Source organism: Nelumbo lutea, chromosome 3 (genome assembly GCF_056320005.1).
Source record: "Nelumbo lutea isolate HS-2025 chromosome 3, American lotus-T2T, whole genome shotgun sequence".
Classification (NCBI taxonomy): Eukaryota; Viridiplantae; Streptophyta; class Magnoliopsida; order Proteales; family Nelumbonaceae; genus Nelumbo; species Nelumbo lutea.
This window is the reverse complement of record NC_142686.1, coordinates 81336740-81451078: the sequence shown is the minus strand read 5'-3', so window position 1 is coordinate 81451078 and position 114339 is coordinate 81336740. Positions and strand designations below refer to the sequence as shown.

At 40.0% G+C, this 114339-nt stretch overlaps 2 protein-coding genes, 1 long non-coding RNA gene and 2 pseudogenes across 8 annotated transcripts; 1 reads left to right on the top strand and 4 right to left on the bottom strand.

Annotated features, from left to right (window-relative positions):
- Nucleotides 1-21721: 21721 nt before the first annotated feature.
- LOC148865973 (protein NRT1/ PTR FAMILY 5.10-like) lies at nucleotides 21722-27789 on the bottom strand. 3 transcript variants are annotated; one of them, XM_088976973.1, is made up of 4 exons: nucleotides 27185-27789; nucleotides 26864-27081; nucleotides 23254-23801; nucleotides 21722-22676 (listed from the first exon to the last, which is right to left on the bottom strand). In XM_088976973.1, exons 1-4 carry the CDS (start codon nucleotides 27324-27326, stop codon nucleotides 21848-21850), a joined length of 1737 nt encoding a protein of 578 aa, XP_088833099.1. In that variant the 5' UTR covers nucleotides 27327-27789; the 3' UTR covers nucleotides 21722-21847. The 3 variants fall into 3 exon arrangements, with proteins under 3 accessions (XP_088833099.1, XP_088833101.1, XP_088833100.1); XM_088976975.1 differs by having other exon boundaries at nucleotides 26864-27101; nucleotides 27185-27414; XM_088976974.1 differs by having other exon boundaries at nucleotides 26864-27109; nucleotides 27185-27319.
- A 23611-nt stretch (nucleotides 27790-51400) lies between these two features.
- Nucleotides 51401-56774, bottom strand: LOC148865972 (pentatricopeptide repeat-containing protein At2g13600-like; annotated as a pseudogene).
- A 1010-nt stretch (nucleotides 56775-57784) lies between these two features.
- On the top strand, nucleotides 57785-59172 carry LOC148865971 (uncharacterized). The gene is made up of 3 exons (XR_016109715.1): nucleotides 57785-58225; nucleotides 58392-58639; nucleotides 58762-59172. It is a non-coding gene; the product is annotated as an uncharacterized LOC148865971 (long non-coding RNA).
- Nucleotides 59173-61172: 2000 nt separating this feature from the next.
- Nucleotides 61173-67584, bottom strand: LOC148865970 (protein NRT1/ PTR FAMILY 5.10-like; annotated as a pseudogene). The gene is made up of 4 exons (XR_016109714.1): nucleotides 67321-67584; nucleotides 67003-67220; nucleotides 62585-63137; nucleotides 61173-62085 (listed from the first exon to the last, which is right to left on the bottom strand). The product of XR_016109714.1 is annotated as a protein NRT1/ PTR FAMILY 5.10-like (transcript).
- A 5252-nt stretch (nucleotides 67585-72836) lies between these two features.
- LOC148865969 (putative pentatricopeptide repeat-containing protein At5g37570) lies at nucleotides 72837-100279 on the bottom strand. Of its 3 annotated transcripts, XM_088980422.1 has the most exons (4): nucleotides 99614-100279; nucleotides 99310-99512; nucleotides 96968-98797; nucleotides 87590-90073 (listed from the first exon to the last, which is right to left on the bottom strand). In XM_088980422.1, exons 3-4 carry the CDS (start codon nucleotides 98659-98661, stop codon nucleotides 90055-90057), a joined length of 1713 nt encoding a protein of 570 aa, XP_088836548.1. In that variant the 5' UTR covers nucleotides 98662-98797; nucleotides 99310-99512; nucleotides 99614-100279; the 3' UTR covers nucleotides 87590-90054. The 3 variants fall into 3 exon arrangements, 2 of the variants coding, with proteins under 2 accessions (XP_088836548.1, XP_088836549.1); XR_016110563.1 differs by lacking the exons at nucleotides 87590-90073; nucleotides 96968-98797 and adding an exon at nucleotides 72837-72853 and having other exon boundaries at nucleotides 99614-99962; XM_088980423.1 differs by lacking the exon at nucleotides 96968-98797 and having other exon boundaries at nucleotides 99614-100076.
- Between the last annotated feature and the right edge of the window lie 14060 nt (nucleotides 100280-114339).

Here is a 114339-nt window from a genome sequence, read left to right as displayed (position 1 = left end):
CGACTATTATGAGTAGATGCTATATCTGTCAGACAGCTAAGGGACAGGCCCTGAATACTGGCCTCTACATGCTCTACTTGTTCCTACTGCGATTTGGGAAGACTTGTCCATGGATTTCATGCTAGGTTTTCCAAAGACTCCAAGAAATATGGATTTCGTCTTCGTAGTAGTTGACTGGTTCTCCAAGATGACTCACTTCCTCCCATGCAAGAAGGTCGCGGATGCAACAGCGACAACTAAGCTATTTTTCAGGGAGATTGTCCATTTACATGGGGTACCTAAAACCATCACATCGGACCAAGATACGAGGTTCTTAAGTCACTTCTAGATGACCCTGCGGAGACTATTTGATTCATCACTAAATTTCAGCAATACAGCCCGTCCACAGACAAATGGACAGATAGAGGTGGTAAGTCAGACCTTAGGTAACTTGATCCACAGTATCTGTAGGGAGAGACTGAAGCAGTGGGATTTTTCCATAGCACAACCAGAGTTCGTTTACAACAATGTAGTTCATAACTCTATAAGTAGATCCCCATTTTCCATTGTTTATATGAAGGTACCTAACCATGCGTTGGACTTAGTGAAGCTACCCAGAGTACCCGGCCTCAGCACTTCTGCCGAGCAGTTGGCGGAACAGATCCAGTTCGTACAAGAAGAAGTCCAATAGAAACTGGAGCGAGCCAATGCCAAGTACAAGGTTTCAACTAATAAGAATTGTCGACACCAAGTGTTTGACGTTGGTGATGAAGTCATGGTGTTCTTAAGGAAAGAATGCATACCTGTGGGAAAGTATAATAAGCTACAGCCTCGAAAGTGCGGTCCATACAAGATCATTAAGAAAATCAACGACAATGCTTATGTCGTGGACTTACCAGATCACATGGGTATCTCCAAAACATTTAATGTTGCTGATCTTCATCGTTATTTATCAGAGGCAATACTTGCATATCCCGATCATGACTCGAGGTCGAGTGGGAGAGAATGATGGAGGGCCAGCTCACGACCCACTGAATCAGCCGAACCAGCCGACGACGTTTAGGGAGGAACACGCATCAGATAAGGATGCATGCAGCGGATAATGGTAATGGCAGATAAGATCACATATCCAACATGATAGTGGCTAGTGGACGTCAAGTCCAAGTCCTAGTTGTTTTAGTTGTTCTATTTTCCTAATTATTCTACAAGACTACTAACATGTATTATAAATACTTCAGTTTCTAAGCTCAATAGACACACATGAATTTTCTTTAGCAATTCTCTCTACTAAGGCTCTACGCCTAGCTCTTTATGTGAGGCTTCAAGTCCGAAGCCGATTCGATCGTCCGGGTGCTTGCATAGTCAGCTCGGTCGAGCGCGTCACGCTGCATCAATTCTGCTTCTATTATTTACAAATAATGTTGCAATTATGATCTTATTATTGTGTTTTGTCTATGTTGTATATGATGATGGAAAATTTTGCTTTGAATGGAACAATCTATTTGTGTTCTCTAATGTTTCACTTATTTGCCTCCAATCTTTACAAACTAGTTGTGGCAGGTTAGATTCTCCTATTTTTAGTGTTGTAATCCATAGTGGTTATTAAGTTTTTATTTTCTTAATATCTCCATTATGGTGCTCAGTTTTACAAATGTAACATGGCTCAAAGTGCCACTGTCATGTAATAATAGTTATTGGTAAAACAATTTAAGATGTTGAAATAGAAAACTATTTGGAGTTTTATCTCCTTTACCTTGTCTTCCCTAAAATTGCTTACCACATTGGGAACTATGATAACTGGATACTTCAAAATGGGTTCCTTATCAATTTCAGGTTCTTTGACTTCCAAAATAAATTCTTTATCTTTGTTGACATAGTATTTATAATTCTTTTTCTTGGTAAAATGTTGTTTTATGGGTTTGAAAGGGATATCCACAAAATACATGCATTTTTTTGACAATATACACAAGAGTTGTTACCAAAAAATTTATATGTTTGAATGTTTTTGGGGCCAAGATGTGAGAAGTAGCTTAATTTATTACCAAAAAAAAAAATTTAATTTTGTTGAATGTTTGAAAGGAAATTCTTGGGTGGTCAAACTAAAGTATTAGTATGGTCCAAATTCATGACACTAATCACAAGCCTTTAGAGATCTAAGTTAATTTCTTTACTTTTTCAGTTTGTACCATATATTTTGGTTTTAGGTGCAGGAAATTCCACTAGTATTGAAATTGCTTCAAATGTTTACAATATGGACAATTTGTATATATTTTGTAGAATTAATAAATGTTGAAGCTGAAGCCAAAAACATCTAGAGGAAGGGGATGTAAAAAGATTATGTAGGAAGGGTTGATTCAGCCAAAGACAACTGAAACGCTCTCTATTTGACTTGCCTTCTTTTCCATGCCAGTGTTGTTTGGTGTGATATTTACCATTTTATTTTTCTTCCGTTGCATTTTAAGAAATTCTGACTTTGTTGTCTTTTGAACAATCACTTCCTCTTGTTGGAGAAGGAGGTTTTCAAGATTTAATGAATTAGAAATTTCATTGGTAAAATTAAAGTTTGATATTCTAAGCAAAGGGACTTTCTTGAGTTGCTCAAGAAGAGAGTTATTCCTAATCATTTTTACAAGAATCAATGTTACATCTGTAACATGATTGTTAACTAGTGCTAATATTAGAAGACATTCCCATATGAGTTCCACTAGAGTTTCTATAGGTATAACATCTACTTCTTTTGAAGGAATTCCATTCTTAGGTTGGCTACATCTTAGGTGTTTTAATTCCTCAAGCTTCTCGATAAGCCATAGAATTGAAGGAAAGTTAGGATCTATCATATGGATGGCCGAACCATGCTAGATGGATGGGCAAAATTTCAAAAATTTTTCTTTAACCTTTCGGGAATCGTATTCCCTGTTTTGGAGAAACTGTATTTTTCTAGGATTGATCTTGCACTGAAATCGGACCAGATTTGAAACCAAACAAGAGAGAAATGCATACCTGATATGGATTCCACAAATGTAGCTCCCAAGGTGATAGTTCACACCCAAATCAAATCCCAAAACCAGCTTCCACTAAAGAAGGTGCAACTTGAAGTTGAAGCTGGTTTAGCAACGCTGTTTTTAGCAAAACCGCAATCCAACAACTTGGATCGAACTAGGGAGGTGAGCACGATTTCTCTTTGAATTTTTCTTGCAAAAAAAAAATAGAGAGAGAACTGATCAAGATCAGTCTCAAAAGGTGAGATCAAACTATGGTTTATTGGGCGGCAAGAGAAGAAGAGAGAAAGCTGAAATGCAGAGTTATCTAGAGCAGTTCGATCTTTTCTGCTTTTATCCTTTAAGGAGCACCTCTCCTAATTGAATTAGAAGTTTTATCAAATCTTTATGTGGATGTAGACTTATCAAGAGATAGGTATTATCCTCTTAAGAGAATGGGTGCTCCATACCCATATGCAAACCCAGATTCACCCATGTCATATGATAGCTTAAGCACTCATGTGACATCTTGATTAATCATATTAATTATGGGCTTTAGGCCCATTAGCTAAGTGGATCACGACCCAAGAGTGTTGCTGGCTTATTTAGGTTTGATTTGTATGGTGTGGACCCCACAATGATCTCACATAAGCCCACAAGGGTTTGACCTAGCCTCTATGAAAAGGCTTGGCCGAATTCATTGCCAAATGTAGTGAACCCTTGAGCACATCGCTATGGGATTAAAATGGGCCCAACATTTATAGTTAAATGATCATTGAATCTAGCAATCCTATGAAGACCCAAGGATAATGGACTTAAATAAGATATAGCCCATCAGGTAATCAACCCTTAATGGTCTCTTACACTTAACATCTCAGCCCACAATGATCAAACATTGCCCGATAGGGAAGGACCTCTCCTCTGACTACAAGGTGCAGTGTTACACTCTCTGCTCGGATGGATAGCAGGAATTAAAACCTTTCACGATTGAAATCCAATACTAGCGGTTTAGATTTCTATCAGAGAGAGTACAGTCCTGATCATTCATTTTGTTCAACAAAGGGCCGATCCTATCACTATGATCACCCACTTAAGTGAATTATCATACTGCTCCAACATACCCAGGTTTTGATCGTAGCAGCTGAGACAATCTGCCCCAACTTCTTTGGTAGAACATTAGTGTCAGCCTTGGCCGAATAAACTCCCAAAGTCTTTCCAATAGTTGAAAACATTTTAAACTAACACGAGTCTCATAAGTATCTAGTTTAAGGGGATAATTTCACAAAAACATACCAATATCAACATGAAGCAATATTGTACTTTTGTTCATTTACAACAAATGTATCTATACATCTATCTGATTGGATCTAAGGGCATACACTGTCTAACAAGAATGAGAGAAAAAGGAAATTCAATTTGATGATCTTTTGTTGAAGACAAATAATTGAAACACCACAGTTAAGGAATTTAATCACTTACATGACTACTTATTAGATATTCAAATGGTCTTCTCAACTGGAAGTTATAAAATAGAAGCAAATGAAATTTAGGAAAGGAAATATCTCAAGGAACAGAAATGGTAGGGAAAAAGAAGCATCATGCAATGTAACATGCATGCTAAGTTATAAAAATAGTTATTTTACAAACCCAATATAACTCTTTGAATGCCCCAGCTAGAAATATTTAAGACAGAAACAGGGTGACCCAATAAATTGAGAATATAACCTACATTGAAATACACACATATACAATATCCTCTTTTCCCTCTTTATTTTATTAGCATAACCCTTCTACCTTTTCTCTTATAAACCTTCTCAATTTGCTACTTAGCCTTTACCCTAGAATTCTTCTTTGTAAAGAAAGGGGAAATTAGGTACATTGATTGTAGAAGATATTTTCTAAATTTATTTAGTTATAAGTTATATAACATCCTTGATAACATTAATTGATAGGTGCCTTCAATTCATCATCCATTTATCTCACGTAGTTTTAACAACAATGCACACAAAAGGAATTCTTGGAGGTATGGAATACACACATATAAAATAACTACCATTATGATTATATAATTATTATCTGTTAATTGATAATATTTATTATTTGCATACTTTCATTTATTTGGAAAGGGAAGACTACTTATAATCATAGGCCCAAGGTATTTCACAAAAATTGATTTGATCTTTTGTTTCAAATATAACTTTTCGGGTATTATTCTACTAACAATAAGATTTTATAATAAGATGTAACAAAAGTTTTCTTAATAAGTTAAAGAAAACAAGTAATTGTGGCCAAAGGAACTATTGTTAGCAAAGATCCATAAAAAAGTGGGTGATGTAGAATCAGGGGAGGAATTTTGGGAGGTATATATTGAGGTACCAATATTGCACAAAGAGTCTTTATAAGACCAGATGGGCGTCTTAAAATAATTGGTACATCTGTTGGAGAAACCATTGATTGGCTTTCATTTTTTGTAATGTAAAATTTAGTTATTTTTACTTTGACATTTATAACTACAACTAATTAGATGGTTAGAATTTTCTCTTTTGAAAAGCTATAATTTACTAATTTGATTTTTTTATTGTATTATTTTTTTTCTTATACATTATTGAAGAAAAGGAATGCAAATAATGGTGAGATAGGCTATTTATTTTCTTTAAAGGAAAAGAAAAGAAAAATATCACAGATAACAGATGTGCTCAAATCAATCCTAAAGTTTTGCATGGCCCAAATTATTATTCTAAAAATCCTACCTGTGTTCAAATATCTACTATACTTGGTTTTCCATTGAGCAAAAGTTTTGCCTATATATGCAAGTCTTGCATTCTTGAATCATTGAAAGTTAAAGCTTAGTATCCATTGATAAGCTAGTTTTAGTTCTTCTAAGTGTTTTTTTAGTTCTTCTAAGGGCAGCATCATGGAAATTGATTTGGATTTCGTCTAAGGTAAGGGTATTTTTTTAATGAAAGACTTGTATATTTCTAACGATAAGGTAACTATTAATTATGAAAATTGTATGCTGAAATCTAAGGAAAAATTGATGCTTTTGTTAGGGAATGGGTCCCAAAGTCTGATTAGGAATAGGGGTTTCTAAGCCTAGTGGATAATTTGTTAAGTACTTTATAAAACAGATACCACACTTACTCAAAAATCTACATAAAGTAGATATCTTATCTTCTTTTTACTATTGATACCACACACAATTATACGTGCCTTCTACTTGTAAATGTGACTTCAAATCATTTTGATTATTTTTATTTTCATGTTGTAAGCATCAATAGATGGTAGGAAATTAATAAACTTACACTTTTTTGTTTTATGCAATGTGGTAGTTAATGGTCCACTGATGATGTTTAGTTTTTCAATGGTATTTTTTTAGTTAAAAATTTTGGGTAGAGGATATAGGGCCATAATTACTTTGTCTAATGGTATTTTTTAGATGATGTAAGATAATAAATTTATTGCAAGAAAACAAAAACAACACAATAGACCCCAAGAGCAAGAAACACACACATACTCAATCTCTCCCCTATTAGCAAACGAAAGACAACAATGACATGCATCACCTAAAATTATCTAATCCATCATTGTTCACCAAGAAAAAACAATTGGAAGGAAATCATATTGTTGTATAATAGCCAATCTCATTTTGGTAGAATTTTGAGGGCATAACCAATTATCTCCTATGCTGCAAAATATTGGTACTAAATATTCTTAGATTGCTTTTTCTTTATGTTTCCTCTTAAGTGAAAGACACTGGTCTAGAGCAGTTATATTTTCACCCTTAAACTCCTTGCATCCAATAGAACAATGGGAGCTATCATCTTTTAGACCTCTAAAGCACTACACAACAAAAGCTTATAATATTTATTGAGCCATGTGGTTAAAATCCAAATGATTATCGACAAATCCTTTTTTCTTAAAGAATTTTATGGGTTTGGAAGGGGATGCTCATTGGGCAATCCAGGAAAGGCTGGTATTGGTGGAGTGATGGTATTGTTTGTTGGATTTTCAGTGGACCAATTAGGGAAACTGATTAGGTTGAAGTGCTTGCTAATGGGGTTGCGCTTTTCTAAGAACCTGGGTATCTATGTTTTAACCATGAAAGGTGATTAAGCAAACACTATAATGGTTGGGAGTGAAGGACAGTGGTCCTTGGAGGCTGGCTCTTTTCTTAATTGAAGCTAGAATTTGTGAATTCAAAACTCTATTATTGATGGGTTGGCTAAATTTGGTGCTCTTTTGAATGTAAAATATTGTGATAGTTCTCTGCTAGCTAATTTCTGCATGCCTTCCTGCTCCTTTGAGTTGTACATCTTCGCATGTACCCCTCTTCTACTTCTTTATTTTAATATAATTAGTTATTGTCTTTAGCTGAACTATTATGCCTAGTTAGTTTCTACTGCAGTTGCTAATATTCATCATTGAAGATCTTTAATTTTTCTCCAACTTTTTCTTCATTTACAGCTGGTTAGGATGACAACCGGTTTGTAACTCTTCAAGATGGTGTATGGAAGGCAAGTTGTTAATCGGACTACATGTTCAAGCCTTTAAAATTCTAACACCTCATCTTCATTCTTGGTTTCTCACACTTAACTGATTTTACATAAACCCTTTGTCCACCAAACTGAATATATGAGTGGGTTAAAAAATATATGATGTATGTTTACCAAAAAACAAAAAACTCCAATAATGCCCATCTGCTTATCAAAGATTTATACATTGAAAATATAAGTGCCATTGTTATTATGTTGTATCACTATTGTTTGGCTTCCAATAGGCTTCAATTTTTTGGCAGGCAACACCTTTACACCTTACAATAGTAGCAGTTATTACGCTCAATGATATTGCCTTTGTTGTTAGTTCTTTTGTTTCTTGTTCAATTTTTTTTTCTCCTTTTGTTTAGCAAAAAAAAAAAAAAAAAACAAATCTCTGCTCGAAGTTAAATTGAAAATTTTAAAGTATTTTTCATTTCTTATAGGTTGATTCAATACTGACACTTTTTGGTGTTCACGAGATCCCTTTGTGATCTTCACTTCAAATATCTTTGCCATTTTAGGTACTTTCTCTTTCATTTGGTAGGGCTTTGTGTTTGTAACTTAAATAATCACCCAATCCTTTATGCATAAATTATATGTATTTGAATATATTTGAATTGGTTCCTATCTTGGAGTTTTGGGTGGGCGATTTTCTTCTTTCATTTTTGCTATTCATCATCATCACCTTTAAGAAAACAATTGTTTATAGGTATTTATTTAACTAATATGTACAAGAAAAAAATGTAATATCATATCTAATATTTGGTATTGCAATTAAATTGGATTAGACTTGTCCAATAAGCATGCTGAGAAACACAAGCACTGGATGGGGAGACCATGTATCCCAATCCTAAACAGATTAGTATTAGTACTATAACTATGTCCTCTATCTGAAATAAAACTACAAATTGGGCCATGCCGCCCGTGGGCTTGGCACAATGGCATGCAGGTCGTGTCGACCACAACATGATGGGATGGGCCATGTCGGGCTTATGGTTCCAGGTCCATGGGTCGGCATGACATGGCATGATCAAGTGGGTTATGCACCCACGGCCCACATGCTGGCATAACCTAGCATGGCCCAACACGACATGTCTTGCCCAAGGAAACTAGTTGTTGGGACCCCACCTCAACAGCTAGATTTTGCTTTTTTTTTGGGGGGGGGGGGGGGTTTACAGAAATACTCTCTCCAACAACTTTAAACAAGTATATAGGGGGTATTTATGTATTTTGGCTTTAGGGGAGAAAAAATGACAACAATGCCCCTAATAGCTAGTTTGAGGGGCATTTGGGTAAAGTAATAAATGAATTTATAATGATCAAAATACCCCTCCCAATAACTAAAAAATGTTTAGTGTTTTAGGGTATTTTAGGCAATTGAATTATTTTCAATTCCTATAAATACCCCTATCCTCCACCATTCTCATTACACCAATTCTCATACTCTCTTATACACTCTCATACTGTCTCTACTCTCCAATTCTCAACTTCATTTAAGTTTTAACAAGAAGAAGGCTTGGAGGCTTTAACCACTAAAATCAAGTTAAGATTCTGAACTGGTAACCTGAGTATGATAATGCCTGCACCGATAGTGTCGATGATGAAATAACTAGCTCTTCCTCACAAAACCAATTCCCCAACATGTTAAATGTCGATGATGTTTAGTCATAGTATGATAGTGTCTACACCGGTATAGATGCTACTGATGTCAAAGTTCTCAACCCTAGTACTGCTACTAGGGGAAAAAAAACAAAGAGCACTAAGTTGATTAGCCTGGCTTGGAAAATGTTTAGAATAGAAAAGGTTGATGGGAAGGGAAAAAGAGTCGTTTGCCAAAAATGTAGGAGTGACATTAGTTATAATAGCAAGGGTGGTATTGGCCACTTGGGCAGGCATTTGCTATCCCATAAGAAACAAGAAGAAGAAGATGGGAAAGAAACATTACAAACACAAATTGGGTGTAGGGTTTTTGGTACTTTTAAATATTCTCAAGAACAAATGAGGCAAAAATTAGCAAAATATATTATACATGCTGAATAACCATTTTTATTAGCTGAAGATACTAAACTCAAAAGATTTTTATGATATTCTATAAATCAACAATTTAAAAAAGTTTATAGAAATTCTATAAATCAACAATTTGATTTCTATTTTATCAAACCTTAATTTTAGAGTTGCAATTACTTCTGATATTTGAACATCTAAATATACTATAAATTATATTTGTGTTACTGGCCATTTTATTGATGAAAATCGGCTTTTACAAAAAATAATTTCAAGTTTTACTAGGCTTAAATGGCCACATACTAACCCAACAATTGCTGCAAGTATTTTAAATACTTTACATAATTATGAAATTGAAAATAAACTTTTTCCTATTAGTTTTGAATGCTAATAATAATGATTCAACAATAAATATTTTCAAATCTCAATTAAAACCATGTTTAAATGGTAAATTATTTCATATTAGATGTGCATGATACATCTTAAATTTATGTGTTCATGATGCTTTAAATATTATTTCTCCTCATATTTCTAAATTAGAAATTGTGTTTTGTATATTAGAGGTTTTAGAACAATAAAACAAGAATTTAAATATTTATGTCAAAATTATGGTTTAAAGTATAAAAATTTTGTTTTAGATGTTCAACATAGATGAAATTCTATCTATTCTATGTTAAAAAATTGTATTTCTTACAAAAAAAATTCTTACTGATTTTTATAATGTAAAAATGCTACATGATATTATATTTAAGGAAGACTGGTAAATGACAGTTTGTACAAAAGATTTTTTTACAAAATTTTTATGATATAACTAATGAATTTTTGAGTGTTTATTACCCAATTAGTTGTATTTTGGTTGATCATTTATTTATGATTAGTGAATGATTTACAAAATATAGAAAACATTCACAATTTAAAAGTATAGTTGAAATAATGGAAAACAAATTTAAAAAATTAGGAGAACATTTCTCCTCTTTATTGCTTAGCTACAATATTAGATCCCAGGATTAGGAAAAATGATTTATATGTTTTATTTGAATCATATTGTAAAAATATGAATGTTAAAATTCAAAGTGAAAAAAAAGAAATTAATAATTTATATGAATCTCAGATGATAGGGCATAGGAAAATTACAACTTGTACATGTGCAACTTTCACTTCTGAAGATTAAAAAACTAGGTTCCTTCATTTTGTTCAAACATTGAAGTAAGAGCAAAACCAGGTTCCTTTTCTGTTTTGATTTCATCTTCATTGCTACATCCTATAATTTCTTCGTCATATTTGATTGTCTCTAGCAATCTCACTTCTTCTTTCATATCAATCTTTTTAGATCTGCATCTTTGCATCTTGTTGATCATGGTGGCTGCTACCTTTGTTTTGATAGAGTTGCCACCTCTGTTTAGTTAGGAAAGGGGAGGAGGGAAGAACATGGGTAAAAATGGGATTATAAAAGAATTTAACGACATATCAAACAACTTTAACATTTTACTTCACAGATAACTTATTTGTGCTATATGGGGGCCATCCTATAAGGTATATATAAATAGGTTTTAAAAGTTCATGGTACATTTAAGAAGTTTCCTAAATATACATGGTATATATAAGTAATTAGCCCTAATTATAATGGGACAATGAGGATTGAGCACTAAACCACTTGGTTAGACAAGCTCTAATACGAGATCATGTTAATTCCCCACAGTGGATGCTCCACAACACCCCACAACACATCCTAACCGTGTATTGGGCATCTCCCGATGACAAGCATGAAGATGTTCTCAATGTACACTGAGATGTGCATGTGGGACGCTGGTGTGAACTCCTCTAATACCACCTCAAGGAATTGTTAGGTGAAGTTACTGAATAGGTTTTTATTCTCTAACGCAACAATTAGTCAAATTATTCATTTGCAAGTGTGTGTTAGACATTCTGCCCTCCAAGGAAAGTTTGGCCCGACATACTCATTTCACTGAAATGACTTGTCCTCTTTGTGAGACTCGTACTAAGAGCTTTTTACATGTCCTCTTTCACTGCCCAAGTGTACGACCTATTTGGCTTGGTTGTTGCTTACTATTTCTTCCTCTCACTTATGGTAGTCTAAGAATCAGAAAGAAAATAATGGAGATGGTTGGCTGAATGAAAAGAATGTGACAAGGGAACTAGAAATGAAATCTTCAAAAATGAAGAGAACTGGAATAAGTTGTGGTTCTTCATGGTTAAAAGTTGATTGAGGCAACAATTACCATTGAAAAGACAAGGATGAGAAATGGGAAAGAAAATCGCCACTACTTTAGCTGTAAATAGATGTTTGGGATTTCTATCATTCATCTGGTGCAGCTAATGGTTACACAGAACATAGTTCACAATTTCTCTAGCTCTTCAATGGTAACCGCATCAACGGTGACAACAAAATTAGAACATAGAAATATGTTGGTGGAGGAACTAGTTGCCAACATAGATTATAAACCTGTTTTGGCATGGTTGGCTCTAGGGTGAACTGAAAGCAAAGAATGTTAATGGACAGAGTACAAATTGTAAAGGTAGCTTATTGACCAATTCTCTATCTATTGACAACACATTGATTTTCATATCAACTAGATTCAAATTTAAAATAGTCAGTCATATAGTGTATTTGAAGCGTTGGCTTGAATTGTTACTTAATAAAAGAAAGGCCAAGCACATTATGAGAGACTTTTCTCTTCCTTGATGATGGCCGAAATTTTCCTATATTTCCTAGTTTTTAATGCATTAGGTAGCTCGTTTTTTGAGTTGTTTAAGTGAAATTTAAGGTTAGGTGCACCAATAGGGGACTCACTCTTTGAAGGACATCCATCCTTCTTGAGCTTTCTTTCTAAGTTTAATTTGGATCCTTTCAAGAAGAAAGAAGGTGAAATTATAATGAATTAAATTCAAGAAACAAAATATATACATAGTAGAATTCATCATAGCAAAACAACTAATTCCATATAGTATATAGTATTATTTAGAAGACAAGAAGAAAGGAAGAGGGAAGAGAAAAGAGAGAGGAAAGAAAAGAGACTGAGAGCCAAAAAGTCCTGTTGGCGGCACCAACTTTTTGAATTTATACTAGGGTGACATAAAACAAAATAAAAGAGGAAGAATGTACAATAGTACCCCTACGGTACTAAACTTAAAAAATAAAAATACTTTTAACACTCCCCCTCAAGTTGGGACATAGATATCAATCATGGCCAACTTGTCACATAAATCATGATGCCGCAAGTGATGTAACCCTTTTGTGAAGATGTTTGCAAGTTGGTATTCAAAACTGACATAGGGGGTGTACACACTTCCCCTATGACAACATTTTCTCTAATAAAATGTTTGTCAACTTCGATGTGTTTAGTTCTATCATGCAACATTGGATTAATAGCAATGTTTATGCCTGATTTGTTATCACAGTATAGGGCCATAGGTCCATCAATTGTAAATCTCAACTCCCTAAACATTTTTTTTAGCCACACAATTTCAGCCATTCCATGAGACATTGCCCTATATTCAACTTCAGCACTAGACCTAGTCACCACATTCTGCCTTTTGTTTCTCTAGGTAACTAGGTTCCCTCCCACAAATGTAAGTAGCCGCTGGTAGACTTCCTATCACTCAGGGATCTTGCCCAATTTGCATTGGTATACACTTCAACTTTCAAATGCCTGTGTTTTTGAAACAATAAACCAGCACATGGAAATTTCTTAAGATATCTGGGAACTCTTTCAACTACTTCAAGGTGGGTGGTCTTAGGGGCATGCATGAATTAGCTAAGAACACCCACAACATAAGAAATGTCTGGTTGGGTCATAGAAAGATATAATAATCTTCCTACAAGCCTATAAAATTGTTTCACATCCTTAATGAATTCACCTTGACAATCACCTAATTTGTGATTAGGATCAATAGGAAAATTAACAGGCTTCACTCCTAATTTTCTTGTATCCTAGAGCAGATCTAGGACATTCTTTAGGAAATGAAGATATTCTTTTGTGAGCGAGCAACTTCAATACTGAGGATGTACCTTAAAGGACCTAGAACTTTCACTTCAAACTGGGTAGTTCTTGAACATAGATGGCCTTTGTGACGACAAAAGGAAACACGAAAGGGAGGAGGATAAGGAAGAGGAGGGAATTGAACCAATTTTCCCTCATTCTTATACACTCCCTGAGGAGAAACATGAAAAAAAAAAAGCTCATTCTTAAAGAAAGAGACATCCATAGAAATATAATACTTTTGAGAGATGGGATCAAAGCATCGGTATCCCTTTTAAGTGGTGGAGTATCCCAAGAAGATGCAAGGAATAGCATGAAAACCCACTTTTCCATGGGTGGGTGACATGTTTTGAACAAAACAATGACAATCAAACACACAAAGAGGAATAGAAAGAATATGAGCCTTAAGAAAAAAAAGCTAATGTGTGACTTTGCACTCTAACTAGTGAGAGAGCATACAATTAATGAGATAAGTAGCACAAAAGACAGTCTCAAGCCAAAAGTATTTTAGGACATTCATATGAATTAGGAACCCCTGGGCCACTTCAAGAAGGTGTTGGTTCATTCTTTTAGCAATACCATTTTGTTGTAGTGTTTGAACGCATGAGCTACGGTGAAGTGATTCACACGAAATAAAGAACTCCATGAGATTATTATGAAAATATTCTTTGGCATTATTAGATTGAAAAACTTGGATTTCTGTTTGAAATTGAGTGAAGATCATTCAGTAAAAATCTTAGATAATTTTTGGTATTTCATCCCTAGTTCGCATGGGATACACCCATATGTATGTGGAGTAATCATCAATAAAGGTAATAAAATACTTGTAGTCACTCTCAGATGGTAAAGTAATAGGGCACTAAACATCAAAATGAACAATATGGAAAGGAAATTCAGATTTATTATTCTTCGAAGAAAAATGAGTTCTATAATGCTTACTCAATTAACAAGTTTGACATGTAAACTCTAATACTAACACTGACTTAAACAACTCTAGAAACACTACTTTAAGAACTCAAAAGATAAATGATCAAGATGATTGTGCCATAAATAGACCTGACTCTTAGTAGATTGATTCTTAAACTCTATGACTATAAGACCATCCTTATTCTCTAGCATGTAGAGCCTATCCACCATACATCCTCTACCAATCATCTTTTTCGAGGCCAAGTCCTGAATCACACAATAAGAAGGAAAAAATGCCATTGAGTAGTTTAAAGAATTAGTGGTACTACTAACAGAGAACAAATTAATAAAGAATTTTGGAACATGTAAAACATTAGACAAGGTGATGCCAAAGGGAAGAAAAATGGTTCATTGACCAGTTATGTTAGAGTATGAACAATCGGTTAGTCTCACATTGTCTCTTCTAGAGAGGAGGTGATCGGTCTGAAAATAATTGGACTTACTAGTCATATGTTTTGATGCTCCAGAATCAATTATCCAAGGAAAGTCAGGGAATGAGACGATACATGGAAAGCTGCAGCAGAATTACCTGATGTAGACACAAATGAAGTTGAGGGAAGAGGAGCATCCATCTAATAAGTTGCCCTACTATAAAATTCTTAATGGCCACGGAAAGAATTAATAATATCCTCCGTTGGGTCAGAACCAGAGGTGTGTTTTTGAGTCACACTAGTAGTAGGGGGATGATTCTTTTAAGTAGCCATGTTTGCTATAGTGAGCTTTCTTGGACCTTGTTGTAATGACTTCTTATTTAGATCTAAACCTTGCTTCTTACTCAATTCTTGAGCCCATTTTTGCTTCCCATGAAGTTCCAGCATGTATCACGGGTGTGTCGGGATTTTTGACAATGGATGCAGCATAGTTTGTCTTTATCATCCACCCATTTTTGAAAATCCTCATTCTTAAAGAGATTTTCCTCACCTGTAGCAATATTCCCTTTCATTGCCAATACAACTGCATCCACCCTAGAATTATACATCAAATTTCTTCTACTTTCCTTTGATTGTACTAATGCATATACCTTCTGGACAGATGGAAAATCCTTGCTGCTTAGGATCTGGACTTTGATGGATTCATACACAGGGTTCAGGCCATAGAGAAATGCAAATACTCATTGCTAAAAAACAAGGGACTTGTTGAAGGGATGAGAGATCCATCATATGGATGGCCAAATCCTGTAGGAAGGTTGAGCGAAATTTCAAAAATTCCTCTCTCTCCCATCTAGGAATCGCATTCCCTATTTCAGAAAATTGCATTTTCAAGGATCAATCATGGACCAAACAGGATCATATCTAAAACCAAAATGGAGGAAAGGGATATACCTGATACGAAGTAGCAGTAACTCCCAATGAAGATGTTCATGCCCAAGGAGATAACCAAAACCCGTTTTCACTAAAGATGACACAGTATGTGGTGAAGCAAGATTAGCAGGACGACTCTTCAGCAAGAATGGAATAGAGGGCTGGTGAGCACGACTTCAAATTGCTTCTTCTACCAAGAAGCAATGTCAAGAACAATTCTTGATCACTCCCACAAGTGGAGATCGAACTGGGTAGGGGCGACAAGAACAAGGAAGAACTCTACAGAATGTTGTTTTGTATATGGTGTCTCTTTCATGTCTGCCTTGCTCTCTTATTTATAACCTTAAAGAGACAACTTCCTAATCTAATTAGGAGTTTCTTGATCCAAATCTTTATTTAGATCTAGACTCTTTAAGTGGATAAACTTATCATCTTATCTTTATCTATTGATCCAAACCCAGATCCGCCCCTATTTAATTAATCTAATTAATCCATTTCAAAATTGGGCTTTAGGCCCATTAAGTTTATGTGCTCACTTAACCTCTTAACCTGCTATCCAATCGACTCTCTTTGTATGGCATGGGACCCAAACATTGGTGTATACATCAACCACATGGGTTCAGCCTAGCCTTTGTTACAAGACTGGATCATTCACTTTGTCCGACAAAGGGGCTGATCTTGTCATTATGATCACCCACTCAGATGAATTCTCGGAATGTCCCAACATACCCAGGTTTTGACCCCCTTTAAGGGTCTCATTGATTGGCATATCAAAGACAGCCCGATCCGACACCTAGTGCAATACCATAATCGAGTTTAGGGGTTAGGTGTAACATTCCAGTTGTGCCCATCTATCTCCAAGGTCCAAGGCAATACTGGAATTTTGGTCCGGTTTAGAGTTTCAGGAAAACCCACACTACATGTGCCTCAGGTCTCACCCTGACAGCTGAGACAAGCCACCTCAACCAACTTGGTGGTACATCAATGTCAGCCTTGGCAGGATAAACCTCCCTGAATCTATCCAACGATTGTGAATATTCTAAACTAACACGATTCTCATATGTGTCCAGTTTAAGGGTATTACACAGAAACACACCATAATGACATGAATCAATTATGTACTTTATTATTTTATAATAAATGTCAAAATATACATCAATCTGATTGGAGCTAAGAGCATAACAACCTAACTGTTTCTCGACTTCTTATCTGAATTTTTTGAACTTTTCAAAAGGTTTAGACTTATGTCTCATTAGGTACACGTAACCATACCGTGAGTAATCATTGGTAAATGTTATAAAATAAACGTGCTAATTATGTGTCCTAACATTCTGAGGACCACATACATCAACATGTATAAGGTCAAGTGTGCCTGTAGATCTTTTAGGCTTACCGGTAAATGACTGCTTCGTCATCTTACCCTGAAGGCAATGTTCACAGGTTGGAAGATCTTCTACAATTAGAAAATCGAAAAGACCATCCTTTACCAACCTTGTGATATGATCTATATTAATGTAGCCAAGTCAGTAATGCCACAGGCACGTGGGATTAACTGTATCATGAGTCATTTTCTTGGAGATTATTTTCGATGTAGTTTCGATAATGTTTGTTTCTAGAGAATGATGGAGAATATAGAGACCGTTCTCAAGTTCTTCGTATGTGAGGAATTTATTAATCCGTTTAATAGTAATCACATTACTAAATAAGATAGAATAACCATCCATGCACAGTTTTGAGATAGAAATCAAATTTCTTCTTAAATTAGGTACGGAAAGACAATCTTTAAATACAATTGTTCATTCTCTCAAAACTAGTTCTACAGTTCCTATGGTTGTAGCTGCAACTATTGTAGAAGTCCCCAAGTAGAGCATCACTTCTCCATCACTCAATCTTCTACTTATCTTGAACCCTTGCAGTGATTTACACAAATGAGTTGAAACCCTGGACTCAATACACCAGGAAGCAGAAGTGACCAACAAATTGGTCTCTATGATAAAAGATTCAAAATTACCTTGCTTCTTAGTCTCTAGATATTGAAGACAAATCATCTTCCAGTAGTCGATCTGTTTGCAGAAGTGACAGGCATCCGATGCCTTATCTTTCTTCTGCTTTTTAATTTTGCTACCCTTCTTCTAAGCCTTCCATTTAGCCTTCCGCTTTTTCTTGCCCGATTTGCCAGCTTCAACAAGCATGGCTATCGACTTATCCTTCTTAATCAGTTATTCAGCCCTCTACAATATATTGATGAGTTCCTGATGGCTAACACTTAGCTTATTCATGTTGTAATTCATGATAAACTGATTGAAGGACGGATGTAAGGAATTGAGGACAATATCAATTTTGGTGTCATGATCTACTCTTGACTTAAGAGCCTCCAATTCATTAATATAACCCATCATCTTTAGATAATGGTCATGAACTTGTTGGTTCTCAGTCATCTATGTGGTCATAAGCAATTTTAAGATTTTTTGTCGAGTAGAACAGTTATGCTCTTCATACAAAATTTTCAGACTATCCAATACATTCTTGGACACTTTGATCTTATCGAATTGTCATTATATCGGATTGTCCAAAGAGGTTATAATATAACACTGGGCAAGATGAATTCTTGGACAAAGGGGTTGATCCTGTCACTATGATCACCCACTCAGATGAATTCTCGGACTGTCCCAATATACCTAGGTTTTGATCCCCTCTAAGGATCTCACTGATTGACATATCAAAGACAACCCGATCCGACACTTAGTGCAATACCATAATCGAGTCTTGGGGTCAGGTGTAACATTCCATTTTTGCTCATCTATCTCCAAGGTCTAGGGCAATACTGGAATTTTGGTACAATTTAGGGTTTCAAAGAAAACCCACTACATGTACCTCAGGTGTCACCCTGACAGCTGAGACAAGCTACCCTAACCAACTTGGCGGTACATTAGTGTCAGCCTTGGCAGGATAAACATCCATAAATCTATCCAACGGCTATGAAGATTCTAAACTAACACGAGTATCTTAAGTGTCCAGCTTAAGGGTATTACATAGAAACACACCACAATGACATGAATCAATTATATACTTTATTCGTTTACAATAAATGTCAAAAGATACATCAATCTGGTTGGAGCTAAGGGCATAACTGTCTAACACTTGTACGCTTTTGCATCTTCATCATACTTCCAATCCACATTCTAATAGTGATTTAACTCCTTTCAGATGGAGGTCAAGTCTGAATAGTACATAAAAAGACTCTTCTCCCCTATTTACAAGTGGATGATTCCGCCTATAATTGATAGATTTTTGCATAGTGACGCAGTTCAGAATAAGTTGATTTTGCTTGTTTCCAAATCTCATAAGTCGTTTTGACTCACATAAAGTTCATTTTCACCTGAGGTTGCATAGACACTAAAAGCCAGGACATAACCATGCTATTTTCCTAGTTCCATTTGTCATATTCAACACTCCTAGAATTAGGTTCTTTAATTCTCCCATTTATATATCCTATCTTTCCCCTTGTAGTAATGTATAACCTAATCCATTTCAACCATTCTAAATAATTTAAGTCATCTAGGGGTACAATGACCATAGGGAAGGATAAATCCATACCCCCACTCATTCCATTCTACATTGAGAAAACACCAGATGTGGCAAAATCTTCACCACTCATGATAACAGCTTCACGTCACTCAAAGTAGGCACAAAAACCTTAAAATAGTGTAGTCCACACCCCAAATAAAAACTCATTGCACCAGGAGACTAGAAACAACTACCTTAAAATAGTGTAGTCTAACACCCAAAAAATTTTCTTTGCACCAGGAGACTAGAGACACCCCCCCCCCTTTTTTTTGAACTTAGCTCTTCAATCACCAAAGAAATAAATTAATTGCTGTTACAACACTAAAAGGTCATCACTGGCCTACAATAAATTAGAGGGTTGTTGTTGCAGCACATACATGTCTTCTCCTGATCTACAAATCCATCATAAGGTTGTTGTCGTAGCATATAAAGGTCATCGTCGACCTATAGTACATCATAGGGATCAGCTGGTCCCACAAAAAAGGAAAGAAAGAGGTGCTAATCACCTCACATCAAACAAGTGAACCTACTACAGGTTCTGTCCTGGTACACAACCAAAAAAAAAAAAAAAAGGAAAAAAGAGGAAGGGAGAGAAGGTACTTTAGTCCAATGTTGTATTTAGGATCTTCAATAAAGCAAGCAATAGCTGGTGAAGAGAAAAGATAGAAAAAAGGCTTGCTTGATCTCTCCTTTCAGATCTGATAGTCCCACTCTGATACCATATTATCCAGAAGAGAAGAAGAAAGGAAGAGGGAAGAGAGAAGAGAGAAGAGAGAAGAGAGAAGAGAGAAAAGAGATTGAGAGCCAAAAAGTCCTTCTGGCAGCACTAGCCTTTTGTATTTATACTAGGGCGACATAAAACAAAATAAAAGAGGGAGAAAGTACAATAGTACCCCTATGGTACTAAACTTAAAAAATTAACAGACTTTTAATATATAGTATACAAGGAAGAGAGAAACAACCCATAATAGATTAGTGGGTCAGATGGATGACATGTCTTTGTTCATTTTGATCCAACCATCATCTAACTTCCAGTAACCACAAGAGATACTTTCATCTAGTTTATTAAATCCTGAAAATTCCTGTTTGGAACTATTCATCATACAAACTCCAATGGTCATACCTCTAAGTATGGAAAACAGAGGAATACAGAAATTGGGTTTAACAAGCCTCTCCAAGTTCTTCAGGTTTGTTGATGAGTTATTGTTCATATCTTTGCTAGTTAAGTTCGAACATCCAAATAGATCCAAGTACTCTAATTTCAGACATCCTTTAGAGATCAAAGCAAGATCATAAGCAAATATATCTTGGAAAAACTGGACTCAACATGCTCCAACTAAGGTATGAATTTTCCAAATTGTAGTGGATTCTCTATCCCTATGTCGTTCTCTGCTTTCGCCCTCAAAGCCAGCCATGCCAAATCCACATGAAACGACAAGTTAGTACTCAACCTTGTGTTAACAATTAGTTCCTTATGACATATTTCTATTTTCTATGTTATGTTGTTCTATGTGACCATTAATGCGAATGCCACTGGAAGCCAAAGAGGTTGTGGATTGTATTATGTGTAACCATTGGCTGCACCGGATGAATGCTAAAAGCCTTTGTCTAGTTCAATCGTACAGTTTCTGTTATTGGTCTTTGTTTCTTGCTTCTCCAGTTGCTTTTGCATTATAATTGTAGTTTACATATTTTCTTTATAATCCCTATTGGGGACTGATTTCTAAATATCCAACAATGTGATAAACATTATATATTGCACTCTTCAGGGTAGGGGTCCACTAATTTGACAACACCCCTTTAGAAGTTGTCAAGTATAGTTTGTTTGTCTCTCTTTACCGTCATCTCCCAGATTGGTATATCATATTCTAACAAAAAAAAAGTTGGTTGAGCTAGACATCTGTTATATAAGCTTTAACTCTATGATATTATTCTTCTACAGACAAGAGACATCACCCTTCTACAGTTTCATGAAATCTTTAAATTTTAATAAAAAATTGAAATAGTAAGACTAAAAGAAATTAAAAAGCAATCCTATGCAAAAGTTAGACTTATGAATCACTGAACTCACAAGAGAAAAGAAATAGCAATTTCAATCCACAACAATAACATCAAAAAGCAAACAAATAGTTCATTGGCATTATTCTAATATCTATATTTATATCTATATCTACACTACTAATAAAAGAGCGAATAGCCCCATTTTCTGGACTTTTCATTAGACACTTTTACCCCTTATCTAAGCAACATACAACGGGCATAAAAAAAGCCATATATGTCCTTTACTCTCACTCCAAAAACTGCCCATTTATAACAGTTAAGAAACTTCCCACTTATAAATGTTCAAAAACTGTCCACTTATAACAGTTTAGAAACTACCCACTTATAACTGTTCAAAAACTGCCCATGAATTGTAAATAGTTTTGTCTTAGAGATACTGTCACGTGTAAATGCACGTACATGTTTACTAGTACATACAAATGTGAATAAGAAATCTGTAACAGAATTGAGGTCACTCAGATGGCACTTACTCTGTTATAGATGTATGATTTGGCAAAATACAAATACAAAACTAATTCTATTACACTTAATCCAGCAAGAAGCCAATAGAACCAATCTAGATGTGCCCGGTTCAAATTATTTGCAAACCAGCTATCTTGGCCTCCCCTACTGGTTGCCTTCTCAATGACAGAGATGAGGAAGCTGCTTAGGAAGTTCCCTATGCCAAAGATGCTAAGGTAGAGGGATAGACCCATGCTTCTCAATCCATTTGGGACTTGATCATAGAAAAATTCTTGCAAACCAACCATGGTGAAGACATCAGAAACTCCAAACAAGACATACTGAGGAACTAACCACCACACGCTCATTGGAAGAGTTACTTGTGGCATATCTACTAGTCCAGAATCTCTGGCCACTTTAAGTCTTTCCTTCTCAACTATTGCTGCCACAACCATGGAAATTAGAGATAGAAACATACCAGTTCCAATTCTCTGAAGCATTGTTATACCAGAAGGCTTCCCAGTATAAGCTCTAGCAATTGGAACAATGATACGGTCGTAGATGGGAATGAACACAACAATTGCAATACTGATAAAGGACTGGAGTGAGGCAGGTGGTATTTCGAAACCAGGCGTTATTGATCTGTCCATGGTGAGTCCTTGCTTGGTGAAGAAGGTAGAGGATTGAGCAAATACAACTGCATATATTAAGCATGTTGCCCATATAGGAACCAAGTTCAGGATCACCTTTGCTTCTTCCACCTGACTGACGCTACACATTTTCCAGTTTTCATCTGAACCATATTGATCACTTGAAGCCATAGCCAATGCTTTGTCAAGAAACCTGCATCATTTGAAAGAAATCAAAATCAAGAAATAGAAGAATAGGATGAATACTATTTCAAGTTCTGGCTCTAGAGAGAAGTAGCAAGGAAGTGATTAACATATAGGTCACCACCATCATCATCTAAGCTTTACCCCATATATATGGGATTGGCTACGTAAATCCCGTTTCATCATTCCAATCTGTTTAGTGTCATGTTAATTGTTAAATTATGAGCCCTTAAATCATTTCTTATTGCTTCAGACAAAGTCCTTTCTGGTTTGTAACTGGCCCTTTTAGCTCCTTCAACCTGCAGCAAATCACTTCTTATAGATTCCATATAACGGTCTTCTATGGACTTGACCAAACCATCTATTTTCTCTCATTTTATCACCTATTGGAGCTACAAGTTATCATATGTAAGTACTGCCATGAAACATGGACCTTCTCATGTATAAAAGTCTATTGTGGGTAGGCATTTCATGGACAAGATATCCTCCACATTCATGGAACCAGTGAGATGATATAATAATAAGCAGATCCTGAGTTACTTGATCCTTGTTTTGGAATTAAGAATGAGAAATTCTTTTTTTCTTACTTGAATTGGTATGTGCCATGCCGAGGGAGTAGTATTCTTGCTTCTTCCTCTTTCACAACAGCAGCAGTTGAGGGAGTGGTGCGCCAGTTCCTTGCTGCAGCAACAAACACTTGGGCAATTCTCAAAAATGGATTGCTATTATCTTGTTTGGAACTGTATCGATATGTCTTCCTTCCAAGTAAGAAAACAACAAGTGCAGCTACCATGGAAATGCAAGGAATTCCAAATCCAAGAACCCAGTTGTAGTTGTCTTGAATGTAATTTAAGATCAAAAGTGATATGAAACTACTGCCACTAAACCCAAAATACCACCAATTGAAGAATGAACTTTTAGATTTGCACTCATCTGGGTTCCGTCCATCAAACTGATCTGCACCAAAAGCTTGCACACATGGCTTGTGCCCTCCTTGGGCAATTGCCACAAGATACAGAGAGACAAAGAATAAGATGACTTGGAATTGAAGGCATGATCTGTGGTCCTTGGTGTTCTGGTTGTGAGGAAAGCTCGGAGAAGGAAGAATTGCTGATACTGTTAATAACCCTAATCCCTGTGATTCCATCAAAGATAAACAAAACCAAACTAGATAAACAAAACCACATCATAATTTTATTTATATGAATAGCATCAAAGATAAACAAAACCAAACTAAAGAGTAAAGTTTAGTTTTTCTTTCTTTTTCTTATAACCCGTACAGTACCTAGATTCAGGGAGAAAAAAAAACCGTACACTAGAACTTATGGGCGAAAAAAAAAAACATATAGGCAGGGCTGGGCTACATGAATCCTATTTTATGAGCACGTAACCGTTGTTTACTACTTCAGGTCTTCAGCAGATGTACCCTTTCCAATGGATGAAGGATGTGGAGAAGCACAAGGGGAATCCTTTTGAACCGAACCAAATTGTCGTATTGGAGTTTCCTGGATCGTTTTGGTTTCCTTGTAAAACCATCCGGTTAGACCATCCACTCCCAACAATCCATTCGATCATTACTGGCCCAAACTGTCCACTTGATCATGGACCCTCCTTTTTATTCTTTTTATTGGCAAGAAGGAAAGATTTTATTGCATAAGAGAGGGTGCCATTATCACCAAGAAACAGATAACTGACAAGCATACCCCGAGAAATTAGAATAGAGCCCAAAACAAGTGCTGCGTATAAGCCCCCTGATTGATCATGGGCCCTCTTGATGGGTCAATTTTCCTCACTCCCCCTTCTACATTAGTTTCTACCTCATTCAATTATTTGGAATTTCTAATTTTAAAGTGGCACAAATGCATATCGTCTCATCTCTAGTGGTGCAACTCGGATGAGTCGGATGAGTTGAAGGTCAAACCAGCCCAATCCTAAAGAGCAAACCTCAGGTTTGTGCCTGGCCAAGGTTAAGCCCAACTTTATCAACCCAAGCTCCACCTGAGCTTAATAAATTTGGGTTGGGCTCAGGCTCGGGCTGGGCTGGGCCAAATTAGTAGGGTTTGGACAGGTTAGTTGGTTGGGTTTTATGGTCCAACTTAATAGTATAATTAATTGAAAATATGTACAAATTTTATTTACAAATGTACATATACATATTCACATGTATATAATTAAAGAAAGATATTTTTATATAAATATAATACATATATGTATGTAATCTCGGATTGGATTGGGTTAAACTCGGGCTACTTGAGGCCTCAATCCAAGCCCAAGTGTCCAACCCAAATTTACGTCAGGCCCAAGTTTCTGGCCTAGGCACAGCCTGCAACCCGAAAACTCATGCTGGACAGACCCAATCTGGGCAAAAGCCTGAGTTAGGTCGGACTGGGCTCAGGTTGGACCCTCCAAAGTTGCATCCCTAATTGTCTAGGCTGTGTTTGGTTGCAGTGCAAATTTATTTTCACTTGTACAAATGTATGGAAGTGCAAGCATAAAAAAATGCAAATTCTTGTTTAATCTTATTTTGGATTTTACTTTATTCTGTTTTATGTCTTAATTTACTTCATTTGTACTGCAATCAAACAAAATAAGCTAAAATTTAAAATAAAAATAGGTCAGAATTTACGCTCAAATCATTTACACTATCATAATTTTATATCAATACAAATTTATTTGCATTATAACTAAACACAATGTTAGGGGTGGCCATCGGCTGAGCTAAGGTTGGCATACCTATATAATATACATTTGATATTTGTCATAATTTATGTATATATATAATATACATACATAAGTAGTTCTATAGGCCCTGTTTGGCGCATCTTTTTGTGTCATCTTTATAAGTTGGATAGACTGCACCACAATCTTTTTTCTGTTTGGTTCATAACAGATCTAGCTGCTAAAAGTCAGTGCACCGAAAAGAGGCGAGAAGCTCATTTTGGGCTGAGTTTGGAAAGCTCCAAATAGAGCTTTTCGCGTCTTTCTCGCTTTATTTTTACGTAGAAAAATACAAAAAGATGCACATAAAGATGCGGTAGCCAAACTATCTTCGAGCTACTCAGATCTTTATACAAAAGCTCAATGCGTTTTTTAACTATTAGAGCTACCAGAAGATTTTCCCAAAAAGACTTGTCAAACAGCCCCATAATCAAGACCCCTTTATATATTAATTATGTAATCGATTAGGGCCATATTTGGTTTAGAACAACAAGGAAAAAGGACTGGTCCTAACTCAATTATTAACATGGTTTTTAAAACCAATCGGTTAGGGGTTCAGTTCCTAGGTCAAATGGTCCGATCGTTCGGTTTGAACGGTCGGCCCGTTCTGACAAAAAAGTAAAAAAATTAAGAAAAAAATGGTCAAAACCGTTCAAATGGTTAACCGCTTCGGTCAATGGTTTGCTGACCAAAATCAATGGTTTTAGAGAAAATCCAATTTTGGGGAAAAATGGAACCAGTCACCTGACCGGTTCCCAATTTTCCAGTCCGACCGTCTGGTTTAGTTTTGAAAACCATGATTATTAATGAGGATAAAAACCATGGTTTTTAAAATCAACCCAGAGATCGAACTGGTTAGGGGTCCGATTATTAGGTCAAACGGTCCAATAGTTCGAACCGAATGATCGGTCTGTTCCGACAAAAAAAAAATAAAAAAATGGTCAAAAGTGTTCGAACGATTAACTGCTTGGGTCAACAATTTGCTGACCAAAATCAACTGTTTTTGAAGAAAATCCGGTTTTGAGGAAAACCGAAACCGGTCACTGACCGATTCCCAATTTTTCTGGTTCGACCATCCCGTCCGGTCCGGTTTTGAAAACCATGGATAAAAACACATAATGACCAAATAGACGATCCATTCGATCTGTACAGTTCTATAGGATAGACCCGACCGATAAAAAATCCAACTAAACACACAAACGGGATCTGCAGCAGAAACGAGCTTGTTCTGTGTTGATCGGTCATGTAGTCCGTTTGACACAATAAAACCAAGACCCTATATAATAGGTTCGAGTCCAATCGGGTATTCGGGTCCGTCTGACCCATTGAAAAAGGAATGTTGTTTTTCTTGGCCGCAAATGAAATTAAATAAGAATTAAGACAAATAAACAACACGGCTCAATAATTGTGATAACCTAGCGGAGGCGGAGCACTATCAGAGACTCAGAGCGAGAGAAATGGAGAGAGAGAGACACTAACAAGAACATAGAGAAGAGAAGAGAAAAGAATGGTCCGAAAGCGGCCGAGATAAGCATCAGCAACAAAAGCTCCCAGCAGAGGAAACATGGATGCCGCCCCCGACCATGCGTTCGCATTTACGGCGGCCGTCGCCGTCGACTGCCGGAGCGGCCCCGTCAGATAGCTTATCAGGTTGGAGGCAATCCCGTAGTAAGCAAATCTCTCCGCCATCTCCACTCCTGCGGACCGTGTTCCAAATCTTATACCCTCAAGGATTCAAAGACTGAAGAATCAATTAAGCAAACCAAAAAAAAAAAAAAATTAATTAAGAAAAAAACTCACCTATGATGAACGATGCAGAACTCCAACCGCCGCTCTTGGATCTGATAACCCGGCGACCTTTATAATCCACCATCCCTTCTACCATATCTTCTCCTCCTCCCAGCAGCGGAGATTCACTTATTGAAGCGTCACACACCTCCATTCTTCCCAGTGCCCTCCCAGGCCTCTTCTCTCTCTCTCTCTCTCTCCCTTCTACCGTTCTACGCAATCAACAAAAAGAATTGAGAGAGCTATCACAAAAATCTGAATTCCAATAATATGTAACCAAAGCCATATGGGAACATAATGTAGGGACCACTTTGGGAACAGATCAACCCAATTGGTTGGCGTTGAATAGCTTCCGCCACTGACCCGAACCGACTGAAGAATGAATGAAATGACAAATCCGAGTATCCGACTCTACCTGTAGTGACTTGGGTCCAAGTATACAAATATTTCAATTCTGCAATGTTAACAACTTGACATGCCGCATTTATAATCCAACATCTAGTACACCAGTGGGTAAGTGCATCAACATCTCTACTTGTAAGTTCATCGATAATTTATTATTGATTTTTTTAACTGACTCATGAATACCTTTTTCGGTAGGAAGGCCAAAACCCTATAAGAAATTGAACAGAGTCAGAGATAAATAAAGAAATCGAACAGAGTCCAGTCTGAATGCTAAATTTTACCTAACACTAGTCTCAATATAAGTTCTCGTATTCGGTCTCCAAACCCCATCCCCATCGTGTACACAAATAAACCCTATCCGTTATCCCTAATGTAGAGGCAAGTTCCTCAATGAGGAATCGGGTCCCGGAATTCCTTTTTTATTTTTAATTAAAATTTTGCTTTGGAAAAAATGATTTACTTTAATAGAAAAAAAATATGAATCTAAATTGCTTTAACACTTAGATAATATCTGTTGATACTCAGATTGGTCGAGGATAAAAAAGTAATTTTGCCCTTGGGCTCTGGAGGTGGACCAAAGGCTTTGAGGATTTGAAGACTAAGTTATGAGGTTGAGGACAATAGGCCGAGGCTGATCGTGTACCGAGTTCCGTAGAATTCGAGGGCTAGTAGCTGAAGTGCTGCAAAGTAGAGGATGTTACAGGCCTCGGGTGAGAACCTGAGGCGAAGACTCCGACGATCAAGTTAGTACGAGGGTACGAAGAGGGGACTTAGGTATAGACGAGGGCTCTGAGGAAGTTGCTCATAGACACTGAATTCCCAAGATGTATTTAAGTTCTGTAGTAGGATCAGACTCAAGATCCGGATCCCTCACCTGGAGGAGGGTACCCCTTATTTATACCTGAGGCGCTTGGAGGTTGGTGGAGATGAACGCCTGAGATGGGAGTCATACGAGGGCGGTCAATGAGCTTTGCGGGGACATGTGGGCGCTCCGCGATTGACTCCGTACGAGGGGTGCAGGGTATCCCCTGTTGTGGCGAGTCGCGTCCCTGGATCTGACATTCGTGGGTTGGGCCACCCTACATCACTTGCCCCCACTCCTGAGGCTGAGGTGAAGGATTCGGCTTTGGTTGATGGGAGTAGTAGTGGTGAGCGCTAGTGGGTCCGGCAGCCGAGGTGGACCCTATAGTGGCATTTTCTTTCGTGTCTCCACTTGGTTCATCTTCATAAGTTGGGCCAAAGCTGCGAGTGATCTGCGGCACTACTGCTTCGGGCAGGTGGCTGGGGGCCGTACTCTGAACGGGTCTATGGGTTGGGAGAACACCTCGTGCGTAGAACGGCTTTCCGGTTGAACTGGTGTGCGCGCTCATGGGATTGGGTGCAAAAACCGGTGGGTTGTGGTAGATGGACGCACTGATCCACCCCGAGCGTCATTTCTCCTTCCAAGGACGAGTCTTAGGGGTGCAGTGTAGCTGGATCGTAAGTATGGAGGTGTTTCGTGTCCGTTAGATCTGAGACGATCCAAGGCATCACTAGTGCATCGTTTCGCCTTCCGAGGCTGAGCGTTACGCGGCATGCTGTGGTTGGGTCATAGAGGCGGCGACTTCTCAACCGTTGAATCTCGAGATATCTGGGTTGCTGATTCTTCTTTAAATAGGGTCCTTGATGGCAACTTTCTGGTCATTTGCCTCTAAGTGCCTTTGCTCTTGAGTGAACTCAGCTCCCAGATTCTCCAATCTTTCGACATTTCATTTTTACTTCTTCTTCCTCCACTTCCCTTTAGGCAATCTCGAATGATGTCTTTCTCAGATTCTGGACCTAAGTGCTATGATCTTCCGAATGAGTTGGAGGGGAACCCCATCCGAATCCCTTCTCCCCTTTTTCCTTTAAGCCCTTCTGTCCTTGCTCCCCTTCGGTAAGAGGTTGAGGTGCTTCGGGAGAGGGCAGCCTCCAAGGGCGCCGAAGGCAGCCGTCTAGGTGATGACCCTCCCTATGAGTGCGCCACATCTGTGATGCCGAGGGGTCCTCCCAAGTTAAGGGGGCAGAGACCCCAGATCCCATCTCCGGAACGAGGGCTGAGGGTGCTACCCAAGTAGCAACCAAGACCGACCTCCTACGCCTAGGGTTTGAAAACTCTCTAGATGGGAATCAAGTTAAGGCTTTGGCAAGGCAATACTTCATACCCTCGTCCTATGGTATGATGGTGCCCAAGGTGGGCAACCGGCCATGGACTCCTAAGGAGGGAAAGATCTACGTTTACCAACACTTCCTCCAATTCGGTCTTCGATTTCCCCTTCACTTGTTAATCTCTGAATTGTTGAGGGCATATGGGATCACCTTTAGCTAGATGATGCCCAACGCCGTTAGGACCATAGTGGCAATGCTGGTGGTGAATTGGTTCCACGGAGTGGAATTGATGCCGAAGCTCTTTCAAGCATTGTTTGTGTCGAGGAAGCACTCTTCCGAAAGCGGCATGTACTATCTTCAACCCCGTAGGACCAATCTTGTAGATAACCCTTCTTCCGTTTATAATTTTAGGGTAAATTTTTCTTTTTGTCCTGTCCCTAGGGCTGGTCCTTCAAGTCGGGGTGGGGAGAGGTTAGCCAAGCTATGGAGAGAGTGTCCCCTTGTTCACGAGTGAGGAGAGCGATGATCTCGCTTGGTTTCTCAAACTGGGGAGATTCCGAGCCCAGCCTTTGATGGAGGAGGAGGTCCCACTAGTCTTTGCGGGGCTCAGCCCTAATCCCCTTGGTAGGAGAGGCCCTGTAGTCCCTTAACACATTCCCTAGTCCTCTTCTTTGCAATGCGTTACTAAAAACTTTATTTTGTTTGCAGAGGTGTCGATGGACGTTGGGAAGACCCTAATGGACCATGCTCTGCGATGCATAAGGAGTAGGCAAAAGCGGGGGCAAAATAGCCTCAGAGGCCCTTCGAGGGGACACCAACATTGAAGGAGAAGGTCCCGGCCCCTGCGAAGCAGGGTCCTCTCGCTAGGTCCCCGCTAATGGGATAGTTTCACAGGTCCCTGCCAAAGGGACTACTCCATCAGCTCCCACAAAGGGAGCAACTCCACAAGTCCCCACTAAGGGGAAAAGGCCCGTTGAGGAGTGCCAAACGAGGCGTGAGCAACAAGTGTCACCGAAGTCAACTATTGGGACGTGGAAGCCTGCCCAGGAGACCAAGGCGGGGCAAAAGAGGCTGGTTGAGGAAGCCGTGGGGGATCAACCGCCACAGAAGGTGGCCCACACTGGGGGCATGTCAGGGGACGCCCCAAGGAGGCCCCATAGGGAACAAATGGGACTGTTTTCTGCCCCCATGCTACTGGAGAAGCTCACCAAACGGTCCAGCCAAATCTTCTACCCCCGGTGGGATGTTCGTGAGGGGGACTCCATCCAGGATGAAGGGGTCATCCGAGCCCTAGTGAGTGGGGCACTTCTTTCATGAGATCGCTTCCAGATGCTGGGGAGCGCCCTAGAGAAGATATGTAACACGGGGATGCAAAGCCTGGTCGAGGTAACACTTGTTCCTTTCTTTTCATGGCTATTTGCTCCCTCATAGGATATTGATTGTTCCTTTGCTACGGGTCTGCCTCCATTTCATTGGCCTCGAGGATCATTTGAAGTTGATCCTATCCCAAATGGACGGGTTGGAGGAGGAGAAGGGGAAGCTCCAACAAGCTGTTGCCGCCATTGAGGAGAAATACCATAGGTTCTAGCAGAGCCTCATTAATGAGCAGAAGTTCCAGATGGAGGCTCAGGTGCAAGTGGAGAGGGCTCATGTCAAAAGTCTCCTCTCCGAGGTTGAGTGGCATTCCAACCAAGATGAGGGAGATGCTGTTGAGGCAAAGAAGCAGGTTGCCAAGGTAGGGAGAAGGGCCAAGGAAGCGGTGAAGCGAGTTGTGTAGGCCGAACAAAGAGCTATCGACGCTGAGAAGAGGGCCCAAGAGGTGGAGAAGCAGGCCGAGGAGATGGCTAATCTCGCATCTGGGGCTTACTTGGACGAGATTGAGGATACCAAGAAGGCGTTCGCGGTGTCTCTGTTTGACTTCGACGCTAAATCTTTGATGGTGATCCCCGACTCTCCCGAGGGGGCTTTTGATTCTATTCTTCCCTCTCCGGTAGGTGGCGAGGCCTAGACCAGGAATTTGTTTTCTTTTTGTTATTGTACATGCGTTCAGCCTTGGGGGCCATGAAAGAATTCTTGTAAAGTCAATTTTTTGAATGTAATGAGACACGATGGCATTTTTTGAACCTCATTTCGAGCACTTGTCTTTTGCCGTGTTCTTTTTCCTTTGCTTGTTCTATTGCCTTATTTTTTCATCGATGGGTCCTTGCTCCCCCAAGTAAAAAGATCATAGCGTGAGACACTCTAAGTATTTACTTAGGTGAGGCCGAGGCATAGCGGAGGGCGGCCGAGGAAGAGCCTTACGATGAAAGTGTGACTCGTCTGTTCTAATTTCCCTCTAAGTATTCACTTAGGTGAGGCCAAAGTACGATAGGGGGAGGCTGAGGCAAAGTGGGGGCTTGCCTAGCTCTCTTCCTCCCATCGAACATTTAGGCAAAGGCAAGATGACCTATCGAGCCAAGGATGGAGCCGAGGCAGAACTGAGGCTTGCCTGGCTCCTATTTCCCCAAGTGTTGGCCTCGGCAAGTTTACCATAACCACATTTAACAACCAATTAGGGTAGTGTACCTCTCGGATGAAGCTGGCATCGAGTAGCTTCCCAACTTCCTCTTCCATGGCCTTTCATTGTTCCTGTGCAAAGTTCCTCTTCTTCTGCTTGACTGGCCTAGAGCTCGGGTCCACACTCAACTTGTGAGTAATGACCGAAAGGTCAATTTTGGGCATGTCAGTAGCGAACCAAGCGAGAACGTCAGCATTAATTCAGAGGAAACTTACTAGTTTGGATAGGCTCTCCGGGGGAAGGTTGGACCTAACATGGGACTGCTCTTTCGGGCTCGCCCTCATCTAGGGGGACCGAGATGAGGTCCTTGGCTGGCTGGCCTTGGCTTGCTGGCTCCTCCCTGAGGTTGAGGCCCTCTAGTAGCAAGGTTTCTTTATTCTTGCCCTACAGTGCTGCCACATAGCACTGGCAGGCGGCGTGTTGGTCCCCCCGAACAACTCCGACGCTATGCTTGGTGGGGAACTTGAGAGCAAGGTGGTAGGAGGAGATGGTTGCCTGGAGCATGTAAAGAGTTGGTCTTCCCATGATTGCATTGTAGGGTGAGCCAGTCGTCACGACCAGGAACTTTGTCATCCTTGTCGCTTGCTTGGGTTTCGTCCCTACTGTGAGGGGTGGGGTGATCTTGCCCTCTAGTTTGACAATGTTGTTGGAGAAGCCAACTAGTGGAACATCTGCTGCCTGAAGGCGCTCTGGTGCTATCTTCATCTTTTCGAAAGCTTCATAGAAGAGGATGTCAGCCGAGGAGCTGCTATCAACGAGAATCCTCTTATCTATGAACTTTGCAATGATGGCTGAAATCACCAAAGCGTCCTCGTGGGGGATTGCAAACCCCTTCAAATCCTCGCTCGTGAAGGAGAGGGTCGCTTTTTGCTTCTGCTTCTTGGGGGCCGACCCCTAGATGTTTAACTACCTAGCGTAGGCCTTGCGAGCCACGACCGAGGCTCCACCCAAGGTCGTGCTTTTGTCTTTGACACCGGCTACTTGCTGATGCTGCTGCGGTTGCTATTGAGATGACGAGGCGTTACGCTCACCCCCAACGTACTGCTTGAGCTAGCCTCGATGTATAAAGGACTCTATCTCATTCTTGAGATCGAAGTAGTCCTTGGTGTCATGGCTAGTGCCTCGATCAAATTGGTAGTACTTCTTTGGGTTCACCCTTCAGGGATTCTTCTTCAACTTCTTAGGCCACTTCATGTATTTCTCCTCCCCGATCTTCATCAGAATCTATGGGTGGGTGGTGTTAAGTGGTGTGTACTAGTTGTGAGCTAGGGCTAGGGCCAGTGGCTTCCCACTTCTGTTGTTGTCGTTGTTACGGCCGTGGTCTCCATTCTTTCTCTTCTTTTTTGGGGCTCCGTCTTGGTGCTCGGTGACCTTTTCTTGAACATCCCCAACTAAAGCCTCTTCCATTGCGATATACTTCTGGGCCCTCTCAAGGAACTCCAATTTTGTCTTTGATTGGCATTTTGCGATTGAGCAATTGAGAGCTAAGCCTGGGAGGAGTCCACTAATGGTGGCCTGCATGGAAACCATGGGGTCGAGATCGCAGACCTCGAGCTCTTCCTTCTTGAAGCAGTCAATATACAACCACAATCTTTCTCCTCGCTTCTATTTGACTATCATCAGTGAGACAACACTCTTTTGGGGGCATCGACTGCTGATGAAGCGGGCGAGGAACAGGCTAGAGAACTGCTCCCACGAGTTAATAGACCGAGGTGGAAGGCTTGAGAACCACCATCGAGCAGCTCCCTTGAAGGTTTCCTAGAAAGTTCGGCACGTCAAGGTGTCAGAGTATTCGTATTGGATCTTGAGTGCCCTAAAGTTTTCCAAGTGGTCATCGGGGTCTGTATTCCCATCGTACATCTCCATGGTGGGAGCTTTGAAATGCGGAGGTAATGGCTTGGTGATGATGTCGGGGGAGAAGGCATCCATCTTCCCCATAGAGTTGCTCTACTCGACCAAGGTGTCAATTCGGCCCTCCTTGACTTGTCGGAGTTCGACTTTGACAACACCGAGCACAGTTTGATGAACTGAGGGTTGGGCATCACCTGTGTGCCATCCCGGTCTTTGCGGGCATGGTGAAGGTCGATTTGGCCCTTGGCCCTAGAATGGGCACTGGGGCAATTGCGACGTCTGCCTTCGTCCTTCAAGTTTGCCCTTCGGTGCCGGTGATGCAGCTTGGAGGGTGGGTGGCTATCCTTAGATTGTGTAGGTTGCTCCTCCCTTTGGCTAGAAGGTTGGGTGTTCCTGGGATGCAGGTCGACTGGAGGGGTTGGTTAGTTGCACGTGGCCAAGTCTGAGGGCTGGTTGGCTCGTGGATCCATGCCAGTTTGGCTACGTTGATTCCCCGATGGGGCGGTCACCCTGAGGGGGACCTCCTACCTAGGGATAGCTCTGCTCAACTTGATGAGTTAAATACTCTAGGCGATTGAGCACGACTTGGAGTGACCGGGTTTTGAGTATTCCTGGTTCTTCATACCATGGTGATTTGAGCTTAGGGACTCCTTATTTTGTCAAAGTTCTTTAGGGGATCGTCTTAACAATGGTTCCCATAGATGGCGCCAATTGTTGATGCTTGGATTGGTCGAGGACAACAAAGTATTTTTCCCCTGGGCTCTGGAGGTGGGTCGAAGGATTCGAGGATTTGGAGACAAAGTGCTGAGGCTGATCACGTACCAAGTTCCTTAGAAGTCGAGGGTTGGTAGCTGAAGTGCTGCAAGGCAGAGGATGTCAGAGGTCTCGGGTGAGAACCCAAGGTGGAGACTCCGATGGTCAAGTTAGTACGAGGGTACGAAGAGGGGAATTAGGTACAAACGAGGGCTCTGAGGAAGCTGCTCGTAGACACTGAATTCCCAAGATGTATTTAAGTTTTGTAGTAGGATCAAACTCAAGATCCAAATCCCTCACATGGAGGGGGGTACCCCCTACTTATACCTGAGGCGCCTGGAGGTTGTGGAGATGAACGCCTGAGATGGGAGCCATACAATGGCGGTTAGCAAGCTTTGTAGGGACACATGAGCGCTCTGTGATTGGTTCCGTACGAGGGGTGCAGGGTAGCCCTTGCTATGGCGAGTCACGTCCCTGGATTTGGTGTTTGTGGGCTGGGCTGGGCCACCCTACATCAATATCAATTTGAGTTGAAATGAACATAAATCTATCTAAGAATATATACACATAATATTTTAAAATATTTAATACGCATATATATTTTAAATTTTAAAATATAAGTGATATTTTAAAATATTTAATATATTATAGTTGGGGTGGGATTTCACTCCCCATCCCCATCCCTATCCCTAATTGGGTATATAATTAATCCCTATTTTCATCCTTGTCCCCACTAGAATAGTCTCCATGTTAGATGCGAAGGAGGCCAAGTTCTAATGGGGATGGGAAAATTGCCATCTTAATCCCAAGTCCAAGCAATATTTTTTGGGTAATATCTAGGTAGTCTATTGTTTATCCATCAATATAGAGTTATAAATTAATTAAATCCGTTTAACTTAATTAGATAAATAAATAAGCTAGATTACATGAATTAATAATTAATCCAAGTATTTTAACCAATTTAATTAAAATTAGTTAAAGTTAATAATTAATAATAAATATGACTTAATAATCTATTTATACAAAAATATAATTAGTCTTAGTTGTTTAAATTATTGCTATTGGGACCCACATAATTAGGGTATAAAGGCTATAACATACATACAATCTTTATATTGCAATTATAAATTTGTAATTTATATTAGATAAATAATTAATTAATTTATGTAATTTACCTAATAATCTGATTTTACTAAAGTAAATATAAATTAATATAATATCTATATTAAATTAACTAAATTTCAATAGTGACTAATAATTTGTAATGATTTTCAATAATTATTAATATTGTTGATTAGCAAATAGATTTTCTATTAATTTTACGTTCTGTTATTTTTTATTAAGTTTTAATATTGGGATTTTCTAATCAATATAATTAATTATTTGTATAGTTAAAAATCACTATATTTAACTAAATTTATTTAATATAATTAGTAATAATAGTTAACTAACAAATATTAAACAAATTATGCTGACCTAATTGTTCCCAACTGGTTTGGGGAAGCCAAAATGGTCTAGACCAATTATTTAGGTAATGTTTGGCACCGATGGTGATTCTCCTTGCCAATTATACAAAAATTGGTGATTTTTGGAATCGGTGATTTTTGAAAAATCATTGTTTGGTATCATTTTTGCCATGTAAGCTGATTTTTAAGAAATCAGCTTTGAATCTGTTTGATACTGATTTTTAAGGACCAATTATTTTTGTAGTGGAGTTATTGCTGAGTGCCATATTGGATGGCATGTCATCTTCAAGAAATTGTAATCAGCTAGTTATCCTAAAAAAATCGGAATCACTTATAAAACAGGAAATCACCCCCTCCCCCCCCAAAAAAAAGTAATCCCTGAAAGGGCTGATTTCAATAATGATTTTTGGCTGATTTCCTATATCGCCAAAATCGGCCAACCAAACAGAGAAATTTCAATGCCATAACATGGTAGTGAGTTTCAAGAAACCATCATCCCAAACATCACCTTAGTTGTTTGGTTCAGGTGAATTAAGAATATTGTGCAGACCTGATCCGGATAGCATCACCTCTTTCACCTGTTTTGTAGCTACAATGTTCTCTCCATCCAGGGGTGTCAATTGGACTGGATTTGGTCCAATCCGCAGTTGGATTTTAATCTCATAAGAGATTAAATCCAATGGGTTTGATTGGTCAATTACATGAGAAATTGCATCTACACACTTGATTGAAAAATTAGTTTTTCTCTTTCAAAACCCAGTTTTGAACTTGTCCCACATTGGAAAATTACAAGTTTTGTTTTTAGTATTTTAATAGGAGCTGATTTACACTCCTTAGAATTAGTAGAGGAGAGTATGGGGGTTCAATATCATGCAACGCGCGCACGCGTGTGTGTGATGCAATGAGGCGCTTTAGAGGTGCACTTTGCTTGCACTTCGCGTGGCTTGCGAAGGGCCACTTTGGTTTTGGTGCGATGTTGACCGTTGATCACCATTGATGAGATCAATGGTCACGATTCGATCAGGTGTGGTCAAGAGGCACAATTCGAAGTTAACAGTCATTAACTGTTAACTACTTTTTAAACAGTCACAATGTTTGAAATTGTGACTACTCAAGGTGCCTTCTCTAAACCAGCACCTACCTTTTCTTCATACCTCTTTATAAACTATTTAAGAAACATGAATCAGATGCCAAAAACACACAATTTCGAAATTCACTTTCTCTCTCTCTCTCTCTCTCTCTCTCTCTCTCTCTCTCTCTCTCTCAGTCCAGTCTGCTACAGTCTCATAGAAGGTTTCTTTGAAGATTCTTCAACTTTGCTGGTTGTCGATTCTCGCCCAAGGCTCTATTGTATCCTGAGAACGGATTTGCCTGTAACCCAACGGCAAACTCAGTGAAACTGAGTGGGGGCAAATAACATTCTAAAGACAGCGCCTTCAGACGCGCCTCAGAGCTTCTCCTCCAAAGTTACAGTGACCCCATTTCTTCCAACATCCGCTCTAGTCCAATGTTCCAATCCAATCTAATGAATATTTTGAACTAATTTGGACTGGTCCAATTAAATGTCTGACTGTTCAATCTGTTCAAATTCATTTTGATTTAAATTGGTTTCAACCCAAACCCAGTCCATTGACACATATATTCTTATCTTATATCAATGGATCAGATATTGGGTTAATACAACCCAATCCAATATAAATTTGTTACGAACAGACCAGGTCCAATCCAATGTCTTGTTGGTCCATCCAATTGATTTTGGACTGGACGGGGTCCAACCCAAAACTGGTCCATTGACACCCTTACCAACCAGCAAACACAACAACGTTTGAGGGGAAAAAGTTGGTCCCCTTTTGCAGCAAATGGCTTATTGATGCTGCAAAATCCCAAGATTGATTGGGGAAGGAATGAAGGAGGCATTCTATAAACTCAAGGTTGGGGAAGGGGAGAAAGGAAAGGCCATTGTGGCCATCTTTGTTTTAATAACTCTAGATTTTTTAATTTATTTTTGTGGAAATAATGGTAAAGAATTTTTGGTTATTTTCTTTGGTAGTTTTTTTTAGACTATTAGTTTATGAAAATTTCTGATAATTATTGGTAATTTTGTTGTAATTTGTATTAATTTATCATATTTTTTGGAAATTACTGATAATTTTGTGTGAATTTCTACTAATTTGTGGTACTTTATTAACTTCACTAATAGATTCTTTAAGGGAAAATTCCTGATTAGTACCCTATACTTTGGGCCCAATGCCACTTTGGTCCCCAAACTTTAACACGTGGCAATTCAGTATCCGAACTTTCAAAATGTGCCAATCTAGTACCTACTGTTAATCAGCTGTTAATTGGCATTTTAAAAGACTCAAATGCCCTTTGAGTGTCATCTAATTCTCTTTATCAACCATCCAACTTGACAAAAGATGAACCGACCCAAATCCTTACCTCTTCTATTCAGGAAAGTTGGGGTTACATCTCAATAGGCATTCTTGTGACCCCAACTTTCTTGAATAGAGGAGGCAAGGATTTGGGACTGTTCATTTTTTATCGACATTTGGATGGTTGATAAAGAAAATTTGATGACACTCGAAGGGAATTTGTGTCTTTTCAAATGCCCCTTAATGGACTGGTTAACACGTTTTGAAAGTTTTGGTACTGAGTTGTCCCATTCTTTAACTTAGTTTTATGGAAATACTAGTAAATAATTTTTGGTTATTTTCTTCAGTATTTTTCCTTAAATATACTAATTTATGATAATTTCTAGAAATGTAATGTAATTTCTAGTAATTGTTGTTAATAACTTAATATGAGTTCATTTCTGGTAAATTATTAATTTCACTATTATATTATGTGTTTTATGATGAGTTTTGGTAATTTATAATATTTTGTGGAAATAATGGTATTTTATGATAACTTTTGGTAATTATTGGTAATTTTATGCTAATTTTATAATAAATATTGTAATTTGTGCTAAAAAATTCTGTAGTTTTTTTGAAATATTTTGTCATTTTCTTCATTATTTAATGACAATTTCTGGTAATTACTAAGAATTTATGATGATAATTTTTGGTAAATACCGGTTATTTTGTGGTAATTTCTGGTGATTACTTTTAATAACTTAAAATGTGGTAATTTCTGTTAATTTGTTAATTTTACTAAATGCTGTAATTAGTTCTAAAAAATTCTATAATTTACTTTTTGGAAGTAATTTGTTAACAAATTATTAATTATAATTATTATAATAATTAATAATTGTTAATAACAGTAATTATTAGTAGTTATATATATATATATATATATATATATATATATATATATATATATATATATATATATATATATATATCTATATATAATAAATTAGAAACATGACTATCAGACCCTCTTCATTTTAGCCTTCCTTGCTCCCTTACGAGGCCACCTCATTGCTCCCTTCTCCCTTTCTCATTTTGACATCTCAGCATGCCCAACCCAGCCCTCTTCCTCTATGTTTATCCCTTTGGATATCCCCTCCTAAAAAATTCCTAAAATCTCTCTCTACCAAAATCTAGTCTAGTGCTAGTGGCACCACTATCCTCCACTTTCTCCTAAATTATCTATATTTTCAATTTATCTCATAAATTATCTCTAATATCCTAAGTTATGTCTATCTCCTATTTATCCTCTCCCCACTTTTCACCCATACCTATCGAAAGAAAGCTTAAATTAAAAATTTTAAGAAAAATTTAAATATTATAATGAAATTATGCAATAACTTTAAAATATGTATTAAAAACAAAAAAATAATTATAATAGATTTAATAATATTCATATTATTAATAATTTTATATTTTATGAAATTCATAAATATTAAATACCTTAAAATAGCTAAATAATTATATGACAAAATATTTAATATTATGTAAGAACTTTAAAATAAAATAAAATTTAAATAACCAAAAATTTTAAATATTTTATATATTATTTAAATATTTAAATAACTCAATATTTTAAATAACAAAATATTTTCCATAACTAAATTTTAAATAGTTAAAATAAAAACATTATGTAATAAATTTAAAAACTTTTTTAAAAGTGGAAAAATCATTATAATAGATTTCATAATATTTGAATTAATAACGAAATTCTGTAATAATAATATAACTTTTAATTTTATGGATTATGAAATTCAATAAATTAGCAATTTTTAAATAACTAAATAATGATATTATTTAAATAATTAAATAATATTGTAAATAGTAAAATTTTAAATATTTTATATATTATTAAAAAACAAATAAAATATATTAAATAAGGAAATTATGTAATAACCTTAAAAACTTATCTAAAACACAAAAATAATTATAATAGATTCAATAATATTTGATAAAAATAATATAAAAGATAAATAATTTAAAAAAATTTAAATATGATTGAAATAATGAAAATCGATTAAATAATTTAGATGTATTGAAGCTTTCAAATAACAAAAATAGGTAATAACGTTCAAAAAAAAGTTTGTAATAAATATTAAAAAATATAATACTAATTTCAATTATTATTGTACTAATAATAAAAACATTATTTCAATTACATAAATTAATAATTATATAAAACAACTTTCAAAAAATTTGATATTTATTAATAATAATATTTAAATCTTAATATATATTTATATATACTAGAATTTATATTTGTTGTACTTTTAGTAATCATTTATTGTGTTTTTGTGATAAATATATTTTCAATAATTATGTACAAATCTATTTTTGTTTTGTTATTTAATTTAAAATTTTCAATAATTATTGAAGATTAAACTATTCTTATTTATTAGAGATTGGACTATTAGTTTAGCTAAAATTAGGAGTTGTAGGCTCTTCGCTCAACCAAATTAACCTAGTCAGGTTAGGGAGTTGGCCACCTGAAACTAGCTGACCGTTAGTGAAAACCAGCCAACTTAGATTATATCGGTTTGGTGATTGGTTCAGAAGATTTAAACTTAAAAAATTAAATTTAAAAAATGCAATGGTATTATTAGAAAAATAAGTTAAAATTTTAAATTTATAGTATAAAATTTTTTAGATTAAGAAATTTGGGAATTTTTCCACTTTCTCATATTAAAAAGTGTATATATATAATACTAGAAAACCAACCAACTCGGGTTGAATTCGGTTAGGTTGGTCACTTTGGTTGGTTTCATCGGTTTGATGAACAACCCTAGCTGAAATTTTTATTTTTGTATTAAAACTTATTAAAAGTATTATATAAAAATAACCAATTATTAATTATTTAAAAAGTTAAAATATAAAATAATTGTCTACTCTTATGTGCTTCTATTGTTTAGCTTTCGCTTAATAAAGACCATGCATCACACGGGTCTCCACTAGTTGCTATAATAGTTATTGAAATAAAATAAAATTTAAACCCTTTGGTTTATCCACACCTATCAAACCAACCGAATTATAATACTTATTATTAATTATAGTTATTGATGCTGCACGATCTGGGCACTCCTAGCTGGCTGTGACCTGGCTTTCGATTGGAACGATCAGCACATGTGAGGAAGGAGGAAGTGAAGGGTTCCTAGGGAGATATTTCGGTGGGAACACTCTGACGACTAAGTTAGGACTAGAGAAGAATCTCAAAGAGAGAGTAGAGAGTAAGAGTGCTGAAAGTGCTTAGGCTTCAATACCTTTGCTTCGCGAGGGTGGTGGTCCTTTTATACTGAAGGTCGGTCACATCAGGTGTAATCGTCACTGCCCTACCCGTTACTGCCAGGACTGAGGTGGCTAGCTGCCACTGCGGTCTACTGCTGTAGGGTACTGACTCGTCAAGCATGCTAAGCTTTTTCAGGGATAGTGGGCACAACGCCACCTAGCAAGAGATGTGGGCACTGCCACCAGATCCGACAGGTACAGATGTCAGGTGGATTATCCTTACAGGTTGCCAAACCACTTTGATCTATCAGGTACGGATTTTGTGGGTGCAATCCTGGGGTACTTCTCCCTCGGGACACTTAGCCAAAAGCTGGGATGCCCCCTCCTCAAGAGAAGAGAGCTCGGGGCTCCCTAGGAGAGGAGAGCTCGGGGCTCAAGGGGAGCTCAAGGCTCTTCAAGGAGAGGAGAGATTGGGGCTCAAGGGGAGCTCGGGCTCCTACGCGGGGAGCTCGGGGCACTTAGGCCTTGTGCTTAGGGCAAATTGAGCCTCGCCTCCTAAAGAGCTGTTACTCCCGCCGAGTCGCTTGGTCGGGCTTCGCCGAGCTTGTTATGCCGGGTTGTGGCCAGGCTATCATGCTGAGTTGTTATTCGTGCCAGATCATGTCCACGTGTCCTCGAGCTACGAGGTCGTGCCAAATCACCCTGCATCAATTTCCCCCACTCTCCGTGCTAGGGGTGCTGACCCAGTGTGGGGAGTTCGAGGTCTACCAGGTGGATTTGGCTCGAGGTCTAAGCCTTCTTGTCCACCAGCTCATAGGTTGGACCGGTTCCCAGCTGGGTTTTGCCAGGCACAGCTCGGGTCACGTACAATCTATGCGCAGACGTCATGCGATTTATAGACTCGGCGGACACCAAAAAAAACACGCTAAACTAATTTCGTCTCGAAGGTCATGCAGCCGGTTTTCATGAGGGTCATCAGATTGCTTTGATCTCAACCGTTGATGCCCGCAGATAGTGGCTATAAATAGTGGGGGTCTTGGTCATTTTCCTTTGCCACAAATCTTCAGCTGTAGTCTTGAGCTCACGTCCAAAGCCTCCAGCTCGGGTCAGTTCCTCTCCAGTCTAGTCTTACTTCTCTTTGGTGAGTCACCCTAGCTCTTCCTTAGTTTCAATTATGTCTTCCTTTGATAGCCTTTTGGACGAGCCCGAGGTGGGTACCTCGACTTGGGGTAACCCTCCCAAGGCACGGGAGGCCTCAGGTCACCAGGCATCCAACTCTCATCGAGTTCAGATGCCGGATAGTTTCGGACCCTCCACCATGACCTTGGAGAGGCTTCGCAAGCTCATTCGGTAATACAACTTGCCAGGAGAGTACATCTATAGTTTACCTACGGGGAACTTCCCATGGGAGCACGACCCTAACAAGGTCGCGATCTTCTGAGAGCAGCTCATAGCCGGGCTGCGTCTTCCCTTCCACCCACTCTTAGTGGAGGTCTTGAAACATTTCAATGTTACGATAGATCAGCTTCACCCGAACTTGGTCCATAACGTGGTCGAGACCATCTCTCTTTGTTATGAGTATGTTATCCCCCTTGACTTGGACATACTATCGGCTCATCCTTTCTAATCAGATCCTCAGCTCGTTGCAACATATTGCTGAGCTCTTGAACGCTGACATTCAGCTTGTTCATATTGTAATTCATTATGAACAGATTGAAGGATGGAGGCAAGGAGTTAAGAATGGCGTTTATCTGTGTGACCAGATCTAGCCCGGACCCAAGGGCCTCCAGCTCGTTAATGTAACCCATCATCCGGAGACAATGGTCATGAACTTGCTGCCCTTTGGTCATCTGCGCGGTCATGAACTGCTTCAGGACCTTTTGGCGAGTAGAACAGTTCTGCTCTTCGTACATAGTTTTTAGACTATCCAATATGTCTTTGGCGAGTTCGATCTGATCGAACTACCTCTGTATCGGATTATCTAAAGAGGCTATGATATAGCAGCGGGCTAAGGAGTTTTTCTCCTCCCATTCTTGGTATTCCCTCCTATGGGCTTCTGAAGCTTTGTCTCTCGGATGATCCTGTGCAAGATTCTTGGCCACCTTATCTAGTTTTCCTGAAGTCAGGACCAACATAAGGTTTCTATACCAATCGGCATAGTTTGGGCCCTTAAGCTTGTTGTCATCAAGCAACTTAGCAAATTATCCGTTTGCCATTTTTTGATAAAACAACAAAATGTTAGTCCACAACCTTAGTTTGATTCATGTTACCTACATAGATATGGCTTTTAATCTATGTTCCATTTCCATTTGTTCATCTCTGAGATTTCCCTCCTATCTCAGTGATGGAGACGGCGAAATGTCTCTAGAAATGTGGGAAATCACATAGGGTGAGTGGATCCAACTGTTTTAACTACATAACCCCACCACCTTTCTGTGACGGATCATATCCACTCATCATATGAGTTTCCCTTTGGCCTCTGTCAGACAAGGTTCAGAGACGTTTTCAGGTAAACCTTTCTATCCAATGAGTGCTCACCCATCATATTCAGGTTATGCCAAGGTACCGTGAGAGAGTTCCCATTTTCTGGTGAAGCCCCCTCCCACATCAGTCTATGACGCCCCTATCATCTTATGAAACACTCTGACAGATCCAACAGCAAATGGATAGCCCTATTTTATGGTGTGTTTCCTTATTACTGAAGGACCTATCATCGTGCTAATGACGGAAGGCCTTTAGAGAGTCCATCATATGGATTTCCCTATCACATGCACTCATATTTGCTGGAGGGAACGAAAAAAAAATTACACCCTAGTTAATTTAGGTCAAACCAGAGTGGCTCCCACTAACTTTCATAAAGTCAAATTTATGGTGGTCCAATTCGGCTAGGGTTTCCACATGCATTCCTTTTTAGAGTTATGGGGCCCACTATGACAGGAAGGGGTCATCCAATGATTGTAAGGGACACCATGGCAATGATGTGCATTCAGCCATGGTGTGCACAAGAGCCACTAACGAATCATCATGGGCCAAGTGCTTATGGCCCATGGTCGCAACACATCAAACATCCACACATCGCATGCTATGGAAGAATTGATCCAATCAATTACTCACTATAAAGCCCATTAAACAGCCCGTTTAAAAACCACAACATTAACAAGTAACATCATCTAGATATATGGGCTGAATCGCAGTTAGCAGTTCGACCCATATAGCCTTTATGTAAATTGGGCTTTTGTAGTTTTAACCCCTTAAAACTGGGCTTTAAAGGTTGGGCTGAATTGGTTCTTCCAATTAACCATTGGTTTTAGACCTTAAAGAGGGAGAAAACAGGGCTGAGAACAGCCCCTTTCAAACCCTAGATTCGGTCCAAACAGCTTTGGTCCAATCTGGTCCGAAATGGTCCAAAACCAATCTTTAATTCAAGAAACAATTCAAGAAAGATCTGAAATTAATATTCTGATTTTAGACAATCACAAATCAGTTATGGACTGTTCGCACCACTTGCAAAACAGATGTGAGTAACCAGGATTGCAGTTTCACAAACTGCAATACACAGAGTGCGAAGTCATCATCTACAAAGCGCAGAAGTATCACGATCTGCAAATCTCCAGCGCCGCCGCCTTCTCCAATCAAGAAAATAAAAAACAGAAATCCTATTTCTATTAAATAAATGCATTCTTGATTGAATCCTATACATTCAGTCTAGAAAAAAAAATTATTTTATAGACCGAATAGAATAGAAACTGCAAATAAAGATTGCACAAACAATCTGTGCCAATTCTGCTCTTCGATCTCCAAGTACAAACAATCCATTAAATCAAGAAATAAATTAAGAATAGTTCTAAATAAATTTCACGTTTAATGAAAATTAATTTCAGATCAATCGCCCATACAAGAAACAATTTCTTGAAACAAAATTGCAATTTGCGCAATACCCAGATAGAACAACTTCTACCAAATTGCACAGGTTCAGATATGATCTTTTGGTTCAAGATTCGAACCTGTGGCTCTAATACCACTGAAAGGATGGTAGGATCCATCGTATGGACGCCAAAAGGGTTGCGGAATGGGTGGACGAATTAAAAAAATTTCCTACCTTTCTTCCAACTGGGAATCATATTCCCTAAATTTAGAATCAAGATTCAAGGATCTACTCGAACCAAACCAAACCAGATTTGAACCAAAAGAGAAGGAAGGGATTATACCTGATCCGGAGAAGCAGTATCTCCCAACGTTGGTGTTCACGCCCAAAAAAGATCCCAAGATCAGCTCCCACTGAAGATGACACAGTGATGATGGAGCCGAACTAGCAGTGTTCGTCCCACGGACCAGGTTCTTCTAAAGAACTTGATGGAAGACTGAGAGCACAACACGAACAATTAAGAACCTTTCTTGATCTTCTCTAACTGAGAACTCGAACTGGTAGAAAAGGTGGCGACGGCTGCTGGAGGAGAAAGCTAGAGAAGAAGGTGGCAAACTGCTATTTTCTTCTCTAGGGTTATCTGAGATCCTATCTCAAGAATGCAGTGTGTGTTCTGCTAAAACCCCTAGGGTTCGAATTCAATTAATTCAAAATTAGGGTTTCCTCCTCTTTCTCGGTGATTAAGAAACCTTTTAATCATATTAGGAGTAGCCCTTATCCAAATCTGTATTTGGATCAGGACTCCTCTTAATCCTAACTGCAGATTAGATCAGCTTTTGGGCTTAACCTAATCTCAGATCCACCCCGTTAAGTGACTGATCAAATCAGCCTAGATCGAAATGGGATTTAGGCCTAATATGTATTAAGTGCTCAATAGTCTTCCAACCTTCTGCCCAATTGGGCTTCTTTGTATAGCGTGGGACCCAAGCATTGATCTACACATCAGCCACATGGATTTGACCCAGCCTCTGTTACAAGGCCTAGTTGAATTCACTAGAAAACCCAATGGACCCCCTAAGCCCATCACATGGACCCTATGGGCCCAACACTTACACTAAGTGGTCCTTGGGCCAAGCAAGATTAGCCCATTAGGTATTATCCTAAATGGCCTTACACTTAACTTCTCAGCCCATAATGATCAAGCACTGGTGGACAAGAGAGGGCCTCTCCCTCGACTGCAAGGAATAGTGCTACACTCTTTACTCACATGGATCCTGTGAATTAAAACCATTTGCAAACATTTTGAAACCATATATAAGTATATATCATATATATAAATTTTGCAAAACAAAATTCCAACGATTGAAATCAAATGCCGGCAGTTTGGTTTCCATCAGAGAGAGTGCATCCCCGATCATTACCTTTGTCCGACAAAGGGGCTGATCCCATCACTATGATCACCCACTCAAATGAATTCTCAAATTGTCCCAACATACCTAAATTTTGACCCATGCTAAGGATCTCACTGATTGGCATATCAAAGATAGCCCAATCCGACACCCAGTGCAGTACCATAATCGGGTCTAAGGATCAGGTGTAACATTCTAGTTTTGCCCTTCAATCTCCAAGGTTCAGGGCAATACTGGATATCTGGTATAGTTCAAGGGTTCAAGTAATCCTACATTGCGTGTGCCTTGGGTCTCACCCTGGTGGCTGAGACAAGCCACCCCAACATTTGGCAGCACATCAATGTTAGCATTGGCAGGATAAATCTCCCCAGACTTATCCAACGGCTGTGAACATTTAAAATTAACACAAGTCTCATTAAGTATCTAGTCTTAGGGTCTTACATAGAAGTATACCACACAACATGAATCAAACATGTACTTTATTTATTTATACTAAATATCAAAAGTACATCAAAACTGGTTGGAGCTAAGGGCATACAAAACTGTCTAACATGAATGAAAAATTTTAATGTGAATACCAAATTGGTTGCGGATCTTAACATAAAATTTTTGGAAAATTGTAAACAATTCACTCATTTCTTTCATTATATAGAGCCACGTCATCCTTGAATAATCATCCACAAAATGAAAAAATATCTATATCTATATCCATTGTATGACATTACTTTATAAGGACCCCAAACATTTCAATGAATCAAAGAAAAGTGACTTGACATACGGTTACCAACTCTAGGACTAAAAGAAACACGATGATGCTTCCCTAATTAACATGACTCACAATCCAAAACAGAAAAATGGCTCAATGATGGAACCAAAGACTTAAAAAATTTCAGTGAAGGATGAACAAATTGATAGTACCATTAGAGAGGAGAGAGAGATGATTGGAGAGCTGTTGATGTTCTTCCACCACCGTCAAGATAATATAATCCACCGGCTTCATGCCCTCCACCAATCTTCATCCCCATCTTGAGATCCTGAAAAACACATGAAGGGTAAAAAGTAATAGTGCAATTAAGAGACTTGGTCAATTTACTAACTGACATAAAGTTAAATGGAAACTTAGGGATATACATAACTAAGTATAAAGGCAAGGGGGTCATGTTAACATTGCCAACACCACAAATGGAGGATGTGGAGCCATTAGCAAGGGTGATGGATTGTGATGTTGAGCAATGAGAGAGGGAAGAAAACACACATGGAGTTCCAGTCATGTGATCAGAGGCTCTAGAGTCAATAATCCAAGGGTTGGGTGTGGATGCTAAACAATGCATACCTGAGTGTGCAAGAGTGGTCGTGTTTTTCTGAGATGTGGCTTGAATAAACATCTCATACTCATCACAGGGAACACTCATCATCTCCTCCCCGGGAACATTTGTGGATGTAGGAAGCATCTGATCAGCTGAACGACTCTTCTGTTTGAAGCTACTATCACTAGTCATGGCATGATTGGTCCAAGTTGAAGGTGGACCATGCAAGTCATAGTAATAATTAATGGTATGTGCATCCATACCACAGTGTGTACACCTCCTCGGACCCGAACTACGTCCTCGGCCACGGGCTCCCCTTGAATCTCTACCTCTAGTACGACTACCACCATGGTTATAGGTAGGTCCACCACCAACACTCTGGCCACATACCGGTCCATTGCTGCTACTACTATGGCCAGACTGGGCTCCCTGAGCTCCACCTCTAACACCACGACCCCTCGATACTGCAAAGGTTGATCTATCGGAAACACTAGTGTTCTCGGTAAATCCAATGGAAATCCTCCTAAGTGGAGCAAACACCTCTTCTAAGGGAGAGCTAACCCTCATAGTATTTGAGCCCGCACTGGTTCATACTTTGATTTCAGCCCCACCAAAAATCGAGTCACATCAAGTTGTTTTCTCTGCTATTGCTGAATTTTGACATAAAAATGAAGGGGTTATAAACATTCAACTCATTATGAATGTTTCTCATACTAGCATAGTACTCTTCAAGATTCTGATTACCCTGTTGCAGATTAAAATATTCCTGATACAGCTAATATACTCTAGTATTGTCTTGATCCGAATACAACTTTTTAGCATGATCCCACACTTTTTTAGGAGTGTCAAGAAACATGAAATTTACACTAATCTTGGGTTCCATACTGTTCCATAACCATGCGATAATCTGTGCATCTTCTTGTTCCCAGTCATCATACTCATGAGAATCAATGGAGGGTTTTTTTCCCTTATGTGTTTTACATTCTTCTTTGTCTAAAAAAAAATTCTACAGATTTAGCCCATGGTATATAATTTTCTCCATTCAGTTTAATGGAAGTCATTTGAACATTCAGGTAGTCAATAGAGACCATCACATTAGTCTTGCTATCACTACTGTCTCCCATTGCTGAATTCTGATATTGCTGAATTTGGTACATTGCACACTAGACCACACATTGAACACACTGATTTCAACACTTAGTACTGTTGAAAATTGCACTCTTTACACCAGAAACCCTACCCCACGAGTACCTGAACACTCACCACATTGTTTGAGGACCACTCCCCTTTCGAATCATACTGAAAGAAAACACAAACCCTAGCACACTACAATATGAAATCCCACCATACAATCTAAAACAAACTTATGAATTGATTCACAACACGAAATTGCATAGAAATCTCTTACCTAATCACCCGAAAACCAGACCACACAAGACATCCACTGCACCACACGAATCAACCATCTTCTCTTCATCGATCAGGGGAGGGTTTCTTAGAAACTACAACAACCAACCACAAACAACACAACTGGAGGCATAGAAACCTCTAAGAGAAGAGGGTGACCACTCATTTTCAGCCCTTTCCCTTATCTCTAATAGATGGCAAAGAAACCAAGAGAAAACCCTAGATTGGGTGCACAAAGAACAAAATTCTAGGCAGGTCTAATTTGCTCGGTTTGGCTTTGATACCATATTAGGATTCGACCTGCCCTTGAATCCTATTAAGCTGATAACAATCAAGAGGAAGGAAGAGAGAGAGAGAGAGAGAGAGAGAGAAGAGGAAGAGAAGAGAAGAAAAGGAGAGAAATAACTAGTTCAAATGAGAGAAAAAGATTACTCTCCCATTCTGCCAGAATTGATTTATATTACTTATATTGTGGAAAAGACACATGTGCCCCTACTTAAGTAAGGGGCACTAAATCTAACATAATCTTACACATCAGCACATAAACATAAGTATAAAGATAGAAATACCCCTACATATTCAACACTAACAAAAAGCAATCCATTTTAATAAGGATGCTGGTGTTTGCAGGTCCCTAACAATGAAAAAAGTAGCGTCTAACATGGTGTTTTAGGAAAACCTGAAATAGTTCACTACTATGAACTTTTCCACATGTATCATGGAGATGTAAAACAACATAGGTGTTTGGCACACAAAGTTCAGAAACTGGATTTCCCTAGTAAACTAGCACAAAGCAAATTCTAAAAACTCAAGAGTGCCTGAAAACATGTCCAGATGTATCTACCAGATAGATATATGCTTACACATTCAGATAAAAGGGAGTTAATTTAGTTTCTTAAACCCAATAGAAGGGTTGTGTATTCAAATTACTTCATTAAATAACTGCAAAGGATTAATAAATTTAATTAAATACAAGCAACTACTCCACATGTCCTTTGTCAACTTTTAAGACTTGTAATAACAGATAGCCTGCCCGCTCCTTACACTAGAGATATCATTCTCCATTGCAGTGACCCAAAAACTCAAATTTTGTTCCACTTTGAGATGAATGTAGAATCAAGTTGGGTTTAAAAAAAATCCTCAGCTATTATACGTGGGTGAAGAAGAAAGAACTTCTTTCTACAATATATGAATAATTAGGAAGTAATTAAGAGAAAAAGAAAAAAGAAAAGAGAAAAACATTACACATTTGGGTGTGTCCTTGCAAATCAGCATACACAATCCCCAACAATGATCTTTCTAATCAAAAGCCCCAAAGGCCATCCGTTGCTGGATCTATGCAGCCTAAACTTAGCCGATATATTCATCATCTAAAATAACAAAAGCATATAATTCCCTTATCCAGAGTTCAAGACTTATGCTTGGATAAAATTTACTCAAAGACAAATTTCTCAATGTTGGAGGATATGCTTGTATTGTGGATGACTTGTGTCTCCTGCTAAGAATTTGTGGACAAGTTTATCTACCTCAATCCAACTGTATCCTGATGCTTTGGCTATTCCTCTTTTACTCATCCAATGCCAGACCTTTGCAACATCATCCCACCTATTGGCCCTAGCGTAAATGTTAGGCAACAACACATAGTTTGCATGCAGAATCCTCTGGCTCAACTGTGAAAAGCTTTCTGGTGGCAATTTCACCAATTTCAATATTGCAATAAGTCTTGCATTCCCTAAGCAAGGTCCCACGGACACTAGCATGAGATTCCACTTGCATTGCATTTATCAACTGATAAGCCGCCTCAATAAATCCTGCATGGCCAAGGAGAATAACCATGCAAGCATGGTGATCAACCGAAGAAGGCTCTATTTTGTAGTCTCTGGTCATTCGCCTCAACCATTCATGACCCTTACCTAGCAGGCCAGCATGGCTGGCTACATGCAGTTAAGATACCCAAAAAGGTGACTGCATCTGGCTGCAAACCACCAATTAATACCTCCGAACAAAGTTGCAGGAAATCTCCTACATGCCCATGTTAGCAAAACCTAGAATCATCGTATTATAAAACACTATATCCTTGCAGGGCATCTCACAGAACACTCAATAAGCATCATCAAGACTCCCACATTTGGCATACATGTCAATTAAAGCATTGAACATGTAGATATTCATTTCCATTCCACTACAGTCTTTTATGTACTCGTGTATTTGTTTCCCTTTCTCCAAAGCTCCAATGCATCCACAGGCTGAAATAATAACAACCATGATGATTACCCGATTGGGTTCCACATTCTCCAGTGTCATCTCATTGAAAAGTAGCAGAGCTCTTTCATCATCTCCACTGTGAGCATAACCTCTAATCAATGCATTCCAACAAGGCACATCCCTCATACACGTGATAAAAAAAGTTCCTGTGCAACTTGCATGTTTCTATGATTAGTGTAACTAGAGATCATGGAAGTCCATGACATTGAACCCCTTGAGTCATTTTGTCAAAGATTTCTCTGGCAGCTTCAACATTTTCAGCTTTTCCATAGCACATAATTATGACATTACACATCACAAGATTTCTCTCACATGAAGTTTCAAACAAATGCACAGCTGGTTCAATGTAGCCAAACTTGGCATACATGTCCATAAGCGTTGTTTGCACATAGATGTCGGTATTCAGTTCCAGTTTAACAGTATGAACATGAATCCGGTTACCTTCTTGAACATCTGACAAAATAGAACATGCTTTGAGAACAGATGATAGTATATAACTGTTCGGTTCGATCTTATATCTCTGCATCTTCCTGTATATCAGAATAGCTTCAACTGTAGCTTGAGACTGCTTTCTTGAATAAGCTGTTATCATGGCAGTCCATAGGAACACATTCTCTGTGCCCATAGAACAATCAAAGATCGTACGGGCATAATCAATATCTGCCAACACTTTGGCACTCAAAGATAGAAGTTTGACAGAAAGATAATTTTCATGGTGGAGACCAGTTTTTCTCATAGGAGCATGAATCTGCTTCAACAGTTTCATAGATGCACGTTTCTTGAGGCTCTAAAAAATTGCCCCTCTAACCCTCCATGTCCTGAACTAGTTGAAGACGTCCATTCAATCAGTAAAGAACTCGGTCATTAATATACATGTGAAGATTACACTTTAGAGCAAGCTAAACACCTCATCTTTATTGGTTCAAAAACATGTAATATTGTGTGAAGTTTATTAATCTTCATAACCACTAATAGTAAAATTATATATTGATCCCTTATTATTCGAGAGAAACACAAAAATAGGAAAAATGCCAGGAGATTAGAACATGATTGATAGACAATAGAAGAAGAGGAAAAACCCAATAGAAATGATGTTGGCAAATAAACTAGACCAAGAGAGAAAACCCATATGCCAAATGTTGAGGTTCTGCCTCAACCAGTGTTTTAAAAGCGCAAGGGCCAAATTTGCGCCTGAGGCTCAAGGCGCAAGGCGAGGCCCTTGCCTTTCTAAGAAAGGCGCAAAATTACAAAAAAAAAAAAGTGAAAAAATTCCAAAAAAATGCCAAAAAAAATTTGTTAATAAAAATATAAACTTAAAATTTAAAATAAATGATTAAAAAAACCTATTATCTAAAATTAAAATACATAAACATAACATGTAAAGTGTATTCAAATGAAAATTTAAAAATAAAAGAAAACATATAAAGCATTTTCAAGCATGTAAAACCCACAATCTCTTTTTTTTCCTTAATTGCATTGCTTCAAGTAGTTAATGTGATGTAAAACATATTGCATTGTTGATTCTATAAGTCGCCTTTGTAGCACGTCCCTCGAGGCAAGCCCGAACAAGTCTATGTTAGGGTCTAAAATTCTTATTTTTCACATAAAAAATAATGATTTTACAACTTTCATTGCCTTTTAAGAAGATATTTTAATGCAACGAATGAATGACAACATAAGCAAATAAGGGGTTCTCGGAGAACCCCTCGCTTCTATCACTCACTGAAGCTCCAAGAACCCCCTATTTGCTTATGTTGTCATTCATTCATTGCAATAAATTATCTTCTTAAAAGGCAATGAAAGTTGTAAAATCATTATTTTTATGTGATAAATAAGAATTTTAAACCCTAACATAGGCTTGTTTGGGCTTGCCTCAAGGGGCATGGTCAGGGTCTAGGGACGGAGCCCTCGGTACAACCATTAGAATTAGAAAAGAGCAAAAATCGCAAAATTTTATAAAGGCGCAAAGCACATCAAGTACACCAGGCGCACACATTTTGAAAGAGGTGCACCTAGGCGAGGCACATACCCCAAAATATGCCTCGCCTGTGCGCCTAGGTGTGCCTCAGGTGTCAACACAGGCTTCTCTTCGAGGGAGAAGCTGCCTCCTAGGTTTGAAGATGGTGGGAGTGAGTAATGGGGAAGTGGGAATAGGATTGGAAATTTAGTAAAACTTCTCTTATGTTAGACAATTTTGTATGCCCTTAGCTTCAATCAAGATGATGTACTTTATAAGTTTATTGTAAATGAATAAAAGTGCATATTTGATTCATGTTCCCTTGGTATGTTTCTGTGTAATACCCTTAAACTGGATACTTAATGAGACTTGTGTTAGTTTAGAATGTTCACAGCTAGTGGGTCGATCTGGGGAGACCTATCCTGAAAAGGCTGACACTGTGGTCATAGTGACAGGATCATAGTGACAGGATCAGCCCCTTTGTCGGATAAGGGTAATGATCTGAGATGCACTCTCACTGATGGAAACCAAGACTACCAACAACCGATTTCAATCGTTGAGATTTGTTTTGCAAGATATATTTTATACAAAAGTATATATATTATGGTTTCTAAAAGGTTTGCAAAAGGTTTTAATTCCCAAGATCCATATAAGCAGAGAGTGCAACACTGTTCCTTGCATCCGAGGGAGAGGTCATCTCTTGTCAGGCAGTGTATGATCATTATGGGCTAAGAGATTAAGTGTAAGACCATTGAGAATAATACCTGATGGGCTAATCTTGCATCTGCCCACAGTCCCTGGGTGTTACAAGGTGGCTTGGCCTAGTGACCACTTAGGGTAAGTGTTAGGCCCATAGAGCGCATAAGATGGGTTTCAGGGGGTGCATTGTCCATAACAGTGTATTCAGCCAGGCCTTGCAACAAAGGTTGGGCTGAACCCATGTGGCTGATGTGTAGATCAATGTTTTGGTCCCACGCCATACAAGGAAGCCCAACTGGGTAGCAGTTTGGAAGGCTAAGTGAATACATAACCTTAAATAGGCTTCGAACTGGGCTGATTTGATTAGTCAATTAAAATGGGTAGATTTTGAGATGGATCAGCTGATAGGATTGGGCCCAGACCCTATCCACTTAGAGAGTTCAAGATCTAAATAAGATTTAGATCTGTAAGCCTCCTAATTAGATTAGGAGATGGCTGATTTGATCTACAGATAAGATAAGGGTTATCTCTTATCACTTAAATCGACTTCTAATCCAAATATGATTTGGATCACCAACTCCTAATGGGATTAGGAGCTGATCCCTTTAAGATTATAAAAGGAGGAGGGGGCGGCAGCCTTTTGACATGCAATACACAACTCCTATCTTCAGAGCTGAAATCACAAGAAGAGAGAATTCTGCATCATGCGAATACTCTCTTGCCCCTGCAGCCGCCGCCTCCAGTAGTTCGATCTCCTACTCTCTACAGGAGTAATCAAGATTTGATTTTGATACCAATCTTTTGGAGAAAAGATTGATTAGAGCTGTATTCACAAGCCATTCTGTTGATTCTTGCGAAGGGTCAAGTTCATTTAGAAGAACATTGTTGATTCTGCTCCATCTTGCACTGCGCCATCTTCAGTGGGAGTAGATTTTGGATCATTCCTTGGGCGTGAACACCTCCATTGGGAGATAATGTTTCTCCGTATTAAGTATAATCCTTTCCTACTCCTTTTGGTTCAAATCTGGTTCAGTTTATGGTTCAAGAATGATCATTGAAAATATGATTTTCTAAATAGGGAATGCGATTCCCAGTTGAAGAAAGATAAAAATTTTTGAAATTCGCCCTCCTATTCCGAATTCTTTGGGCGTCCATGTGATGGATATCCTATCCCTTCATCTTATTCCTTTGAGCAAGTACAAGACCTCTTTTTATATCAAAGTAATGTACATGTGATATTTTATTACAGTAATCTTGATTTCTTGGTTTGTTACTTGTAACTGAACCATGGTTGATTGGCAGCTGGTTCTTCGTCAGGTATGCTGAGCTGGCTTTTTCCCCCTCCTTGAGATTGCCCTCGTCCTCTAGACTCAATTGTGGGAATTGGAGTGCTAGGTCAGAACAAGGTTCCTATGTGGCTTCTTCCATCGGTAGCCCCATCCAACTGACTAGAGATTATCTAGAGAATGATAGACCATTTTACACAGCAGTTGTGTGAGTGGTGTAGCTATCCACCCATAATGAGGGATGAATCTCCAGTAGTGTCCTACAAGGCCTAAGAAGGCGCGCAATGTTTTGATAGACTTTGGTGGTGGCCAATTTTGGATGCTTTTGGCCTAGTCTGGATCCGCCATGACCTGTCCTGCCTTCACCACATGGCCCAAATATTGTACTTGTGATTGTCCAAAAACACATTTGGATGCTTTTGCAAACAATTGATGTTGCCTCAAGAGTCCCAAAGTGAGAGACAAGTGTTTTAAATGAGATACCTAGTTAGTGCTGAACACAAGAATATCGTCAAACAAGACTAATATGAAGCGGTGCAAGTATGGTCGGAATACCTCGTTCATAATGGCCTGAAATGTTGATGGGGCGGCATAAAGAGGAATTTGTAATGACCTCATGTGTGCGAAACACTGCCTTGGGTACATCCTCAGGATGCATCCTTATTTGATGATAACCCGATCTGAGGTTGAATTTAGAGAATACCATGGCAGCTTGTAGATCATCTAGTAACTCATCAATCAGTAGAATGGGGAAACGATCCTTAACTGTGATTTGATTTAGGTTGTGGTAATCCACGCAAAATCTCCACGTTCCGTCCTTTTTACTAGTAACACGGGTGATGAATATGGACTGGAACTCGGCTGGATAATTGGACAAATTTTTTCCATATTTATTCCCACTAGAATCTTGGGTAGTGGTATGGCCTTACATTTGATGGGGGCTTATTGGAATTATCTCAATTCGGTGGTCAACAGGCGTTTGGTAATACTTTTTAAGGAGTTCTTGTAATTCTTGTTGGGCTTCCGCTAGAATGGGTTCTTCTGCTGTTAGTACGGGGCTGGATGGTTCCACAAACCCTAGTACAGTATCAGCCCCACTGAAGATTAAAGGATGTAAATCAACAGTGAACAGTTGTTCCTGTATTTTAAGTGTGATTTGTCGACAAATACCTTCACACTTTATTTGGTTACCATCTGCTACGTGAACCGTGAATGGATCCACGTGTTCTATGGTATGTCCCATTTGTTTGGCAGCAACCTGAGTTATGAAGTTCAAGGTGCTACCACTGTCAATTAGGACTGAAACTCTACGGCCTTTTATAGACCCGAAAACCCTCATGGGTCGGGCTCACCTTGTTTTGTTTTGCAACTATCACTCAAGTCTGTCTGGGTCTTTTCTTTTCTCTTCTCTTCGGTCTGGAGCATGAAAAGCTGTTGGGCTTTACACCTGTGGCCCGACCCAAAGTTTTCTTCGCAGTTGTAGCAGAGGCCCCGGTTCCTACGCGGTTGCATTTGGGCCGACCCATTCCTTCTAGTAGACACAGGCCGGTGGGTGATTGGTTCATTCGAGATATCTGGACTGAACTGTGGGGTCCAATTTGAGCCTGGTTAGGCCATAAGACAGGGCTGCCTCAGTTTCTTGAGTCGAGTCAGTCTCTCTTCCTGAATTCTGGCGAGACCGAGAGCTGCGTGCAATGACGGAGGTTGGAGGGCCTTCACCTCCACTTTAATTTCTTCCTTCAAGCCGCCGATGAAACATCCTAGAAGAGCAATCTCCGGCTAGCCGTGTACCCTCGTCGACAATTTTTCAAATTCGACCTGATAATCTCGCACAGAGCCTGTTTGCTTTAGCTTTGATAGGGTTTCATCGTAGCTATCAAAGCCAACTGGCCCAAACCTTATGCACAAGGCTTCCATAAAGTCAGCCCAAGAGACCTGAGGATGAGACCTGGGAACCATTGGAACCACAGTGTGGCCTCTCGTTCCAGATGGAAGGAGGCTATGGAGACTCTGTAATGGCTCGATGTATTATGATAGTCAAAGAACTTTTCAGCTTTGAAAAATCCAAGGTATGGGGTCGTCACTAGCGTAGTTGGGGAAGTTGAGCTTGGCCATTCTCCTAGATACTCCTGATTCTCTCCTATTTCCTTCAACTTCTCGGCTGGATTCTTCATTCTCATTTTCAAGATTTCCTGCTAATGCGTTCTTTTCCAATTGTGCCATGACTGCCAACAGTGATTGTTTGATATCTTCCAAATCACCGGTGACTTTGTGTATTTGAATCTCCATGTGATCTACCCTTTCGTTGACAGTCCTGGATCTGGTGCTTGGCATCCTGTTGTCGTCTTCAGGTTTTCCTCGCTCTGATACCAATTGTTGAGGTTCTGCCTCAACACAGGCTTCTCTTCGAGGGAGAAACTGCCTCCTTGGTTGAAGATTGTGAGAGTGAACAATGGGGAAGCGGGAATAAGATTGGAAATTTGGTAAAACTACTCTTATTCCTCCAAGTACAATACCTCTTTTTATATCGAAGTAATGGACGTGGTATTTTATTACACTAATCTTGATTTCTTGGTTTGTTACTTGTAACTAAACCATGTTGCAGCTGGTTCTTGGTCAGTTATGCTGAGCTGTCCCTTCTGCTGATTTCTTGGTTCTTGGTCAGCCCTTCAAAAGGAGGTTGCAGTCTAACAGCCAATGATCTACATTCAATGTTAAAAAATAGAAACAAGAATGTGATCTATCATCACATTTGCTTGTTCTGCTATTCATTCCAACCAGCTGTCATAAAACAGTACAGAAAATTTTCAGAAAATGCAGATAAGATGTGTCTAATTGACAATTGATGTATCAAGAACAATGAGCAATCTATACCTACAAGAAAGTTTCCAGTTAAAAAGATAACAGGAAACACTGAAAAAGGAATTTAAGCAATATCTTGACATTCAGATGTCTTATGTTGCCAGTAACAGGGTCATATGATCCAAAAATAAATAACTTATTACTTGTGAACCAACTTGTCCTCAGCTGATGTGTTACCACAGGCAACTGAGGTTTCTGTACGGATGTGTCAGTGGTGTATTAACTGTGCTTTGCATATAACTTTAGGGGGTGTAGGTTCAACTTTGTCAAAAATGAGTTTATTTCTCACTTCCCATTACCAAGTATAGGAGAATACAATTAATTGCAATGGACATGCGGAGCCCTTGTCTATTTCATTCTTATATGGGTTCTCTTATTAGTCTTTGTTTCTTGCTTCTCCAGTTCTTTTGCATTATAATTGTAGTTTTTTTTTTATTTTGGAAAAGGTAAAGTAATATTTATTGATAAGGAATTACACATAGGAGGCTGAGATCAATCCCAGAACAGGCTGGCTGATCAAATCAGCAAATACACTTCTCATCAAGAGCTAGAAAAACAACACATCTGACACATTACAGTTCTAAAATCCATAGCCACAGACATCCAAGATAACAGCTTGCCCACTGACTTCTGAATTAACTCATCCGGACTTATTGTTACTGAAAATCCTTCTATTCCTCTCGGTCCAGATGGACCAAATTGGGACCAAATTAACTCATCCAAGATAACAGCAATTGGGACCATCTTCCAGACAGTCTTCTTTTTCTTGCTCAAACCCATAAGCTGCCAACAACACAACGGCTCTTTTACCGACCTCGGCATCACTCAGCAAACCTTCAAGGAGCTGAGGAAACGGTTCGACAATTGAGCAGAATACAGACAATGGATACACAAATGATCAGTAGATTCAGCACTTCTCCCACATAGACCGCAAGACAAGTCCGAAACCTGAATTCCCCTTCTCACTAGGTTCTCCTTAGAAAGACATTTATTAAGAGCCATAGTCCAAATTAGGAAGTTGGCTTTTCTTGGGCAGTTGGGAATCCACACTTTCCGATCCGGGAAATCAGGAACACCCCTCCTACCGAGATTAGCAGCCAAAGATTTAACAGAAAACACCTCATCAGAGTTCCACTTCCAATGCCACTTGTCCTCCGAACTGTAATCCAATTCTTGGTTTTGAAGACAGGTCAACAGATTCAATACCTCTTCCACTCCCAATCAAAAAGATTCCTTCGAAATGAGGGACTCCAAAGAACTAAACCACCAGAAATATTATAACACTCTACAACTGAGATCTCTTGATCTGAAGCACACTGGAAGAGGAGGGGGAAGGACTCAGCAAGAAGTTCCTCTGAGCACCAATGGTCCTTCCAGAATTTGGTCCTGTTAACATTACCAACCCTAACTGAGACCCCCGCGGCTAGAGCTGAAAAGTTCTTCATTATCCCATTCCATAGAGAGTTACCCCAGTTCTCTAATTGCCCCAATTCACATCATATTTGCTAGCAATGAGAGATCTCCACCATGCATCATTTTCTACAGAAAATCTCCAAATCCACTTACAGAGGAGAGCAGAATTAAAAAATTTCAACTTCCTTATACCTAACCCCCCTTCAACTTTGGGGAGACAAACTTGCCCCCAACTCACCAAGTGCAGTTTTTTCTCCTCCTCCCAGCCTCCAAAGAAAACTCCTCTGAAGCTTTTCAATCTGATTTGCATTATAATTGTAGTTTACATATTTGCTTTATAATCCTTATTGAGGAATAATTTCTAAATATCCAACTATGTGATACATATATATTGCACTCTTCAGGGTCGGGGTTCACTAATTTGAAAACACCCCTTTAGAATTTGTCGATTGTAGTTTGTTTGTACCTCTTTACCATTATCTCCCAGCTCGGTATATCATATTCTAACAGAAAAAAAAAAAAAAAAAAAAAGTTTGTTGAGCTAAGAATCTGTTATATAAGCTATAACTCTGAAACAAGAGACATCACCCTTCTACGGTTTCGTGAGATCTTTAAGTTTTAATAAAAAATTGATATAGTAAGACTGAAAGAAATTAAAAAGCAATCATATACAAAAGTTAAAGTCATGAATCACTGAACTCACAAGAGAAAAGAATGAGCAATTTCAATCTACAACTAACATTCAGAGAAAACAAATAGTTACTTCATTGGCATTATTCTAATATACATACAAATGTGAATAAGAAATCTGTAACAGGATTGAGGTACCTCAGATGGCACTTGCTCTGTTATAGATGTATGATTTGGCAAAATACAAATACAAAACTAATTCTATTACACTTAATCCAGAAAGAAGCCAATAGAACCAATCTAGATGTGCCCGGTTCAAATTATTTGCAAACCAGCTGTCTTGGCCTCCCCAACTGGTTTCCTTCTCAATGACAGATGAGGAAGTTGCTTAGGAAGTTCCCTATGCCAAAGATGCTAAGGTAGAGGGGTAGACCCATGCTTCTCAATCCATTTGGGACTTGATCATAGAAAAATTCTTGCAAACCAACCATTGTGAAGACATCAGAAATTCCAAACAAGACATACTGAGGAACTAACCACCACACACTCATTGGAAGAGTTACTTGTGGCATATCTACTAGTCCAGAATCTCTGGCCACTTTAAGTCTTTCCTTCTCAACAATTGCTGCCACAACCATGGAAATTAGAGATAGAAACATACCAGTTCCAATTCTTTGAAGCATTGTTATACCAGAAGGCTTCCCAGTATAAACTCTAGCAATTGGAACAATGATACGATCATAAATGGGAATGAACACAACAATTGCAGCACCGATAAGGGACTGGAGTGAGACAGGTGGTATTTCGAAACCAGACGTAATTGATCTGTCCATGGTGAGTCCTTGCTTGATGAAGAAGGTAGAGGATTGAGCAAATACAACTCCATACATTAAACATGTTGCCCATATAGGAACCAAGCTCAGGACCACCTTTGCTTCTTCCACCTGACTGATGCTACACATTTTCCAGTTTTCATCTGAACCATATTGATCATTTGAAACCATAGCCAGTGCTTTGTCAAGAAGTAGTAGTAAAGAAGTTCTTATATATATGTCATCATCATCATCTTAGCTTTACCCCATATATATGGGATTGGCTACACAAATCCTGTCATCATTCCAATCTGTTTAGCGTCATGTTAATTATTAAATTATGAGCCCTTAAATCATTTCTTATTGCTTCGGACAAAGTCCTTTCTGGTTTGTAACTGGCCATTCTAGCCCCTTCAACCTGCAGCAAATTTCTTACAGGTTCCATAAATGGTCTTCTATGCACTTGATCAAACCATCTACTTTCTCTCACTTTATCACCTATTTGGAGCTACAAGATATCATATGTTAAGTACTGCCATGAAACATGGGCCTTCTCATGTATAAAAGCCTATTGTGAGTAGGCATTTCATGGACAAGATATATCCTCCACATTCATGGAACCAGTGAGATGACATAATAATAATCAGGCAGATCCTGAGTTAATTGATCCTTATATTGAAATTAAGAATAAGAAATTATTTTTTATTTTTTACTTGAATTGGTATGTGCCATGCCGAGGGAGTGGTTCTCTTGCTTCTTCCTCCTTCGCAACAGCAGCAGTTGAGGGAGTGGTGCGCCGGTTCCTTGCTGCAGCAACAAACACTTGGGCAATTCTCACAAATGGATTGCTATTGTCTTGTTTGGAACTGTATCGATATGTCTTCCTTCCAAGTAAGAAAACAACAAGCGCAGCTACCATGGAAATGCAGGGAATTCCAAATCCAAGAATCCAGTTTAAGTTATCTTGAATGTAATTTAATATCCAAAGTGATATGAAGACACTGCCATTAATCGCAAAATACCGCCAATTGAAGAATGAACTTTTGGATTTACACTCATCTGGGTTCTGTGCATCAAACTGATCTGCACCAAAAGCTTGCACACATGGCTTGTGCCCTCCCTGGGCAAGGGCCAGAAGATACAGAGAGGCAAAGAAGAAGACGATTTGGAATTGAGGAGTGCATGAGCTGTTTTTCTTTGTGTTCTGGCAGTGAAGTAAGCTCGGAGAAGGAAAAATTGCTGATATCGTCAACAACCCTAATCCCTGTGATTCCATCAAATGTTCAAATGTAAATATAATCATAATTTTATTAGTAAGAATAGCGTCAAAGGCATACAAAACCAAACTAAAAATTACTATTCTTTCTTCCACAAGCATAACCTGTACCGTCTTCAGGAAAAAAAAAAAGTACAGTCGATGGGACTAAGAATTCTGATGTGAGCTGAACAGTCATTCTAAAAACTGTATAGTACCATTTACCATAATCATCTAAGCGTTATGGGATCGATCGGCTCCATGAACTATTTCACCTATATCATCACCATTTGAGCACTTTAACCATTTCTTACCACTTCAACACGTCCTTTTTGCAATAGATGAAGGATGTAGAGAAGCACAAGGGGGAATTTTTTTGAGCCAAAACTAATTATTGTATGGTTTAGAATACCCACTTCCAACAATCAATTTGGACTGGGTTCGAGCTTCATATTGGATTGGGTCAGATTAATCGAGCTTGGGCGGGTTAGTTGAATTTAAAAAATTTTATGTATATATTTTTATAGTCATCTTTTATCAGACTATATGATCTGACTCAATAGTATAATTTATCAAAAATATATAAATGTCATTTTCATATATATATATATATATATATATATATATATATCAAAAATCAGACCCGGGTTGGATTTGGCTGGGTTTAAGTTACTCGAGGCCTCAATCCAAGCTCAACCCTAATTTAGATTAGGCCCAAGTTCTCTGGCTTTGGTTCAACCTATGCAAAAACTTGAATTAGATTAAGTTGAGTTAGGTTGAGCCCATCAAAGTTTCACCCCTAATTGTCTCTAGGGGTGATCATGGGTTGAGGTAAGGTTAGCACCTATAAATCTATAATAAGAACCCCGGACCACAACCTGATTTTTGGCCTATGGCTTTAAATACATTATGTTTAATATCATAAGATATTTGTCATAATTTATGTAAATAGAGGTTTATGTATAATATTATATGCTTTTATTTTATAATATTCGTACGTAACAATATATAGCACTAGTACTATCAACGGATCGGATCTAATACAGATAGGATGTATTAGTCCCGAATTGGCTATTAATCAGTTTCATAAAATAGAGATGGGATTTGTTCCTAATAGAGTGTGTCTCACACCAATCTCACAAGGCATTGTAACTGTGCATTGAGATCATTTCCAGTATTTGATGTTATCATTCATGAGATGTTTTCAATGCACAGTATGATGTGCTGTGAGTAGGGGTGTCCATGGTTCGGTTAATCAAACCATGGGCCTAAATTTCAAATTGAATTGGTAGTATCAGTTTATGGAAAATTGGTAACTGAAATCAAACCAAAGTCAATAAGTTAATCAGCTTGGTTACCTATCGATTTGGTTTGTCAGTTTTTTTATTTTTATAAAATAATAAAAAATTAGATTTACATATAAAATATTATATTATAAATAATAAATAATATTATATATATTTATATATATAATGCATATATATTCATTAATATATAAATAGTATAAAATATATATACCGGTCGGTTCAGTTAACTGTCGATTTTATATTAATTAACTAAAACTGAACCGATATCTTCAGTTTTTAAAAAATACTGAACCAAAACCAAACCAATTAATTTAGTTAACCAAAATTTTCAATTCGGCCTCATTGGTTTGGTTTGTTTTCCTTGTTCCCTCCTAGCTGCGTGGTTGGTGTAAAGTATGCTCTATGAGGAGCACATCCGAATTCCACAAGATTGACCCAGAATTAGAACCAGAACCAATTAATCATCGGTATAATTGGGTTTGACCCAATTAGACCTAATTTTACATAATTATGATCATCCGTGCCTCATCCCAACACGCCAACTATATGGCGTGGGAGATTGTTTCACCAATCTGCTCTATTTAATGAACATGGAAAGTAAATTAGAATATCATGAGACTTTGACAAAAGTTTTAGTGCCAACTTCCAAGTTCCAACCATGCACCATCTTTTTTATCCACGTTTGGGACCGGCAATGTAAGACAAAGTTACATGGGTGGAGTTTATAATTTACCTATGATAATAATAGTAATTAATACTTTATTTTTTATGATATAAAATTGATAAAAATGAAAAGAAAATAATGAAATGTTTATATGTACGTAACGCAACTGTTTTTCACCAAAATTATCTTATATATGTCTATGAAATATAAAATATAACATAAATTACAAGATAACTAAAATATCCCTTTAAATAGTATTAAGGGGGCGTTCTTTTTTCGGATTTTGAGAGGGGAAAGTTGGTTAATGGGATTTTGGTTCTTATTGACCAAGAATCCCATATTCTTTTTTCAGATTTATGTGGGGATAAGGAAAAGTTTATTTTCTTGGGTACCACTTACCTGGGTAAGTGATAATCATCTCCTAGGTGGGTAAATAACTTTTCCACCTAGAGGGAAAGTTGACAACACTTGAATGGGACGAAAATGTCTCTTTTTATAATGGATTTTTATGACTAATATGGTCATTGCCTTATTTACATGAGAAATAAAAGAATATGTGTAAATGCATTTACCCGGGTAAGTGTTCCACAAGAAAAACTTACCCAAGTAACTACATTTACCTAGGTAAAATAACTTATCGAAAAACGAATGAGACCTAAGTATATCACAATTGGTTCTGCACAGCAAGGATCCTCACAACTCAATTATTAATCATGACAAAACCACATAACTAGAATTGGCATCGGGATAATTCCTCCTAAGCCATTACAGTCGAGTATTGGAAACATTTCCCATGAATGACAAGGGAGATGTTCCCAATGTGCAGCTACAATGTCTTGTTAGGATGGTATTGGGAGCATTTTGTTAATTGTAGATTCCTATCTGTATAACACATTTGTGTTTGCAATAAATCCTAATTCCTTTGAAAAAAAAAATCAAAAAATATTCTTACTCCACAAAACCAATGACCAGTCCTGACTATACCTGTTTAGGGTCAGGCTGAACTAGGTTCAGGTTGAGCTTTACTTCTTTTAACAAAAAATGTGTAGACCCCAGGTTGACCCTAGCCCTTATATAAAATTAAAGCCCGAAGTCCAATCAAAACATATAAAACTTATGGTGTAATTTAATAAGCTAAGGGTCCGTTTAGTTCTAGATCAGAATCGGAATGAAAATCCCCTGAAATCAGAATCCCAATAGTCTATTCCCCCTACCCATTTGGATCAGATAGAAATTGGAACGGGATTCCAATTGACGCTGCTTGGTTCATGAAGAGACTAGAATCGGAGTCAACCATCATTTTTAATTAATAAATTATATATTATTTACATATTTTTTATTATACATAATATATCAGGCACAAGGCTTATCTGTGAACGCCTAAGCCCAACCTTAAAAACAGGCTGGTGGACCCGATGATTGAGTCCGAGCCCAAATCCACATGCCTAACACTTTGTCCAAAAAACAGGTGGACCGGGGACCAGTCCGTTCTACTATCCGACCCACGTATAGTTTAATCCCTGGAACAATAGGTTCCAGTTCGATCGGATTCGGGCCTGTCCGATCCATTGAAAAGAGATGGGACGTTTTGTGGGTTATGGATAAATTAAAAGGAAAAGTGCGAAAACATTCGATGAAGAATTCTGAATTTCAGCCCCTATTATTAGCTTTTGGAAAAGTACATGCAGAATTCTGAATTCCAGCCCCTCTATAAACCACATCCTGCCCGTGAAGGATGCATTCCTCCTGTTGGGGTTAGAAAATTCTGATTTGTACTTCTCCCTAAATCATATTCCCCTGTACCATCGAGTTATAAAATTCTGATCTGGCATTAGCCTAATGGAGCACTATCTTCAGTTAAAAGATAGAACGAGAGAGAGAGATGGGGAGACCGGAGATACACTAACAAGAACATAAGTGAAGAGAAAAGAATGGTCCGAAAGCGGCCGAGATAAGCATCAGCAACAAAAGCTCCCAGTAGAGGAAGCATGGATGACACCCCCGATCATGCGTTCACGTTCGCGGCAGCCATCGCCGTCGACTACCGCAGCGGTCCCGTCAGATAGCTTATCAGGTTGGAGGTAATCCCGTAGTAAGCAAATCTCTCCGCCATCTCCACTCCTGTGACCCGTCTTTCAAATCTCATACCCTCAAAGATGGAAGAATTAATTAATCAAACCAAAAAAAAAAAAAATTAATTATGAAAAAAAAAAAAACTAACCTATGATGAACGATGCAGATCTCCAACCGCCGCTCTAACCCGGCAACCTTCATAATCCACCATCCCTTCTACCATATCTTCTCCCAACAACGGAGTTTCACTTGCTGAAGCGTCAAACACCTCCATCCTCCCCTCCTCTCTCTCTCTCTCTCTACGCCACAAAAATCTGAATCCGAAGCTAATATGCAATCAATTCAATGGGAAATTGGGAACATAAATGGGGACCGAGAACAGCCATTCCCAATTGATTGGCGTGGAATTGCTTTAGCTTACGTCACTGACGCGAACCGACTGAAAATGAAATAAACATATCCGAGTATCTGATCCAACCTGTATACATCTGGGCGTATGCAAATATTTCAATTCTGCAATGTTAACTACTAGACATGCGGCATTTAGCACCGATTCATCCAATCCAATCGGGACTTTATTAAGACTGGTCAGATCCTAACCCTAACCCGATAGGTTGGGTCAGTGTGTGTTTATCATTCAACCCGATCCACAGACATTTTTCTGCTTTCAAGTGGATTCAAACACAGCTTATCTGGTAGAAAAGACGAAAATATTTTGAATTTTCATTGATTAATTTAGTAAAAATATGGATCAAATTTTGTGGTTGGAATTGGAATTGGAATCAAAATCTTTTAGTATGGAAATCAGAATGGTCTATTTTCATAGTTTGTTTGATTCATAATAATGAGAATGAGAATTAGAATCAACAGGTGATTTCATTTCTAAGATGGTCATTATCTCAAATGGGGGAATGCCATTCCAGCAGGAATGGAAAATGAGATTTCAATTCTGTCCAACCAAACAGTTGGAATCAGAATAGTTAATTCCAATTCCGATTCTAGACCCCTATTCCTGCCAATCAAATGGGGAATAAATTTTTTGGGGCAGTTCACCCAATATGTTCAAAGGCCCTGTTCACTTTTCGGTAAGTTATTTACCCGAGTAAAGGTAAGTGTATTTATCCATGTTCTTTTATTTTCTAAGTAAATAAAACAATTATCATTTTAGCCATAAAAATCTACTATTAGAAGGGGAATTTTTATCCCCTCCAAGTGTGGGCAACTTTCTCCCAGGTGGGAAAGTTATTTACCCCACCTAGGAGATGGGTATCACTTTCTTGGGTAAGTGATACGTAGGAAAATAAAATTTCTCTAGTCCCTACATAAATATGAAAAAAGAACATGAATTTCTCAATCAATGGGAACCAAAATCATATTGACCAATTTTCCCCCTTTTGAAAATTCAGAAATGAACACACCCTAAGAGAGATGTATGGAAGGTCGAAACGGCAAATTAGAGACCACGAGTGTGATGATTCTTTTGAAATAATGTATATGTGTTTCGCCATTGACCAATGTTCAAACAATGGACTTGAAAAATTGGCAGATCTTGTTAACTAAAAATGTCACCCACCATACTTCTGAACAATGTGGAATTTGACATGGGTTCACCAAACAAGAGAGATAGGCATTGTAAAGGCTGTGATGGGAAAGATATGGGTAATGGGCTTGGCCTCATGAAGTTGCGTACACTACAACAAGTCCTATATAGAGATATAAAGGGGGACCGATGTTGATTCATAGATGAGATTTCTCAAAAATTAGAGAAATTGTTTGTTTGGTAGCATTGTTGCCCTGTCATTTATCAATTTGTTTGCGAGTGATTATCAACAGCAATTTTTGTGTTTATGTGAATTATTTCCTCTATCTATGTCACATGCCGCATCATCCAAAAATAATTGAAATTGGCTTAAAAAGAGAAAGGGTAAATTTCTTAAAGTACCCCTAAGTTTTAGGAAATTGACTTATTCACCCAATCACCAATACTGTTTAGAAATTGACTTAAAGTACTCTTACGTTTTTGATAATTGACTAAATCTTCCTTACCATTAACATCCATTAATGAAAATTTGAAAAATACTATTTTACCCATCATTCTTCTTTAAATTTTTAAAATGTAACATTTGAATAAATCTATAATATTTTATTAAACTTGCGATTAATGGAAATACAAGCACCAAACCTACTGTTAGGGGTGTCAATGGACCGATTTTGGGTTGGACTCCATCCAAATCAAAAACCATTTGGACAGATTGGACGGATCAATAAGACATTGAATTTGGACAGACTGGATGGACTAATATGAAATATTGGATTGGACCTGGTCCGTCCATAATGAATTTATATTGGATTGAGCCAATATCTGGTCCATTGATAGAAGACAAGAACATAGGTGCCAATGGACCATGTTTGAGATGAAACCAATCTAAATTAACATGAATTTGAATAGACCGAATAATCTCTAGATCAATCCAAAATGGTTCAAAATATTCGCTGGACTAGATTGGACCAGGTCCATTTGTAATGGACTCACATTGGACTGGACCGGATTGGACCAAATCCAGTCCAATTGACACCTTTACCTACTGCCCTTCACCCGTGACGGTCATCTCTATTCCACAAATTGAATTCCATAGGTCTACGCGCCAAAACAATTGAGTTCCAAGACGCACTTGTTTCTCTCCGTGAATTACTCGTTTCTTTATTTAACGTTAAAAGAATCCTGTAATTATTCTTTCCTCATAAACATTGCTGCAATTCTTTGAGCTGGTCAACTCATTTCTTTCTTAAATCAAGCAAATATTCCATAGGAAATCCCAACACAAACATTCTTTCTCATATTCTCTCAATTTTTTTGGGAAAATTCCAAATTAGTACATGTATTTAAGGCTTAGTATCACTTTGGTCCTCGAACTTCAAAATATGTAAATTCATTATCCGAGCTTTCAAAATGCGTCAATTTAATACATATTGTTAATTATCTTTCAGTTATCTATATCATGTAATGACATGTGGGATTTAAAAATTTTAAAATATCAAAACTACCCTTTGTAATATTTTTTAGACCATTTTGCTCGTGTCTTTTAAATGTTATCTCAATTAAAGTCAACTCCTTACCTCTAAAAGGGATGGGAGGTCCATCATATGGATGGCTGAACCCTTCATGAAGATTGGGCGAAATTTTAAAAATTTCTTTACTCCCATTCGAGATTCCCAATTTAGAAAACTACATTTTCAAGGTTCGTTGTTGTAACCAAACCGAACCAAATCTGAAACCAAATAAATTGAGGGATATATCTAATACAAAATCCATGCAAGAATCTCTGAAATGGATGGGAGGTCCATCATATGGATGGCTGAACCCTCCATGAAGGTTGGGCGAATTTTCAAAAATTTCTTTACTCCCATCCGAGATTCCCAATTTAAAAAACTACATTTTTAAGGTTCGTTGTTATAACCAAATCGGACTAAATCTGAAACCAAATAAATAGAGGGATATACCTAATACAGAATCCACGCAAGAATGCTCCTCCCAACGTAGGTGCTCATGCCCAAAGAGAGTACCAAATCCTCATTCCACTGAAAATGACACAACTTAGGATGAGGCATGATCAACAAGTAGTTCTTCACCAAGAACAAGTGATTCTTCAACAAGAATCGAATGGGACAGTGAGCATAACTTCTAGATTGTCTCTTCTAACAAAAAATAACATCAAGATCGAATCTTGATCCAATCCAAGAACTGGAGATCGAAAATGGTGGGGCGGCAAGAGCAGTGAGAAAAAGAGAAAAATGCAAGATTAGTCTAACTAAGTTGTCTTCTCTCTGTATTGAGTGAGAGTGTATTCAAGGTTCACCTAGCTTTCTTATTTATAGCCTTAAAGAGACAATTTCCTAATCTCATTAGGAGTTATCCTAATCCAAATCTTTTATTTAGATCTAGACTCTTTAAGTGATAAGGATAATCTCTTATATTATCTGTAGATAGAGATCAACCTTCTGAATCAAATTAGGATTTCCTTTGTTCCAAATCTTTATTTAGATCTGAACTCTTTAAGTGGATAAGGATAATCCCTTATCTTATCTGCTAATCCAAATCCCAGATCCGCCCCTATTTAATTAATCTAATTAACCCAGTTGAAATGGGCTTTTAGGCCCATTAAGCTTTTAGGCTCACTTCCACTTTAATGCTGACTAGCCTAGCTCTCTTTGTATGGCATGGGACCCTATCATTGATCTACACATCAATCACATGAGTTCAGCCTAGCCTCTGTTACAAGGTCTGGCCGAATTCACTATTGAATCTAGTGAATCCCTTAGTCCATCACTATGGGCTCATAATGGGCCCAACATTTACACTAAATCGTCATTGGGTCCAGCCATCTTATGAAGGCCCAATAAATGTTAATGATCAAACAATGGCTGACAAGAGATGACCCCTCCTTGGCTGCAAGGTGCAGTGTTGCACTCTTTATTCACATGGATCCTGGGAATTAAAACATTTTGAAACATTTTGAAACCATAATATATATATATATATATATATATATATATATATATATATGTATGTATGTATGTATATCTCTATATAAATATATTTTGCAAAACAAATTTCAACAGTTAAAATCAATTGCCGACAGTTTAGGTTTCCATTAGAGAGAGTGCATCCCCGACCATTCACTTTGTTTGACAAAGAGGTTGATCATGTCACTATGATCACCCACTCAGGTGAATTCTCGGACTGTTCCAACATACCTAGGTTTTGACCCCCTCTAAAAATCTCACTAATTGGCATATCAAAGACAACCCAATTCGACACGTAGTGCAATATCATAATTGAGTTTAGGGGTTAGGTGTAACATTATAGTTTTGCCCATCTATCTCCAAGGTTCAGGGCAATACTGGAATTTTGGTATGGTTCAAGGTTTCAAGAAAACCCACACTACATGTACCTCAGGTCTCACCTTAGTAGCTGAGACAAGCCACCCCAACCAACTTGGTGGTACATTAGTGTTAGCATTAGCAGGATAAATCTCCCTATATCTATCCAACGGTTGTAAAGATTCTAAACTAACATGAGTCTCATATGTGTCCAATTTAAGGGTATTACACAGAAACGCATCATAATAACATAAATCAAATATGTACTTTATTCATTTACAATAAATGTCATAATGTACATCATGCTGATTAGAGATAAGGACATACACTGTATCTCCCACATAAAACCCATTTCTCTAAATCTGCTTGCAAAGACAAGAAGTTTCCAAAAACCCAAAATAGAGAGGTCTTTGTTTCCTATTCCTATCAATGGTTTCTACAGTAGAAATATAGATGCATAAATTTTTTTGGTGAAGAAGATAATTTGCAAAAGAGAAAAGAGTGGGAATCCAAATCTGAAAACGATACAATATGATATAAATTCTAGGAAGAAGTTTGAGATCGGAAGAAATGAATCACCATCTAAGTTTTAAGAGCAACCCAGATGCCAAATGACCATTTATCCTCTTCAACAAATAGAGCTATCTCAATTTTGAACACCTCTCCCTTTCGACTCCATTCAGTCTGAAATATTAACAAAGGGTCTCCTCCCCAAGAGAATTCTGCCCACGTTTATCGCAGCCACACATCCGAAGTCCTCCCAACAAGCTTCCAAGGCTAGTAGCAGCATCCTGACTTGCCTAGAAAAAGAAAAAAGACATTACTGTGGGTTTGACCATTTTAATTCCACAACAAAATGAATGTCAGTATCACTAGCAGGATCATTGTCTATTAACATGTGTAGATGTTGTTCACTAACATTAAATATGACTCAGTTTCTTTTGGATTTGTTTGGTTGGATAGAAAAGGGACTCATGAAGAGAGGAGAATTCTCCTTTACATTTATGGGCATTAGAATGATTAGAAAATATTGACTCAGAAAATCAGATTTTCTAATTAAGAGATTAGATGGTTATCTTATTAGTTACTTGTGTGAGCACTTGAAATTTATTAGGAAAATTGCATTATATATTTAACTGAAATTTGATTTCTTTTCCCATTACTTGATACCTACAATATATAGATGGTTCATCTTTTACTTTTGTTAACTAAAATTTCCTTTTACGAACTATGCAACGTCGTGCTTCCTGACAATTTGGAAAGAGGGTTTAGGGAATTTTTTTCTCTTGTAATCTTTTCTGGTAATTTAAAATGTCATATGAACCAAAACAACCAGAGCACAATGAAACCACGTCTTAGAGAAAACACAATCAGAGTTTAGGGTATGATGTTGCACCCTTCTTATTCTTAGTTAAAGTTTAAGAGAAGAATGATTTTTAAAGAATGGGTCGAATTTCATTGTGATGAGTAATTGTACATGGCTGAATATTTATACACAATAATAAAGAATAATTAGAAACAATTACAAGAATAGAAACAGAGAAATAAGAAAATGTCTTAAGTAGAAAACTTGCTAAGAGGAGAGTTTCCTTTTTGCTCATATTGATCTCTCTTTGGTAAGAGTCCTCTGTATAGTAGTCGGTCCTTCTTTGGTAGGAAGAGTAGAGCCTTTTTTGGTAGAAGATCTAGGGCACTCTTTGATAAGAATGCTAGAGCTCTCTTTAGTAGGAAGGCTGGAGCTTTCTTTAGTAAGAGTGGAAGAGATAGGGCTGGCCGATCTAGGGTTGGCTAGCTCCTCAATATGTCCCCTCAAGCGAAAGTGGACTGGAAGCACTTGAAGCTTGGACCTAAGCCATTTAAACTGTTGAGAAGAAAGTGACTTAGTGAAAATATCAGCAAGTTGATCTTGTGTGGGAAGGAACTGCATGATCAGACATTTCTTAACGATAAGATCCCAAAGGAAATGAAAATCAACCTCAATATGTTTAGTACGGGCATGGAAAATGGGATGAGCTGCAAGATACGTGGCCCCAATATTATCACAGTAGAGAACCGGTGCAGACTTAAGTTTGACCCCCAAATCGGAAAGAAGAGAATTTAGCCACAAGAGTTTGGTGGTGGCATTCGCTAAAGCTCGAAGTTTAGCTTCAGTACTAGAGCGAGCAATAGTCTATTGTTTATTCGCATTCAATGAGATCAAATGTAAACCAAGAAAGATATCGTAGCCATCAGTAGATCATCTATCATTAGGGAAACCAGCCTAGTCATCACCTAAGTAAGCAGTCAATGTCTCTGATGTATGAGCCAAGAAAAATAAACCAGTGTCAATGGAGCCCTTCAGATACCATAGAATACGTTTAACTGCATTCTAGTGCTTAGTGGTAGGAGCATGCAAAAATTGACAAACTTTATTAACTACAAAAGCAACATCCGACCGAGTAAGAGTGACATACTGGAGTGCACTCACTATGCTCCGATATTGAGTGGGATCAGGGAGTAACTAGCCATCAAACTGAGAGAAACAAGAAGAAGTGGCCAACGGAAACTGGTTTGGCTACAACAAGATTAGTTTTCAGTAGGAGATCCAATATGTACTTGCACTAAGAGAGAAACAACCCTGAGGCATCATAGTGAGACTCAATGCCAAGAAAATAGTGCAACGACCCCAAATCCTTTAGAGCAAAAGTCTGAGACAAACTACTAATAAGCTGAGAAACATGTAGAGAAGAAGAGCTAGTAACAATGATATCATCAACATAAACAAGAATATAGATAATGATTTGATCCTAACTATAGATAAACAAGGAAGGATCACATTGAGAGCTACAAAAATCAAGATTGTTTAGTTTATTACTTAATTGAGAAAACCAGGCCCGAGGAGCCTGTTTGAGACCATAAAGGGCTTAATGAAGCTTGTAGACATGATCTGAATAATTACTATCCTTAAACACTTTTGGATGATGCATATAAATTGTCTCAGTAATAAAACCATTAAGAAAGACATTAGGGACATCTAACTAATGGATATCCCATCCACGGGAAACTGCTAGTGACAGAACAATACGCACAGTTGTCGGTTTGACCACAGGGATGGTCTCAATGAAGTCAACTCTCGAAACTTGAGTAAAGCCTTGCGCAACAAGACATGCCTTGTAACGTTCAATCGAGCCATCTAGGTGCCGTTTGATTTTGAAGACCAACTTGGACACAACTACGTTCTTAGAGGAATCATAGGGAACCAATTCCCAAGTGTCGTTCTGAAGTAGTGCATGAAACTCGGCATCCATAGCAGAACGCCAATGAGGGGATTTAGCAGTCTGTCCGTAGGAAGATGGCTCCTCTTCATGAGTAGCTGTTAGAGCTTGAGCCGATCTAGATTCCACAGACTGAGTTGTTGTAGTATGAGTGCGAACAGGGGGCCCCACAACAGGAGTTGTGTCATGCAACTCCTGAATAGGTATGGTGCGCCGAATTGGTAAGAGATCATCAGTCATGGAAGCTTCCTGTTCTGGTACAGAGGAAGAAGTGGCAGATTCCTTCTTTGGTATGAAGACTAGAGGCTTCTTTGGTAGGAGATTTAGGGCTTTGGTAAGAGTGCTGGAGCTCTCTTTAGTAGGAAGGCTGGAGCTTTCTTTAGTAAGAGTTGAAGAGCTAGGGCTGGTCGACCTAGGGTTGGCCAGCTCCTCAATATTCTTAAAGAAGTTGAAGCTAAAAGAGATTGCACCCTTCTTATTCTTCGAGCATGTATAACCAACCAAATATCAAAGGCAACTTGCAATTAAGTTAAACAACCCTTCCCATGAAGATCTATGGTAGGAAATTAAAGCAACTATAAAACAAGCTTCCAAGGCAAGTAGCTTCGACTAACTTTTTGAAAACTCCGACCTCTCTTTTGGCTTGGGTCAAGCATGTTGGATTTGGCACACCAAAACGAGACCTAACCTTACACTTTGACACTGCCAGTGACTTCACCTAGATCCAATGCCTATATATCGTGCTCTAATTGCTACCTACAACCCAAACCCTAGTTTGACCCCTCCAAGTCGGCCTCTTACTCCAACTCCTCTACAACTCCACCAAGCATTCCAAGTAAAGCTCTATAGCCCCAAACTACACCTTACCCTATAGGTATTTCACTTAGTATGGTGACAATTCCCACTTGACTGGAGTCCTTGCACGTGCAAAGCTAATGTTGACTTCCCTAGATGTATTCTTCGATATCTTTTTTGGTTGTGGCCAAGACAACGGTGGGAACCTTGATACCACAATAGGGGTTCTCGGCTTGGGGAACTAGAATGTGTATCTGGTTTCTTAGATGGCCTCCAACTTTAGTAGATTCTTCTCATACTATCTTCTGCCCACATCAAGCCCCATGGGGTACCTTGCATTTGGGGACTATTGATGCTCAATTGGCCGAAGGCAACAAATTAAATTCACTCCCAAGCTTCGAAGGAGGTGAAAGGGACGAGAGATCCATCATATGGATGGCCGAACCCTACAGGAAGGTTGGGCAAAATTTCAAAAATTTCTTTACACCCATCGGGGATCCTATTCCCAATTTAGAAAACTACATTTTCAAGGTTCGTTCTTGTAACCAAACTGGACCAAATTTGAAATCAAATAAAGGGAGGGATACAACTGATACGGAACCCACGCAAGAATGCTCCTCTCAACATAGGTGTTCACACCCAAAGAGAGTACCAAATCCTCCCCCCACTAAAGATGACACAGCTTAGGATGAGGCAGGATCAGTAAGTAGTTCTTCACCAAGAACTAGTGAGTCTTCAGCAATAATCGAATGGGACAGTGAGCACAACTTCTAGATTTTTTCTTTTGGCAAGAAACAATATCAAGATCAAATCTTGATCCAATCCAAGAACTGGAGATCGAATAGGGTGGGGCGGCAAGAGCAGGGATAAAAAGAGCAGAAGGCAAGATCAGTCTAACTGAGTTGTCTTCACTCTGTATTGAGTCAGTGTATATTCAAAGTTTGCCCAACTCTCTTATTTATAGCGTTAAAGAGACAATTTCCTAATCTCGTTACAAGTTATCCTGATCCAAATCTTTTATTTGGATTTGGACTCTTTAAGTGATAAGGATAATCTCTTATCTTTTCTGTAGATAAAGATCAGTCTTCCTAATCAAATTAGGAATTCCTTTAACCCAAATCTTTATTTGGATTTGGACTCTTTAAGTGGATAAGGGTAATCCCTTATCTTATCTGCTGATCCAAATCCCAGATCCGCCCCTATTTAATTAATCTAATTAACCCAGTTTGAAATGGGCTTTCAGGCCCATTAAATTTTTAGGCTCACTTCCACTATAATGCTGGCTAGCTTGGCTCTCTTTGTATGGCATGGGACCCTATCATTGATCTACACATCAGCCACAAGGGTTTAGCCTAGCCTCTGTTACAAGGCTTGGCCGAATTCACTGCTGAATACAGTGAACCCCTGAGTCCATCACTATGGGCTCATAATGGGCCTAACATTTACACTAAATGGTCATTGGGTCCAACCATCTTATGAAGGTCCAATAATTGTGGGTAGACGCAAGATTAGCCCATTAGGTATAACCCTCAATGGTCTTACACTTAATCTCTTAGCCCATAATGATCAAACACTGGCTGACAAGAGAGGACCTCTCCTCGGCTGCAAGGTGTAGTGTTGCACTCTTTATTCACATGGATCCCAGGAATTAAAACCTTTTGCAAATATTTTGAAACCATAATGTATATATGTATATCTCTATATAAATATATTTTGCAAAACAAATTTCAATGGTTAAAATCAACTGCGGCAGTTTAGGTTTCCATCAGAGAGAGTGCGTGCTCGACCATTCACTTTGTTCGACAAAGGGGCTGATCCTATCACTATGATCACCCACTCAGATGAATTCTCGGACTATCCCAACATACCCAGGTTTTGAACCCTCTAAGGATCACACTGATTGCCATATCAAAGATAGCCTAATTCGACACCTAGTGGAGTATCATAATCGAGTCTAGGGGTCAAGTGTAGCATTCTAGTTTTTCCCATCTATCTCCAAGGTTCAGGGCAATACTGGAATTTTGGTCCGGTTTGGGGTTTCAAGAATACCCACATTGCATGTACCTCAGGTCTCACCTTGGAAACTGAGGCAAGCCACTCCAACCAACTTGGTGGTATATCAGTGTCAGTCTTGGTAGGATAAGTCTCCACAGATCTATCCAATGGCTGTGAAGATTTTAAACTAACATGAGTCTCATATCTGTCCAGTTTAAGGGTACTACACAGAAACATACCACAATATCATGAATCAAATATGTATTTTATTCATTTACAATAAATGTCATAACATGCATCATGCTAATTGAAGCTATGGGCATACTTTGTGTTACAGGTGGGCCGAAGGCTTTGAGGGTTCGGAGGAGGTAAGTTGAGGCCAAGGCGGATTGCTCCTTCAGATACTGTTGAAGCCGAGGACTAGTACTAAGAAGGGTGCCTAAACAGGGACGAGATACGACTCCCGCGGTAGTGAATCTGCAAGGGAAAAGGTGTCAGAAGCCTCAGGTAGGAACCCGAGGCGAAGACTCCGACGGTCAAGTTAGTAAGTGTACAAGGTAGGCTGTGAGTCTGGAGCCGAGAGGTCCATATGAGGTATCAGATAGTGCTAAGTCCTTAGAGGAGATAGCAATAGAGATCACAGAGGTTTCGGATCCCTTACCTTGTGGGGGGTTAGCAGGGGGTAGTTAGGCTTGGATGGTCCAGATGAGAGTCGTACGAGGGCCTAGGGAGATGTTCTACCAAAGCAACACAGCCTCCTGCGATTGGGTCTGCTTGGTCTGCATCAGGTAACCCCGAGCGTCCTCATGGTGAGGCTATGTTGTCGTCCTCTAGTCGGCACACATCAGTCCTATATAGGGCAACCGAATGCTGCACCTACATCACTTGGTAGGTGCCATCGGGCTTGTTCAACAGAGTGTACCCTATAGTGGCATCGCATTTGTCTCGCTTATGCTTCAACATGATTTCTGTTCATGGAAGAGGGGTGAAACGGTGGATGCCTCAGCTCCGGCTAGGGAGCCCGAGGTGGAGGGGGCCCAGTGGAGCCGAGTCTGTGCCTTGTATTCACGCAGCGACGGTTTGGGGCCATGCGCGATACGGGATTCGCGGGCTGGCACACTGAGGTCATGCACGACATGGGTCTGGTGCAATGAGGGCCTTCCATAGGGAGGACAAGTGCTCTATGTGAACCGGTCTACATGTCCACCAGGCCTGTGCACCCAAACTAAAGAGTTGTGGCAAATGGGCCCATCAGTTTGCTCAGTGTTGTTTCATCTCCCCGAGGCTGAGCGCTGGTTCACTAGGCATCATTTTGTTTCCCCGAAGTTGAGTGCCGAGTGCCACACCGCTGATGGTCAACTTAGGTGGAGGGCTCACGACTGTCGGATCTAGTGGGATTTGAGTCGTCCGTTCTTCTATAAATAAGGGCCTTAGTGGTGATTTTTCTTTGTCATTTGTCTCTAGGCGCCCTTGCTGTCAAGCAAACACTGCTCCCAGACCTTCAACTCTTTAACACACCTCGTCTTCCTCTTTTTCTTCTTCGCCTTTAGGCAACTCTTTGAACCATGTCTTACTTTGATTATGGCCCTGAGTGCTATGAACTTTTAGATGGTTTGGAAGGGATCTTTCATCAGACTCCTTCCCTCCTCTCCCCCTTAGGTCCGCTGGTTGTTGTCCCTCTTCAGCGAGAGGTGATGGTGCTGAGGAAGAGGGTAGCCTCCGGGGGTGCCGAGGGCAGCCGCAGAGGCGATGACCCTCCCCGTGAGAGCGCCACATCTGTGACGCCGAGCGAGCCAAAGGGGTCCCCCCAAACCGAGGGGGAGCGGACCCTGTAGCCCATCCCTAGGATAATGGCTGAAACTGTTGTCCGAGGGGTGGCCATGGATGACCTCCCACATTCGGAGTTTGATAGCACTCTAGACGTGGACCAAGTGAAAGCCCTAGCTAGGTGGTTTCATATACCTCGGTCCTACCAGCTTAGGATTCCTAATGTCGGTGACCGGCAGTGGACCCCTGAGGAGGGGGAAATTTGTATCTATCAACATTTTTTAGAGTTCGGCCTTAGGTTCCCTCTCCATCCCTTAATCTCGGAGCTGCTGGAGTGGTATGACATTATGATCAATCATCTCAGCCCCAATGCCATTAGGACCATAGTAGCCATGTTGGTGTGGGCTCGGCTTCGGGACGTGGAGTTGATCCCGAAGTTATTTCGTGCCATGTTTGTGCCAAGGAAGCATCCTTCTGAGTCTAGCATGTATTACCTTTAGTCATAGAGGGGGAGACCTATCGATAATCCCACGTCAATCCACAATTGGAAGGGCAAATTCTTTTACATCTCTCGCCCCGAAGGTTGGTTGTTTAGGTCGAGGTGGGGAGAGGCCTGCATGACAGTCGCCCTCCACTTTGGGATGAGGAGGCCACTGTCGTAGCTCACTTACTCGTGTTGGGGATAGTCAATGCCAAGCATTTGGTGGAGGAGGAATTTCCCCTGGTGTCCGTGGGGCTTAGCCCTGCCCCCTTGGTAGGAGAGGTGCAGATGGACGCCAAGAAGTTGTTGCTAGAGAGTGCCCGCGCCAAGCAGAAGGCCCAAGCAGGCAAGAAGCAGGAGGGCAGACGCTGAGAAGGCCTGCCGAGGACATGCCTGCGAGGGATGAGCGGGCGCTTGCCCCCACCAGGTTGATTGATACACAACAAGTCCCCGTCAGCTAAGGGAACCATGGAAAGAAGCCAGTGATGGGAACAAGAAGAGGCCCATTGAGGCTGGCAGGATGAGGCCCACCGAGGAGGTCCTGACAGAGCAGCCGCCAAAGCTACTAGGGGGGTCCTATCGAGGACACTGTGCCGAAGAGGCCCTCTACCAAGGGGTATCCTGTGGGTCCCTCATCTTCCCCTGCATATGCACAAGAGCTTGTTGGAGAGACCGGGCAGCCCTCTAGAATCTTTCACCCCCAGTGGTCGATCCACGAGGGGGATTCAATTACTAAAGAAGGGGTCGGGCAGGCCCTAGTGTGTTGGGCGATCCTTCTGAGGGATCGTTTCAAGATGATGTAGAGTGAACCACAGTTCATCCACGATGAGGGGCTTTACCATCTGGCCAAGGTGAGCTTTTGTCCTAGTACTTCATCTTTCTGTTCTTTCTTCGTTGTAGCCCTTATTGATGATACTTGATGCAGTTATGCCGCCACTTCGTTGGTCTGGGAGACCGGATGGGCCTCACCCTGGAGCACTTGGGCAAGCTCGAGAAGGACAACGAGAAGCTCCTGGTGGTGGTTGCCATAGATGAGAGCAAACGGGACACCTTCAAGAAGGCCCACAAGGATGAGTAGTAACTCCAGAAGATGCTAGAGGTTGACCTGAAGGTTGTGCAGGCCCACCTCGTTCAGGAGCAAGAGGCGCTAAAGAAATCCGAGGAGAAAAGGGCTCACCTTGATAGCATTGTCACGGAGGCTCAGCGGCGGGCAACACAGACCGAAGAGTGGGCCACTGAGGTGGAGAAGCAGGTAGCTGAGGCGACGACCAAGGTGGTGGAGGCCTTCAAAAAGTCGCACGAGTACTAGCAGGCCCTTGCAGAGTACACATCCTCGTTGTACCTGGATGACATCGAGGACACTAAGAAGGTCTTCCTGCAGGTGATGCCTGACTTCGACGTTGAGGGACTGAAGGTGATTCCTGACTCCCCCGAAGAGATCCGGACTACTGATGGTGCTGAGGGCTCTGCATCCCCCGGCTCATGGTGAAGCTTAGTGGGGTTCTTCCTATTTCAACTCGGCCTCCGAGGTTGTGAATTTTTGTAAATGTTCACAATTAATGAATGAAAAATACAAGCATTTTTTGTACAGTGTTTTCTCTCCTTTCTCTCTTTTTTTCTTCTCTTATTTTTCTTTTCTTTTTACTAAGGGGTCCCTGCCCCTCCCAACAGAGAGACCACAATGCACATAAAATAGCTCGTACTAGCCCGTTACACACTCCCCTTAGATAGTTAGGAAGGAGAGGCTGAGGTGGGGCCATGCGACTGAAGTGTGGCTCACCTGACCTAATTCCTTCCAAGTGTTTATGTAGAATAGGCCGAGGTGGCCTGTTGAAGTGTGGGGGAGGGGCCGAGGCAGAGGTGTAGCTCGTCTGGCTCCCTTCCTCCCAAGTGGTTACTTCAGCGAGGTTGAGGTGATGCTCTAAGGAGGTCGGGGTCTCGGGCCGAGGCAAACCACCATGTTAGTCAAGGTTGTTGCCTTTACTCAAGCGCGTTAAGTGTACAAGACCAAGAGGCCATCCGCCACCGAGGTGGGTAGTGAGGCATACGAGGCCTCGACCATCCTAGTGTATTTCTGTTTGGCGAGGTGTTATGTTTGGGTGTTCGCCACTAGCCATGTGCCCTAGCGTCAGTCCGACACGAGTGCCTAGTCCTCGGGGGAGGCTACATGCTTTGGCCAGTCACGAAGTTGAGATGTCCTAGGGACTTAGTGAGAACACACGCTAAGCATTGAGCCAAAGAGGAACTTTACTATATTCATTCATCACTTGTTTATCAGAAAATACATTCATTGGTAGTACATCTGAAGGTCTTCCGAGTTCCACATCCGAGGGATGGGTCTTACACTTAGGTGTTCGAGGCGAAAGGTGTCGGGGCCAACAGCTTGCTTGATTATGTAGGGGCCTTCCTAGATGGGGCCAAGTTTATCCACACCTGGCTCGGGGACCATGACTTTCTTGAGGACGAGGTCTCCCTCTTTGTAGTGCCTCTCTTTTACCCTCGAGTTTTAGTAGTAGGCCACCTGTTGTTGGTAGGCAACCACCCTTACTTGTGCTTGCTCTTGGGCTTCTTCCAGTAGGTCAAGGTTTATTCTAAGCGCTTTGTCGTTCTTGGCCTTGTCGTATGCTTCAATTCGGAGCGTCGACTGGCCAATCTCTGCTAGGATAGCAGCTTCCATACTGTAGGTTTGGCCAAACGGATTGCTCCTTCAGACAGTGTAGAAGCCAAGGGCTAGTATTGAGAAGGGCACCTGAAGAGGGACGAGATACGTCTCCCATTGTAGTGAATCTACAAGGGAGAAGGTGTTAGAGGCCTCGGGTGGGAATCCGAGGCGAAGGCTTCGATGGTCAAGTTAGTGAGTGTACAAGGTAGGCTATGAGTCTGGAGCTGAGGGGTCCAGACGAGGTCTCAGATAGTGCTAAGTCCTTAGAGGAGATCCCTTACCTTGTGGGGGTGCCTTGTATTTATAGTCGGAGTTGCTAGGGGATAGTTAGGCTCGAATGGTCCAAATGCGAGTCGTATGAGGGCCTGGCAAGATGTTTTGCCAGAGCCACACGACACCCTGCAATTGGGTCTACCTGGTCCACATCGGGTAACCCTGAGCATCCTCATGGCGAGCCTTTGCTGGCGCCCTCTAGTTGACATGCGTTAGTCCGGTATATGCCAACCGAATTCGCCTACATCAGGGACCAAGCACAAGTCTCCTCTTCTTCTCCCCTTCACACGGTTGTAGCATAGGGTGATTTGGAGAAGTTGCCGATAGGAATAGAATATTTCTTTGGGTAAAATACAAAAACCTCTTGAAGTTTCTAATAATCATAAAAACCTCCCTTTAAAAAAAATCTCCCTGCTAATTTTTAAATTTGACAAAAACCTCCTTTCGGTCAATAATCATGACGCAAAACATTAAAACATGGTCAAATCTTTTCGAATACCTATTTTACCCTTTCATACGTTAATGATTTTTCTGGTCCTTCTGAGATTGACATATTTTACCCTTTCAAATACCTGTTTTACCCTTATCGCAGCAAAGGCACCCTCTCCCGTCGAAACCGAAACCTTGGATCTGATCAAAAGGAGTCGTGGTCCGCCTGTCTTGTTCCCTAATTGCATTCAACGTCTACGTTCATAACGACGCCGATCCCCTGTTCGAGCCCATCGCCGGTCACCATTTCTTCGATGGTGATAACATGGTTCACACTGTTAGCATCCTGGAACGATCCCCTGTTCGAGCCCGTAGCGGCTAGCTACGCTTGCCGCTTCACTGAGATGCAGCGTTTCATTCCTGAACTTCCTCTGCGGCAGAAAAGAATGGATCCTTCTCCCATTAGTCGAAACTCAAAGCCATGTTCTATTAGTACTTCCTCAGAAACGCCTCCCATTGGTCGAAACTCGAAGCCAGCCATGTTCTATTAGTACTTCCTCAAAAACGCTACGAAAGAGAAGCTTTATTCTCACACTTAAATATCCCACTCTGCAAAAAGTTTGTATAAAATGGATCAATGTTATCGTCAATAACTACTATAAGATAGATGGATAGAATCATAAATGGACAGAAATCGAAGAGAGAGAGAGAGAGAGAGAGAGAGAGAGAGAGAAGTGAGAGAGAAGGGGGGAGGGGAAGACGCCTTCTTGCCTTCTCCTCTGCCCCTCTTCTTAGAGATTCGAGCGCTGGTTTTGGTGCACAGGTATGTCTGAAGCATCTTATGAACGAGCAGCTCTTTGATGGCCCTCTTCTCCTTAGCCCCTTTTCTCGGAGACTCGAGCGCTGGTTCTGGTGCACAGGTATGTCTGAAGCATCTTATGAACGAGCGGCTCTTTTTGACGGCCCTCTTCTCCGCTGCCCCTCTTCTCGCCTTCTCCTTCCGATCGGGATCACGAGCACCAACGGCCGGTTCCTTTTGACGTATAGGCAATGCGTGGGCACCGCTCCAGTCCCGCGAAGGAATAGCTCCGTTGTTGATGTGTTGCCTCCACATGCCCCGTCGTTCGTCATCTCTGTCATCAACCCCTCAATTTCATTGATTACGGATCTACTCCTCACACTGAAGTCACAGCATGTTCTAGCCGCACGAGAAAATCATTCGTATAGGCAAGATCTGCCTCCCTATCCCCACCATCTTAGACCCGGAAGAATCATCTGGGTTTGCTGCAGAAGGCTCCACAGATGAAGAACAACATCGGCAGCGACCTGCGTTCGTGGTTCCGGTCAATCCGTCGACCAAAGTTTTTAGTTCATTGGAATTCCGTCTGACGGGAGTGACAGTTATACATTGACGCAAGACTTGTGACTGAGGCTGAGGCTGAGACTGCAGGCGCAACAGATTTACCTCCGTGGAAGAAGAGCAAAACCCAACGCTTTAATGGCAAGCAGTTGAACAAGAAGAACAATGTTGATGAAGAGTGTTCGAGGATCATATAATAGGTATTTTGGAAAAAAAAATAATTTTTTTAACGTTTTTCGTCATGATTATTGACGGAAGGGAGGTTTTTGTCAAAGTTTTAAAAATAGCAGCGAGGTTTTTGCTAAAGTGAAACTATAGGGGAAGTTTTTATGATTGTCAGAAACTGCAGTGGAGGATTTTGTATTTTCTCGCAGGAGTGGCTACAAGTCAAATTTCTCACAAGCTATTTGAGCTCGGCTCAGCTCTGTTTAAATCGAGTTTCGAGTCAAGCTCAAGTCTGATGTATAGGTTTATTTGTTAATCAAGTTGAGCTTAAGCCTAGTGAAGCTCGGCTCATGAGGCTCGTAAATCTAATCGAGTCTAACATAATAAATAAATAATTTTTTTTATTATAATAAATAATTTTTATAATTCTTATTTTTAATATACTATACATATATTATAATAATTTTTATAGATATACATATGCATAGACATATATATAATAAATAATTTTTATCATATATAATAATATTTTTATTTTTCATGTATAATAGCAAATAATTTTTATAATTCTTACAAAAATACTTTTTTGTATATTTTGCATTTGAGCAGAGCCGAGTTCAAACTTGTGAGCTTTGAACCGAATCGAGTTCAAACTCAAGTTTCTAGTTCGAATTGAGCTCAAGCCTAATACAATTTCAGCAAGCCAACTCGAATAACCAAGTATTCAGCTTGACTCAACTCGAATCAACCCTTGTTCTCGGTATGCTTGCTGATAGGAGTGGAATACTTATATGATTTTATTTGTTAGGATGGTAGTGTGGTTGCTCCATTAGGAAAGCACTGTGATTGCCGCTTCACCCTCCTCACCTCGTTTTTTTTGTTTTACTTGAACGAGCTTTTCTCAGCACTAACATATAAGGCTTAGCTAGAATATGGATTGTGGTAGAATTTGAATTACATTAGAATCAGTTTCTGGCTTTTTGCTATTCCTCCGTTTTAGGCTTTATCCTAAATAAGGAGAGTCTCACTCGAACTCTTCCTCTTTCCTGTATTTAAACATCAGCAATGCAATTCACATTGTTTGTTCTTTTTCTCACTGGATTAATTTTATTTATGGTATTAGAGCACCAGATGGCATCTCTTAACAACAACTCATGGAGAAACTCTCTCTGTTCATATACCATCCTCAACATTGAATTTTGGCCAACTTGTGACGGTAAAGTTGGACTGATATAACTATTTGATTTGGAGACCACAGGTTCTTCCTGCTCTCTTTGGATCTGAATTACTTGGTTATGCATATGGTACCTTTCTGTGTCCATCTCAGACCATTCAAGAAGATGGAAAATCTATTCCCTATCCTGCCTACACACAATGGAGAAAACATGATCAACTCTTACCATCTTGGATGCTCTCAACGATCTCAGAGAGCATTCTCAGGCAAGTATTTAAAGCTATATCCACCGCTAAACCATTAATGTTTAAATCATTCTTACTACTTCTACATTTTTTGTCTACACTTAGCTCTTTTAGCACCTTCCACTTGCAACAAATCACGTCTACTAAGGTTGTTGGTGGTCTTAAATCATTTCTTACTACTACTCATATCTTTTGTGGTCTACCCCTAGCTTTTTTTGGCACCTTCCACTTGTAACTACTCACTTCTTCTAATTGTATTGTTAGATGGTTTCATTCCTCATCCAATTATTTCTTGATTGCCCATCACTCTATTTCATACAACATAGGTGGCCTTACAATGGTTTTATAGAATTTTATTTTTAATTTGAGTGGTATTCCACTATCACACAAAAGTGTAAATACACCCTTCCATTTTGTCCGATTTAAATAGTCACATTGAGTTATTTCTTCTTGGTCTCCAATCCTAAAGTGGCTTTTTCAAACTCAAGTAGTGCCACAAAAGCATGCTTTAATTATTTTATTCGGATTTTTATCAATGATGCCTCTTACATCATCTGTTTTTGCCTTAAGGTAACCTTTCCATCATAGTTTGAGGGCAAAAATGGCCCTTTCAATTCTTTAGGCTGCATTTGGTTGCAGTACAATTTTATTTGCACTAGTGCAAATAAAAAAAATGCAAATTCCCATTTAATTTTGTTTTGTGTTTTACCTTAGGGGTTTTTATTGTTCAGTCCACATCCCAGAAATCTGAGCCCCACCATACAGGTGGGATGAATCCTGGCCATTGATTGATGCCAAATCCACAGCCAGGATGCGGTTTATAGGGGGGCTGTAATTTCAGATTTCTGAGGTGTACTGCAGTCTACTTATCCCTTTGTTCTGTTCCATGTCTTAATTTACTTCATTTGTACTGCAATCAAACAAAATAAGCTAAAATTTGAAGCAAAAATAGGTCAATTTACCACTCAAATCTTTTGTGCTGCCATAGTTTTACATCCGTGCAAATTTATTTGCATTGCAACCAAAGACAGCCTTAGGGTCTAAAATGGTTTTTTTAGGAAAGTACAAGAGTTATCAAAGCCAAAAATAGAAAAATAAAAGTTGGGTGCCCTAATCAATGTATGCAACTTTGTTCTCTTCACTCCAACCCTTTCTCTATATGAAACAATGCTGCCCTCACAGCCTCCAGCAAACCAGCCATCCGAGGTAATCCCGTTCTCTAAAATAGAAACATCAAAGTTGATTTTAACTAGGCCAGACTTGGGGAAGAGTCTTGCAGCTAAGAATGCTCCAAAGTTGGCCGAATCTATCAATTGTGATGGCATCTTGATTGAGGGTGATAGCAAGCAGGTTATAGATTGCATCAATACCAAAGTAAAGCCCCCTTGGACCGCCAATTCAATCATCCAAGATATTATCGCTCTAAGGGACAGATTGAATATGAGAGTTGGTTTCACTCGTGTTTCATGAAGCCAATTGCCTTGCAGATTTCATGTGTAGGCTGAATCAGATGAACTCGGATCTCATTTCCAAGCCCATTGAAAGAATCTGGTTGCATGACCCATGGGTCTGCTCTACCCCCTGCCTTGTGTAGAGCTCCTCTTCTTTTGTACCAAGAAAGATTGTCACATGCATGCTAATGGCTAATGAACGCACATGAGAGAGAGAGAGAGAGCACATCAGGTACCTCATATTCTAATTTGACACCCAAAATCAAAGAGTTATGAGACTTCAGCCCAGCTGCTTCCTGGTGTTTTGCACACTCCCCTCCTTTTCATCATCATCCTCACCCTTGTTGCTGCATCCCACATTTTCCTTTCCACATACATGTTTGCAAGAATTGCATAGTTTCCTGGGTTTCCAGGCTCTATTTCAAACAGCTTCTGTGCAATAGACTCGGCCAACTCAAGATTCCCATGCATCTTACATGCACCAAGTAGCGCCCCCCATATGCTAGCCTCAGGCCTGATGGGCATGCTCGAAATAAGATTATGAGCCTCAACTATGAATCCAGCACGACCAAGGAGGTCCACCATGCATGCATAGTGTTCCATCTTAGGTACAATAGAACCTAGATCACACATCAAATGGAAGTACCTCCGACCCTCATCCACCAACCCCCTATGTGCACACGCAGTGAGTATTCCAGTAAATGTAATACTGTTTGGCTGAATCTTGGCATCAATCATCATAGAAAACAAAGAAAGAGCACAGTTGGCATCTCCATGGTGAGCATATCCTGTTATCATGGAGTTGTAGGATATAACATCTTTCTTGGGTATCTTTTTAAATGCATTAAAAGCCTTCTCTATGCTTCCACACTGCACATACATATTTACAACAGCATTCAGGATACGAATGTCAGATCCAAACCCACATTCACTTATGCAGTTTTCTATCCATGCACATACATTCAAACTCCCCAACTGAGTAGCAGCAGAGATCAAAGCCAACATAATGACCTCATCCACCATAATATTAGTTCTCAGCATTTCATGGAAAAGTTTGATAGCCTCCCCTGGTTTCCCATTTTGTACATAACAAGATATCATGACTGTCCATGCTACAACCTCTTTGTCAATCATCTTATCAAATAGCAATCTTGCATTTGCCACATCTCCTGCCCTTGAGTAGCCACCAATCATAATGGTCCATGACACTGTATTTTTCTCAGGCATATGATCAAAGTACCACCTAGCTCTTTCTATATCCCCAAATTGAGCCAACCCATCAATTAATGCATTCCATGTGACAACATTTCTAACAGGCATGTCATGGAATAGCTCTTGTGCCATATCCAAAAACCCATGCCTACAATAACCCGCAATAATGGCAGTCCAGGAAACCACATTTTTCACTGTCATTCCATCAAAGACCTGCTTTGCTGTTTCTATTCTACTGCATTTCACATACATGTCCAGAACTGAAGTCTGAACAAAAACATCTGATACAAAACCCAGTTTTACAACATCAGCATGGATCTGCTCGCCCTCAGAAAGAGCTTTGAGACCTGCACAAGATTTGAGCACAAATGGGAAGCTAAAATTATTGGGGCAAAGATGCTGATGTCTCATTCGTGCATAAAGCAAAATAGATTCTCTGAAATGACCATAACATGAATAGCCTCTGATCACTGAAGTCCAAAGAAGAACATTTGGATATTCCACCTGATTGAAAATTAATGAAGCAATCATTTGTTTCCCACAAGCCATGAGAGAGATTATAAGCTTCATTATTAGTGAATTATCCTGGTGTAACCCACTCACAATAATCTGAGCATGGATCTGGTCCAGCTGACTTGAACTTTTGGGTCTCTTCAATAAATAGCCATATAGATCACCCAAGCTTGTCTGCCTGCACATTCTGTGATGGAGAAAACACAGCTGACAGAAGACCCAACTCTATCCAATGCCAATAATCCTGAGTGATAAAATAATTCAATACAATGAAAACTCGGTCACTAGTCCTAATTCATCATGAAAACAATTATTCTGGAAAAATCATCATATCCTGCCCTCAAGATTGATTATTACTCTAAATGAAGAAAGAGTTCAAATGCTGTGAATCTGCCAAATGCATAAAAGAATCTACTAGAGGAAACAAGGGGGGCTTGGATGTAATTTGGTTTAATGTAATTATGTAATTGAATATAGTACAAAGAATAAAAAGCAATCTATTCGTTTTGAAGATAAATAAAAAAGATATTTCATTATATGAAGAGGGGTGCAAGGTAATAGGTGATGAGGCATCACCCAAAATACAAAGCAAATGCTAGAAACAAACAGAAACTGACATCCTTCAGATGCATATGCTTTCGATCCAATTAAGACAAGTTCAAGGACCTAAAATCAGCTCCAAAATCTCCCTTCTTGAGGCCCTCGAACTCTGGAAGAATCAATAACCAATCAAGCAATCTCCAAACGATGACAGCACAGTCTTTCCATGCTCTACTTCTTGTTCATAAAGATTCCTCTGTTTCGTTCTTTCCACACCTCCCAACAAATCGCAAAATGGATTTTACTTGCAAATTACTTGCAGCTATAAGAGGGATACAGATAGCAAGTGAGATGGGCCTAATAAATATGGAGACCAATGGAGGACTCAAAATTGGTGATAGGGTGGTTGAAGGATCCAGAGTTCTATAATCTGGTGCTTTAGGGATGAGATGAAAAAGTTTAGATGGCTAACCAGAAACATGAACTTGAAAATCTCTTGGGTTAGGAGAACAGCTAATGCTATGGCAGATGGGCTATCTAAACAAGGGGTAAATAGGGACAGTTTGTATTGGGCTCAATTGCTATTGATATTTGTCACTATTCTATTAAAGTTTTTGTGTGAGAGGTAACACCTTGTGCCTCTCTGCAGGATGCTTGTGATAGGTCCCAGTCAGAAGCGCAAGAAGTAAATTGCTCTCTTAGGATGAGAACAGACCTCAAGGTTTTGGGATAAATTTTCTCTGCCCTCTTTCATTCATCAAAGAGAAATATATACAAGGAATAGCTGACAACTTCTTCCTAAAAATCAGACCACTACTACGAGTATTTACATCCTAGAATACCACTAAGTACATAACCAAAATAACTTGCTGGAAAGTAGGAATCCATAAATCTAGTGGAAGCAGAGATAACTGACAACTAAGGACTGGTTGTTTCTGCCATGACTTAGTCCATGAACCGTGGATTTGGCCGAGGACTACACTGGCTTCTTCGTGGCTTATCATTACCCCCCTTCCAAGTGGAACCTTGTCCTCAAGGTTCAGGTCAGGAAATCTCAGGGTTGCAAGGAAGGTCGGTGTCGGTTACGTTGATGTCTTCTTTAATTTCTTCCTCGAAACCACCTTCCAACAAAAGAAGTTGAGGGCCCTTGCATCTATGACCTGCAAAAAAATTTTCATCGCAATTGAAGCATAGTCCTTGTGCACGTCTCCTTTGCATTTCATCCCATGAAAGTTTCTTAACAGGTGCAGCCTTTGTAGTTGACAGCAATGACAGCGAAGTGCGAGCTGATAACGGTTGTCATGAGAATCGTCGCTGCCGCTGCAATTGATCTTCCTTCATGCGCATCAAGCTTATCGCTCCTTTCAACGTCTTTGGTCTCAACATGCATATCCCTTCAGCAATTTCAGGCAGCAACCCACCCATGAACAATCCCACAAGTGCTTTTTGCGACCATCCATGCACCCGGTTGCCCAATCTTTCAAACTCTTTTTGGTAGTCGCACAGGGACCCAACCTGTCGAACCTTAGATAGGGTTTCATCAAAATCCTCACACTCCGTTGGTCCGAAACGAGCCCATAATTCCTCCTCAAATAGTTCCCAGGTCACCAGTCATCCTTCCTCTTGATATGCACGACGCAGCCATTGCTACCATTGATTGGCCTCCCCTTCCAGATGGAACGAGGCTAAAGACACCTTTTGATTGTCTGGTGTGCCCTGAAACTCAAAAAATTGAGCTACTCGATTAAACCATTTTGGGAACTCAAGCCTTGCCGTTTTGGAGGAGAAAATTGGCTTCCCCCCTTCATTCTCACAACCTTCCTCTTTAGTGAGCTTTAAACGCTCATTAGAAGTGCTCATCTCAGGAGTATTGTTGGAAGTGATGCTTCGGTTAGAAAGGATAGCATCGGACAGCTTACTGATGGTATCTTCTAACCGCTTGATCTTATCTGCCATTCCAATCTCCAATCTTTCTAGACCGTCTTGAACTCCACCTAGCCCCTTTTCCAAGCTCTCAATTCGCTCTTTGTTAGACATCTTAACCTGGCGCTCTGATACCAATGATAGGTCCCAGTCAGAAGCGCAAGAAGTAAATTGCTCTCTTAGGGTGAGAACAGACCTCAAGGTTTTGGGATAAATTTTCTCTGCCCTCTTTCATTCATCAAAGGGAAATATATACAAGGAATAACTGACAACTTCTTCCTAAAAATCAGACCACTACTATGAGTATTTACATCCTAGAATACCGTTAAGTACATAACCAAAATAACTTGCTGGAAAATAGGAATCCATAAATCTAGGGGAAGCAGAGATAACTGACAACTAAGGACTGCTGGTTGTTGCTGCCATGACTTAGTCCATGAACCGTGGATTTGGCTGAGGAATACGCTGGCTTCTTCGTGGCTTATCAGCTTGTAATGCCTACTCTCATTGAGATTCAATAAATACTTTGTTTACTTGTCAAAAAAAAAAATCAAATTGCAAAAGGGATATAACTCCACAAGATTTTTTCTTTCTTGCTACCATTCAACAATGGTTACTTCTCAAAGATTTCTTTGGGAAATCAAGGCTCTCACCCCCCCATCTTGAAGAGACAAAAGAAAAAGAACCAAATGCATGCACTGTATATACAGTCAACCATCAAATGGATAACATTTGCAGCATCACTTTCACACAAGGCACATCTATTTGCAAAGATGAAGCCTCTTTTCTCCAAATGATCCTGACTAAGAATGCTGTCCATCACCACCAGCCAAGCAGAAGCCTCCACTCTAAGAGGAATTGGGTTGCCCCACACTCCTCCGACATGATGTCTCTCTATCTGATTTTCAGCCAGGATTTTACGAAAAACTTGCCACTTTTATTTCCCTTCCACCATCTAGCATCCAGGGCCTCTAGATGAATCACCGTACCCTGCAGTCTAGATAACAACACCACACACTCTTCCATTTCCCTATCAAGCAAAGGCCTTCTGATGTTGGGACAACAGCACACCTCCCCCTGTTCCTGTACAGTCTTGGACAGACATCTAACAACTTCCCCACACTTAACCATTCAACCTCCCAAAATCTGATGCTAGAGACATTCCTCACTTTCCAAAATACACAAGAATTTACAGCTGATTGAAATTTCATAATTCCTTCATTTATCAAAAAAAAAAATCATAATTCCTTTCCATATCTGATGCTAGAGACATTCCTCACTTTCCAAAATACACAAGAATTTACAGCTGATTGAAATTTCATATTCCTTCATTTATCAAAAAAAAAAATCATAATTCCTTTCCATATACTCACCCCATAAGAAGAGTTAACCTCCCTCGGGTCCCACCCAAGATCCAACACTCCATACTTACAAGCTATGACCCTCCTCCACAAAGCCTCCCCCTCCCACACAAACCTCCATACTCATTTCCCCAAAACAGCTTGATTGAAAGTCCTCACCCATCCCCAAACCTCCATCCTCCTTTGCCCTACACACCCACTCCCATCTCACCAAATGAAACTTTTTTTTAGCCATTTTAACATTCCATATAAACTCCCTCTGAAGCCTTTCAATTTCTTGACTCACCACCGCAGAAACTTTTAACAACGACAAAGATTTGAAAAGATGCTTTAAATGATGTAACCTTCCCCCCAAATGACAAATATTTCCCCTTCCACCCTGCTAGCCTTTTCTTAGTTATATCCAAAACCAGCAGCCATGTAGATAGGGCTGAAGCTTTTGCGCCAATAGGTAGGGAATTCACCTATCAAACATCTCAATGAAGCTGCACACTTTTCCATAGTTCCCTGCTGCACATTTCCTACCCCAATCATAACACTTTAGTTTAAATTAATTTTCAACCCGGATAGCACTTCAAAACCTTTGAGGACCCCCCTCAATTTCAGCACTTGCTCTGCTGATGCATCCACAAAGATCAACGTATCATCAGCATATTGTAAATGAAAAATATTCAACCTCTCTCTCCCCACCTCAAAGCCCCTAAACAAACCTGCCTCCACACCTTTGTTTAACAGCCTACTCAACACTTCCACCACCAATACAAAATGTAATGAAGATAATGAGTCCCCTTTTCTTAATACCCTTGAAGACCCAAAAAATTCAGTAGAAACTCCATTAACTAACACCGAGAAAGACACCGAGGAAACACTTGCAAACACCCAGCTTCTCCATTTCTCCCTAAGACCCATTAAACTCATCACCTCTTCTAAAAAGACCCCGCTCCATAAAAATCAATCTATTTTAATAAGGATGCTGATGTTTGCAGGTGCCCAACAAAAAAAAAGTAGTTTCTAACATGGTGTTTTAGGAAAACCTGAAATAGATTAGTATTATAAACTTTTCCACATGTATCATGGAGATGTAAAACAACATAGGTGTTTGGCACACAAAGTTCAGAAAATGGACTTAGTTTCTTTAAACCCAATAGAAGGGTTCTGTTCAAATTATTTCATTAAATAACTGTAAGGGATTAAGAAATTTAATTAAATACAAGCAAGTCCAGCACATGTCCTTTGTCAACTTTTAAGACTTGGGATAACATATAGCCTGCCCGCTCCTTACACCAGAGATATCATTCTCCATTGCAGTGATCCAAAAACTCAAAATTTGTTCCACATTCAAATGAATTTAGATTCAGATTTACATTCTTTGTTGTCCATGAGAACCATCTAGACCTGTGCACAATCAAGTTGGGTTTAAAAAATCCTCAGCTATAGTATAGGTGGATGAAGAAGAAAGAACCTCTTTCTACAATATATGTATAATTAGGAAGCATCTGAGATTTAATCAAGAAAAAAAAAGAAAAGCAAAAAGAGAAAAAGAGAAAAACATTACACATTTGGGTGTATCCTTGCAAATCAGCATACACAATCCCCAACAATGATCTTTCTAATCAAAAGCCCAAAAGGCCATCCATCGCTGGATCTATGCAACCTAAACTTAGCTGATATAATTATAATCATAATCTAAAATTACAAAAGCATATAATTCCCTTATCCAGGGTTCAAGACTCTTGCTTGGGTGTAAACTCGAATTTGGGTTTCAGAAGGGGTTTAAGGGAAAATGAGTGTGATGTTTTTACTTGTTCTAGATTCCTTAATCCAGTTGCTGAACCTGCTAGGGCAAGTTTGTTTGGACCTGTCCATGGAGGACTCTAGAATATGAGTAGGTTCTTTAGATGGTCTCTTTATTTGTTCTTCTTTCTTTAGAGTACTTGCCTCACCTAGTTTGGGGATTTCCCTGTGAAAGAAATTTGGAGTAAGCCTATCTCCCCAAAAATTCAAGCTCTCTGTTGGGAAATCTTCCTTGGTAATGTATTTGTGTTATACGGCAGAGAAGAAGGCCAAATGCCTTCCTTTCTCCTCAAATGTGCTCTCTCTGTAAAGAAAGTGGTGAGACCCTATCTCATTTATTAATATCCTGCACATTTGTGCATCAAATTTGGGAGTTTTCTTGTGTTCTCTTTGGCTGCAGGTGGGTTACCCCTCAAGATGTGGTAGGCCTTTTCAACCCTGACTTCTTAAGGCAACCAAAGAAAAGAGGGGTGGTAATGTGGAGAGCTTTGAAGGCAGCAGTATGCTGGATGGCGTGGGAATAAAGGAATAAGAGGATCTTCTTGGAGAAAAGCAGAACAGTAGAGGAAGTGATAGACATCATAAAGGTGAAAGTATCTCACTGGGTAAAATCCTTGGATAGCTTCCAAGTTTTCTCAGTCATCGACATCCTAAGAACTTGGACCTAAGTAGCACAGTCTTTGAGAGTGAAAGTGAAAGTAAGGGTGGAGTGGACGCCTCCAGAAGGCAGCAAAATCAAACTGAATTTTGATGGGAGCTCCCTTGGAAATCTGGGATTGTCAGGTATAGGAGTAATCAGAAATTCTAAAAGGAGGATATTGGCTTTGTTCTCAGGACTGATTGGCACCGGAAATTCATTGAAGGCTGAACTGTGGGCATTGCTACAAGGTTTGAAACTAGCTAAACAGTTGGAATTTAGGCATATTGAGGTGGAAGGAGACTCAAAAGTGGTCATTTCATGGGCTAGAAGAAAGTCAGCAACAGACTTACCCCTTGGACTTTCAAACATGTGATTAGGGAAGTGGAAAAGATTGCAAAAGATGTAGAGGCTGATTCCAAATGGGTCAGAATGAGTGCAAATGGGCTAGCTGATACCCTTGCCAAACAAGGGGCACTGAGGCATCAATTATTTTGGGCAGCTTTGTAACTTGGGACAGAAAAGTGTGCTCAATTGGGAATAACACTCCCACCACCTAGTTGTACTAATTTGTTTCAGTGCCCCTTGGACTTTCAAACATGTGATTAGGGAAGTGGAAAAGATTGCAAAAGATGTAGAGGCTGATTCCAAATGGGTCAGAATGAGTGCAAATGGGCTAGCTGATACCCTTGCCAAACAAGGGGCACTGAGGCATCAATTATTTTGGGCAGCTTTGTAACTTGGGACAGAAAAGTGTGCTCAATTGGGAATAACACTCCCACCACCTAGTTGTACTAATTTGTTTCATCCTTAATTATAAATAAAATATATTTTTACTGATAAGAAAAGAATCCTGCTTGGATAAAATTAACTCGGACCATACCCATAATCCAATATCAATTGCAAAGACAGATTTTTCAATGTTGCATGGATATGCCTGTATTGTGGATGACTTGTGTCTCCTGCTAAGAATTTGTGGACAAGTTTATCAACCTCAATCCAACTGTATCCTGATGCTTTGGCTATTCCTCTTTTACTCATCCAATGCCGGACCTTTGCAACATCATCCCATCTATTGGACCTAGCATAAATGTTAGACAACAGCACATAGTTTGCAGGATTCTGTGGCTCAACTATGAAAAGCTTTCTTGCGGCAATTTCACCAATTTCAATATTGCAATAAGTCTTGCATGCCCTAAGCAAGGCCCCCCACACACCAGCATGAGGTTCCAGTTTCATTGTTTTTATCAACTGATAAGCCTCCTCAATGAATCCTGCACGGCCAAGGAGATCAACCATGCAAGCATAGTGATCAACCAAAGGCTCTATTTTGTAATCCCTGGTCATGCAACTGAACCATTCATCACCCATACCTAGCAGGCCAGCATGGCTACATGCAGTTAAGATACCCAAAAAGGTGACTGCATCTGGCTTCAAACCACCAACTAACAACTCTGAAAAAAGTTTCAGGGAATCTTCTGCATGCCCATGTTTAGCAAAACCTAGAATCATTGCATTATAAGTCACTACATCCTTGTAGGGCATCTCACAGAACACTCGATATGCATCATCAAGACTCCCACATTTGGCATACATGTCAATTAAAGCATTGAACATGTAGATATTCATTTCCATTCCACTACAGTCTTTTATGTACTCATGTATTTGTTTTCCTTTCTCCAAAGCTCCAATGGATCCACAGACTGAAATAATAACAGCCATGGTTACCTGATTGGGTTCCACATTCTCCAGTTTCATCTCATTGAAAAGTAGCAAAGCTCTTTCACCATCTCCACTGTGAGCATAACCTCTAATCAATGCATTCCAACAAGACACATCCCTCAAACACATTTGATCAAAAAGTTCCTGTGCAGCTTGCATGTTTCCATGATTAGTGAAACTAGAGATCATGGAAGTCCATGAAATTGAATCCCTTTGAGTCATTTTGTCAAAGATTTCTCTGGCAGCTTCAACATTTCCAGCTTTTCCATAGCACATAATCATGGCATTACACATCACAAGATTTCTCTCACATGAAGTTTCAAACAAATGCACTGCTGCTTCAATGCAGCCAAACTTGGCATACATGTCCATCAGCGTTGTTTGCACATAGATGTTGGTATTCAGTCCTAGTTTAAGAGCATGGACATGAATCTGGTTGCCTTCTTGAACAGCTGACAAAATGGAACATGCTTTGAGAACAGATGACAGTGTATAACTGTTCGGTTCTATCATATGCCTCTGCATCTTCTTGTATATCAGAATAGCTTCTACTGTAGCTTGAGACTGATTTCTTGAATAAGCTGTTATCATGGCAGTCCATAGGAACACATTCGCTGTGCCCATAGAACAATCAAAGATTTTACGGGCATAATCAATATTTGCCAACGCTTTGGCACTCAAAGATAAAAGTTTGACAGAAAGATAATTTTCATGGTGGAGACCACTTGTGATTATAGGAGCATGGACCTGCTTCAACAATTTCATGGATGCACATTTCTTGAGTCTCTCAAAAATTTCCCCTACAATTTCCCCAGTCCTTGAGTTAAGTTGAAGAGGAACAGGTTTCAATTGCATGTGATCTCCACAAACTTGAAACTTCTTCCCATAGAATTACTATAGTATCAGCCTCTTCAAAAGGAGGTTACAGTCTAACAACCTCTTCAAGGAGTTTGATGGGTTTACGTTCCAAAGCAGCTAGTCCCTCCATGTCCTGAGCCGGTCAGTTGAAGATATCCATTCAATCAGTCAGGAACTCAGGCATTAAAATACATGTGGAGATTACACTTTAGGGCAAGCTAAACACCTCATCTTTATAGGTTCAAAAATATGTAATATTGTGTGAAGTTTATTAATCTTCATAACCACCAACACTAAAATTGTATATATTGATCCCTTTGTTACACGAGAGAGAGACCAAAATAAGACAAATGCCAGGATATTAGAACATGACCAATAGACAATAGTAGAGGAGGAAATCAAATAACTGTACCCAATAGAAGCGATGTTGACAAATAAACTAATCCATGAGAGAAAACCCGTATGCCCAAAGATCTACATTCGATGTCAGAAAAAAGAAACAAGGATGTGATCTATCATCACATTCGCTTATTCTGCTATTCATTCCAACCGGCCATCATAAAACAGTACAGAAAATTTTCAGGAAACGCAGATAAGATGTTTCTAATTGATAATTTCCGTATCAAGAACAACGAACAATTTTACCTAGAAGAAAGTTTCCAGTTAAGAGGATAACAGGAAACAGTGAAAAAGGAATTTAAGCGATATCTCGACATTCAGATGTCTTAGCTCTCAAACATCCTCCCCACTAGATTGGGTATCTTCGCCTGAGTCCATCGCCCTCAAACTTTCAGCCATCATCCGTTGCCTGTTCTGGGTCTGTCTTTCTAAACCGACCATCCACAAGCCTAAAGCAGTAATGGTTGACAAGTATCAGTATCAAATGAAGAAGCCAAGATGCTGAAGTAGAATTTCTACTGAGATGTCTTATGATAGCACCAATACGAACCTATGGCACTTCCAATCGCACAGAACCACAGGATCCTCATTGACCATTTATCGCCGATAACTTCTCTGTTTCCCATCTTTTGTCACCAACACACAGAAGTTCAGAATCGATTGATGGACAGATCCTCAAAACTGAACTCTTGGGCAGTTGGACTTGCCTTCCGCCGTCGAAGTCTATCTTTATTCTGTAGTCTCAGCAGTCACCTTCGCTGAGGACTTCAATAGTTGCACATTTCTTTTGGGTCGGACCTGGCTGAGTGGCTTAGGGTTTTCTTGGCACCAGCCAGGCAACCCGTCCCACATTATGTAAGGGCTTTGTGCGGGTCCAGGTCCGGGCTGAGTGGGCATGAAAGAAAATGGTTGCCTGGGACCGGAATTTTCTGTGCTGGGCTGAACGGGCCTAGGGATTTTTGCCCCAGCCCGGTCCGAATTATGTGCAGGTCTGGAGTCTGGACTAGGCTGGGCATGAAAGAAAATAGTTAGCTGAATCTATAAATTTCTGTGTCAAATCGGGTCAGGCCATAAATTGATACTTCTTAAGCTTTGGGGTGTGGAAAAAATTGGACTAAATTATAAATAAGTACCTTTTACTTTGGGATAGTGACATTTATGGCTTTTAACTTTCAAGTGCAACATTTTACTATTTTAGTATCCTTACCTTTTAGAAATATACACTTAAGTCCAACCATGGTAAAACTAACAATACAATGAAGGTAAACATACAAAAATGACCATATTTAGATTCTCTTTTGTTTGTTGAACCTTTATTTTACTCTTTTATTCATATAAAACCATCTCTGTACTTCTTTTCAACAAAGAATAAAAGCATTTGAATGGAACAAGAGGAACAATGGAAAAGAGAATCTAAATATGGACTTTTTTGTAATTTTACCCTCACTCTAATGCCAGTTTCATCGGCGTTACTCAAGTGTGTATTTTCAAAAGTTCAAGATACTAAAATTCCATACTTGAAAGTTGAGGCCCTTGAATGTCACTACCCCTAATCAGTAATATCAGAGGAGGATACAAGAGAGTAGTCACTTCAGGGCAGAGAGACCAAGTACGTGGCCTGTTACAAGATAAAGCCCGACACGCTAAGCAATGGGCCACTTTTTTAGCAGTCCTCCTAACTAAAGAAACCGAGATGGTCGGAAGGCGTGAAATATAGCTTCTGAGCTGATTTTCCACGGTGGATGAAGTGTTTCCAGTTCCACCAACAGAAGCTGAACTATAACTGAAGCATCGCCTTCAATTATCACATTATTTTGATTTAATTCCACTGTGAATTCCAGTCCATAGAGGAAATACAAGGCTTCCGCTTCAAGTGATGTGCATGGCTGCAAGGGGATTGCTCTAGAAAACATGTGAGAGCCATTGTGGTCATGGAGCACAATACCAATCCCCGTAGCCTCAGTACTCGAAGCTCTATCAACATTAATTTTTATGCAGTTCTGGGGAGGTTTAATCCATTGTCTTGGGACATTTTCAAACAACTGTTGTTCATTCAGTGGGGGAGGTGAGCTTCGACTTGTTTGATGGAGTTGGTGTAGGCTTGTGCTCTGATGAGAACCGACTGGGGATTGAATGGTTGATGTTCAAACACCTTCTTGTTTCGATGCCACCATATGAACCACATCAGTACAAAGCATTCAAAAGGACCTGTCATCCTTGCTGAGTTAGGTCCATTTTCCACCACTCAACTAACCTCTGCGATATCCTTTTGCTCGAATTACAGTCCATGCGCATACCTAAAGTGGAACCAAACCAGATCGGCGAGACAGCAGGGCAAGAAATCAGAACATGTTCCAAAATCTCCTCATTGCCACCACAAAGCGGGCACTCCATCTCATTTATAACCCGGTGTTTAGCTAGGCTGACTTTAGTGGGTAATGAATCATGCAATACTCTCCAAATGAAAATCTTGACACGAGGAGGAATAATTTTCTATTTCCACTAGTGCTTCCGATACAGCTCTCCATCAATCACACCCATATTAGATGTTCCTGGGTTTTCAACTTCTAGTACCTTTTAAGCATGAAGAAGTTGTAAATTCTCCATGGGGTGTGACCGTCTAGACTAGGAAATCATGAGTTGCAGTACCTGGATTTGGGAGCCAAATTTCAACTATAAGTCTAACAGTATGGTTATAAAAAACTCACCTCAATTCATCTCTTTTCCATGACATAGAGGGGTGGTGGATAAAATTTGTCACTCGGCCAAGTCCAGGTTGTACTTCCATATTTTCCAGACCCATCCATCGCCTATAATCCATCTACAGACTTTCAACAGAATTTTCCGGCAATCAAGCATACTAGACCAGGTTGGAGAGTTAGCACCCTTCTTGGTAGAGCTCCAAAAGGATCCATGTTGTAAGTACTTCGCACAGAGGATCTTCACCCATAAGGAATCTGGGTTTTTACAAAAGCACCAGCACAATTTTGATATAAGAATACTATATCAACCAAGCCTAAGCCTCCCAATTCTTTAGGCTTAAGAATACTATCCCAGGATTTGAGATAATGTCCCTTCCCTCTCTCCTTTTTTCCCCACCAGAAATCTCGGCAAAGAGCATTAATATCCTTGGCTACTTTCTTTGGCACTAGGCTTGTCTACAGGTGATACATTGGTATTGCTTCGAGTGACGATTTGATGAGAACAGTACGGCCAGCTTGCGACAAAGTATTTGCTTGCCACCCTTGCAGCTTGTTTTTAATCTTTTTTGGCAGGAAATTCCAGTCAGCCGTTAAGGCTTGAGAACAAAACATAAGCCCACTGAGGTAGAAACTTTGTTTTCCCAGAATAGAGACCCCTAGCATGGATTGAATTCGGTCACAGGTCCTTCTTTGGGTGTTGGGGCTGAAATAGATGGCTGATTTTTGGTAATTGAGTTCCTAGACAGACCAATTCAGAAGAGTTGCAGTTGATCTTTTAAGCAATGGATTTCAACAAGGGAGCATTGCCCAAATATCAAAACATCGTCAGCAAAAAGCAAGTGATTTATTCTTACTCCTGTTCTGCCAAATTTAACGCCATGGACCTCTCTATTCTCCAGTTTTGAGCTCAGCAGACGAGATAGGATCTCTGTGCACAGAATAAAAAGGCATGGGGAAAGAGGGCAGCCCTGTCTGATTCTCCTCGAAGGCGTAAAGAGTTCTCCAACACAGCCGTTGACAATAACAGCAATGCTAGTGGTGGCAATACGGTTGTAATATCAAGTTGCAGAAAAGGTTAGAAAAACCGAGAGCTTGCAGCACCTTGAGCACGAAATCCCATTCAAGCCTATCACAGGCCTTGCTGAGATCTAATTTCAACATAAAAGTAACTGTTCTTACCTTTCTGCTTCTTCATAGTATGTATTACCTATTTACAAATGACCATGTTATCTGTGATTTGCCGACTCGGCGTAAATGCTGCCTGGAAGGGAGATATAAGCTGAGGAAGCAGAGACTTCATTCTTCTGGTGATGATTTTGCATGAGACATTACTGAGTCCAATGGGTCTGAAATCTTTGGCCTCCTCAACTTTATCACTCTTTGGAATTAAGCAGAGAAAATTTTGGTTAATCTCTTTGATACTTGTCGGATTCCTAAAGCAGTTTTGCACCACTGTCACCACACCATTTCGAACTGTTGACCAACATTTTTGGTAAACAGAATCCTGGATTCCATCGGGGCCTAGGGCCTTATGTGCTCCAAAAGCAAAGGCGGCGCTCTTGACCTCTTCTTCATCAGGAATGCTACAAAGCATTTCATGCTGGGCTTCTGTTATTTGCACATCCAAATCAAGGAACTCACTAAGATCCGGGTTGCTCGACTGGAACAAGGTCTGAAAATAATGAGATAATGTGTCCATAATGCAATTTGGAGAAGATGTCCACCTACCATTTAAATGTTTCAGCCAATGGATTGTGTTTCTTCTTTTTTGATTGAAAGCAATAGCATGGAAATATTTGGTGTTTCTGTCTCCCTTTGAAAGCCAATCAATTCTTGCACGATGCTTCCAGTAGCACTCCTCCCTGTCCAACCAAACTTCTAGTTGTCTTCTCAAATCCAGCTCTTTATTTGTGTCTCGTACATCACTGTCCTGCATTTGTACCTGACTTATCTCCTTCTCAAGACATTGGATATTCGAGGCAATGTACCCACACCGCTTTTGTCCCCAATTCTGCATTTCTTTCTTTACCTTTTCCCATTTATATGTATAGGGTCCCGTATATTGGTTCCAATGTCTTGTGAACTCATTCAAGAATCCCTCTTCTCTCATCCAGCACTCCTCAAATTTCAAACATTTTCGGCCCTTAAAGGGTTATAGGAGTTTTAGGAGCAGGGGTGCATGGTCACAAGCTGAAAATTTTCGGAAGCCAAAGGTGTCTTTGCTCCATTGATCCTTATGGTATTTATATACAAACGGCGGTGGAGTTCCTTGCTCCCCAAAACTTTTTAAAACAAACTTCCTAATCCAAAGAGGAAAAAGACTTCCTTTATTAGTATAGGTACAGATCCGGGACTGGACTCTTCTGTAACATACAAAGCCGGGGCTTTCGCGAGTGGACTCTCGCGAGTCTTCTTATCTTCTTATCTTCGTCCAATACTCCCCCTCAAGGTGGTGCATGAGGATTGCGAATGCCCAACTTGGGAAGGAAGGAATCAAACTGCAGTTATCCGAGGGCCTTGGTGAAAATGTCGGCAAGTTGTTCACCCGTACGAACATAGGCAAGTGCAGTAGTGCCGGCTTGGAGCTCATTGCGAATGAAATGACAATCAACTTCAATATGTTTGATCCGCTCATGGAAAACAGGGTTCGCGGCAATGTGCAGGGCAGCCTGATTGCCACAAAACAGGCGTATAGGTTGAGGATGAGAGATACCCAAAGATGATAGCAGACCTTTTAGCCACTTCAACTAACAACTGGCAGTAGCCATTGACCGGTATTCAGCCTCGGCAGAGGAACGGGAGATAGTATGTTGTTTCTTAGTTTTCCAGGAGATGGGGGAATGTTCGAACATAATAAAATACCTAGTAAGAGAGCGACGAGTGAGAGGGAAACTTGCCTAATCGGAATCACAGTAGGCATATAATTGCATATCACTATCAAAGCGCAAAAATATTCCTTGACCCGGACGTCCTTTCAGATAACGAACCACACGTAAGGCCGCATCGCAATGATCAACACAAGGACTCTGCATAAATTGAGTCAGGACATGGACGCAATAACTGAGCTCTGGTCGTGTAATGGTTAAATAAATCAAATGGCCCACAAGACATCGATATCGTTCAGGGTCATCCAGGAGTGCCTCGTTAGCAAGGGCAAGTTTATGATTCTGAGGAATAGGAAAGTGAGCAGGTTTGGATCACAATAAGCCAGTTTCTGTAATAATATCAAGTGCCATATTTGCTCTGGCACTCGCATGGCTCTTGCAAGGTACCTGAGATGAGGAAGAAGAAGAATCCCCAGGGAGTTTACCCGGTGGGGATACTCCAGTGCTTAAGTTAGTACTGTGTAGGAGAAGCAAGAAGGAGACAAAGGCTAAGAGTGCAGATAGCACGTTCTCACTATACTTAAGAGATTAGAGGTCTCAAGAAGAAGTTTCTCTTCTGTCCTAAGGGATTTTATAGGAACACTCACATCAGGTCGAGCATAACCGCCACTGGGCTCCTGCCACAGTCGTTACCTGCCAGGGCTGCGCAGGTGGCCATTGTGGCGTACGTCTCACCCGGGTGAGTGACACGTTTCCAAAGTGGCAGGCACTCATTCGCCTGTTGAGAGACGTGGATGCAAACTACCGAAAGGATTGGGACTGCGCCGTTAGTAAGGGATATGGCGCAATCTAACCGGTACGGTCTGTCAGTCAGAAGCTTCCTGAGGAGCGCTCGTGCGGCTCATTCGCGAGCTATTTTGTAGTAAGCCTGGAACACTCCAGGATTATCCTTAGTGGAATTGGTCCTTGGAATGACTTGTCTGCTTGAGAGCTCAGACGAAATAATAACTTTAACTCGCGAGCTAAAGTTGCTTCAGAGTATCTCTTCAAAGGTAGCTCGGGGAGCCTGGGGTTAGCGTCGCGGCGAAATCCTTTTGCGAGCTACAACGTAGTGAGCTGCTTTGCAGGCCCGTCACTTGGTCGTACTAGGTTACAACGCTGAGTTGTCGCTTGTGCTGATTCAGTGTCCATGTGTAACCATTTCATAAGTGGGGTCAAATCACCCTCCATCAATTGCCCCCCACTCCTTGGGCTAAGAGCATTGCCTTAGCGCAGGGAGTTTGTGAAGCGTGATGGACTGATTTGACCGAAATTCAAACCTGATTGACTGCCCATTGTTGGACAGTTTTGTATGCCCTTAGCTTCAATCAAATTGATGTACTTTATGAGTTTATTGTAAATGAATAAAAGTGCATATTTGATTCATGTTCCCTTGGTATGTTTCTGTGTAATACCCTTAAACTGGACACTTATTGAGACTCGTGTTAGTTTAGAAAGTTCACAGCCAGTGGGTCGGTCTGGGGAGACCTATCCTGACAAGGCTGACATTGTGGTGCCATCAAGTCGGTTGAGGTGGCTTGTCTCAGCTACCAGGGTGAGACCCCAGGCACATACAGTGTGGGATTAATTGAATCTTTGAACTGGACCAGATTTCCAGTATTGCCCTGGACCTTGGAGATTGATGGGCAAAACTGGAAAGTTACACCCGACCCCTAGACTCGATTATGATACTGCACTAGGTGTCGGATCGGGGTGTTTTTGATGTACCATTCATTGAGATCCTTAGCGGGGGTCAAAACCTGGGTATGTTGGGACAATCCGAGAATTCATCTGAGTGGGTGATCATAGTGATAAGATCAGCCCCTTTATCGGACAAAGGTAATGATCGGGGATGCACTCTCATTGTTGGAAACTAAGACTGCCGACAGCCGATTTCAACCGTTGAAATTTGTTTTGCAAAGTATATTTTATTAGAGATATAAAAGTATATACATTATGGTTTCTAAAATGTTTGCAAAAGGTTTTAATTCCCGGGATTCATATAAGTGGAGAGTACAACACTGTTCCTTGCAGCCGAGGGAGAGGTCCTCTCTTGTCGGGCAGTGTATGATCATTAAGGGCTGAGAGGTTAAGTGTAAGACCATTGAGGATAATACCTGATGGGCTAATATTGCATCTGCCCACAGTCCCTGGGTGTTACAAGGTGGCTTGGCCTAGGGACCACTTAGGGTAAGTGTTGGGCCCATAGAGCCCATTCGATGGGTTTCAGTGGGTGCACTGTCTTTAACGGTGTATTCGACTAGGCCTTGTAACAAAGGCTGGGCTGAACCCATGTGGTTGATGTGTAGATCAATGCTTGGGTCCCACGCCATACAAGGAAGCCCAACTGGGCAGCAGTTAGGAAGGTTAAGTGAGCACATAAGCTTGATGGGCCTGAAGCCCATTCAAACCAGGCTATTAATTTAGTTAATTAAAGGGGCGAATTCTGAGATGGATTAGCAAATAGGATAGGGTCTTAATCCTATCCACTCAGAGAGTCCAGATCTGAATGTGATTCAGATCTAGAAACCTCCTAATGGGATTAGGATAAAGCTAATCTAATCTGCAGATAAGATAAGGGTTTAACCTTATCACTAGAAGAGAAGGCTGATCCAAATATGATTTGGATAAGCACCTCCTAATGGGATTAGGAGCTGATCTTTTCAAGTTAACAAAAAGAAGATAGACCAAAAAAAAAAAAAAACACATCAGATCCTCTTTAGTGCTGAAATCAAGAAGAGAAAATTCTGCACCCTACGAATACTCTCTTGCCGCCTCCCTGTTCTTGCCGCCCTGTTTGCCAGTTCGATCTCCAGCTGTGGCAGAAGTCAAAATTGGATCTTGACATCAGTTCTTTGAGAAAGGACTGAAAAGGAAGCTGTGCTCACGTTCTATCCTACTGTTTCTTGTGAAGGACAGAGTTCTTGGGGAAGAACACTGCTGATTCTGCTCCATCCTGCACTGCGCCATCTTCAGTGGGAGTAGTCTTTGGATCCTTTCTTGGGCGTGAACACCTTCGTTGGGAGATATTACTTCTCCGTATCAGGTATTATTTTCTCCCATTCCTTTTGGTTCAGATCTGGTTCAGTTTAAGGTTCAAGAATGATCCTTGAAAATATGATTTTCTAAATAGGGAATGTGATTCCCAGTTGAAGGGAGAGAAAAATTTTTGAAATTTGCCCCTTATTCCGCAATCTTTGGGCGTCCATGGGATGGATCTCTCATCCTTTCAATGGTATCAGAGCCATGGTTCAAATCTTGAACTATTCTGTTTCAGATCTGAACTTGCGCAATTAGGGAGAAGGCGTTCTACCCAATTCGCACCGATTTGGTTTTTGCGAACTTCCCAAAACAGATGGGCAAATAATCTGAAATTAATTTTAAATAAATTTGATTATTATTTAGAATTGTTCTTTATAATTTTCTTGATTTATGGGTTGTTCGTACAAGAGGAGATCGATTTCTTGGTTTGCGCAAGGAACCTGCGATTTTGCAGTTCTTGATTTATTTTGGGTCTGTAAATAATTTTTTTTTATTTTCTAGACTCAATGTATAGGTATTCGATCTGATGTAATTATTAATAGAAATAGGATTTCTATTTATTTTTATTTTGGATCGAAGTTGGCGGCGCAGAAAAGGAGATTTCGCAGATGAGAGAAATGCTATCTGCGATTTGTAGTTTGTGAAACTGCATTCTGTGATCTAACCTCTATTTTGCAGGAAGGATTGTGCGAACAGCCCTGTTTGACTGATTCTTGTATTTCCTTTTATCAGTATTTAATTTCAGATTATTTTCTTGAATTAAGGATTTAATTAAAAATCAAACCCTAGACCCATTCGAACCAAGATTGGTTCAAAATTGTTTGGACCAATTCTAGGGTTTAATCAAGGCTGAAAGTCAGCCCTAATTTCCCACTAATGGGCCTAAGGATTGATATTTAATTAAATGGTTAATTCGGCCCAGCCTGTAAAGGCCCAGTTTTAAATAGTTAAAACTGCAAAAGCCCATTTTAAAGGATAAAGCTATATGGGCCGAACTGGGTAACCTTAATTCAGCCCATATACCTAGATAATATTATGGAATTTTAACGGGTTTTCAACGGGCCTTACGGATAATTAATTGATTGGATCAATTTATCCCTGCATGTGATGTATGGATGTGTGATGTGTTGCGTACATGGGCCATAAGTACTTGGCCCATGCTCATTCGACAGTGGCTCTTGCACACACCATGGCTGAATGCACATCATTGCCATGGTGTCCCTTTTGGTCATTGGATGACTTCCCTCAGTGGTGGGCCCCACACCTCATCAAGAGGTTACGTGCGAAACCCTAGCCGATTCAAGGCCCACCGAAATCTGGCTTTATGAAAGTCAGTGGGAGCCACTTTGGTTTGACCTAAATCAAACTAGGGCGTAATTTTGTTCCCTCCAGCTAATATGAGTGCATGTGATAGGGAGATTCATATGATGAACTCTCTAAAGGCCTTCCATCATTAGCATGAGGATGGGTCCTTCAGTAATGAGGAAACACACCAGAAAATGGGCTATCCGTTTGCTGTTGGGCTTGTCTAGCATTAGTATCTGTACTTCCCCAGACAGCTAAGGCAACTGGCTCCCCCTCTGCACAATTCATCACACTTCTTCTACTCTCTTCTGACTGGACTAAGGCATAAACATCCTGAACTGATGGCAAGTCTTTACTTCCCAAAATCTATACTCTCGTGGACTCATATGAAGGGTTCAACCCCAAGAGAAAAGAAAATACACGTTGTTGAGAGACAAGTGACTTGTATGCCTTTGCATCTTCATCACACTTCTAATTCACATTCTGATAGTGATCCAGTTCTTTCCAGATCGATGTCAGATCTGAATAGTACACTGAGAGACTCCTCTCCCCCTGCTTGTAGTTGGTATATCTTGGCATAGTGCCTTTTCTCTGAATAAGTAGATTTCGCTTGTTCCCATATTTCACAAGTTGTTTTAGCCCACATGAATGTCTTTCTTTCTTGTGGCAACATGGAAACCAAGAGCCATGACATAACCATTCTATTTTCTTGGTTCCACCTATCATATTCAGCATTTCCACCCTTCGGTTCCTTCACTTTCCCATTAATGTATCCTATTTTCCCCCTAGCTGTAATGTAGAGTTTTATTCCCCTAGACCACTCAAGGTAGTTTAGTCCATCGAAGGGGATTACAGCCATGGGAAAACTCATATCCATTCCCCCATTCAGTCCATTATGGTTTCCTAAAACCCTTGAAGTAGTAGAATTCTTAGATGACATGATCAAAACAGACAATCAGTCCCAAACACTAGACTTAGGATCCCTCCTACTCCAAAAACAAAATTGCTCCACACACGTACTCAGTCCACACCCACAAACTTGGGTTTGAAAACAGTCTGAGCACAAACAGTACCAATTTCAGGACAAAAAAGGCAAGATCCGGCAGATTTCAGACCTGTACAGTTCAACAGTCCCAACCTACCAACCTTCCAGAATGTCTAAGAAAATTAATCAGTAGGAGAGATCCTTAACACTTACAGTCAAGCCAAAAAATTGAAATAACAGGTCATCCTTGACCTACAGTCACTTTAACATAGGAACAAGATCACACGATCCAAAAAAAAAAAAAAAAAGACAAGAGGTATAAACCTCACAAAGGTCTGACAACATTCAGCAGCCCAGATTCATTTAGTTTTTTCACTTGGTACATGATCAAGGAGGGTAAGGAAGAGAAAAAAGGGAGGACTGTACCAGTCGTAGATCTGTTTTCTTCAGCTCAAATTCAGATTTCTGTTCCACCCAGATTCAGCAAGTTGGAAAAGGAAGGAAGATTGTTCGATCTGTTCTCTCAGTTAGTATTCCCGCTCTGATACCATCTTGACAGTGTGGCCGGCCAAAAATAAGAGGAAGAGAAGAGAAGAGAAGAAGAGAGAAGGAAGAAGAGATGAGAAGAGATTGGCAATGGAACAGTGCTGACGGCACCAGCTTCTATTAGTATATATAGGACGACTAAAATAAAAGGGGAAAAGACCCTTGTGCCCCTCTGTAAATGAAGTACAATAATCAAAAAAATAAAAAAGACATTATCAACCAAACAGACCCTACCAAGACAAGACTAAAAGACAAGAAATAAAATAAGCTATTTCAACAAAAACTATTTTATAACAGTATTACCACACCAAGGGTCCATCCAAAACCTCAATCTTCCATTTCCAACTCTATAGGAAATGTCATTCATGAAATAAGGGTAAGCTCTAAAAATTCCTTTCCAAATGCTAAACCCATGGGAGGGAAGAGAGCCACCTGCATCCCACCCATTGTTAATTAACATATTTTTCAGCAAATACTTTTCTCCATAATTCTTGTAGTTCACTGGAAAATCACCAGAACCAGCTCCCCAAGAGTGCCAAATTAAACAATTTTACCTTTCTAATGCCCAGCCCTCCTTGAGAAATGGGTTTACAGATCTCATACCAATTCACCAGATGGTATTTAGAGGAGTCCTTCCATCCAAACCACAGAGAATCCCTCATCTTTTTCTCAATTTCCCTCGCCACCTCCGATGGCATCAAGAAGAGAGACAAAATAAGCTGGAAGACTAGCCAGAACGCTCTTAACAAAGACAGGCCTTCCCCCTTTAGAAAGAATTCTATCTTTCCAATAAATCAACTTCCTCTCAACCTTCTCCAAAATAGGATTCCAAATGGTGCTTGAATTGCATTTTGCCCCCAAAGGAAGACCAAAATACTTTGAAGAAAAGCTACCAGTTTTTCATCCCAAAATATCAACCAAGGCCTGCAAGTTTGGAATTTCCCCAACTAGTAAAATCTCACTTTTGGAAAAGTTGACCTTTAAACCAAAATTTTTCTCAGAAAATGTGAGAAAAAATTTCAAAGTTTATCAAGAAAGTCTTAAAACAAGTGAATGGCTTTGAAAAGCTTTGACAGCAGGAGCTTGGTCGAAGAACTGAATGGCTTTGAAAATAATGGGTTTTCAAGGTGGTGTCGTGGGTGGAGGTAGTTCCATGTCTAGAAGGTGGGGGTCGGAGAACTGGTCTCATAGGAAAGATTTCGGAGGCAGGGTCAAAAGCAATGTGCCGCTCAAGAAAGCTTTGACAGCGGGAGCTTGGCCAGAGTTAGGTGGAGCATTTCTAAAGGCGATTGATGGCAGGAAGGTGATTTTTACAGAGGCAGAGAGAGTGGAGGTCAGAAGATAGTTCTTTTTGATTGCCCGGGGGTCGCCTTCCTGAGGGGACAGATGTAAGAAGGGTGGACTTCTGGGCGAATAGTGTGTGGAAGGAGGTGAGGGTGTGAGAGTTAAAAAATTGGCAGACGATTTATTCCTCTTCATATCCATGTCCAGGTTTGAAGCTGAGTGGGTGATCCAAAATGGTCCCTGGCGGCTAGGGACCAAGTGCGGGATGTTTCTATCCGGAATCAGAAGATCAAAAGGAACCACCGACGGATCAAACCTGGATTAGGATTTACAGCCTCCCCCTTCTACTTTGGTGTCCCCAAATGTGATAAAAGCTGTGGGGGATGTCTGTTGTGGCTTTATTCAAACAGACGATTCCCCCAGTGAACTGATGGTGAATGAGTCCGAGTGAAGGTTAAAGATGGCAAGAATATTCCTGAAAAAGTGGACATCATGGCTAGCGAGGTGATCTACACTATGCGTATCTGGCCGGAGACTCTCCTAGTGGCGCGCAAGTGGAAGCTGGGCCTCAAGGGAGAGGAGCTTGTGTATCAGAGGCCGAGACAAATGCCGGAAATGTTTAAAATGATTGTCCTCTGTGAGGAAGGAGATGAAAACTTTTCATGTAAAGGCGGGCAAGAGAAAGGGCCGGCGTCCTCTCCTTTTTCCCGTTCACGGCAGGGGAGGGATTCTCTGATTTTGGGCGGTGGATTAGGGTTGGGAGGTGAGGGAAGAAGACAAGACAGGGACCATCCGATCGGTGCTACATCGGATGGTCAAGATGAGACCGTAGGGGGGAAGAGGGAACAAAGGGAGGTTGAAATTATGGATTCCAAGGAGGGGAATGTCCTATGTGTCGATTCCCTAAAAAAGTTGATATTAGAATGCTTAGCTGAAGCCTAGATGATGTCAATGGGGAGGGGTGTAGTCAGAGGGGGGTGGATCCAAAAGAAGGTGTTTCTTTGGGCATTGCGGAGGTCGCGGGTATTTTGGAGCAGAACCAAGGCCCTGTCACCCCACACCCGACTCTTAAAGTGGGTCCGGGTGTGATCCAAACCTCAAAAGCCACCAGTGAACCAAGAGCCTTTAACCGACTGTCGGTTTTGGTTGGACCGAACTGGCTAACCCAACCCACTAAGAGTTTTAAGGAATCTTGGCACTATTTGGCACCAGGGATGGAAGCCGATAGAAATTTTCCTGCTGAGCTGTCAAAAGTGGGAAGACCGGCCGCTGTACCTGTTCAAGACATGGAGTCGAGTCTGCTGGCCAATGAGTCATTGACAAGAGCTTCTCCCCAATTTCCCATTGTACAATAGGATGAGAGCTTGGTTGAAGTTACTCCTCTAGCGAATGTGGATGTTGATAGGTGCAGGGGTGATCATACTGGCCTACACCTCCCCAATTTCCCATTGTACAATAGGATGAGAGCTTGGTTGAAGTTACTCCTCTAGCGATTGTGGATGTTGATAGGTGCAGTGGTGATCATACTGGCCTACACAAGGTGAGGAAGAAGGTATCTGCTCACCTAGCCCTCTGCAACATACTGGTACCTTGTTGGTGGTGAAGGAGAAATCAGGTATGGACTTTGTTGGGCCTTCGAAATCCAATAGATCAGGTAACAAATTGTTGCCTTCCCCATCGGCATGGGTTAATTCTAAATTTATGGAGTTGGGAAGCTTTCTGGGGGTGTCAATGGAGGGTGTGGAGGAGGACACAGTGAAATACTTGGAGACCGTGGAACAGAGGGTGTTAATGGAGAGGGTGAAGCTAACAGAAAAAAAGGGGGTAACACTGCAATAAAGAGTCGGGAGATGCTGAGACTAACTTGGGGTCTAAATGATAGAGCGGGGAGCTGTGACAGAGGATTGAGGGGTGGGAAGAAATTCTAAGAAGGGGGTGCCAGAGGTCTTCTTTCTATTTTTCCTCAGTGTTTGATGGAGTTGAACTTTCTGTCATGGAATGTTAGGGGCTTGGGATCGGGAAGGAGGTTGGTGGTTTGTGAAGTGCTCAAAAACTCTAACTTGCAGGTGATCCTCATTCAGGAATCGAAGCTTGATTTTCTGGATGCTACCATTATTCGGAGTAACTGGGGTGCCAGTCAGGTTAAATGGCTGGCCAAACCTTCGGTTGGGAGTGCAGGGGGGCTGATATCCATGCGGGACCCAATGAAGTGTTCCTTAGTTTCTCACTCAATCAGCAACTTCTCTTTAATGGTGATCTTGGAGCTGGAAGGAGGAAGGATATGCCAAGTCACGAATGTTTATGGTCCTACTGACTCAAACCAAAGAACTGAGTTCTGGGATGAGTTGGCTAGGATCAGAAGGCTGTCTCCTCATTCTTGGGTGACCGGAGGTGATTTCAATGTGATTTTATCAACTGAAGAAAAGAATTCTGGTGGGAGAAGATCAAGGGCAATGGATCTCTTTGCCGACTTCATTAATAGATTTGATCTAATGGATCTACCACTTTAAGGGGCTAAGTTTACCTGGGAAAATAATCAAGACAACCC

Coding starts and splice junctions, on each gene's coding strand:
- LOC148865973 (XM_088976973.1), bottom strand. CDS start 27,326: ATGGAGGTGTGTGACGCTTCAATAAGTGAATCTCCGCTGCTGGGAGGA. Junction 23,802..26,863: donor CTTCTCTTCTCTATGTTCTT/GTTAGTGTCTCT, acceptor ATGGAATCACAG/GGATTAGGGTTATTAACAGT. Junction 22,677..23,253: donor CATGGCACATACCAATTCAA/GTAAGAAAAAAA, acceptor CAAATGATGCAG/GTTTCTTGACAAAGCATTGG.
- LOC148865969 (XM_088980422.1), bottom strand. CDS start 98,661: ATGCAATTGAAACCTGTTCCTCTTCAACTTAACTCAAGGACTGGGGAA.